At 36.8% G+C, this 126,126-nt stretch overlaps 6 protein-coding genes and 2 long non-coding RNA genes across 10 annotated transcripts; 5 read left to right on the top strand and 3 right to left on the bottom strand.

The window, feature by feature from the left end:
* Positions 1–9,718: 9,718 nt before the first annotated feature.
* LOC114360538 (O-glucosyltransferase rumi homolog) lies at positions 9,719–11,720 on the top strand. The gene is made up of 6 exons (XM_028315266.1): positions 9,719–9,962; positions 10,064–10,248; positions 10,403–10,591; positions 10,675–10,808; positions 10,913–11,060; positions 11,130–11,720. The coding sequence occupies exons 1-6, from the start codon at positions 9,851–9,853 to the stop codon at positions 11,568–11,570; spliced, it is 1,209 nt and encodes a 402-aa protein (XP_028171067.1). The 5' UTR covers positions 9,719–9,850; the 3' UTR covers positions 11,571–11,720.
* A 115-nt stretch (positions 11,721–11,835) lies between these two features.
* LOC114360542 (probable serine incorporator) lies at positions 11,836–14,568 on the bottom strand. The gene is made up of 4 exons (XM_028315269.1): positions 14,550–14,568; positions 13,531–13,771; positions 12,730–12,973; positions 11,836–12,046 (listed from the first exon to the last, which is right to left on the bottom strand). The coding sequence occupies exons 1-3, from the start codon at positions 14,566–14,568 to the stop codon at positions 12,841–12,843; spliced, it is 393 nt and encodes a 130-aa protein (XP_028171070.1). The 3' UTR covers positions 11,836–12,046; positions 12,730–12,840.
* Positions 14,569–14,794: 226 nt separating this feature from the next.
* On the top strand, positions 14,795–93,303 carry LOC114360531 (uncharacterized). Of its 2 annotated transcripts, none has more exons than XM_028315260.1 (7): positions 14,795–15,197; positions 40,592–40,776; positions 86,937–87,098; positions 88,930–89,113; positions 90,354–90,590; positions 91,537–91,674; positions 92,975–93,303. In XM_028315260.1, exons 1-7 carry the CDS (start codon positions 15,143–15,145, stop codon positions 93,211–93,213), a joined length of 1,200 nt encoding a protein of 399 aa, XP_028171061.1. In that variant the 5' UTR covers positions 14,795–15,142; the 3' UTR covers positions 93,214–93,303. The 2 variants fall into 2 exon arrangements, with proteins under 2 accessions (XP_028171061.1, XP_028171060.1); XM_028315259.1 differs by having other exon boundaries at positions 14,796–15,197; positions 91,519–91,674.
* LOC114360532 (uncharacterized) lies at positions 19,109–23,910 on the top strand. The gene is made up of 5 exons (XM_028315261.1): positions 19,109–19,226; positions 20,435–20,615; positions 21,532–21,698; positions 22,906–23,072; positions 23,563–23,910. The coding sequence occupies exons 2-5, from the start codon at positions 20,444–20,446 to the stop codon at positions 23,753–23,755; spliced, it is 699 nt and encodes a 232-aa protein (XP_028171062.1). The 5' UTR covers positions 19,109–19,226; positions 20,435–20,443; the 3' UTR covers positions 23,756–23,910.
* On the bottom strand, positions 24,440–26,342 carry LOC114360534 (uncharacterized). Its single transcript, XR_003656520.1, has 2 exons — positions 26,259–26,342; positions 24,440–25,613 (listed from the first exon to the last, which is right to left on the bottom strand). It is a non-coding gene; the product is annotated as an uncharacterized LOC114360534 (long non-coding RNA).
* Positions 93,304–96,044: 2,741 nt separating the features above from the next.
* LOC114360543 (gastrula zinc finger protein XlCGF26.1-like) lies at positions 96,045–97,713 on the bottom strand. Its single transcript, XM_028315271.1, has one exon. The coding sequence runs from the start codon at positions 97,601–97,603 to the stop codon at positions 96,062–96,064; it is 1,542 nt and encodes a 513-aa protein (XP_028171072.1). The 5' UTR covers positions 97,604–97,713; the 3' UTR covers positions 96,045–96,061.
* A 923-nt stretch (positions 97,714–98,636) lies between these two features.
* Positions 98,637–101,448, top strand: LOC114360544 (telomere zinc finger-associated protein). Of its 2 annotated transcripts, none has more exons than XM_028315273.1 (2): positions 98,637–100,263; positions 101,175–101,448. In XM_028315273.1, exons 1-2 carry the CDS (start codon positions 98,789–98,791, stop codon positions 101,203–101,205), a joined length of 1,506 nt encoding a protein of 501 aa, XP_028171074.1. In that variant the 5' UTR covers positions 98,637–98,788; the 3' UTR covers positions 101,206–101,448. The 2 variants fall into 2 exon arrangements, with proteins under 2 accessions (XP_028171074.1, XP_028171073.1); XM_028315272.1 differs by having other exon boundaries at positions 98,637–100,259; positions 101,171–101,428.
* LOC114360545 (uncharacterized) lies at positions 100,271–100,806 on the top strand. The gene is made up of 2 exons (XR_003656522.1): positions 100,271–100,473; positions 100,639–100,806. It is a non-coding gene; the product is annotated as an uncharacterized LOC114360545 (long non-coding RNA).
* Positions 101,449–126,126: the final 24,678 nt, after the last annotated feature.

The following is a 126,126-nucleotide window of genomic DNA, read 5'->3' as shown; positions in this document are numbered from 1 at the left end:
CTGTTGACATTTACATGTTTCTTTGTATTTTCACAGTAATTTCTTCCTAAAACGTTTTACCAGTATTTACACTTATTATTTAATTATACCTATGTCAAGAAATAACGATTTTACATTGAGTTTCATTGACTTTGAGCAAATTTATATTTTTTTTTTTTTTTTCTTCTTTCTGGCTCTCGCGGATTGCGTTTAGCCACGACAGGGTTCTTGATCTTGAGTTTTGCGTTTGCATATGTTTTGCGTTTGGTTTTGCGGACATTGCGTTTGGACAGGGTGGGATTAGGTTAAAAGGTAGGGAAACGAATTATTAAAAATTACGGAAGGAAGCGGAACAAAAGGATTATTTGATAGGATCATTGTTTATAGCGGATAAGCATAACAAAAGCAAGTATTTACNAAAAAACAAAATATATACAATATTTACAACTTAATATTATTATGAGTAATATATGCAGCTAGAATATTATAGATATTAACATCATTAGAATATAAGAGGCAAGTGATTGAGGTAGGGAAAGGAACATGGATGGATAAAAGTGAGCTAATAAAAGAGGAACGGTCATACAGGCAACAATTAAAAAATATGTGGTTCATATCTCCCACATCAGACCCACAGGAACACATATCACTGTCTACAACATGAATTCTGGCCAAGTGTGCTGGAGTGCACAAATGTCCAAGTCTCATTCTTGTCAAAGTAGTAGTAACTCTTTTTGGAAAATTCATTTTAGTAAACCATGGCTTAAAAGGAATAGATGGTTGAATAAGCTTATAATGCTTCCCCTTAGATTGACTAGTCACTTCCCAATTCTCCTCCCAGGCAGACCTGAGATAAGTTTTGGGAAGGGCTGCTGTTAAATCATGGCAATAATTAGTATAGGGATAAATATCTCCACATTCAATCGCTTCATTGGCTAGTTTATCGGCTTTATCGTTTCCTGTAATATTACTATGACTAGGAATCCACGCAAAATGAATTGAATAACCGTTTAAATGGCATTTATATAATAATTGTCTGCATTCCATGATAACGGGATAGCTGGTATTACTCTTAAACGGAAATTTTAATAATGCCTGCAAAGCACTTTTGGAATCGGAAAAAATAACGGTTTGGTTTAGTTTCATGAGAAGTACATACTCTAAGGATTTAAATATTCCGAAACATTCCCCTGTAAAAACAGACGACTCAGGAGGAAGTTTAACTTGTTGTAAAATTCGGTATTGTTGATGGAATACGCCAACACCAACGTGACCCGTTGGTGAGTGTTTAGATGCATCGCAGTAAAGGTGATGCCAATCATGCCAGTTTTCATCTAATATCTGTCTAAATTTGACATTAGCATTGTGGTCATCTTTGTTTAAGTCTAAATTAAGATGAACTATCGGAGTAAGAATTAGAGACTCAAAATTAACAGAAAAAAGCGGAAGGAAGCAAGATCTGTGTACTGGAGCTTGAATGGATACAAATTTGCGGTAACTTATAACTAGGCAAGATGGAGATTTGCGAGACCAATAAGGGGAAGTATCAACAAAACCAGATAATCTGTTAAGCTTACTGTATATTGGATGATTTAATTGTTGAAGGACGCGAAATAGATATTTGTCGCATAAATATTGGCGGCGCAATCTCAACGGTGGCTCAACACATTCCGCTTGAAGGGCATTGATCGGACTCGATTTCATAGCACCAGCCACAATCCGTAGTGCTTTATATTGGATTGCATCCAATTTATTTAAACCAACTAAATTACACGGTTCTAGGAAAAAACTACCATAGTCTAGTACACTTCTTAGGATTGCATTGTACAACAGTCTTAATGAGGCTGGATGGGCACCCCACCAGACTCCAGAAACGCATCTTAATATATTAAGTAACTTCTCGCATTTAGCAGCTATATTATAGCAGTGTGAAACACCAGTAAGTTTTGCATCAAGTGTTATACCCAAAAATTTTGCTTCATTTTTAACTGGGACAGCGCTGCCTTCATAATAAANCATTTAGCAACTATATTATAACAGTGTGGGACGGCAGTTAGTTTTGCGTCTAGCGTTACACCTAAAAATTTAGCGTCATTTTTAACTGGGATGTCTCTACCATCATAACGAACGGATATCGTTGGAGGCACTCTCATTCGAGTGAATAATATTACAGCGCTTTTAGGAACCGAAATACTGAGTCCATTTTCATCCAACCAGCTTTTGAGTACAAGTAAACTATTTGTCAGGGAATTAGTTAAGTTCTGAACGGAGGAACCTGAGACATACAAAAGTAGGTCATCAGCATACTGTAGTATATTGACTTGATTATTTAATGCTGAATCTAAATCATATGTATACAAGTTAAACAACAGGGGACTTAAGACGGATCCTTGTGGCAAACCTTTCCAAACAAACCTTTTGCAGAAGTGATCATCATGAAATACACTGATATACCGTTCTGAGAGGATATTAATGACAAAATTAACTAACATAGATGGAATTCTAAGACGATGAAGTTTATTAATAAGTAAATTAATTAGGACGTTGTCGTATGCAGCTTTAATATCTAAGAAGGCCGCTAAAAGCGACTCATTAGATGAGAATGCCAGACGAATGTCAGTAGTAAAAATTCCTATACTGTCCATAGTCCCTCTACCCTTTCTAAAACCATATTGATTGATACTTAACAACCCTGCGCTTTCAACATACCACTCTAAGCGGTTCTTAACAAGATGTTCAGCCAATTTAAAAATTACTAAAGAAAGTGCAATCGGTCTGTATGAATTAGCGTCAGATCTTAATTTACCAGGTTTTAAAATCGGAATTATTTCTTGCGATTTCCATGTGGCCGGGATATTACCGTTTAACATTATAGAATTTATCAGTGTTAAATAATAAGAAAGACTAAAATCACTAAGATGAGAGAAGAAGGAGTACGGAATTCCATCTTCGCCGGGGGATGAATCTTTGACATAAGACAAAATTCCTTTTAATTCGCAAAGGGTAAAAGGCTCATTTNGTGATCATCATGAAATACACTGATATACCGTTCTGAGAGGATATTAATGACAAAATTAACTAACATAGATGGAATTCTAAGACGATGAAGTTTATTAATAAGTATGTCGGCGCCGGACACAGATGCTGCAAATGATTATTGATGATTAATAGTACCAATCTTAATATTATGTTATCTGTATAAATCTGTAGAGCGGAAGGTTTGTGATTCCTAAACGTAACACCCGACTGATGCGCAGAAAAAGATAACTGTCGAAAAAGGCGGGAAACTTCGAAGTGGCAAGGCGCGCTTCCGAAAGTTTTAAATTAATATAACTAAATCTGTTAGATTATTGTTGTTAGGAAAGTTTATTAAGACGATGGGGAGGGGTAGCAAAAAAAGGAAAAAAGTGGAGGTCACCGATTTGGATCCGGGCANATTTGTCAAAGAATTAGTTATGTTCTGGACAGAGGCACCCGAGATATACAAAAGCAAGTCATCAGCATACTGTAGTATATTGACTTGATTATTGAGTGCTAAATCTAAATCATATGTGTACAAGTTGAACAACAAGGGACTTAAGACGGATCCTTGTGGCAATCCCTTCCAAACAAACCTTTTGTAGAAGCGGTCATCATGAAATACACTGATATATCGCTCTGAGAGTATATTAATAACAAAATTAACTAATATAGATGGAATTCTGAGTCGGTGAAGTTTATTAATAAGTAAATTAATTAGGACGTTGTCATATGCAGATTTGATATCTAGGAAGGCCGCTATAAGTGACTCATTAGAAGAAAATGCTAGGCGAATATCGGTAGTAAATATCCCAATACTGTCCATAGTTCCTCTACCCTTTCTAAAACCATATTGATTATTACATAATAACCCTGTGCTCTCTACAAACCATTCTAAGCGATTCTTAACAAGGTGCTCAGCCAATTTAAAAATTACTAATGAAAGCGCAATCGGTCTATATGAATTAGCGTCAGAGCTTAATTTACCAGGCTTTAAAATCGGAATTATTTCTTGTGATTTCCATGCATTTGGGACATTACCGTTAAGCATTATAGAATTTATCAATGTTAAATAATAGGAAAGACTAGAATCACTAAGGTGCGAGAAAAAGGAGTAAGGAATTCCATCCTCTCCTGGTGACGAATCTTTAACATAGGACAAAATTCCTTTTAATTCACAGAGAGTAAAGGGATCATTTAAAGATCCAGAATTACTATGGAGGGAATTGTTCATGGATGGGTTTGTAAATGCGGCACTTAATGGTACAGAAGGAGGGGCTAGTTTATCTAAAAATTGGTCTATTACAGTATCATCCATGTTATAAGGTTGAGGTTCTTTAAATATAGATCTGTATCTACGGACATTGGACCAAATTACTGATGGGGAAACATCCGGAGATATTGATGAACAGAAGGACTGCCAGCCTTCCCACTTTTTTTTCTTGAGCAATTTCCGGGTGGCACTCATTACTTCCATCAAATATTCAAAGTTCTCAACAGTAGATTCAGACCTATAGTACCTCTCTGCCTCTTTCCGATTTTTGACAGCTGTCAAACAATCTTGGTCCCACCAAGGAGGAGAAGGGATTTTATTTGAATTNGCTCATTTAAAGAATTACTTTCAAGAGAATTGTTCAAAGAGTGGTTTGTAATTGCGATACTTAACGGAGCAGAAGGAGGAGCTAATTTATCTAAAAATTGATCGATAATACAATCATCCAAGTTATAAGGCTGGGGTTCATTAAAGATAGACCTATATCTACGGATATTAGACCAAATGACTGATGGGGAAACATCAGGAGATATTGAAGAACAGAAGGACTGCCAGCCTTCCCACTTTTTTTTCTTAAGCAATTTCCGAGTGGCAGTCATTACTTCCGTCAAATAGTCAAAATTCTCAACGGTAGATTCGGCCCTGTAGCGCCTTTCTGCCTCTTTCCTATTTTTGACAGCTGTCAAACAGTCTTGGTCCCACCAGGGAGGGGAAGGGATTTTGTTTGTGTTGGGATTTTTAATAACAAACATTCTATCAGCTGTTTTAATTAACAATTGAGAAATTGCTTCCGCGCACTCTGAATGATTACTACCATTAACAGCAGGTAATGAAGGGATCTGGCGTTGAACTTCTTGTTGGAATGCATACCAATTTACATCATCTAACCTGTACTTCATACGAGGTGGGCGCCTTTCGTATGATTTACCTACTTCATTAGGAAAAGTTATAACAATGGGAAAATGATCACTTCCGTATGATGAGCTTAGCGTTGCCCAAGTTAAAGAAGAAGCTATGTCAGGTGTAGAAACTGATAGATCTGGTATACTAATACCTTCGTTAGGTGAAGTTCGTCGCGTAGGCTCACCAGTATTTAATAAACATAAATTTAAACTGTCTAATAATTCTAGCATTCTAGAACCATAAAAATTTGAATTAGAGCTGCCCCAGGATTGATGCTGGGCATTGAGATCTCCCATGATTAATGCTGGCTTTGGAATATTATCTAGTATACTTTCAACTTCGTCAAATATTGCTGATGATGGATGAGGAATATAAAGGGACACAAATGAAATATTACTTATACTAACTGCTATAATTGAGAAGTCACTATTATGCTGAGGAATGGGTATATGGGTAAAGGAAATAGATCTTTTAACAAGGATAGCTACACCACCGTAGCCATCACTTCTGTCTTCTCTTATACATGAGAAGCCAGGTATTCTAAAATGAACATGAGGTTGTAGCCATGTCTCTTGAAGAGACACAGCAAAAGGTTTAAACTTATTTATTATAAACAAAAGATCACTTTTCTTACTACTAATGCTGCGGCAGTTCCACTGCAGCACTAGAGTGCTTAAGTCCATTTTGTGAATTATTTTCCTGTGTACTATTGTTAGATATGGCAACGTTGGGCGGTAAAGACACTAAATTTGATTTAGATAGTGAAGTTATTAAAGCAATGATTAGGTCTTTAATAGGCATGTTAAAAAGAGAATCGGGTTCATTATTATTTAAGGCACATCCATTTTCAGGTTGAGGAGCATTATAGTCTTTCACTAACTCATTATGGGCTACTCGGTCATAGCCCTTTCCATGTTTAGGTGGGACTCTGGGTTTTAAGTAGACTGTTTTATTATAAGATCTGCTGCCATTATTAGGTAAGTTAGAGTTATACCCAATTGATGGGGTTGGAGGGGGAGAAGACATTAGGACGCTAGCATATGACTTACTAATGGGAGGATGTAACTTTAAGGCTTCACCATATGAGAGACAATTTTTAGCCATAGATTCCTTAATTCCCTTTTGTCTATCAAATTCTGGACATTTTTTGTCTGTAGCACAGTGAGGACCTGAGCAAAGACAGCAAACACTTTCTTCAATAGTACAACTATCTCCTGAATGTCCCTGACCACATCTAAAGCACCTGGGGGTAGATCGGCACTGGGTTTTGACATGACCGTATCTACAACAATTGAAGCATTGGATTGTTGGATATATATACAAATTCACAGGTAACGAGTTATAACATAGAAACACACGTTTTGGTAAAACCTGGCCATCAAAGGTCAGGACAACTGTCTCAGTAGGGACAAATTCAGTTTTTCCATTGCTTGTCATTTTCCTTTTAAACCGCCTGACCTTTAAAATATCACCACAACCTATGGGAGTTGATATGCTAGTTTTGACCTCATCATCAGTCCAATCAGTTGGTACTCCTCTAACCACCCCCATACGGGTCACATTAGCCGCTGGAATAAATGCTTTGTATTGATATTTTTTTAACAATGAACTTGAAACGAAACTGTTTGCATCCTCAAAATTTGAGAATGAAATTACAATGCGGTTTCTACCAATTTTTTTCAAACTGCCATTAACTATGTTTTTAAAATTGTTCTTTTTCAAGAATTGGCCAAATGAAATCGGGTGAATGTTAGATTGACGCTCATTTGATGGGTCTTGATCTTTAAGTACATGGATTATGTAAGGGGCTGCATCAGAAGCTTCGTAGCGAGATCTGCCTACAAAAGTCGGTACACGAGAATTTGGGCTTTCAGTGGAGTTCATTGCAGTAGGTTCCGACATGGGAGAGTTTGGAACTAGAAAGTTATCAGGCGGATTAATGAAAATATTGGGCTGATTACCTTCATTGTCACATAAACAACTATTAACTTCATTCGATGAATTTAGATTTGACCTATGATGTTTCCTCTTTTTGTTGCAATGTTTACAATATTTGCGGTTTATGGAACGTTTCCGAGTAGAGTTAGATTGACCAGCATCCGAACAATCAGTGTCTCTTTGAGATCCTTCAGTTTCAGAGCATTGTGAGACGGTAACAAAGTTAGATACCTGGGGGACGCCGGTCCCGCCAGGATCGTCGGACTCATCCATGCAACTTTTATAAAAGTGAAAAACTTACCAATAAACCGGAATTTTAGCACTACTTATATTAAATATATACAAATAATTAATATACACACTATTTTACAATTGATCCTATACAATACACTATTTAAATAATTAAAATATCAAAAGAGCAAAAAAAAGACGACCGAACAAACCGACGTTTCCCGCGCTTTTTTCGAATATAACGTTACAGACTGCTACAGGGAACTCATTTTTATATTGTCTTATTAATTATCTTGTCTAAAACAAGTGCCCATGAATTATGAAATAGGTGGTTTTTCATAATCACCAATTATAAAATAGGTGTTTTTTCATAATTGCTTTCAAACCGACTTTTGCGCATCCGGTGTGAACAGACATTATGCATCGCACCCACGCTTGCAAAGCAAATGGGGCTTATTTAACAAGAACATGAAATCATGCATAATGCATAAATCTGGAAACTAAAATCACTTTCACTGAAAGACTTGCATCAGTATTCAATATTATGCCGCGTTTGCAATTGGCATTTTAATTGCAGTGATAAGTTATGACGTCAAGGAATTGTTTGCTTAATTTTATCTCTTCAAAAATGCCGGTAATCTACAGTTCACAAGACAGCGCATCAAGTTAAATATTTTGGCATCTATTGTAGTTGTAACAGGAGCTATTTTGCAACAAATTTGTGCTGACTGTACGCAGTAAATAAACAAGTTCTCGAAAGATTGTATTTACGTGATACGTGTCTTGTGTTTTGTTAGATTAGATAAATTCAGCCGATTAAAATTCTGTGAATCAAGATGTTACACAATTATATTAATATCTATATTTATCACTTGTATAATATGAATTATCGAAAAATCTTGACCACCACCTATGCCACCACTGAATGAAACGATTACAATCTTTTTTAAATCATTATGTTGATTTGTGAATTGTTTTCTTTTATAGGCTTGCGTGGAGTGTATCGACAGCGGCAAAATGACCAAGGACTTGGTTATTTGCATCCATGGCTTGGCCAACACCAAGGAAGGCATGTTCTTGCACACTGAAGACTTCCTGCTAGCCATCGCCGATCAACTGGAGCGCAAACTGTCGTCGAAGTGATAGACCAATTTGTTTTAAGTAAATCAATTTATTTTGAATGTCTTCCTCATACATTCTTTCTTAATATTGCTTCTTGATTATATTACAGGAATTTAAAGTCTAAAAGAGATTCCATAAAATGAACTTAATAGTGTTAAATTTTTGGCGGTGTTGCACAAAATCTAGTTCAATAAAAGTACATGATTGTATTTTTCGTAAACAGATACCTACTTAGATAATAAGTCAGAACAGTGTTATAAGTCAGGAAAGCAATATTCTTAACTGATTTTGTGATAGCATTTTGAAAGACTGAATGATTCTGTTAATTTTGAAATATTGAGCTGGAATCAAAGTATGGCAAAAAACTTTTTATGTTAAGAAAAGTTTGTATGTGTATTCATGTACACAATGTTAGAAGTAAGAAGTGAAACTGTATCTTACTGAATAAATTTTAAAAAATCCCTATTATTAAAGATTCGAGATTTAATGTGCCTTATTATTTTTAATTGTATGTATGATTTATCTTCCGTAAATAAATTTATTTTTACATTTTCTTTTAGTTTTAATACTCAGTTGACTCTTCTTGAATTTATTTTTCCAAATTATCATAGGTACCATGCTAGCTTAGAATCTATGCACTTTTACTTTCAGTAGGTTTTGGTTGAAGTAGAATGGAATAAAATTATTATTGTTAAAGACTGGTCCGTGAGCACGTAGAAACTTCAAAGCAGAATAGTTTAAAAATGCAATAGAATTTATAAATTCGTAACAATAATAATTATGCATAAAAAATGACATTGGTGTTAGTCCAATGACCCCAAGCTACCCATCCTTATCGCTCGCACGTAATTATATTGCTGTCGCGACTGTGCGACGGGCACCCGCAGTGAGTGTGCGAGCGCGACAGCAACATAATTTAGCGCGAGCGATAAGGATGGGTAGCTTGTGGTCATTGGACAAGTTTCTACGTGCTCACGGACCAGGCTTTATGAGTAAAGTAATGAAGTTCAAGTAAGTACAGCTGATCCAAAACCATTAGAGATTGTTATAGTCATGCTCATGCATACTTAACAAAATTAGACGAGACCATTTTTTTAAATTTCAACAAAATTGCTGATTTTACCGATGTATCGATACCATATCTGTGATCGATACATTTTTCGGGGGTATTCCAGTTATTTCATAGAGTTGGTTATTAACTCTATGAGTTATTTTGACTAACAGTGAAGTGACAGTACTGACAGTTCATACAAACGTTAAAATATCGGCGTCGTAGTAAACAAAACATAACCTCAAAGTAGTTTTTGTTATTAATTAAATTATACACTAACGGAGATTTATTTAGTAAAATATAACTAATTGCATTTATGCGAATAAGCCAGAGAAATGACATGGCTATATTTAGCATTGTTATATTTTGTGACTTCGTCGAAAACTGGAGCCGAAGAAAACTTTTGTACCAAGGAAGGCGAATGTAACAAAGGGATGTACAGTAAAGGTAGGACAGTAATGGTTTTGTTATCTACAATGTTAATTCTACTATTAATTGGAATGACAGCATACTGCTGTACCACATTCAGTAAACACTTATTTTTTCAGAAATCAATGACTGGAGTACAAAAGTAAATCAACAAATTAAATCAGCCTTAGCAAAATACACCCCTTGTGAGAAGAAACATTGTTCTTGTCACAGTGCAGTTATTGAGCAAGACCTTCAGCCTTTTAGTGATGGTATCACAAAGGAACAATTTGCCATAGCTGTTGCGAAAGGCACCAAGTACCAGGTAGGATTGCAAGGAATGGTTTAATGGTTACGATGAAAAAAATGTGTCAGTATTTTTTTGATACAACTAAGTGTTAGGTTGTAAAAGAGGCATTCAATTATTCTTTTTAATCAAGTATGTAAACTTTAAGAGTGTTTTTCTAAATATATTTCAGATAATAGATGGCAAGCTGTACAGACAAAAAGACTGCCACTTCCCAGCAAGATGTGCAGGCGTCGAGCATTACTTATCAGCTTTAGCACCTAAAATGCCAAACTTGGAAATTGCTTTGAACACCAGAGATTGGCCACAGGTCAACCACTTGTGGGGACATCCGAAGGCACCAGTTTTCTCCTTCAGTAAGGTCATAATAAATATTATTGATTGTGTATGTTTTTAATGGGCAAAATAGAATCATCAAGTTGTGACCAAAAATATTTTTTACAGACAAAGGACTACTATGACATTATGTATCCCACTTGGAGTTTCTGGGAAGGTGGTCCTGCCATATCGCTATACCCAACTGGAATAGGCCGTTGGGATAAGCATAGAATCTCAATTTCTGCAACTGCAGCTAATAAGTATGGGACTTGTAGATATTTTAATTTTTATTATTTTTTTATGTGATAGGTGGCAGACAAGCACATAGTTTTCTTTATTAATTAAAATTTTCTTCTTCTTTTAGGTGGCCATGGGATTTAAAGCTAGACAAAGCTTTTTTCCGTGGTTCCAGAACCAGTGAAGAGAGAGATGCCCTTGTATTACTTTCTCGTTCGAAGCCAGAGCTTGTTGATGCTCAATATACCAAAAATCAGGCTTGGAAATCTGAAGCAGTTAGTATACCTAATTTGTTGTCGTTCTTTCATTTGGTTGATCTTTATCTGATTATATAATTTTTTCAGGATACTCTCTATGCTGAGCCAGCTTCAGAAGTGTCATTTGAAGAACATTGCAGATACAAGTACCTCTTCAATTATAGAGGAGTAGCTGCAAGTTTCCGCTTTAAACATCTGTTCTTATGTAAATCTTTAGTGTTCCATGTGGGTGAAGACTGGCTAGAATTTTTCTATCCATCCCTCAAGCCCTGGGTGCATTATGTACCTATTTCTCCAAATGCATCACAACTAGAAATAGAAAGATACATAAACTTTTTCAAAGAAAATGATTCTTTGGCTAGAGATATTGCTGAAAGAGGATTTGAACATATTTGGGAGCATTTAACTGACAAAGATGTACAATGTTACTGGAGAAAGTTACTAAAGAAATATTCTAAATTAGTGAAATATGATGTAGTCAAAGATAGTAATTTAAAAAGAATAAATGCATATCATGACGATTTATAATTAAATACAAGTAATATTTTTAAAAAGGTGTTTTACTGAACAATGAAACAACTTGTTGGGAGTAGGTAGTATATTAAATTTAATGTCTACAGTAAAGCTGATGAAATCTATTTCTACCATTTATAGTAAAACTAATGACAAGTCAAACAATTTAAAGAAATATTGATAAACAATTGTAATATTTAAGATACCCAAATGCGATAGAAATGTACACAGACTAATTATGACTAATAAAACGAAATTTGAGATCTTTGTTTCAACCACATTATATTCTTGATCCCATACATAAAATAGAATAATCCATAAAATGCACAAACAGTGCGAGGGAATAATTTTTTTTTCTCGTGTCAAATCACGCATTTTTCTTAATTTTCCATTTAATATAAAAAGAAACATTAAAAATTATGTACTTATGATTACGTAAGATGCAGCTCGAGCTAATACCTATCATAGGCAATTGATCGACGTGCCCTGCTATAGTCTTTTTCACGTAAGATGATCCGTATGACACTTCAAGGTTATCCATATTACGCATACTACATATGCAGAATAGTTTTGAAAAAATATTTGTATTTTATTAGGAATATAATAAAAAAAAAATTAACTACTTGTCTTGAAATATATAGTAAAATCTGAGTCTATTGATTATATTTAAATTAAATACGATGTAAAAATATTTTTTATTTAATGTACGCAATGTGTGAAACGGAATATATTTAGTGCTGGGGTATTTCTTGTTTAATAAAATCGATTATTTCCGCGGTTCATTAATCGATTGCAGTGAATACTTGTCTTAGTTATTAAAAACATCACAAAAATCAATTATATTTTTCGATTATTGACTTTAATAAACGCATTGAAAATAAATTAATAGTTTTTAATTTAAAGAAACAGAACCAGTACTTTTTAAGAATCGTTTTTTTGAATACGAACCATGAAATTTGAATATTATCAATAAAAAATTGTTACAATAATATTTGTAATTAAAAAAAATATTTTTTTGTTAAATAACACCTTTACAAAATATTTCTCTAAAAGTAGGTTTCACTACCTCTTCGAAAAAAATCGATAGATAAATCGCTATGCTTTAGTTATGTGACATCTCTAAATCTTTCAAACTCGAAACGTCATACGGATCATCTTAGGTGAAAAAGACTATAGTGAAGTATAAGTATGATGTACTAAGAATACTAAAATATACGTCACGGCTATCCGATTACTGATTATACTGAGTTGTTTTGTGACGTATAACTTGGGAGGAGCTAACCGCTTAGCTGAAGTCGCGGTGGGGGAAAACGGCGGGCGCCACGAGGGTCCACACGTAAAGCCCGATGCAGAGCCACGAGGAAGTTATCTTGACCCACATGGAAGCGACGTTCTCCTTGGACAGCTCTGAGCTTGGACTGTAATAAATATTTTGTATTATTTATCATACATTCTAAAGTAAAATAATATTGTTTCTGGAATAAATGGGAACAATTAAGCCGTTAGCTATGTATTTGAGTTCAGAATTCCGAAATCCGTCGGCCTATCAATGCATTCTTTTCACTGCACACCAAACAAGACATAATTATAAAAGAAATAATTATCCGAAATCACACAATTCAGGCGTCCGAATAGGCTAGCGTTCGTTAGGAAGCGATCTCTTCCAGTAAAAACAAGGAAGAGGAGAGAGAGAAGAGTTTAAAATAAAAGGAGGAGTCAGGTCAGTCACGGTAATACTATCTATAAGTCAGTGTTTGACATTGAAGTTTGATCTTGGTTGACTTCATTTACAAATTCGATTTACTCGGTTATTGTACACCTTATCTCATCTAAAACTGGTTAAAGCTCAGCTGCTTTAATTTTGACTGTGAGATACCTATATAGTTTATGTTATTTTACAACGGTTTTTGCACTGCAAATAGGAGCAGTTACGTGCAAGTTTACTAAGAACAAAATTGCAATTCATAATACTCACTTGAACCAGTTAGTCAGCGTCATCATAATATACAAGGTGGCGAGCGCGAACACGACGTGGAAGAATGTCCAGGAGTAGGCCACGCCGTCGCCCTCGTTGTCCACCACCTTGGCCTCCTCGCGGCCCGCCTCGCCGCCGTCAGCGCCCTCTATACAATCATACCCTGCTCGTGAGCATGCCACAGAGACGACTATTAGCTTTGTGGTCAAAGGACGGTACCTTGAGTGATGACTGAAAATCGCTGGTAGGGTTCAAAAGATAAGGAGACTGTAAAGTGCGGAAGGGCCTCCTTTTTAGGGTTCCGTAGCCAAAATGGCAAAAACGGAACCCTTATAGTTTCGTCATGTCCGTCTGTCCGTCTGTCCGTCTGTCCGTCTGTATAATTAAAATATCAAAAGAGCAAAAAAAAGACGACCGAACAAACCGACGTTTCCCGCGCTTTTTTCCTTGTGTTTATTTCTTTACGTGGAATCAATCAAAATGTCAAGTTGACATTACTAGTGCAGTGATTACACCGTACAACAGATACACGTACTAGGTTTATTTTCACGCGATATTTATAACTCACTCAATATAATTTTTTTGGAAAATAATCTTTTCGATTGGAAAAGACGGCATACCTACATTAGGCCGAGTCCGCACTATGGCTTAACCGCCGCGGTTTTTAACCACGTGAACCAAGTAAAACTAATGCAAGCGTCCGCACTGCGGCTTTTTCCCGCGTATGCGTTTCAGGCGGTCTCGCGGTTTGGAAAATCGTAGTGCGGACTCAGCCTTATTTATTGCTAGCTTCACAATAATGCAGCAGTGACTTCATTCGTTTTTATTTTAATAAGAAAGTCATGGGCTGGCGAGGGAACGAAGGTCGAGTAGGTGAGCACTCCACCGAACAACAAAATCAGTCCATTAATCTGGGGTCTTAGATTAAATCTAAGTCTGGGGTTTTATTAATCTAAGTCTGGGGTCACTAATTCACTATTAATGCAAACATTATTTTTGTTTGAAATGAATAAATTCACGGTCATCTTTGGCGAACATTGCAAGTTTGCAATTTCAATTAAAAAAAATATAAAAACAATCAATCCCACTTCAGTATTAAAAAATGAGATACTGTACATCATAACTGTACTGTCTGAAGTTAAAACTTTTAGCCCTCCTCTATTACAGAATTTGGAACAATAGTATCTCCAGTGATTTTTACATTCAAATCTTAATAAGTTCTCGATTCTGCTCCAAGCCGTCGGACAACCATGCTCGCTGCGTGCAACATAATTTTTGATTCGAGAGTCGCGCCAACTCGTCGACTGGTCGACTCGAGGAAACGAGTTCGCTCCACGGCGCGAAGGCGCTTGCTTGTGTGAGCCGTTTTGCGCTGAAAATGTGGTTTCATTCGACTTGACGCACCGCGAAATATTAATTCAGTGACTTGAATTTCGTTTTTGTGACTGACATCTCTATTTTGAAGGAAATTCAACAGTTTGATGAGTGTTTTGTGTACGAGAAGACTACGTGGTTAATAAATTACGGATTTTTTCGCAACCGACTGCACAATGCAAACAATTTTGAATTTTAAGTCTACATCTAGTGTGTGTAAATTAGTACTGTTAAAAAAATGTTAACAGGTTGTCTAGTGTTTTCGCTTCTAGTTTTTCACACATTCCCAACAGGTAAGTTTTGCGGGTCATTATAAATCAAGTTTACTAACGTGCTGCCAGGAATTTAACTGATTTAAGTACGAGTATTCTAATAAACTGATACTTAACCCTAAAAAGTATGGTGGTGGTCTCGTTTTGTCCGTTACTTTAAAAATATTGTCGCTGATCGAACGTTTAAAAAAAGTAAAATTATGCTTGCAAAAGTTTTTAATTTAATTTGTTCCTTGAAAAATGTGACAATCTAACCATAGAAGAAAACCTAAAGTTACCAAAACAGAAAAGTCAGCATGAAAGATTTCCACTTCTCAGAAAATAATAATCCCGAGCTGAATTACTCATTCAGCATAGCCAATACCACCTATGTCTTGTTTGGTTTCCCTACCAGACTAGTAACTTCCATCAAGAGTTCAACGACATTGAAGCTGTTAGATTTCCTTCACTACATATGTACCTACCTACTACATTGCTCCAAAGGTTCATGTAGGAATCTTATAAGGATCTGTTTAGAAGGTAAATAAGTATTATACTATTTTAATTAAAACGTCTTTGTAGTCCAAATAAAAAAGATTGAGTACCTACCTAGGTACAGTCAGCGTCAACAAATAGTGATAATAATAGACCCACCCAAGTGACCAAAACACAACCAAAAAAGACGCTGCTCTAATCCTTACAGCCCCAGGACTTCTAATAGTTCTATCAGTTCCTACTAAGCCGCTTCCAGAATCCAAAAAATCTTAAAACATGGTTTTATCATTTGGCGGTTCTGCTTCAAAAAACCTCGCGCGCTTTTTTAAAACGACGCAAACAAAATCGGTTACCGTAAATTAGTAGCTACAAAAGGCCGGTGAACGAGTTTACTTTTTGTAACATTCACGTCGACCGGTCTGCTGTGTGGGTGATCAGGAAGCGGAGCCAGGTGTCGTGACGTAAGATACAATGGCTCGTAATAAGTACCTGAACCACCTCTCTAGCTCCTGGTTAGTTCGTTTACAAAATCAAAATCAAAAATATTTATTCAGTTTATACCACAAGTGGCACTTATGAATCTAATTCAAATTAATTCAAAAATCTAATTCAAATTAAGTATGGTACCTATAATGTGTCGGATTTACAGTTTTGCCGCCCGTAGGCTAGTGTGAGGTTGGATCTTTATTTAACTTTTATCTTCTGAAATCGAGTAAGCGTCATCTGATATCTGCCGCCCCTAGGCCGCGGCCTATACGGCCTATTGACAGATCCAGGACTGCCTATGATGTCTGGTACATTATATTATGGTAATACCAGACATCATAGGGGCAGAACCGGCCAGTTGGGAATTAAATTCGAATCGATGAAAGATGCTGTAGTTACCATCGGACAAAATTGAAAATTCTACTGCCGAAGAGGCTAAGTAATAAGTCTAGTTCGCACCCTTTGGGTATGGATCCCGGAAGAAACAAAGGGCCTGTACGTAAAACAACTACTTGTTGTCAGACCACGAGAAGATGTAGCCAACAAAAATGATTGGAGAACTAATCAAAAGTTACATAAAAGTTTTTTAGTGATATCGTCGCGACATGACGTTATTTAAATGCCGAAATATGTAATAAAAATTGAAAACAGTGGATCTACCAGTAAACAACATGTTCTGACCATTGCACTCATGTTACCTACAAAGTAAGATCAAGATACATCTAATAATAACATTAATGCCCTTACAAGGAATAATGTTATTGAATTGTCGCCTCCCAGACAATGGTCATGCTGGTCGCAACGTGCGTTGGTCTACCAGTTTTTTGCTCGGACGTGGAACAAACACGCTATTATAGCGAGTGAGCAATCAATTAAGAAAAAACAGGCACTGACATTGGCAACGAGCATTCGTTGATTGAAGAGTTATCGTTAATGGACACTGGAGCCCCGTTGAGATATGCCAGATTGTTGTTGTTACATGTACCTACTTATTTACTGCAAAAACTCTTGAAGAAACTGACTGTTTGATTTAAATTAGATAGAAGAATCTTATATAGAACGACACATCAAGATTCAAGATTAAACACTGAATGCAGTCTTATAGGTGTTATTTTGGATCAAAGACTTGCTTGCATTTATTACGTGCGCGTGCGCCTCCCTCTTCCCATCATCAGCCCATGTTGTTCCTTAGAAGAGAGAACAACTTAATTGGGAAGTGTATGATTTGACCTTACAATTTTGAATCCTGAAGAGTCTGGCTGGCTTATTATGAAAATAAGACCTTGAGAAACATTTTTTGAGAATTTGCCAAAAATATTTTAAAGAAAGATTCTGAGAAGAAAATTCATGCGTGCGTGATAATAATATTGTGGTAGGTCTTGTAGACACTTAAATAGCCTCAAATCAAATTGCAGCTTACATAAAAATATCTTCCAATGACACAATTGTACGCAATACTCCACGAATTTGCAAAATAAATTCAATATTTAACAAGGTGACTTAATGGTTGACTTTTTTTCTCAGCTTCATAATAAAAACTATTCAGGGATGTCCAGAGAATTTACGAAGATATTTGCCTAATAAATTATTAGCGTGGTTTGTAATTTGTAAAGTCAGTACTGCAAGAAAGGATTTTTTCCTGGCGGCTTGGTGACTGGAATTGAACCGNTTACAAGCTTTATATTGACTTCACTTGTTAGTATGTGTGGGACAAATCTTGCAACTGAATTTAAGACCAGTTCTCCTCAACCGATTGAGCTGAAATTTGGTATACTTATGTAAGTACGATGACAATGCAATATTATGGTACCATAGAGCTGGTCTGATGATGTAGTCGGGAGGTGGCCATAGGAACTCCTAAACAAAACGGCAGAAACTCATCCAGTTTGGGTTCGTTGGATTTGTCTTTTCGAGCACTTTAGTGTTAGATAATGTCCAGGGTCCTGAGATTAAGATATAACTAAAAAGTGTAAAATAAAATTATAATAAAAATAATCTTTTTTTAAAACAAGCTTTTATTCTGAATTTCGAAAGCTTGTAGCGCAAACAGAGAAAAAGAGGAATAAATTCCATGCGCGATACAAACTTTGTAATTCAGAATAAATCTTGTTTTAAAAAAAGTTTATTTTTTTTTTATTATAATTTTATTTTTTTTTACTTCTCGCTCACGGTCCTTCGTCACGCATACAGTTTCCTCGTCTCGTTTTGCAAATAATTATTTTATAATAGTCACGTTTTTACCATAATCGAGTATAATTATAACTATGAAACCACGAAGCACACGTAAACCCCAACGTCATGGTAATAATTATTATAGTACCGTGCTAACGTTTAGACCCAAGCTATTAACTTTCATTAATAATTTTAATTTAGTACTTGACAAGGTTTTATGATTTTAAACTTTTGTTTGAACTCTTATCGTATTAACAGCGATTAGCTTTACCAGGGTTGGCACTGTGTAGTATTTTATTTATTGTTGTTTTTAATTTAATTTAAATTTCAGTGGGACATTGTTAAACTCATGATTATTATTTTGGTTCTTCCACTGTTTAGGTTGAGACTAAATTTAAACTTAGTAAGTACTTGTTTCAAAGAAATCGTTCTGTCTGTTGGTAACGTCGGAGAGAGAGGTAGACCTACTTAGTAATATCTTCTGCATATTTTGGCCCCTATAGACTTTATCATACTTACTTAAAAAATGAGACGCCATTTTGTAAAATAAACTGTCATGAATGTCACATATCCTGAGATATCCTGAGGGTCCTGATCCTATCATGACATCAAGACCCTATTTATACACCTGCTATGCCCAGTTTTTTAAATTCATCTTCAGTCAGTATTTATATTAAACAGAATTGTACAGAAAAATGTGTACGTAACCCTAACAGAAACAAAGTGAATGACTTATCAGAACTGCCAACATTGACCAACAAGGCATCGCCAGCCCTACTCAACGCTCAGTTTCTGTGAACAATTCTTTTTTTAGACATACGACATTATTAGTGTAGATGCTACGCGCTTGTGTTGACGTGTAATCTCGGACTATAATTCATAGTTTACCGATTAGCAACAATCATTAATTAATATTAGGTAAGTACAGGGGACATACAGTTTTTTTGCATAAAGTCAAGTAGGTAAAAAACGATATAATCTTTTCGTTCGTTCGAATATATAATCTTTAGCTTGATGTAATATTTCGTTCTTCGGCGGGCTCCGTTCAACTTATTATGGTACAGTCAGCGTCATATAGTTCGTGACACCCAAAATAGTCAAAAATTTCGCAACACGTCATAAGTTTGTGTTGTCAACTTATTATTATTGGCCACTTAGGGTGTAAAGTAAAGTAAAATTTATTTCTCACCAATATAACAGATAAATATGTATAAAAACAAAAATCTGGAAAAACATAAATAAGCATTTTGGTGGGTTGATACCTGAACTAGGATAGGAAGATTCTTGTGTCTCAGGTTATCAACCCTCCACCACATAGTACAACGGTCTAATAAAATATAAGGAAAAAACACAGTGTCACGTGTCACGAACTATTTGACTCTGACTGTAGCTTAATAATACTCTTATTATGGTTAGTACAGTCATTGACCGACGGTATTATGGTATGTGCCAGTGATAATTAATCATCTTGTACACATAAAAATAGAGATAAGTTATCATAGAACACGCATTATGGCATCATGCCATAAGGGCTACCTTTTCTTTTTTTATTATTTTCTATTGACGTTCATAAGTGCCACTTGTGGTCTAAACTGAATAAATATTTTTGATTTTGATTTTGCCGCAAACCGTCAAAAAAATAACAGATTCAAAATTACTCGTAGGGCTAATTTTTCAATTGCTGGTGAAATTTTAACTGAAGAATGAGTTTGGCACATTGACAGTTTCAGTATGGGAAATAAGTATGTCTAAATGTCAATTTTATTCTTCAGTCAAAAGTTAGCCGACGCGCGACGATTGAAAAATCAGCCCTTTGACGCAAAAAATATTACAGACTGTCTAAAATCAGGTGGACTTTTAATTCTTTTTTTAATTAGCACTCTATGCCTGCCCTCTTCCAACTCAGACCAGAGGTGGAATTGTGTAAAGCAATCGTAATCATTTGACAGTTCATAACCTACGATTATTCTGTCAAATGCTTTGTTTAACTTACTTTATCGTTTATGTTATATGTATGTTTATGAACTGTCAAATGATTACTATTGCTTTACACAATTCCACCTCTCCACCTCTGAAACCAATACAATTGCCATTCTATGTGCTTACCTAAATATTATTACTTCCAGGTCTAGACAATGTTGCGTTTCAAACGAGATCTGGATGCGTCGTATCCCCACGTGTGGGACCGCTGGGAAGCCGACGGGAAGACCTGGATAATCCAAGACTTACCTCCCGAGGACGATGAGACCGCGCTCCAGATGATGGTGGAACATTGGCTTCCAGATGAACCTTTGAGCTCTAGTGCTGGTATGTTACTCCTCCTATGTTCTTCTGATTAATTTCGTTGCGGGTCCAATGACAGTTTAACTTTCCCCCGGGACAAACTTGACCTTCATTGGTTGGGTTTTTGTGGCGGTCAAGCTGTAGATCCTGGCTACACAGGAGTTGCAGTGGTGGGAACGAGAGGTGGGATAGTGCTGGTATGTTAAACAAGCTCTTTAAGCATTACATTGGCTAATACCACCGTCGGACATGGTTGGTCTCGCGGTCTTGGCTAATCCTGTCGGCCCCCCATTGAGGGTCTCAAAGTGGACTCCAAACTACACTTGTGTCCTTTGATCACCCATGGATAAAAGTCCATTTTGATCACCTAGATGATCTTATCAATGGGTGATCAAAGGACACCAAAGTGTCGCCTAGTGTCCATTTTGATCACCTGGGTGGTAAAATTCATGTGACCCCATTGAGGGGAAGGCGTAGTGGGTCCCGTGGGATCTGTAATAACGCCGCAAAACTACTACACCTTTACCCTGGCAGTCAAATTGTAACCTGGATACGGGAGTTGCAGTGGTAAGAACGAGAGCTGGGATATATTAGTTCTATTATGTAAAATTGAAGATGATTCTGAGAGAACAATCAAAAGCTGCCTAAATGACTCAATGTACCTCCAAGCGCTGACAAGTCGACATGCTTTACATATTCGACATGATTACTTCACCACATCCTTTGTTTTATAAAACAGGTGTATTCAAATTCGAATCGGTTCAAAAACTAATATTCCCATGTCTTCAGGCAAAGTCAATAGCATGCCTATGTTAACTAGGCCCTAATTATTTAAGTCAACAATTATCAAGGTTGCTTTCGAAATAAGTTTGTATAGATGAATGAATGAGGATTTGCCAGCTGTTTAACTAATATTTACTAATATTCTTTTAATATCCAGGCATACTCGACGATCCGGTTAGTTTAGAATGCTTCAAACACATGTGGAGAGAGTGTTTGTCCCAGCGCATGAGTCTTGGTTGCTATACAATCGTCGAAGGCCAAAAAACTCTAGTAGGAGCAAACGTGTGCATGGTAATGCAAAAGGAAGATAATGATAATATACAGGTGAGAAAGACACTATAATCCTTTGTATTACTAGAAAATACAGGATTTAAATTATGTACTTAATTGATATATGCCGTGTGGTGACGGCAGAGTAGAATACATTTGTCACCAACCCCTACTCTTCCCGCGGGTGTCGTAAGAGGCGACTTAGGGACTACACATCAAACAGAGAACGGGTAGCAGCGCTCTCTGACAAACATCAATCTTTTAAACTGCGATCTCCAACCCGCCTGCCAAGCGTGGGGATTATGGCAAAACCCTCCACTATAGTGGAGGAGGCTCATAGTCCAGTAGTGGACTGTAAAGGGCTGTTGATGATTGATGATGATTGACTTAATTGATTAATGAATCATGCATGCAAACACATTTCATTAACGCTGAACAAACTGGTTGGGGAAATCCTAATGTTCGCATATTGTTTGTCTCTTAAATGTGCGCAATTGATTTGGTGCATGAAATTGCTAAAATCTTTTTATAGTCGTGAAAGAAAAGTGGTTCACAATGTGTTAAAGTATTTGTCGAAGAGAAATACCAAGGGTTCGGACAATATTTTCATTGAATAATGTTTCCAATAAAGGTTGTCAAATTGACTGACATGTTTATCGTATAGTACAGTCCACTATGAAATTTAGCTGTGGTTTGTTTTAACTACATATTTTAAAGTTTTTTGTCACTTTCTAAGTGTTGAATTTTATGGAATTGGGAAAGAAGTACCGAGTTTGAAGCGTTCATGAGCAGACATTGCAGTTGAATATTCAAGTTCTGAAATTGATTATTGATGAATAATAAAATAAATCCTACTAGCTCGATTGATGATCATTTAATTTATTTAAACCAATACGTTTTCTATAATAATATGTTTTCGTTAATTTATGAAAATATTAAATTAGCCCGTAATCCTGAATCCTGATACATAAAGTTAGCCTATTAATTTGACACAGGTACGACTGTACTCAGTGTTGCACTATCAAATGCAATTGTTGCTCCTCTATGCCAGGGTTTTTATGTTCCTGGTCAGGCTATAAATATCGTAAGAGACGACTAAGGGACAACTGCGAACATCGGGCCTCCCCAACCCGTCTGGCCAGTGCAGCGTTGGGAGTATAGACCAAATCCTCTATTTGTCTGATGAATTAGAAGACCATTGTCCTGCAGTGGAGACTAAACGACCTGATAATGTAATAATTTACGAATTTTTAACCCACAGTTAGAAGAAAAGAGTGCTCTGAACGTTTACGGCGTACTTTTACATTTAGAATCAATGGCTGACCAGTATGAGCACCTCGGAACGCAGAAAATACTAGATGCGTTTGGTCTGGTCGTACATAGGGACTACCGAGGTTGCCGGCTTGGAGGCAGAATTTTAGCTGCTAGGTAAGTACTTAAGTATCAGTTTTAAGGTTCACATTTCCTTGCATTGAGTACGTCAGTCATGACGTTTTTATACGCTTGATTAAGCGACAGCGCACATTGAGCGACAAAACGCGGCGACAGACGCGGCCACAAAACGCATGCGCGTGTAACGAGCGTTTTGTGGCCGCGTGTCGCCCAATGAGTGCTGTCGCTAAAAGTGCATGTCAGTCCGACCGTCAGTCCGTCTTCGCCTAAAACCTAGTCGTTAAATTCTGACAAAGCTTGTAAAATACATCATCATACTTACAAAGAGTTAAAATACCTTGTTTGATCCGAAATGGGACATATAGGGCTACCACTATCGAATTGTAAAAAAGAGACCACCAAATATTCATAGGGAATATTTGGTGGTCATTTGGTTTCGGTGGCGTATTTGAGCACCAGAAGCATACCTACATTACCTACCCGTCTTTTTATACTACTTTATACAATCGTTTCATATCTATTTCAGGGAGCCTCTAAGCAAGTCTATAGGTGTGAAAGGAACAGTATCAATGTTCACTGGGCCGGCCTCACAGAAGCTAGCAAAGAACTGTGGCTTCACAACAATCTCCAAAGCAACGTGGTCGGAACTAGCCGACGTTGGTCTTGACTTCCCGAGAGAGGACAAAGTGGTTAAATACATGATCAAGAAGTTTAAATGAAAATATTTTAGCAACCAAGTATCAAGTACGAACGAGCATTTATTCATATGAAACCACCGAAACCATATTCCCTAAGGATGGTTTTAGTGTCACGCGGACCGTCCGGTGCGGACCCGCTCCGCACAACCAATCTGTATGAACTTCTAGGGAGCGTTTTAGAGTAATGCGGTCCGGAGGAACCGCTCCGCTCCCTAGCAGTTCATACAGATCGGCTGTGCGGAGCGATCCGCACTGACAGTCCGCGTGACACTAAAACCAGCTTAATATTCCACTTATGACACTGTAAAATAAAACAATGACATTCAATTTGATATTTTTTTTGTCTTCGGCACTTTTGCGATTTTGGTTAAAGTACCTAATAATGTGCTCACAGTTTATATAGATCGTTTCATCTACGAAGACGCGTCCCACCATTCTTCCACTAATGTCTGCGTGTTATCGGTACACGCTAAATTATCCATGAGTGCACACGCACACTACAATAATGCCGCTCGGATTGGTCGGATCAAACTCCCCGCACCCCGCGCTTCCCTCGACCAAAAATTGGTGGGGCGCGTCTTCGTGGATGAAACGATCTATAGCTACCGAGGCATACTTAAATTTCTATGCCAAAGGTAATATTATAAGTCAGAAATGTAAACCATTTAAAAATAAAATATTTATTAAGTCTTGTATTTTTAACAATTAATAATATACACAATCAGTTAAACGTAGTTACAGTCAAACAACAATAGACTTTTTGCCTGTACAGTAAAGATCAGGGTTCTCTTAAAATAGGCGTTCTTATAGATCTTACTGCAAGAAAACTTAAACATTAAAAAGGGCAACAACTATATGAATTAAGCATAATCAATAAGGATATTCAGACTTCAAATATATCGTAATTTTGAATGTGTTAAAATGTACAGTCGCAAGCGCATCAACGTACCGCAAAATTGGAAACTACGTCAATTGACTTTGATATTTACGAGCAAAACATAAAGTACAAAATACTTTTGGTATAATATTTCATATTGAGGAATAGTTTTCTGTACAATAAAAAAATCTTTAAATATTTGTCCATTATTTTAAGTAAAATTATAAAATTAGACAACTGTACTTTTTCATTCAAAATAATGATATAAATTGATTGTCAAATACAGGCCCAATTAAAGTTAAAAGTACCGTACAAATTAAAATGGTCTCTTAAAAGTTCTATAATCAAAAGTGGAAACGAAACGTTTTAAACTGGATTCAAAGTAAGTGTCCTGATTATTGTCCTTATTGTCATTCGTTGAATTAAAATCTATTTTCAAGTGTGTACAAATCAATACTTCTGGCCTTAATATTTTGATTGCTTAAAGTTTTAAACTGACAGCAGAATATTCTTTCCAGTACCCAAAATAAATACCACACTAGATCGCAAATGGTCAACCAAAGTTTTGCGGTCCGCGGATTTTTATGAAGTTAATGACCGAATACCAATTCTTGTGTGTTTCATCCAACTTTTACATGTAAAGTTTTATCACTTGAACTAACCAAATAAATAAAGTGATAAACCATGAGAAAAATTTTAAAATCAACCTTATTTTTGCACGATACGGTCCATATTTTATCCGTAGTCTACATTACTGTAAAATCAAATGTTACAGAAATTGTTACCTTAAAACATCGTCACAAGTTCTACTTTGGCCTGAAGTCGGGTAAGCAGTGTTCGACGGGGTTCGGTGGGTGTTCGTCGGTGAGATACGAGCTTAGTAGTACGGGTGCACATACTGGTATCCTACGGGACACCAACCACGCGGCGTCCCGGTCTGAGAGTGGGTACCTTTTGATGTCGGCAAAGCATACGGTGATGTCTTCGTTGTTGTATGGCGGCCTGGAAAAAATAGGTTAATGAATAGTTTGCACATTGGTTAGAGGTAATTGCAACGCTTGCTGAATTTCTATGCAACAAATCACATCAAGCGATGTATTACCTCAAAAAAATTTATAGAGCACCCAAAACTCAGCGTTGTGAGCGCGCAGAAAATTGCGGAATAAAGGCGTACCAAGGAAAAAGTGTCAAAGAGCGGCGGACGGCTTTAAAATATGATTTGCTTATCTCTCAAAGGTTCAGAATGCCCTCCTGGGCCAGAATATAAACCCATGCCATCTTAGATGGTACGAAGTTTGGGAGGGCAGTTAGTCACTGAATACGTGTAGCTGAGCAACGCCACGACGCGACGCCGCGACGCCAGCATAAGCCACGGCAGCCGCCGCTCGTGCCCGAACGCCTTTGAACCTTAATTCCTGTTCACATTGCTCTCATATTACTTGTTACACTCACTCGTCTTCCGGCGTTATTCCATCTCCAGCGCTGACCAGTCTAGCCAGCAGTCTTCTCCTAACCGCTGGTACGTGTAGCAAGGCCACGACGCCCGCAAAAGGCCCCGGTAATCGTCGCTCATACCCCGAGCGCTAGTGAACCGTAACTCCTATACGATATTAAGGTACACATTGCTCTTTTATTATTAGTACTCACTCGTCTTCCGGCGCTATTCCATCCCCAGCGCTGACGAGTCTAGCCAGCAGTCTTCTCCTAGCCGCTGGTACATGTAGCTAGACCACAACGCCTGATCGCACCCGTAACGCCAGTGAACCTTAACTCATGTACGATAAGGTTCACATTGCTTGTAACGTTGCAATTTTTGCTGTTTTTTCACAAATTAATATTTCTTCTCAATATTCTGATTTTGGATACCACTAGCGACATCTATTGGCGTGATTTAGAATTAATTTGCAATAGATGGCGCTTTTTGCTCAGTCAATTCAAATATATTTTATTGAAACATTTCCTAATGTTTTTATTGTGATTATTCTATTTTTTAATAGAATATTTTCAGTGTTCAAGAGATTGTTTTCATCATGGTTTTTANCAGCAAAACTGCAACGCTACAGTACTGCCTACCTCGAAATTAGTAGTGCTAATGCTCGCCACTGTCTAAGGAGTATATTTATCAGCGCTCTACCCAGCATCTGTTTCCATGCCAAACAAACAACCACGTAAACACACAGATTAGGCAACAACGTCACAGTGAGAGTTAATTATAGTGCAAGTGACAATAATGAGATAACACCGCCTGTCCTTTGCCAAAACTTCCGAACTGCGACTGCAATGCAGGTAGAATTTTTATCAGCAATATTTGATGATATGATACAAAGAAGGGAATTCCGGAAAAATACGATGGTGCTTTCGTCAGCAAAGTTATAAATATTGTTTAACTTATTGACGTAGATGATCGTAACATAAAGAAGAGTTTTGCTGATCTAACTAAATATTACAACTTTACAGAGGTTTGTTGTTGTTGTGTGTAGATGCACCTTCAAATACGAAATTTCGATTGTTATTATAAATAGATCGTTTGAATGACTACGACTACTGATACTGAACTTCACCGTCGCTTCATTGACCGACCCTAAATATAAGCACGTGTAGACAGACAGTCTGCGCACACGCTGTTTGAAACCGATTCAACTTTCTATTGCCAACCGATATTTAGACGGCTGACGTGTTTATCGCTTACAACACCAAACATCACATAATTTAGCGTCAACACAATACGGTACTAATGTTTGTGGAACTATCATCACTATTCATACATTATTATTGTACTAAAGGAGCATAACTGTTAGTTATTGACGTAGCTTCTTGTTGTGGCTGGATTACTTGGTTTAATCAAACAAGTGATTGGTTCATCAGATCAACAGGTTTCGAAGTTCCAATATGTTTTTTAATACATCTAAATCCCAACATCTAACAACAACAAATTTTCTGGATCTTCAACTATTACCGCAACTATGTTAATCTGTTTTAATTACATATATTTCAAGATTTATATTTTTTGTTTGTGTATGAAACAGCAGCGATACATAAGACGGAAAGCAATAAATCATTTCAGCACTTATCAGTTCATTTTAACTTAACAGGTAAGTAATTAAGGATTTCAACAGACTAAGAATTAATAACGTGTCCGAAGTAATTTTTAGTAATTAAAGGGCTTGGTTTAGATTCCAGTCTTATCCAGGAGGTGTGAACGTGATTTATGGTGAACGAAATTAATGTGCTAAAATGAAAAAGGACAAATTGTTCTTATTGTTGTAATCTATACTATAACTACTTATAATAAATCTGTAGAGTGGTCAATTCTGTACATGAAATATATTTTCAAAATAACTATCAGGGGGTGATTAGTGATCGATACTGATGCCAAAAATGCAATCAGTAAAATTTTTGTCTGTCTGTCTGTCTGTATGTTCCTTATAGAAACAAAAACTACTCGACGGATTTTAACGAAACTTGGTACAATTATTCTTCATACTCCTGGGCAGGTTATAGTTTACTTAGGAATTCCCACGGAAACGGGAATTAGCGGGAAAATCCTTTTGTATGAAAAATCTAAACCGCTTAAGTTAGACGCTTGAAATTTGGCATGCAGTTACCTTAGTAAACTTAAAGCTTAGTTACAACAGGATATTGCAACATTCCCTCGGGAACGGGAGTTAGCGGAAAAAAACATTTGTATGAAAAAATCTAAACCGCGTAAGATGAAAGGGGTAAAACGGGATCGACGCGTACGAAGTCGCAGGCGGCCGCTAGTACTACAATAAAGTAGTATATTTTTTATGTATATTCTTTGGTCGGACATGATTAGTTCTCTAATTATAATTTCGACGTCGCAATTGCCTTGAACTTGCCTTTGGGAAATGTCACGCCCACATACGCAACACCCCACTGGGGACTGCCAAATACTTGCGGGTACACACACTGTCTTGGAGTTTAATAGATACGGCGCCTGTTACATTGTTTGTCCAATCAGTGACCAATGATGACTTAGATTAGATTGTGATATGGGTACTTCATTTGGTTCGATCAAATCCATTAACGTTTGGGTTTGGCGTTAGTAGATGTGGTGTTTACAAACATCACATCAACACCAGCGCTCACTATTCTGTTCTACTAATCGCAATTTGGATTTGATGGATTATCAAAAGTAAAATTTGACTTTCAGAAACTATTGTGCAGTTTCTGAAAATCCCAAATTGTACAATTCTCTCATGATCTACTGGAAATAAGACTTTAATTGTTTATTCTATAGGCTTGCTTTTTCACAAAAATAGTAGATAATTAATAGTCAAGAAATGAAGATGCATCTGTAGGTACTAGCTCAAAACTCAAGCTCGTCGACGTAAATGCATGTCACTAACGACGCCACGCTAATGTTCCAGCAATTTGTTTTGATTAGTGCCGTGTCTTTAGCTAATTATCGAGGTGACTGAGTCATGGAGGAAATAATCGCTTGCTGGAAGCCACATGAACTTCGACGAGTAATTTGTCATTCATGGTTTTTGTATTCTGGTTTTGTTAGGATTTATTTTTAGAGTTTTCCTTAGAAAATAGTAAGAAACTAAATGCTTATTTGAATTTTCCTCCGTTGTATTTGTGTGATCAGGTAGCAGTACACTGGGATCTCTACTACACTAACTTACACTACCTTGGAAATGGAGTACCACCTAGTAATGGAGACAGAATGTGAGATTTACGAAGGACTTTCATCCAAGACACGATGCTCAGCAATGAGGAATATGATTACTATTGGAAGTTATCCTTTCATTCGGACCGGTGGACATTAATTCTTAAAATTAGCTCAATTGCTTTTGAATCTTGCATCTCCCTATAGGAGATCTGCACTCGCTCCAATTTGAATCAATGCAGACGAGTGCAAATCATCTAAGATTGTTATGCCCTGTGCCTATTGTCCGGCCCCTTGTTTTCCATACAGCACTTGATGAATTGCAACTGACCTCTATTCCATTTGACCTGTTTTAACACGTCTTCGATTTCGCCTCAATTGACTCTTCAATTTGGGGTCAATTTATACAAGACAGATTTGTTGGGAGGGTTTACAATGTGGGGAGGTCAATTCGTATTGTTCGAGACGTTTCCGTTGTTTCTAGCTGGTTTATTTTGGGTTTTCAGTGGGATATCTCAGCAAAATTTCTGTACGAAACCTATAGGTAATGCGTTTTCATTATTGATTCTTCATAGTTTTCATGTTAAACTTGTTCTTCTTCTTATCGTGTCGACAACAAACCTACACACTTTCAGCCCAAAACTCCGCTTATACTTATACTTGTTTAATTTTAGTCTTATTTAAGTAAAAGGTTTTTTTAGATTTGGATATTTTATGGAAATATTCAATAGTAGATTCCATAAACACATTCAATTCAATACATCGGCTAGATACTAGCACACCTCAGCAAAAAGCTTCCTAGGTGTTACCTTCAACTGGGTATGTGGGACGCAATGTTCCCATGCGTCAGTTCTCAATGCTCGGGACAGTTAGCTGGGACTGGGACAACCGTTGGATGTTCCACTTGGCTGACGCGGATGTTGAGAACTAGGGGTTTTGGGTTACCGTGGCAGAGATTGTTCAGGGATACGCGGCTTGGGTCAACTAACATTCTTGAAGATTAGGTTTCTTATTAGATAACTTTTTTTTTTAATTACAGACCATTAATTTGTTTTGACAGCATTCGGGAAACCACTAAGGTTTGTGTTGATGCTTTTGCAGTTCTACATCGATATTCGATACTTTACAAAGAAGAACGGTCATCTGTGACCCAGGCCCGACAGAAACGAGACATACCTCAGTTTTTTTGTCATGTCTTAATTAGTTAAATCCCAACTAATATTATAAATGCGAAAGTAACTCTGTCTGTCTGTCTGTCTGTCTGTCTGTTACGCTTTCCCGCTTAAACCTCGCAACCGATTTTGATGAAATTTGGCATAGAGATAGTTTGAGTCCCGGGAAAGAACATAGGATAGTTTTTATCCCGATTTTGAAACAGGGACGCGCGCGATAAAGTTTTTCTGTGACAGACAAAATTCCACGCGGGCGAAGCCGCGGGCGGAAAGCTAGTTATATATATATATATATATATTTTTTTTATTCGAAATCTATGTAGTGTAACACCAAAATATTACCCTTTGTTTTTGTTCAGGCGTTATACAAAAACTAATTCAAAATGCCTATTTATCACCAAAATTGGCAAATGTATGTACCTAAATGTCTATTACAGCTGCTATGGAATGTATCTAGGTGACCTGGAGATACAGCCGGATTATACAGGGTGGAAACGATGTGATCTCAGCAAAACTAGTTACTGATTCTGAAAGTGCTTCACGAGCTCTTTCAAATGGTACCAATAATAGGTTACAGATTATGGAAGCATTGAATTTTTGGATTTAGTTCGACGAACGAGAAGTTCTCGTTTCCACCCTGTATAATCCGGCTGTATCTCCAGGTTACCTAGATACATTCCATAGCAGCTGTAATAGACATTTAGGTCCATACATTTACCAATTTTGGTGATAAATAGGCATTTTGAATTAGTTTTTGTATAACGCCTGAACAAAAACAAAGGGTAATATTTTGGTGTTATACATAGATTTCGAATATAAAAAATATTATATAATTTCACTAATTAAGACATGACAAAAATATTGAGGTATGTCTCGTTTCTGTCGGGTCTGGGTTTTTTTTGTATGGGGCGTGACCGTTCTTCTTTACAATTTACATACGTAATTGTATGTTCATTGGATTCTGCGGTCTGCTGACAAAAATGAACCTACCTTTCATTGATGAAACGACTCAGGCGCACGTAAATCGTAAAAAAATATTTAGCTAAATCGCCGTTGATCAGTGGTCAAAGTCGTCCGTTTGCGAAAGGTCAGGGGTTTAGTTCAACTGGTTCAACTTCAAGAGCTTCTTAGCATTTGCATGCTTTGCATTTTCTCAAGCGATTAATTAACTAATTCAGCAATAAAATAAAATAAAAGTCCCAGGAAGACCAAAATAAAACCCTCAAAATGTCATTTACTATCAAATATCATAAGTAGGATCACTACTATCAATATATATTTGCTTGTTTACCCAAGTTTATCGCATCGACTTTCACGTTATTGAAACAAACACTATATTGCACTTGTCACAGCCATAAGTTAACATTATAAATCCCATGTTTGTTAATGACGTTGTGAGGCTTTCGTAATTTGTATTACTTTATGGCTCTGGCAATGATAAAACTTATTACGTTGTTCTTCAACTGTATATTACTCGAATATTTTGAATACTCAATATGTAGTTACAGTCAGCATTAAATAATCGTGACACCCAAAGTAGCCAAAAAGTTCGCAACACGTCTTTGTACTGTCAACTTTTTGGCCTTTCTGGATGTCACAAACTTGCTGTATAAAAAAACAAGGACAATACCTATGACTAAGTTGACTTCGAAAGGACAATACTTAATTATGATACAAAAACCAAAGACGAAGATGATACTGTTGTATTTTGAGTCTTACTAAGATTTCTAGAATTAAATAAGTTTTTTATATTAATTTCATGTGTAACATGTAGGTCTGTATGACGTTGTATTTACTTTAGTGCCTGCCTATCACCTTACGCAGTGTCAATGTTATTTTTTACCGTTTCGACATTTGTAAGGCTTTTTGCTTTACAAAAAAACAACTTTGCTAGTTCTGTCCAAGAATTGGATAAATCACAAAATAGATTTAGCCTGATAGCAAATATTTTATGTCCTGTGTAATACCATCCCTTGATATTTTTTATTACACAGTGGTAAAGTAAGAGTGACTTGGGTACATGTAAAATAAAAAGCTTATTTTGTCAGAGAGTCATCCATCATCATCATCATCATCATCATCATAGGCCTCCCCCAATGTTTTCCATGTTACCCGGTTGTTACCTGCGTCCAGCGCATTCCTTTCCTGAGATTAAAACGCAAATATTTTGAGAGAATACATGTCCGAATTTGCTGATGTATTACGAAAGTTTTATCTGTATTTCTAGTTAGGCTCATTTGAGTTGCGTTTTAAACGACTAATTCTGTAGAAACGTGTCTATCCATTCAACCGTCTTCCAAACCTGCAAAATTATTCAACGGCACGTGACCAAACAAACAACTTCCCTCGGGTATAAAAGTTGTGAAGTTTTACGCAACGCTTCTTTACGTATGGAAATTATTTAAAATGTTGCAAGTTACCAAACTTAAATTAACCTAAGTAACCTAAGTGACTGCGGCAGAGAGAGGGTTATGTTTTTAGTTTTTTTTACATGCTAATTATAATGCTTTAATTTCTTGATACTTCAGTGATAAACATTAATTTGAAACAAGAAAGTCATCGGGCAGTATTCATGTGGTATAATAAATACCTAAATAATAAAATATTGACTGAAATTAACATTTATTATTGTGATCTTTCAGTCAGGAATAATAAAGATAAGGAATTATTTTATTTCTTTTTATGCATGTCAGAGAAAGATATGCGTAAAACTTAAACAAAATAAGTCAACCCTACGTGTTACTAAGTTCCTTGTCTACACTCGCTTGTCTAGATTGTTACTATGAGGATAATATTATTGTGAGAGTTTAATAATATCTTGTAATAAATCTATTTTTTATGATTCATGCATGTATTGTGTGAATTTCTTCTTTGTACAGTCAGCGTCAAATATTTCGTGACACCCAATGTGGCCAAAAAGTTGAAAACACAACCTTATTCCAATGAGGGCTATGGTTTTTATACTTTTAACAGTTGGCACCCCTGGCGATTGACAGGACCTTACTCTACAGTGGCGCCATCTTGAAGAGTGCAAATGCGATAGTCCTCCTACCACTTTAGCGCTCACCAGCCGGCGCCACTGTCTTCGCTACTAGCAAGTGACAGGACCTTACTCTACAGTGGCGCCAACTGGTGAGCGCTAAAACGATAGCCCTCATTGTAACAAAGTCGTGTTATTAACTTTTTTCCTACTTTGGGTGTCACGAACTATTTTACGCTGTCTGTCGTTACGTTGCTTAGGCTACATTAACTTTGACAAACGTCAAAAATCTGTTAAACTCCATAAAAAATACACCGGTTATCGTTATAGTTACGGTTAAAGTTAGGTGGTGCAACTCAGCCTTAGTTTTGATTCAAGAAATTGTTTCTACCGGAGTACAGTCTTGCTAACCGGCATTCTATGAAGTTATTGGATGGCTTAACTATAGTAGAATCAACTATGGTTTAACTCAAGGAAACTTATTAGTTCAGGCATTCTATGGAAGTTACAAGATAGCTGAACACAAATACTTGGGAATTGGGAATACTTGCTGAATAATATTGTTGTATGATCACATTTAAACTCAATTAACCTACTTCGAAAGCATGTCGTCAAATTATTTACTTTGCCTTCTTGGATTTTGGTCTGCTACTATGTTTTATTCAGTGGAGTGGAAGAATAACTTGCCTGTACCTATTTATTATTTTATCCCTCAATCGCCTACGATAAACATTTTTAATAATCATTATTATTTCCCATTGTAAACAATAATAATCACCCGTTTGTCTTTTGTCTTTTCACTACGTAGTTATTAATAATCATCTTAATTAAATGTCAGTACGTTGATAATATTTTAATGGGTGTGGTCTGCGGTCATGTAAATTAAGAGTATTAATGTGGACTGGTCTGGTCAGCCATTAAATTTATCTTTGTTCGTGATATTGCAGCATGTTTAAAAGTGAAAAGATAAATTACAATGACAAAGGACATTGGTATAGTTACCTTCTTTTAAGAATATTATTAGTAACTTGTTACTAATAGTCCCGTTTACCCTAAATGCTTGGGCTACGAGTGGGTTCGCCACAATAATAGTCCAGCGGCGACATGGTTCAAATCAGTGTTCCTCAGATCTCGAGTTGGGCTATTGACACCGTAGATGTTCAATAACTTTTTTTAATTTATTCTGAACATAGTACCACAATCTATTTTGTGATAGTACCATTTCTATGACTACCTACTTGTCCTTTCTGAAGTGGTGAACTTATCTGTAATCTTTCACTTAATTTTTTTTCATCATCATCATTTTCAGCCATGTACGAAGTAAAACCAAAGTAGGCACGACCTCACCCGCACAATATTTTTTTTTCTGGCACGCACGGCTTGTGCATTTGCCAATGACGAGGTGTAAAGGTTGGGAAACGGATTTTAAAGGAAAATACCCGGGAAGAGCGAAAATTTGTTACACAGTAAATTTCTATCAATTCAGGGAATTTCAGTTATTTTGACAGCTGGCAACTACCTACAAAAACATGGTAAAGCCCCGATACATGTTTTCATCTATAGGTACATATTTTTCTATGCATATTTTGGTTGTGAAGGGGGAAAATGGGTTAAGTTTTCCTGTAACGATTTTTAATTATTTAGTTATTAAAATTGGGGTAAAACTAATCTACCTATCGTGTTCTATAGGATGTTCTGCGTTAGTTGTTTTAGAACAAAGGAATAAATTATCCACTTTTTTGTTGTATGGCCTGACCTCGAGGTCATCATCTGCATCGTGCATTTGGCTATTTTCGAAGGTCGTCTGGGGCAAATTGTCAAAAATTAATGAGCCAAAGAAACACTATTCATAACGTGATATTTATTAAATACCAAACAAGTTAAGTGGATTAGTGATATTATATTATTACCTATTAGTTATTTATTCTCACAGCTTCGCACAAGTTTTTGGCTTGGCGCTTAAAACCTGTATTATGCGTATATGGTACTACTTACATGAATCTCTAACATGGATTGACCAGCGAGCATTTGGGTAGTGTCTATGCATTTTATTGCAAAATCGCACCTATTACAACGGGATAAGATACCAGTGTTAGCTCGATGTGCTGTCTTCATACTAATCTCACTCTAACATTAGTATGGTATTGTCCTCATGTTATTGATGATAGCGGAATTAGGGTTGCCAGAGGTCCGGCTTTAGCCGGACATGTTTGGCTTTTTGGGGTCTTGTCCGGCCAAATATTGTCTCGTCCGGCCTGTCCGGCTATTGTTAGGCTTTTTATGTGGCTGCTGCATATCAAGCGCATGCATCAAGATGTTGGGGTACCGATTATAATGATGATAATAGTACTCACTCGTGAGCTATGACACTAATTGCACGGCTTTTAGGGTAAAATGTCCGGCCAAATGAAGCACAGAGTCCGGCTTTTGTGTTTTTGGACCTGGCAACCCTAAGCGGAATGCAATAAATTACTATAGTACAGTCGCAGTTGAGATTCAAGTCTGCAACGAAGAATTGAAAACGGATCAATTGCTGATGCATACCTCGTAGACCTCGTAAAAGGCGTGGTTGAGTAACAAAACAATGAGTAATGTGTTGCGATTTTAGCGATAAGTTGTTTTTGTATGAAAATTAAATGAGGACAAAGACCTTAAAGGTCACTAGGAAAACTTAAAATATCCTACCTACGCAAACTTGTCGCCTTTTGTAACAACTAATGCAGTATCAAATCAAATCAAAGCGTAGGTACTTACTGCGTTATGAGACATTTCGGACACTTTAATTTGTTTTTTATGTGACAGGAGGCAAACGAGCAGACTCCATATTATGCGACTATGAATTACAATCAGGCTAATCCTGTCTTTTTCAATTATTCCAACCGAGATAAAGGTACCTAATTACCTACCTAGTCACGTCATAGTCACTATAAAATAATAGTCGCAATTATTTGTAAATAAACACGCCATCAATTAATTGTCTTGATTATCTAATAGGTTACCTTGGACATTCCAAACCCCCTATCATCCTATATTAATTCAATTACTGTGACTGATCACTATCGTTATTTACACACGTCAATGCATCAATTACCTACATCCATATTATATTCCTAAATGCGAAAGAACTAAGCCACATAAGAGAGAAAGATTAATTCTCTTGGGTCGAAAATTTCTCCTAATTCGTTCAGCGGGCTAAACAATGCCCTAGTCAAACCTCGGATAGAAACAACTTTGCTTCTGAATATAATATACTCTTTGCAAACCCTCCCCTTTACTGCTAGAAAAATTAGTCTCTATTCAAAGTTTTTGTTCGAGAACTGGCACATTTTTTTTTTCTTTTAAAGTTAATTGCTCGTCGTAGGTAGGTACGACATTAACAACAATCTTGTTGTTGTAATAAATCGAATCTGCGTTGTTTATTACCTAATCGATTCGATTATCGAGCGATGATACATCTTAATCGTTATGTGCTTTATAGAGGCCTTACGCAAGGTGGACTAAAAATAGAACTGCGCATGAGGTTCTACTATAAGTACCTCCTAAGTTATAAATGATGACAAGGAATGATCTAGAATCTAGATGATGCTTTAACCAAGACAGCTGTTTAAATAAGTATTGCAAAAATATTAAGGTACATAATAGTCGATTCAGAAGTGAACTACTAGAAATACTCGGGGGACACCCCTGTCAAAAATCCAATGTTTGATTTTAAGTAGAGTCTCAAGGTTATTTTTTATGTTGAATTTTAAATTATCATCATAATAATAGTTTGTTATTCGATGTCTGTCTATGCACGTAACATAATCAGTGTGCTTACCATGAGTTTACGTTAGGTGTGCTCGCTAGCGACTGCGTAAAAAAATGACATTACTTGTATGACATATTGTTCAGCGCCCCTAGCGGCTACTTTCAAGAAACAAAATTTTCATAGAGATTTTTGACGTACTCGCTAGCGAGCACACTTATCGTAAACTCACAGAACATAAAAGAGATAGAACATAATAATATTTAATAACAAAATAAACCAAAATACCCTGTACCAAACTAAAACGTCAACTAAATACTTTCAAAACAGGTTAAATTACGTAATTAGTGGTAATGTCTAAAGCAATTTAGATAATGTTAGTAATAATAATATTCTTTGATAATAACGGAAGACAGGAGAATCGTTTAAATCAATGACAAATTGTCAAAGACATGTAATTTTTGGGATCATTCAAACATTTGGAACAATGGACATCGTTTAAGTTTCAGGTAAAGTAGATGATAATATTGTTTTTGACGTTTTAAGTACACTCGCAAACACAAACCTAGGCCTGGTTCAGATTTTAGAAGCGTTTATTAAAGTCGAGAGTCTCGAGAGTAGCTAGTGCGTCAAAAAATCACAAGATAGAAGAAGAATTAGAGAATTTATACCTAATAAACTACAAGTAAAAAAAGGGGGACGTAATGGGATGGGAATTGGGATATGATTTTATTATCGTAAATTGTGAAATGGAAGCTCCAAACATTGGTACAGTCAACATAGATCAAAAGCATGAAACTTAGAAGCAACTAGCATCCTTGGAGGAGTTGGAGTTTAAACAAGTAAAAGATTCACAGCTCCGGTTAGACAATCTAGGATTGAAAGTCAACTGAAAATTTTTGTTGATCCACTTCTGTTTCTCACTGTACTAAGCTAGTAATATTTCAACACTTGTCGACCAGTGCAAGCAAATGATTTCAAAAACAGCTGAACATACTGACTGACATTATGTGTTTCATTCATTTAAATTCATTCAGACGCACCATTTTTGAATAGCAAACAAGATCTACCACAACAATGGAATTTTAAATTAAACAAATACTTCGCAAATATTGGAGGATAAGGTAAAAAAGTAGTATTTTAAATCAAGTCACATCGACACAGCCTTCTGCCATAAAAATAATTATTAGCGATATTAAAACCAAATATTTTAGGCGATAAGACTGGCCACGTGTATAAAAGATTAATTCTTTTTAAATGTGTATTATAATATTTTAACCTACAAATTTATTTTGTAAATAGTTTTTATCATTAGTAATTTTTAAATTTTAGTTTTTAGTCATTTTAAGTTAATGTAATATTATAAAATTTATTCTCTAATAAATAAATATTAAAACCTACAAATTAATACATACTTAAAAAGATAAGAATATAAAAGTCCGTAATCATCGATGTTCGTGGATCAATATCTTTTTTGACTCTCAAAAGGCGCAGAAAAATTAATATTCTGAGGTATATTAAAATCTATTCTTGGATGTGATTCTGATAGACGAAACGACCAAGTGTCATTGATTTTGGGTCTACAGAACCTTTTAGTTCTTAGAAATCTTGAACTGTTCCAATTTGGAGAAACTTCCCGGAAACATCTTACGTTACCTAAGGCCCTTCTTTCTGACAACGTCTTATTCCCGATATTCCCACCATTCCTGAAATATTTCGGACCTGGGAAATCTTTTACCAGTAAGTAAGGTGTCTTTAAGCCCAAAGTTTCTAGTAGTTTAAAATTTCAATACACTCGAAAGCTTGAAGGACAAGAAAAATAAGATATTTATAAATATTGATGATGTAAATTCCTCGTCGTCATTTGTCAAGTCCACTCTAAGTGTTATTTGTTAGAGTCTACTAACTTTCCATATTTGCCGATTCCGGAATCAGAATCTACGAGCGCTTATGTAATCGACCGATTTGTACTTTGTTGCTTTGTAATTCGACTCATCCATTTGAAAGTTCATTAATTTGAAGCTTAAATTGATTATTGGAAAATCAATTAAAAACAGCACATCGGACTAGAATTTGTTGGAAAATAGCATCTATTACAAGTAGGTACAAAGATGCTACAGTGTTTTATGATGCCACAGAGTTACCTTGATCTACCGTCGTCCGTACTGACGTTTGCTTTGTTTCGTGTGATTCGTCTTTCATTACGTTTCCAAGTAGCGTAAAATGCTTTAGAAGTTATTTCTTAGGTAGGTATTAATATTTTTATTTACGACAGCTGTCTATATTTATCAATGTTGCTCTCGAATTTGTTGATGATGGTCATATCTCTATAATAATTTTAACAAGTTTTTAATAGTGTGTTTATTATGTCATTAACTATCTATGTTAGGTTCCTACGGAATGCTTCACAAACAATGTGTAAATACCTAAATGCTAGCTTTAGTTTCAACGAAAACTGTTCTTGAGTATACTTTGGAGTTGAATCCATGTCAATATTTACTTTTACGTTACGTCTGCTAGTATTGTACGGTGTTTACTTACCTATGACGATATCAATTACTATGACGATCTTTAGAAGTAATTGTTTTATTTTAGTTACACTTGTTTAGCAACTCGCAATGCGGTCAACTTTGATTTTTGGGTCTACTGAAGAGGTTGCGGGTTCGATCTGTTTGTTTTCTGTGACTACGCGTATTATGTGTAACCTACAATCCGTTGTCTGGTACCGATAGTACAAGCCTTTTTTAGTTCGAGCACAAATTAGATGTGAAGTCCTCACGCTGTTTGAAATGTCTTAGGGTCGCTCTCTATCTGGGTAGGTAGATGGAGTGACGACTAGCGTAAGGTTTAAAAGTCGTTAACAGAAGCGAATGCGACCCGAATTCAGGGCAAAATGGCACATATTAATTATTGTTTGAGTCTATGCTCTACGACGTAGAGACTACGTTCACTGCTAGCTAGTGTTACGGGACTATTCCCACCTCTCGTTCCTACCACTGCAACTCCTGTGTAGCCAGGATCTACAGCTTGACCGCTAATAAAAACCCAACCAGTTAAGGTCAAGTTTGTCCCGGGGGAAGTTAACTGTCATTGGACCCGCAACAAAATTAGAAGAAGAACATAGGAAGAGTTCGTAATTTATTAAGGTTCGACTTGTCTCCATTGCAAAGCGTATGACGGGTGACAAACAAAGGTATTTCACCTGTCATCCGCTAGCTCCTGCTAGCTAGTATTAGAGTAGGCGCACACCGTTGATTTTTAGTTGGCCGATAGTTGTGCCCGATTTTAATTTGTATGAAGAATCGGCCAAATCGAATCGGCATGCCCATACTGATCAACTGCCCGACTAAACTATCGGCCGACGAAATATCAACGGTGTGCGCCTACTCTTAGGCAGTGGACTGCCATAACTTCTGGTGATGATGATCATTCGTTTCCTTGTTCCAGGGCTCTGCTCGAGCCTGCTATGCGGGCGCACCAAAGAGGTGGAGGTGGGGAGCGGGGTCGGCGCGGGCGCAGCGCTCGCGCTGGCGTTGGTCCGCCCCCCCTCTGCCGCGGGGAACACCCCCTGCCAGCTGAAGCTGACGGCGCCTGACGCTGCTGCCTTCGCTGTCAGGCTTATTGATGTTAAGGTAAGAAATTTTCATTGAATCTTACTATCTTACTAATATTATAAATGCGAAAGTTTGTATGGATGTCTAAATGTTTGTTACTCATTTAACGCAAAAACTACTGATCGGATTTTGATGAAACTTTACAGTATTATAGTTTATAATCCAGTATAACATATAGGCTGTAATTTATGATGATCTGTGACAAACTAAATTTCACGCAGGTGAAGTCGCGGACAAAAGCTAGTAATACCCATATTTCTACACCGTGCATTTCATTACGCAGTATACGCACAGTTATACTCGTATATCTACTACCTGAAGTTTGCAAAATCTTGCGTAGCGCGTTGTGGTAGCGCTCTAAGTGCTTCAGCGAGATAAGTTCATTTAAAAAAAATAAGTCTACTTGACCGGTCTAGTGTTTATGACGATCTGGTGAAGGTCGGAAGCGCCTGGATGAGGACAGCACAAAGCAAGAGGACAGAGGGCCTTGTGTGAGTTCACATTAAACGACATTAAATGTACGACGGATTGTACAGCGCCCCTAGCGGAAACGTCAAGAACTAAAATTTTCATACATTTTTTTAACGCGCTCACTAGTTGAGGACGTTTGATTTAAACTCGCACTCAGCCCACAGGTCACAGGAAAAATTACAACAATGCGACTTCTAAAACTAATGTTTGAACTTTATTTGAATGATTCAACATTGTTAGATATCATAAACTGAGGCTAGTGAAGTTATAACAATACAATAATTAGACCTGTCACATAAACCATAAAAGAAACAGCTGTAATTGTCTTTTTATAGCTAGTTATACTCATAGAACATTATGGTGGTGCTAAAGAAAGATTAAACATTAATAAAATGGAATTAGTATCATTATGTTCACACGCTTAGAAAAATTAATAAAGCACTGAAGTTTTTCTAATCACTGTAGGTACTTGTATTGTAACACAAGTGGAACAGAACCAAGTGATGTATTGATGACACAGACTGAAGCATTGGCATATTCTTCTGGAACGAATCATGTTCCAGAAGTGACACAGTTACAAAAGCCTCAATTTTGCATTTCGACAAAAGCGTAGACAATACAACCTCATCCGTTTCGAATTGATGTCTGGCTAGCTTAGACATTACTTAAACTTTATGTCCGTATTATGAAATGCCTGAATGAATGGTTAGTTGTCTTCCTCCCACACCACGGATCTAAGTAGGACAAAACCTTCTTAAAGGTCAATTTGTCAATTCAAAGAACTTCTTTAAAATGTTCAAAACAACTCTCTCTCTCTTTATTAAAATTTCTTAGAGAATAGAGTCGCTTCTCAAACTAAATCGTGGGTTCGATTCCGGCCTTAGGCAGTTCGATTTGTTTATAAAACTCTCTCTTTCTCTCTCTTTATGGGTAATTTTCGGACTCGGTTGTTGACTTTTAATCAAGTATCTTTTATCAGTGGACTCTAGGCACGTCAAGCGTAACGGTTTTACAGACATCATCTTATTTCAAGACAATACGGTTTCAAAGTCAACAGTTTATGTCTGGTGCTCTTATACATTTGTGTCTTCACAAAAACGTGTTTCATAGATTAAACTCCATTCTAAACTTCACTCATTAGTCATGTAAGACTTGCACTGTGTCAAAAGCAATTATCAGGTACCTGGTGGTACCAGTCATAGCAAATTGGGTCTCTTGGATTTATCATTTCATTTTGGCGAAAGCGGACAAGTGGCTAATGGATTTCTTCTACAGCACATCACACTATAATTATTTTTTGTTGTAAATTAGTAACTATCACAACCATATAAGTTGCCAGTTACCACAGTGTCATCATTGACAATTTCGTTTTTAGAATTTTCCGAAAAATTTGTGGTATGCAATCCGGAAAATTCTTAACAGATTCTAAATGGCCCTTTAGCAAAAATAATAGTTAATAATCTTCCTGATCAGCATTATTACTTATATCCTACCTAAGGCCCAGTTTTTTGATTCGTAGTTAAAATAACCACTTGTGGCGACGCCACTACAAACTAGTGACCAACAGATGGCGCTATCACTACTTCACTATGGCACACTCCGCCGCTTCATACAAACCTGCATCGCGGTGACGGAGTTTTAGATCCTGCCAAAGTATATATAGACAAACCAAGATGGTGTAAATTGGACCTTGGTCCCCGAGCACAACACCCGCTCGGAAGGAAGCACTAACATCTAGCTTCCTTATTGTGGACGAACTTCATATCCCACATTGGTGACCCCGACGTGATTGGAACGTGACCTTCCATCCTCACCATCTCCGCCACTCCGTCATCAGCTCCAGTCTTCAACAAGCCAGCATCCAGCCTTCAGGGACCATCGCAGATCGCAACCGACCTTCCTGGTTCCTCGGCAGCAAGCAACCGTCACTTCACTGGTCACGGGTACAGCTCTGGCCCAGCTCCACGCCCGACCATCGAAGACGCCTCCGCTCACTATCCCGACTCACCGTGGATAGAGCACCGCAACGTGCTCGTCTCGACTCACCGCAGACTTGAGCACACTGGCACTTGTAAGCTCATCACGCACAGACTGCTGAGCTCATCCTGACGTCATCCACCTCCGGTTCTTCCGGGGGGAGTGGTGTGGCGACGCCACTACAAACTAGTGACCAACAGATGGCGCTATCACTACTTCACTATGGCACACTCCGCCGCTCATACAAACCTGCATCGCGGTGACGGAGTTTTAGATCCTGCCAAAGTATATATAGACAAACCAAGATGGTGTAAATTGGACCTTGGTCCCCGAGCACAACACCCGCTCGGAAGGAAGCACTAACATCTAGCTTCCTTATTGTGGACGAACTTCATATCCCACACACTAGTTAAGTTTGACAGATGTCAAATGACAAGTGGTTAAACATCAGAAAAAAATGTTTTTCGAATAATGGTTAGCTTGACTTTTAGTAAATGTTTTAACCATTCGTTAACATTTTGTTAATAATTAACCATTAGTAGCAAAATTTTACAAATAGTTATTTTAACTATGAATAAAAAAACTGGGCCTTAATGAATTTAATTCTAATTAGATTATTCGCATGTTCGAGTTTTACAGTTACCTCTTTCACTTTCATGAAAGGTGGTGTTTTAATCAAGTGATTATAAAAACAAAACATAGGATTAATTGCTTCGTATAGTAGGCAACTAACAAGTCATAGCTAATTAGTACCTAACCTATCATATTACAGAATCATCAATTACATTTAATAAGGATTACGTTGGCAAGTTAAAATCCAAATCGTTTATAATTTTACGTCAATTTCTTTGAAAATTACTGAACTGATTTTAATTTTGTTTAACGGTTTTGTAGCATACTAGCTTTCCAACAGTGGCTTCGCTCGCGTGGACAATTTTGGTTGTTTGTTTTTTCAAATTCTTGCAAATTATCCAGACATAGCTTCCCGACCGCGTCTTTACTCGTTTACTTTACTTACAAAGTTTCCTCCTTTATTGTTTTTATCGAAATAAAACAGATACCTATTGACAATCACATTGCTGAGTTATTGTATTATTAAGACTGGTGTGTCTTCTCCATTATGAGCTAATTTTGATGACGTGTGTGCATTGAGAGAATGCTGATTTGTCTTTTGTTTCTTAACCTTACCTACGTGTTTAGGTTTAACAGTTTAACTGAACTTCTTCAGTAGAATTATAATTATCGATGATTTTTCTTATATCTGCTTTGCTAGCCTCGAAAATTTTCCACTTTTTGAGTCTAGCTAGATTGTCTAACTCCTAATATTCAGATCTAAAGATGTGGCAGTTATTACTAACTGACATAATAAAGAAGAACACACGCCTTCGTAATTTTACCAGGAATTTGAACCTGTAAAAAGGTAACGGACAATTTTGCGGTTTTCCTTAAGCACTAAATCGTGGGAAAATTCTTTAAATAAGTTACTGTTGACCTTTACTTTATCAGAGCGAAATCCTTGATGATGCTCATGAGAATGTGGATGAAATTGTTGCGCAAACTTTATTTTTGTTTTATTTAATACAGTTAATCGAAAACAGCATATCAGACTACATTTTTGATGCATAATTTAGTCCCTTTTCACAACTAGGTACATAACATGTCGCAGTGTTTAGTTTGCCATGTTGTCCGTACTATAAAGTGTAACATAGATAAAATTGACCTAATTGTTACACTTACAGTAGGTAACTAACCTTACAGAACGAAGCATTGATAAGGGTACCGTTTTCCAAAAGATAGAAACATTAACGTCTCACTTTAGAGCTGTGGAATTTTTCAACAAATTCAATTACTAGTTCACAATAACTCAACTACATAGAAAACGGTGTGCAAACATAATAATCCAATTCTAGTAATAACCGTCTGTGACGATGAAGTTCGTGACCGACCATAGAGCGAGGATAAATACGATCTTCACGATTGTTTGCGTTGCAGTTACGTGTTGCTCTAGTCGCTATTTTGTTCGCAAAATTAACTTCATGTTTCTGCTTAAGTTAACTTTTTTCCCCCGGGACAAACTTGACCTTCACTGGTTGGGTTTTATTGGCGGTCAAGCTGTAGATCCTGGCTACACAGGAGTTGCAGCGGTGGGAACGAGTGGGGGTAATAGTTATGATTTTTAATTTTTTTTTTTCTGTTTCTTTTGGGCAAACTAGCTGTACAATAGATGCATCTGCACCTTCTGCTGTGTCATTCGATAACAATAAAGGCTTTAGAATACTTGAAAATTGGTATTCAGGTAGACTGAAGTATAATTGTAATTTCATTGTAAAATCAAACATCAGGTTTTTGCGCGTCTTTTTGCGAATGCGCCATTGTCAAGGCTTTTTGTCCATGCTGTGAGATTTATATGGGCTCCAAACTGTACTCCAAATTAAGATTTACTTATTTAGAGGTTAAAGAAACTTTAGGTGATTATTAGTTACTTAAAAACACTTAAAAGACCTAAACAAACAGCTATCGCGAATGCTCACAGCTAATGTATCTGTTCTTCAAACATAAGAATTCAAAAGGATTATATCAGCACTTAATTCTCCTCAAACATCTGAACATTTGCATAATCTTGAATTGTTTGTTTATTAAAGGTCAACTTTTGTTAGCTTTCTGGTGTTAGTGTAGCTGTATCTTTTAGCCAACGATACTTTTTCATTCAATCGACGTGACTGAAGCGCGACGTTATTTCGATGTTACGTTTCCACACAAATTCAAATTCTATATTCCTAGTCATCCCACTTTGCAGATTTTACACAATTAAGATTAGTATTAAATAAAGATTTGAATCGTCAGCTTCAAGGCCGCCATTTTCAGGAAAAGTCACGTAGAGTTACGTCACGTTACACTTGCATCGGCGTTTGTCAAAGATTTTTAATTTTTATTTTCATCTAATATTGATATAACATTGACTTAGCATTGAGTAGAGTTGGTTACCTTCTACGAATCATTAAAACTTATAATTGAAAATGTATTTCATTCATTAACACCCATTAAAACTAATTGATGTTTATTTTCCTAAACATCTTTTGCATTGAGTGAGACTTGAGTCTTCTAACATAAAATGGCGTTAAGGTCATCTCCTATTCTGTACAAAATGTAAAGAAACGGAAGTAAATGCTTGTAAGAGAATCTTTCTACTAAAATTATCATTTTCGGTTAAACATGGTAGGTGCAAAGCAATCATGACCTCGAATCGAAATCGAATGTCACATTGTCTACAGCAGGGGTGGCCAACTTGATTAGACATAAGATCTACTGTTTACTAACGAAACCCTGGGTGATCTAACACTTACATACTTTAGTACACAATCATGTAGTATTTTTGGCCTTGCCACGATCGACTGGACTAATATTCGCGATCGACCTGTTGGCCACCCCTGGTCTACAGGAATCTTCTTGTCTCCAACCAGAAAACATTTTAAATCTTTTTTCGTTTTAATAATTAATCGTAAATATTTAATGTTTAACAGCACGTGTAGTGACTCACGTAGCGATTATAATTGATTTTCCTTGCAACTCTGCCCGGAACGAAAATTTCGTGTAATCTTTGCTTGAAATGTTAGTGTTACACTGCTTTGGTAAATAGTAACGTGAATCGACTGCATTTTGAGTTAAATTGTATGATTCATACGTGATATTAGGACCAGGTAAATGTTTTTCATCTTTGTTTAACTTAATTTTTGATGAACAAATAATTCTGAAACTTAAAACCAGAAAAGATAATGACATGGTGGTCACCACCACACCATACAGAGCGAGAGAAACCGACGTTAGTGAGGGCTTACCCTATTTTGGAATCCCATAAGGTTCCAAAATTCTGCAACCTATCTTGTTGAAGAATGAGGCTGGTTCTAGAAGTCTAAAAAAGGGCAGAGGGCATGCTCCAGATTCAAAGAAAACTCATGAAGAGACCCATTTTCGCGCAGATCACTTTCCATAAGGTGAGATGCAGGATCAACTTCCTTGTTATGGATTAAAAAAGAAACAATAAGATTCATACCGTATGTGAGTCACTCCAAATCCCAAGAGGTTTAATGGTTATAGCCTGACCAGGAACATAAAAACCCTCGCCATGTTGCGGAAAACTAATGGTACTAATTTCTTTTAATGGCAACAGTAACTGAAAACTTCATTGACATGTCACCTTGCATGTCAGTCTATTGCTGTCAAAGTGTAAACAAACTTTATTTTAAATGTGCGCAATTGGTTTTATGAATTAAATTGCTAAAATATTTTTATAGTCGTGAAAGAAAAGTGGTTCACAATGTGTTAAAGTATTTGTCGAAGAGAAATACTAAGGGTTCGGACAATATTTTCATTGAATAATGTTTCCGACAAAGGTTGTCAAATTGACTGACATGTTTATCGTATAGTACAGTCCACTATGAAAATTAGCTGTGGTTTGTTTCAACTACCTATTTTTAAAAAATTTGTCACTTTCTAAGTGTTGAATTTTATGGGATTGGGAAAGAAGTACCGAGTTTGAAGCGTTCATGAGCAGACATTGCAGTTGAATATTCAAGTTCTGAATTTGATTATTGATGAATAATAAAATAAATCTACTAGCTCGATTGATGGTTTCATTTAATTTATTTAAATCAGGTTACCTATAATAATATTTTTTCGTTAATTTATGAAAATATCAAATTAGCCCGTAATCCTGAATCCTGATACATAAAGTTAGCCTATTAATTTAACACAGGTACGACTGTACTCAGTGTTGCACTATCAAATGCAATTGAAGCGCCTCTATGCCAGGGTTTTTATGTTCCTGGTCAGGCTATAATAAACTTTTATCTGGGGATTATCCGATGAGCTGATAACTCGTTTGCCTTGCCTTCACCGTACTCATGCGTTTTGTTACTCTTGTTATATTTAACTGTTTTGTTTTGATCCATACGTTTAATGGGTTCAACGGCTCGAAACAGCTGTTTACCATTTCGTAATCTACGGTTACTACAATTTTATTTTCCTCATATATTTTTCCTTGCAGATTCGGATTGTAGTATTTTTCTGTTGCAATTACATTCTCATTGACAAAGGTTGTAATTTGCACTTTATATTGAGCTAGGTTCACTTTCTATGTTCTGTGGCTAGGTCCGTATATACTTAGTTAAACTTTTTTTTTTTGCAAATTAGCACAAAGAAATAACGACATAACCATCTTCTTTGTCGGTGGCCATAACAACAATGTTAACAGCATTGTTATATTTCGCAGTTGGAAGTAAGATAGCCAGTTTCTCTGTGGTTGAGGATTCTGGGTGAAGCTCGCTTCCACCTTCAGCCTGATCATCACTTTCCATCAGGTGAGATGCTGGCCAAAAGAGTCCTCGTTATGAATAAAAAAAGTTTACCTTGATGTAATGTCGTCTGTACTTAGAATTTCATACAAACCTAAAGTTCTATTTTGACATCAATAAGGTCCATGATTTCGGTTGCATCACAATCAACTTATTTAGTGCAATCATCTTCGTCTCAGAATTCCATTAGAATCGTAACAACCACTAAATTGACATCTCGAATGCTTCCTCGTTTGCTAACCAGATGTCATTAGGTCAATATTGCGTTGACTTGAAGCTCAACCAGTTCGCTACATTGATCAGGAAGCGATATGTGGGTATATGGCACAAACTAGCGTGGACAATTGTAAATTACACCATTGGATGGATGTGGTTTATGTGGGCAAATGCTTGCAACAGTTCTCACAATACTTGTAACTGTACTAGCCTCGTTTGAATACTAAAGGACAAAAACTGAAGCATCTTTTTCTAAAGATCCATAAGAAACTGTAGTAACTGTTTTGTTACTATGCAGTTTATGTTGAAAACTAAACTTGCATAATACTTTATTTGGGCTCTTAAGAACTTGAACATTATGTCATACATGTATGGGTTTATTATGTATGATAGGTAGGTACTTAAACTATGACACAACTAGTTCTACATATACATATTATGTTTGATCAAAAGGGCTAAAGACGTATAATGAGAATCTGCGCATTAGATGGAGAACACGTTAAGCCAAAGAAATACCATCCTTATCCCTTACACTTACGTTCTTCGGAAAACATGTAAATTCTTTTCATGGTTGTCTTCATGTGTAGTTCTGTGTGACTTATTTGTTCATCATCATCATCATCATAATTTCAGCTACAGGGCGTCCACTGCTGTACGTAGAGCGTAGGCCTTTCAAGATTTCTACATCGCCCGGTTGGTAGCGGCCTGCATCCAGCGCCTTCCTGCTACCTTCATAAGACCGTCGGTCTTTATTTATTTGTTCCTAATGATGCAATTCAAAGAAGTCAAATATTCGAGTTAGCTCCATCCAGTCAGATTTTCAAGAAAACGTGACTCATCATTTCATCAAAGTTTTACTTCTTGAAAATATGCATGGTGTTGTAATCACGTAATGTACAATATGCTAAATGTATGTTTGTTGTATGCACCAAGGCAAGACGTGTTATGCTGATGAGTCAGTTGGGAACTGGATTTCCTGATGAATATGAGAGAATCCGAAAAATTACTATCTTTATCAAATGTTATTTACTTATCACCGGAAGAAAGTGGCAGCTCAAGAATTTTGAAATCATTCATACATTTTGCGTTTAAAGAATTTTTTTTTCATTAAGGACAAAACACAGACAGTAGACAGACATAATGTAGAATAATCATAAGATTAGTGACCTTTATTGTCTTATTGATTTAATTTCAATGAAATAACTCAATACTTATTGTAATCCTTGTGTATTGACTTTGAGAGTTACATCTATTATTTTCCAACAACTGGATTTTAATAAATAAAAAATTATAAAGATTTAATCTTGGCCATCGTGTTTCAAGCAATTAAGTCACAATTATCTCCACGCAATGCCTGATTGAACTTACGCAGGAAAGTGGGAAAGGCCAGTTACTACTAAGCAAAATTAATCTGTCATCAAACTAAAAGGCCTCCAGATATCAGTAATAATATACTAACTTCAATATTACTGCCATTATTTCCATGTAATGCCATTCTTAATCTCCTTACTTATTCCAACCACCATACTGTGTCAGTAGTACCTAAGATAGTACTTAATGAATGACATTACTGCAACGTAATTTTCAATAACTTTAAAAAATCGAATTACTTGAGGTGGGTAATGAATTCCATTCGTTTTAGATGTAACTGTTAGGGCTCGAATGCACGGGTGACTATTGTCGACGTAACTGTTTCGTCACTCATACCAAGTCCATGGAGAGAGATGTATGGAGGTGCGCGCACGTAGCGACATGACAGTGTCAGAAACTTTTTTGTCACCTCCAGGCGAAAAAAGTCCGCCGTTAACGCCAAAAATTTTAATAACTACTTCAATGTAATGTTAACAGCTGATAGTGTCTGGTCCGCTTTATTGAAATCAAAGTGTCCAAGGTCGAAGTGTTCCTACAGACATGGCTGCCCGAAGGTTGTTGGACCCAAGGCCACTGAACTGAAGGGGTCCGTTACTGGTCGCTATTGATTTATCTGGGACTGGGACGCAGTTTGCCGATGGGATTTATTCGTATCTTCGTAAATATCTACAGGGCATGAGCCAATAGACTTCAGCAAATGAAAGCTTGGGGTACCTATCCACAATAATGAAAATGCAGCAGTATTTTTTAAAAGTCGTGAAAACGTTTGAAAGGTTTTAGAGACGATGGTTGGTACGTCAAGAAAAAGCGGCATTTAAACACTGTGGGGTCTTATTAAGTCGCACGCAATAGGTGCGATTCTACAACAAAATTTTGTATAATTTGACGTGCTGTGTCTGTAAGTTACTTCTGTAGTTCTGTAACTTCTGTACCTATTTGTTTTGACTGCACCTTTGTAACAAATTGTGTGGGATTCATCATCATCATAATTTCAGCAGCACTGCTAAACATAGGCCTCTCCCAATGACTTCTACCAACCGTGCGATGTGGATATTACCCTTCATCATTTAATTATTTATCAGCCTTGCGGTAAAAAAGAAAGGGAAAATAAACTTCAAACGTCTCAAATATTATGTGGAAGAATTCTTTACAAACTGCTTTCGTTTCGTTTTCGTCATCATGATGACGATCCTAATAGGTTTACGTTCAGCTGGTTAGGTCCTCGTGGCGCACGTGACGCGATGCACCTCAAGTGCATACTCGTGATACGATTTGTGAGTTATTAACTACCATGGTTGGTTTGAATCTGTTGATATAGCCTCTGGGGCTCTGGTTTCCATTGACTACGATTTAGGACCAGAGCATCAATTCTCTAATCCATCCATCCTGGATGGTAGTTGGTTACTCTTTCATGCTTGATTCACTGAACCGATTTAAGCCTATGTTATTCCCTGGGCCTCAAACTTGTCTCTTTACCTTTCGTCTAAATCATTTCAGTTGTTCAAGCATGAATGAGTTACATCCATCCATCTATCCTAGATCCTGGAGACATAACATAGGATAGTTTTAACCTAAGGTTTAAAGGGGGACACGTCTAGCAATAAACTGTTTCTGTGACAGCAAAATTCACGCAGCATCAGTGTGCCTACGATGAGTTTACGTTAGGTGAGCTCGCTAGCGAATACGTCAAAAAATTCTATGAAGATTTTATTTCTTGAAAGTAGCCGCTAGAGGCGCTGCACAATATGTCATACATTTAAATGTCATTTTTTTACGCAGTCGCTAGCGAGCACACCTAACGTAAACTCATGGTAGGCACACAGGAAATGATTTCATAAATGCTTATCAATTAAGCGGATGAAATCAGGCGAACACGTTGTATAATTTAGTTATAATAGTACAAAGTAAAATGCAAATCGGTAAGGTGTTTTATGACTTGTGTTTAACGCTAATTATGTGGTCAAATGGTTATATGGAAATCAACAAGACGGCTCTATGACTCAACAGGTCATCAATATTGTAAGAAGTATACAATAAAATCTTATTTATTTGCGACACTTAGCATACCATTGTCTTAACAAATTAATACTTAAAATCATCATAATAGTTTAAGAAAGGTATTTACTTGTCTTTGACGATGAATAAAATAGACTAATTACACAATCATTTTTGGTCATCCAGCTAGAGTCGAAAATAAAGAAGAGATCGTTAGTCGTGCACAGGTTTTAGTAAAGCAAACAAACGAAATAATTGAAACTTGTATATTTCCGCTTAAAATGCTTAATAAATAAAATAGCATGCCAACATACGTGTTATAACAACGTTAACGAGCACATTCAACAAACCTAGCAATTTGCCATCGCATTCGTGCGGGCGTAATCTGAAGACGCCTTGTTATCCAGTATTCAGACTCTAGGACGAGTGAAAATCAAACTCGTGTACTAATATGATTGCCATTGACAATCTGTATGCTTTCAGAAGAATATGCTATCATATTAGCACTAAGATTTTTTTTTCCTTGTTTTAGGATGTCTTTCTTTTGCGTAGGAAAAACATGAAACTGCATAGGCCAGCCGCGTTGATGGCTAATGGGTTATGTATGGCTCTTCCTGCCAGAAATTTTAGGTTGCTAGTGTTAGCTGGCTTAGCTATAATTATTTCTTCAGAGACTTGAAGGGTTTCAACAATGTCTCATATAGGTTTTGTTTTGATTCGTGTTGTGTCACATCCTGCAGTGCTTTTGTTTTATTTAAGACCTAAAAATCCAGTTGAGTAACAAAAATATAATTACCATAGTTTGTTCAGCGACTTACACTTTTCACAGTATTTATTACTTCTCAAGCTTTATTAGTATATCCAGAGGTAACCCTGATGGTCTATAATAATAATTGCGTCCATTCGCATCTGATTGGCGAGTTGATAGGGGTCAACTGACGGGACATTGCGAGGTGCCTCCATTACACGGTCACGCTTGTCCGTCCATGCGCGGACGAGAGTCCGAGACGTGATATCTGTGGGACAAGGACTCGTTGTTTACTATAAGAACGTGCATCGCTAAAACTGTAATACTGTTCGCACAAAATGCTATAAAAGTACCGTAATCTTTCAAGTAACATTATAAAAGGAAAAGAACGTCATTTTTCTGTACTAGGAATAAGGGTGGTCTGAAAATGGATCCTTGCGGAACTCCCGGTTTGTTTTTGGCGGATATAATGATGTCAAATTATTTGACCTCACATTGACTCATTCACAACTGGAACGTAAAATTTAACAAATAGTTTATTCTCTATTAAAGGCAACTTTTTACGATATTTTTGTCAATAAATAGAAATTTATTAAGCTAATCACTATTACAACACGCTTGTTATTGAATAGCGAGATCACATCGATTGACTAAGCCCAGATTTGCGTCGTATGTAACGAAACATCAGGAAAACATCTGCCCGTTTTATGGCCAATTTAACATGAGGCGAGTTTCCATGGATACAGGTGGACAACAAAGCGCTCGCCGTGTGGAACGGGCAAATTACAACTCATCTATTACAATGGTATAGAGTCCAAATTCGTTAAATGCCAAGGATTAAGTAAAGCTATAGATGCATATAAATGGGTTAGAAACATTTTCGCCAAAGGCATTTTAACCAGTATTTTGGGGTCATATAAATACCACTGATATACTATTTAAGATGATGACGAAGATAAAATTTACAGACGTGCATGATGTCACTATTATTAACATTTATTTGGGACAGAAAATACTAATATTGTAGATTGCAAAACAAGTGACCTTCCTATTAAATTCTGTGCTATTATTTAATTTTTGAGTCAGAATGTAATAGGAATTATTAAATTATTATTTTATCCACAACGAGGAAGCTCTTGGCCTGTATCTCACCTGATGGTAAGTGACGATCAGGCCGAAGGTGGAAGCGAGCTTCACCCGGAATCCTCAACCACGGAGGAACTGGCTATCTTACCTCTAACTGCCGGAACACAACAATGCTGTTAACATTGTTCAGCATTGTTGTTATGGCATTGGCGACAGACTTAGGTAAGATGGTGGTAGCTAGCCAGGCGGACTTAGAACAAGCCCTACCACCAACCAAACCGAACAGAAAAATCTGCCCCCACTGGGAATCGAACCCGGGACCTCTGCGTCTGAAGCAGGTGGTCTAACCACTAGACCACAGAGGCGGTTAAAATCCTTCGTATGATATAATTTTTCTCATAAAATCATAATAAAAATTCTTGTTGTCTCGGATTATTACATAACCTATAGATAATGCATTATTCTTAGGATTTTCCAGATACATGGTTTTATTACTTTACCTTATTTATACATGGAACTGCTTTTGCGTGCGTATCTGTCGTTAATTAATCAGTAGGTATTAAAACAGAACATAATCTAGAATTTTTCCCTCTAGATATTGATATGGTTAGACATAATAGTTCATAAAAATGTTTGTATCTGCATATAATAAGTATTACCTATAAGTTATAACATTTTACCTATAAGTTTAAGGTTAGCCCTAAGTTACTTACAAAGGTAAGCTAGTTAGTTAATTTTCTTAGTTTGCTGAACGAAAAGGAACGCACTGTTAACAAAAAGGTTAATAATACCAAACCAAATGTTTAAATGGTTTCCAAATGTTCCAATACCATTAGAACTTACCAAGTGGTCAAACCAATGTACAGTCGCGGNGAGAAACTTCTCCTGGCTAACTTTTGGAGTAGTTGTCTCATCGAATGTGAACTCCGGCGATTGGTTTTTTCTCGAACGTCGTACTCTTTCCGAAGTTTTCGTTCCAGCGAGTGTCATATCAGTCGGATAACCGTCGAATATGATTGCAACCTTTCCTTCGAAGTTATGTTGTACGTATCTGACGTTAATTATTTAATTATTCCGAAATAATTTGTGTCCAAAATTTTTGACTTTATCGATCGATATCTCGATAACGATGCATGATACGCTAAAAATGGTTCGGGCGTTATTGTAGAGCACAAAAAAAGCTACAAAAAGTGTCCTACAAAAATTTTCGAGTCTCATCGGATAGCCGAGTTATTGCCGAAAAACAAATTTTACCCCTTTTTTCAACATGGCGGCGAAAGCTCCTAGGAAAGCTTGGTCGACAATCTCAAGTTAAGCTTTTCTAGGTATCCCCTACAACATATTAAAAAATTAGAAGCGCAAATTCATTTTCTTTTTTGAATGTACGTAATGACTGGACTACAAATCATGGTGAAATTGTAAGAACGAACGGAGAAATCAGTTTAAATAAATGAGTCGTCACTTACTGTAGTGGCAAAGAAATTTTACGTCTCATTGACGACACAGAAAGTGAAACAAATAATACCGCTATAAATAAAGAAAACGTCGACGCTAAATTCGTTGTACGAATTCCCGCAACGTTGCACGCAACATTAGAGTTTACCTATAGGATTATAGGAAATCGGTTACATTGTTAACGTTCATAATCGAATAACCCCCAGGTTTCCCACTAAATAACTAAACGTTAGCTAATGTAATAGCGGACAAATCGATTTTTGCCACGCGTTTCCAGGCACCCGATTTAAATCGATTTGCCTACGTGTTAATTCCGACCGATGTGATGCTAAGCAGGTTACAGTGATTACTGATACAGCTGATGCTTAAGAGTTTCGCAATATTGAATCTCTGACTCAATTTTATGCAGGGAAAATGTCTGTGATAGGTGATGTGCCATACATAAATCTCAAATAGGATGTATAGCTTTTTTTAGTTCTTGTTTTTTCCTCTAAATCTATTAAAAGTACAACCATTTTAGACAAATCAGTTGACTTTACATGTTACATACTCAAATTAATTTATGAAGGAAGCTTTCAAATTACAATGAAGTTGTCTACAGTTTGACCTGATTATGTATCCTTGTAGTCAGGCCTGCGAAATTCTTAGAATACATTAAAGTCGTGTGATTACTGACCATGGAATCTGAATGCTAAGGGCTTACTCATATTTCTGTTGAAATAACGGTTAAATAAGTTGTCATTGTTGTTCCTTCACAACTGAGAAAGAGAAATTTTTAATCAATCAAGCTTCTGGGAGATTATGGCTTTAGCCAAATTTATAAAGGTTTTCATTGGCTAATAATGATGTTATTAACAGATTAAATTGGCAATTGCTCTAAACTTAGGGCACTAGGTAATTAAGTAACAGAATTTTCCAGACATAACTGTCTATCCAAGACTATATTACTATGGTAGTAAAATTTACGGAGTAAACAAGTTATCCGTGATTATCTTAATGGCTACCGGTAAATAAACTGTTGGTTTTTGATTAATAAATTAAGGTTTATTTGCCTTGATAGTAATATGGTCAGTCTCTAATTATAACTTCAGAACATTAAATATTTTATCGGTTTATAAATAAGTGTATTGCGCCTTCAATTGGCTTTAAGTATACCTACTCTTTCATTAATGATGCTTATGATGCTTAGATGCTTGGGAATTATTTCCTACCTGGTATGGAATATGAACACAAATAAAGCTACATTTATGAGGCAATTAAATCTCAAACAGATCTTCTAGAAGATGCATCAAAACAAAATTAGTTTCACCCCTACAAAAGCATAATAACGCAACGCACAAAAATAGCGACTCCAAATAAACGGCAGTTGGTCCGCTGCCTTTAAAAGGGTTTCAAGAAAATTCTATGTCTAAAATTGGATACGTCACAAGAATGGCGGAGGCTGCTGCGCCAACGCCGACTTGCCAGGCAGGTTTCAAGTCCAAAAATAGCCGCAAGCATAGGGTTAGCAGCTGTCAAGATTTTACCGACGCACTTCGATTTCTTTCCGTGTTATGTTCTAAGTTACAGAACTGAGGAAAATTTCATTTGATCAATAATTCTTTCTGACATTGCAAAATATGTAGAAGCTAACTTTGAAAGAAAGCAGGTCAAATATTGAAATTCACTTTTGACTATCCGTCAATATGTATTATAAAGCGTTCGTAAAGTGCTGTTTATGAAGTGTGTTGCTTTAAAACTGCCCTAAGCATTATCCCCAGTTTCTCATAGTTTTCTGACAAATCGCTGCAATTACGGTGTGCCAACCCTTCAGCCCAGCCGTCGCCGGTAACGGTGCGTACGCGCAACCACACACGTCCACATTTCTCCTTTCACTGACAACGTAATTTGTACCTTAGGGGGCAAAATTACAACGGTTTTTGCATTGTTTACGTCTTCATGGTATTTGTTCTTGAGGGCAGCGCATATAAATTATCTCTGTATATTTATGTGGTGGAGGCCTTTGATCTGTCTAGAGCAACTGGATATAACAGGATGCAAATAAATCTAACTTAAAACACAAACAATGCGAGCTAAGCTCTGCTAATATCTTATCTGAATTTATTTTCCTGTTGACTAGCTTTATATTTTGAATTTGTTATTTACTGAACTTTAGGAATTATTTTAACGTTTCATTTTCACAGTTTTTTCTTCCTCTTCACTTTCTTCGAGTATTCCTAAGACTTCATTGAAACTCTTCTGAACTGCAGCGTCTTCAGCCTATGCAATTACTAAAATTTTGTCTTCAAACGTAGCTCTAATGAAATAATCCTCGCATCCATTAAAGAAAACGAGGTTGTTTTTGGCCACATTGCGAAATTCTAAAATTATACACTAAAGGAGCACGTTGATAAGGAACGAGGACAGCCCACGGTGCGTTTGCGCAAGTCGGCGGCAATTCGCGAGCCTCGAGAATCGTCGATTGTTTCTTGCACATGTTGGAAATGATGACGTCGTAGAAGGTCTGCTTCGGAATTGACGGTGATGAAATCTTAACAGAAAATGGATTAAAATTATAGCCCATTTGGAGCAAACATCGTGAATCATGAGCTTCTTCAATGAATGTCAAATGAAGTCGCATATCCTTTTATACAGTAATCAATAATCATCATCATAATTAGTATAATAATCTCGTGGAAGGTAGTCAAGTTCATAAGTAGTAACTTTGAGTATACCTACTGTAGAATGAATGAAGATAACGCCTGGTTTGAGTTTCTGAAGACACGAGAAAGGCATGTATAAGCTTCACTTGTAGGTTTGGTCCTAAATATTTGGTTAGATTTGGTTGACCCAATCTCACCCTCGTTCCCCTTTTATTAGGACGCAATATATACGAAGGTTCTTTCAGAAAAGACGGATGAAGGCTTTGATTGATCGATATTACGCGATATTGGGCCTACCTTTTGGACTTAGTCGCCATGGCCCCGGCAAGCAATTCACATACACCCGATAATTGAAAACGAAACACTTAGAACTGCGTTGTAATTTTGTAATTTAACACCCACAAGATTACTAAATCCCTCAACTTTTGGGTTTCATCAGCCATATTTCCCACGAACTTGACTCATAATTTGAATTTTAATTACACATTTTTGTGAAATTTAAAACAAAGAACCACTGGGTTGGCAAGTTTCTTGAACCTAACTGTAGTTAGTTATTATTTGAGGAATGTGTTAAGGTTAACCGCGTTGTATGGATAATTGTACTTCTTAAGAAATTCTAGGCCATTGTCATGGTATCTGATTTCCAACATATTAAAATATTTAATTGACTTGTGCGCCAATTAAAAATTTGGGTCGATTATAAAATAAAACTGTAAAACCTATTTACACTGATCTCTGTGCTTGACTTGAAAATGTATAAAAAGTAAATAATCTCTACAAAATTGTAACTATTTCAACGCCTGTTTTTCCTTTGCCTTCAGGATCATCAAAGCAAATAATTTTCATTTTCTTTCGCTCCCAAGAACGCTTTGCTATTTACAAATGAAAATATTTAAAAAGGTTCTTACATCAAATTGCTTTTCTGCGCTTAAGAAAATTTTATAGATGTAATAGAACTCGTAGAAAATCAGATTTAAGACCTTTGAGAGAATGAAATGGAATTTTAATTTACTTAGAAGCTTAATATGGTTCTTAATCAATATAAAAATAATCTGTTAAGGAGGCAAGTAATACCTTCAAAATACATACAATGCACGTACCTACTGCGACAATGAGATTTTAACTGTCAAAATTATGCTAGAAATAAATTAGCATTTAGGACATGCCCCAGTCTGTATGTCGTACAAATATTGCATGTTTCGCAGTTCGCACACGACTTGAATCTGTGTATGAATATTGATGATGATGATGCTGTTGATTAGCATTTGTATTAGGTATCAAAGTTAATTAATTCACGCTTATCCCATAATCGGATTACCAAGATTCACGTCAATGAATTATGAAACAGAGGAATCCTTTTAACCTATCTTATGATTCTGCGCATGTACTGTCTGTATGTATATTCAAGTCAGGCCCAGTTGCCGTAGTTACATAATAATGGCCAAGTAAATTATGTCGCTTGAGAAGTTGAGACCTTCGGCGCCCGCGCACGGCGGTCAAACTAGTATAAAGTTTTAATTGTTGTCACCTTTAAAATGTTTATTCATCCAAGTTGATCTCTCTATCTGTCTAGATCCAAAGGCACAAATTTAAAACCACCCAATGTAATTGTTGTTTCTAATAAGTTCTAATAGTCCAAAAATAAACATGATTCTGTGCTTCGAATTGCACCCAAAGCTGTCGTCAGTTCGATTAAAGCTATATCAGACGCATATGGCAGATCATTAAGTCTTGACTTGAGATTTATGGCCTCAATAACAAATCTCAATACGCTGAGCTGTAATACGAGAGCTATAAAATGGGACTATGCACAATATTCAAAATTTCCTACGAACGTGGTGAGACTATGAACTCCTTTATTCACTAACTTACAAGACCCCGCATGATTTAATACAAGTCATTCGATCGTTTTCTTGCTACTACTTGTGTATATTTTATGTATAATTTATGGCATCCACTTCGAAGATTAATTGAGCGATACATTCCGTCACAATAGTTCTAAAGATCTAAACAAACAATGTCGCATCGATCCCCTCGTATATATATAATGAGGAAGCGATTACCTATTTGTTATATCACATCGATCTTGCGCGTGAGTGTAATGGATAATTAATTTTCAACGGTTATCCATGTCTCAAGTTTATGTCTGGTTAAGTTTTAGATTGTTCGAAAACAAGGTCAAATAGGATTTGAAACAACAGTGTTTGCAAATTAAACAAGGAAACATAACATGTACTTTTTTGGCATTTAGGTACATTTAGAATCAGATTGCCGTCTTTATGCTAATTCGCAAGAAAAGGAGGAAGTGTTATTAGTACCAGTCATAATTATTGTATTTTTTTCATTTAACAGCATTGTGTCGAACTTAAGGCGGATCTTCAAATCTGCGAATTCGGACATCGTTAATTGTCTTTAAACACTTTCTGGCTTATTCACAACAAAAGTACCTTGTTCACCAGTATCTAGAAGTCCACTGCTAAAGCCTGGTCCGTGAGCACGTAGAATTTTGTCCAATGACCCCAAGCTACCCATCCTTATCGCTCGCGCGTAATTATATTGCTGTCGCGACTGTGCGACGCGCGCCCGCAGTGATTGTGCGAGGCTTTAGACAGGGTTTCCTCCACAGTGTCCAGCTATGGGCCGATTGGTATCCAGCAAAGTTAGAGAATGATACTATCCACGCTGTGTCTTCAAGTTGTTGGTCACCTTTCTTCTTCTCTGTTCTACGACCAATGATATCACTGGCAGTTGAATTTGACATTTCAAAGAGTTACTCGTTCGTTGTTGACTTTTCCACGAATTTCCTCTTTTTTTTTCTTCCTTGGTGCATCGTAACTATGTGCCAGTAACTTTTTGTCCACACGCTAGATTTTCCAAATCAGCTCTAAAATTGGCTAGATTTAGTGCCAATTTTGCGTAACCATAGATAATAACCCACACCGTATTAATGCCACTGATTGTGCGGAGGCCATGCCAGTAATGGTGGTATATGACATTTATGCTCTCGCGTGTCATGATCACATTATTTTATCGGATCTGTCGGTAGCACCAATTAGGAAACAACTTCAGTTGAAGTTCGTTGTTGACTAGCTGGAAAAAAGTGTCAAAGAGTGGATCAAACTCGTTATCATTTATGAAGGGAATTAAGAGCTTCTTCTATCTGTGATTATGATAGAGGCGACATATTATGTATTATTTACACGAAAATAAAGGCGCAACCGCACGGATTTATGTACCAAGAACAAAGTTTAAAGTGGATCCGTATTATTCCGTATGTTTCTTAATTATTGGGAGTTGTTTGTGCCAGAACAATCCATATCCAACAATCCAGGCACATCGCACGGTTGGTAGCGGCCTGCATCCAGCGCCTTCCTGGCTATGCGGGGAGGCTTATGTTCAGCAGTGGACGTCCTGTGGCTGAAATGATGATGATGATGATGATGAATCCATAAGGCAGGCTTACTTAAACTAGTATTCGTATTTGTTCGTTTGTAAACCCAAAAAGTTAGCTTATTTCTAAGTTTATTGGGAGAGAGTGTCAGTGACGAGGTAATCACTCAATTTGCCACTAAAAGCTTTTTCGACTCAATCTGGAAATGCTTTTTTCGGACCTAATTGGCCTAAATTACCTAGACTACACTGTTAGTTGTATCTTTAGGGAATGTTATAGATAGTAAATGATGTAACATTTCCTTTTTTTGATATTGAACACAACTAGACCGGAATAATACAACTAAATAATGTTTATTTATTTAGCAACAGATTTTGCTTGTACTTTTAGCACCGCTCTTCTATAGTACAATTTTTTCTAGGTAGGTACTTTTGTCATGGAAAGTATTTTATGCCTTCTAAACGGGCATGTAATGACACTAATGACATTTAGCCGCCCGTATAGCAATCATGAACACGGAGATCAGCCTACTTACCATGAGTTTACGTTAGGTGAGCTCGCTAGCGAATACGTCAAAAAATTATATGAAGATTTTATTTCTTGAAAGTAGCCACTAGGGGCGCTGCACAATATGTCATACATTTAGATGTCATTTTTTTACGCAGTCGCTAGCGAGCACACCTAACGTAAACTCATGGTAGGCACACAGGTGACCGGGTAATTGGTAGTTCGACATGGCCGCCGACTAGGCTCGTATTACCAGAGTAAATACAAATGAGTAGGTCATCTTCATAGAAACGCACCGAGCGCGGTTTGTATGTGAGCGCGCCAATACGCATGCGGCGCGCACGCACACACTGAGAAAATTCGGCGCAACTCCCCGCTAATCCACGCTAAATTTTGTCAGTGTACCTATGCGTGCGCGCCGCATACGTGTTCCGTAAAAAATTTGAATTTGAATTTAAAAATATTGTACTAATTAGGATTGGATGTGCGGGCAGCGCATGACCTGTCGTTGTGGAAATCCATAGGGGAGGCTTTTGTCCAGCAGCCGACGTCTTTTGGCTAAAACGAACTTAAAAAACATAATATTATGTGAATACAATATTTGCACAAGTACCATAAACATCTAATTAATGATTATGTCATCGTCAATCAGTCCTAGACTGATTTTCCTCCGCGATTCGAAACTGCAACCCACCAACCGCACGAAGCATCTGATTCTGCACCTTTGACCATGTCATATATTCTAAGCTGTCATGGTACCATAACAACTGAAATAACAACAACCAATAAATAATTCTGAAGTGTGATATTATGAGCCTTAGTAATTTAGGTGATCAATCATTATGTTTACTCAAAGTTTCCTGAGCCACTTAGTCACTAACGGAAAACTTTGATTGCTTTCGGTTTGGCTGCCTCTAGAAACTCTCAATGAAATTATGGAATACTCATCAATTTGTTAACTCATTGAACGCTTCAGTTTCCATGACTATACAGCCGATATGCGTCATCTTCTTCAGTAGAAGGAAATCATTCTTGCAGAGCATGGACCCAGTTAATTAAGCCATTATATACTCAATATTTGGTTAGTATAAGTGCCTACGTAACTATTTTTACTTTGCTAACACTGTCTGTACTAGTGCCTAAATATGAGCAGATTGCGAATTTTCCACACCGTCGAAATTCCACTTTACATTTGAAATTATTTTGAGTCCATGTGACGACCGCATTAATTTTAACGCGGTAGCCTTAATTTTATTTGTCAAAAACAAGCATACCCCCGTTATTTACAAAACGCCGGCCCATTTCACGCTTGCATTACATAAAACAATAACTGAATACCACAAAATCGCTTGCAAAACATCGCAGGTGGGTCTTAGTGCCTTGTGATAGAGTCTCGAGTTGGTTAGCAAGTAATGGACTCGGATAAGGCACGTACCACGTAACCGTAACACCTGTTGTAACAAGCGACGTGTCTTCCTTGCTGTGTTATGAATGGATTAGGGTTACCAAGATTTGAGACAGCATCGAAATATAACTCTGAGGAGATTCTCTTGCAGTAGAGTCATCTCCAGCCTCCAGAATAGCGTCCTTATTACATTTAACAACAACAGCTCTACCTATTCTTGCAAATATCTTTATCCAAATTTAGGAAAAACTTGCAAAAAATAACAGCTTTTCGATTGAAAATCAACTTTCTAAATGAGACAATTTACATTCGACTCGCGATGATGAGTTTTCGAAATGAGTCGAATACAACAACGCCAGGAAAAGTGAACAGTCGAGAAAAAATTTAGATTTTCATTTTGAGAAAAAAATCGGGATTTATTTCCATTTCGAGATTTGCCACCAGTTCACACGATGGAACTTCTGGCCAATAACTTATTTATCAATTGGCATGCTCTTTCCTGTCGTGCGTGAGTGTCATTTACTCGTAAGTTGCGGTTATGGGCCTGATGTCACTCGCATCACGATTCCTCTCCGTGTCTGACAGTGCGGTCAGCGTAGTACACTCATGTAATGCCTTTTTTTTTTTACGGGGAAAAAATGCGTTGAATCGCATACCTACCCTGCGGGGACAGGGTAGGTTATGTGGGGCTCACCAATTCAGAAGGACGAGGCATACCCACTAAAAAGACCCCGGTGCTCCGTCACTCGCCTAAGTGGGAGGAGACTGTGGGTTTCCGGACAAAGCCTTCTCTACCACAGCCCCTCCCGGCGATTGCCCGCCTACACGGCGGGCCCTACAAGCCCCCCAGGACGGGGGGCGGCAGGAACAGCTGGAAGCACACAGCTGTTCCCGTCCGACGGTGGTGGTGACCTGTGCAATGCAGGCGGGGACGCCCCCACGCCCCCGGCCCGCTGGCCATCACCGAGGAGAGGAAACTGGAGGCGATCATATTGTCGCCTCCTCTGACCCCTCCGCCGTCGTCGCAGCGAGGGCGCGTTTGGATCATCCTCGCGCTCTCGCTCCGCGGACTCATGTAATGCCTACAGCAACTTCTAAGAAAAGCAAAGCGATTAATACAGCTGGATTACCTACCGGGCGATGTAGAAATCATTGGTCGAGGCCTATGCTCAGCGGTGGGCGTCCATTGGCTGAAATTATGATGATGATGAAAGCAATTAATGAACATTTCATCATCATTATTTCAACCACACTATGTTCAACATCAATAGTTCTTGAACATGTTTACTTCTCCTGCTGGCCTTAATAGTTCATGGTCTACGTAGTCAGGAGCTTTGGATTTTGGATCTGCTAATATTCATATATTGTAATTAGAGGTTTTATTTTTGTTTACGTCATATTCTGAAATATAATGAACATAGTTACTAGTGGCCTGTAAGATCATCAAAACAAGTGGGACCTCGACGCTTAATTTATCATTATCTATGCTTATCTCATCCATAACTGCAATAAATAAAGGAATGAATACATAAACGTGTAAATAAAGTATTCGTGACTGGATAAGGTATCTACATTTTGTTAAAAATCACATCTATTATTATAACAACCTAAGCCACTGTCTGTCTAGTTAAATTTTCCGTCGTCTACCTAACGGCCGGTTCACACATGTCTCCGTTTTACTGTTCCGTTTTATCGTGTACGTTTTTTTTTCGTCGATGTATGTATTACTGTATACAGAATACTGTGTCATGTGTGAAGTGGCTCATACAACTACATACGCCATCGACGAAAAAAAACGTACACGATAAAACGGAACAGTAAAACGGAGACATGTGTGGACCGGCCGTTACAGTCTGTACATACAAAAAAGCCATCGTCTAACTCTATAGTCTGTATAAGACAAGTAACAAAACAAACGTAAACAAATAACCGGCCAAACTCCCACGCAAACCAAAGTGGTTCATGCCAGCCGTAGGACCTCGAGAAAGTGGCGCCTGCGCCGTTTGGAGAAATCGAGCGCGAGCGATCCACATGTCACGATCTTGATGTTTGGTTAATGATACATTACTCATAAATAGTTATTCATTTGTATGACTGGGATCTGAGTGCACAACGGGTTACTGTAGACGTTAATGCTAAGATTTGCACATTTCACCTCTAACATCTCATTAAAGAGCAGAGAATTGAAATATGTATGCATGATAAAATAATCCTCTCTCCCTGATCGTAATTGTTACAGTACAAAAATAAGGCTGAGACTTATTTTAGGTTCTCTACATGGTACATGGATGTTTTAATTACTGATTGATTGTGACTAATCACAGTTCCCCGCTGAGCATGATGAACGTAAGAAAACGATGTAGTAGGTATATTGGGAACGTAAGAAAAAACCAACCCTAAGTGACCTACAATCTTTATCGGAACCTTTATGCCTGCCATCACATGGTCTCCTCCATTCAAGAATTGGTCTCTGCCCCATTAGTTCATCAAATATTCTACTATACACTTTTACATAAATTATAGTGTCTGAAGTATACGACGCTTCTTTCGTAGTTAATAATTTAGTAATTCACCTTTGGGTCCCGTTGCCGGTAACTTCCATAACCGTGGAAGTGAAAGGTCACAATCACAACATAAATCCACTAAACCTTGACCAGCAATAATCAACTACTTTTGATCTTAATCTCAGTACAATTAAGCCGAAAATGGAATAACTGTACGCCATACATCATGCGATACAATGTACGATAAGTTGAACGGTACGGTTTTGGAATAAAGGTTGGAGTAAGTAAAGCTTATGATGAATAATCATGTTCTTATAAGTAAATAGGTACATGTTTTAAAATCGTTTTTGAAAGCAAGAAACAAAATATCAAGTAGATGCAGAGACAAAAATTATCACATCACAATACTGCAGAAATTCACGTTTTTGTGACAAGTATAATATTATCATACTAGCGGCCGCCCGCGACTTCGTACGCGTGGATCCCCTTAGGGGTTGAATTTTGCAAAATCCCGTCTTAGTGAACACCTACGTTCTAAAAGGAACCCCCATGCAAATTTTGAGACTCCTAGCACGTGTAGTTTCTGATATTTCGTGATGAATGAGTAAGTCAGTCAGTTACCTTTCGCTTGTAAAAATATAGAAAATAGAGAAGAAATGCAGACAGATTTGACTAAGAACCAGTCTGACTAATTCTTTGTTCCTTGAAGGTTAAACAACCGTCTGTCACTAACCGAACCCAGAGGTGCTCGAGACATCATAATTATTGCAAAGGCCAATCCTGCGGACGACCAAACCGGTTCTGCCACTCTAGATTTGCTTAAATCGTTCCCACACGTTTTTGTTATGTACAGAATTAGCTTAACTTATTAAATAATACGTTGGAATGAACTTAAGAATAACGCCCGTATTCACAAACATCACTAAAATGTCTCACAGTGCGCGTGGAAGCACAGGGTGAAACACGAAACAATCACAGAGCTCTATTGAACGCCGTGCGTTCGATTTGCTGCTTCACTTAAGCAAGCATCGTTTGTGAATACGGGCGTAAGTTTTCCAGAATTATCGATGAGGAAAATTTTGTTATTTACGATCGTCTATAATGGGGATTTGATATACTTGTATTTACCGCGTGATTAGCACGTTCTTACTACGCAACGCAACAGTTATAAGTTCAATAACAACTCCAAATATATTTTCGAAGGCTTTAAATAAGTTATAGAAATATATTTAGACATAATATAAAGTATTACTAAGAATATTATCATCGTTCATAATCAGATTATTAAGGAAAATAAGGATATAGATCTGGCCATGCGAAATATTTTCTCAGGAATATTTTAATTTACTGCCTTTTTCAAGAATCTTATTACAATGAAGTTTCACTAGTTCCCATCGCGTGAGATGTATCTATTACTACTTTAACTATGGAATCACAAAAAACTTTAACAGTTAAACTACCTACTGAGATGCGCTTTGTTGACTAATTATCACGTAGAGCCGCCTTATTGAATAATGTTGTTATGACCTGTAGGCGACCAGCTCGATTGTCACGTACTAGCCAATATCTAGGCCCATAGTAACGTCTAGCATCATTTACGAAATAAACATAACAATAACTAAAGCTCAAAACAACCGGTATGAAGCGGAAAACCATATTTTCCAAAATTAAATATGTTGAGTAATTAAAGATGTTCGAGAAAAAATCAAACATTCTTCTAGGGTTGTACCACAACACAAGGAAAAATAAAATTGTAAACTTTTAAAATGAACTCAATACATAAATTCATTTTGGATCGCAACTCTATGGTGCAAGATGTTGAAGACACACAACATAAAAATAAAGCAAGTAAAAGTAAACACAATTCGTCATTGTAACGCTACGAAACCTCATAATTTACGACACATTAAAATTCTTCGCATAATGATGCTGACATCAAAAACAATGCTGAGACGGTAAAAAGTCGCATAAACGAATTTCACTTTCCCCACCATTGTTAGCCAAATGTCATTGTCACATTGTCATAGAAATGCTTATCAGTAGCAGCTGTGCTGTAAGTACAGGCACATAAGACTATACATTTTTGTGACAAAATAGCACCTATTGCAACGATATAAGATGCCAGTGTTTGACTTGATGTGCCGTCTGTAGTTTGGGTTTTTACTTTTCTTTTCTTGAGCAGTATTAAAACCATGAAACTGCAGCGAATGACTTTCTAAGAAGTATTTTCTGAAAATGTATTACTAGTATTGATTTCCTTATCAGCATTAAGAGTAAGAGCTAAAGAAATATTATTTTCTTTATGTTTTCAGCCAGTTATAAGCTTATTAATTTATTATTTCCAAATCTGCGGACTTGAAACAAATTAATTGTCACGTAAAAAAAGTATTCCGTAATTTTAGATTTGAGAATCGCTCCCATTCTTCCTATGAACATCGCAAAAGGCACTAAAGGACTAATATGAGACATCCCGTCTGAAAAGCGTAATCATCATCTAACTAAGTAATACATACATATAATTGACTCTGATAAATTAGAGAGTGCGTGAATCGTGATCCTGGCTGGAGACCAAATGACCATGATGATGATGATAATTAAATAAGTTGCGATAATGTAATGAGATTTTACCAGGAACACAGGTCTAGCTTTTGCAATAAAAATCAAGATTGTGAAATCGACTTACATAAACCAGCCAAACGTTCCGCTAAATGCAAATTATTGTGGCGTGATCACATTCCTCAAATCCACTCGATTATGCTATATTGTTGGTATTATCAGGAGGCTGTACTTATAAGTGATCTCCTTAACTCAAGACGGTGTCCTCAAATCGGTAGGTTAGCGTATGTTGACCGATGGTAGGCGTAGCCCCAACCAGTTCTAGTTGTTGACTCAGTACAAAAGGATCTGGTTTTGAAGCAGTTTCCTTCGGTTGGAGTTTCTAATTTGACTTTGACACGTTTTTGATTTAAATATGCCATTTAAATCCAGCATTTGTGGATTAACGTTATGGGACACGTGAATGATAATAACCTTTATTTATATTACTATAAAATATTCAGAGAACAAGTAGAACACCTGTTGATATTTTGGTCATTTAAAATTGATGGGAGTTGTTGTATCTTTTTTAGTTTGTTTTATAATAATGTGTCGTTTACCTGAAGCGATGTTATTATTGTTATTTAAGTAATTTTTGATTAAGTTACCGGGAAATGTCATTGCTATTTCAAATGTTCTTTTTCCCGGTCACCTACGGCATTGCTATTTAATTTTATTCTTGACGCCTTCTTCTGCCAATAGTAGTTCTATAAAAACTTCTATTCTATGTATGCGTAGAAGTAGTTGTATTTTTAATTGCTCATAAACTGGTTCTCCTTGCCGCTTATTTACGTGGTCTGTCTTAATAGCAATTTAAATATAACAAGATTCATTACGAACGGACTTGCATACTGTTTAGAAAAGCTTGGAATGGAAATTCAGATGTATTTTACAGTATTTATAAATGTGTTTCTCTTTCTGTTTCAGGTAATTTGACTTTCACTACATCTGGAATTGGTATGTTCTTGTTATCAGTAAGTTTTACAAGACCAAGAGTTTCTGCTCGTTATTACAGAAATTTTGATAGGCACTTCTCCCAAAAATCATAGAACGTATTCTATCTAACAAATCTGTGATCTACAGGAAAGGATTTTTTAAAGGTTTCTTGATTTAATAAGTACATGTTGGAACCTCCATTTAAACAAAAATGCATGTATTTGGGATTAATCTGTGATTCGGTATCTACAGGAAAGGTTTTTCCTCACAAGTCACAACCCCACCCACCTCATCAATTTACGAGCTACAGACATTAATATTCATTGTTGACCTGCACCAGGTAATTACTCACAGTGATAATTGTAAACCGAACGACTGTTCAGTTATGTCAGACATTCTCAAGCTGCGGTCGACGTGGGTGTGTCACCTCGTCATGGCGATTATGCGTAGATGCTACAGTCATCGGCAGAAGTAGATATGTATTTGACAGTTAGTGGATCTTATACTGAGGCCTCAGATATTGTGGTTAAATTCTGTGATACAACCTCGTCTATGTATAAGGTTTGGTGAATTGTACGTCTCATGGTGTCGTAGTTAAATCAATCATGACAATAGTCACGAAACTACTTTAAAACATTTTACTGTCCAGGACCAAAGGACACAATATTGGAACTTCCGAACTGTCTATCACATCTTTTGTATTTATTTTGTTTGTTTCACAGACAGATACTTTATCTTTGTTAACTTGTTATCATGTCAAGCAAACTGACGGCCATTCTTACTATCGTCGTTCATATTGCAATTTGTTTGTCAAAAATGACAAGTTTACAGTGGGTCTAGTCAAAATGCCATCGCAAACCAATGTGAAGTTTTCACTAATGTCAGTCGCCGCGTCACCAGTGATTCGATTCGATCGGAAAATGGCAGCCAAAATGCACATTGAACCACCAACGACGCGGCGATATAAAAGTTCATTCAAAATCGAATAAAAGTTAAAAAATGTCTATGACTTTGCGATTGTTTTTACTTTTTCTAGCTTTTTTTTTTAAATTAGTTTCTTCCTTCTTTCTGCTCTCTGTTTACGTCTATGCTTCGCTGTCAAACTAGCTGTCAAAACGACATCGCGATACGGATTTGTCAAAACAGCCTTAGGGTGGGTTGCACCATCTTAGTTTAACTTTGACAAACGTCTAAAATCTGTCAAACTCCATACAAAAAACACCGGTTAACGACATAGTTACGGTCAAAGTTAGGTGGTGCAACTCACCCTATTGGTTTTCGATATAATCGAAGCTTGGAGTGGATCAGAGAAAAGACGAGGATCAGCGACGTGGTGGAAGAGATAGAGAGCCGTAAATGGAGATGGGCAGGACACATTGCACGGATGAACCAGGATCGCTGGGCCAGAAAGACCCTGGAGTGGAGACCCCGCAACAACACCCGCGGCAGGGGAAGACCGCCTAAACGATGGACAGATGATATCCGGCAGCAGGCTGGAGTGAACTGGATGCGTGTGGCCAGGGACAGAAAACGGTGGAGGGTTGAAGAGGAGGCCTATGTTCGAAGGCGAACCCAAAGGCTGACATAGATAGATAGAGATAGATAATCGAAGCTTATCACCGGGGTTTAAGTAATCGCAATGAAAATGGCGGGTGTTGCGATTCGATTCGATTTTGATTGAGTCTTAAATGCATGTTGGCTAAGCCTTTGTATGGGAAATTTCAATCCAGTCTTTCGATTATCGATAGGTAGGGCTTTGCGATTCGATTTTTTGCCGTTTGACTAAGCCTTTTTTGTTATCGACCTCTTTTGCGATTTGTTTGTTTGTTTGCGACTGGTTTGCGATGAGTTTGCGATTTTAAAGTGCGTTTTGACTAGACCCACAGGACAGTAAAAAAACAGCGTACGGGAAAAAATCTTTTAAGATACCAACATGTTTTTTAACGAATGTTTCCTAAGCAGTTTGTTCTTTTTAGTATAAATATAAAAGTCTCCATAAATAATTTATATTTTGTTAATTTTTTTTTGAATTTTTTGTCATTGCACAAATTGCAATATGAACGACGCTATGCTTCCATCATTATTTTTCTAGCCATTTCATCACATAAGATATTTGATTGACGTCGGTAAAACCAGGCATCTGCATCCGATTAGCTCGCTAATTGCGCAGTGTAAAGACAGTCCGTTGCCTACGCTGGTTGATTACCGTGAAATTAAGACTCAGACTTTAGGAATGAAGACTAGAACCCTACAGTTTGTGCAATATTATAATGATTCTGCACCCACGTTTATCTTAAGTTATTCACCCAACTGCTTGTCTGGTCTTTGATTTGGTAATAATAACTTCTCTAGCAATAACTTTGATAGTTTTATCTTGTAAAGAAGGTTTAATGTCGTGTTCATTGCACCGGTTTTCTAGTGGAAGGATAACCCATGTCTGAATAAATAAAAATTTCCACACTTAATGCTATTCCTAATCTGGTAACGATAGGGCCATTTGTATTTACCCAGAAAAATTTGATCATTTCTCACTAAGTGCAAGAATTATTGATAAATAAATATTCTTTAACCTCAAAAAGAAATGAATGTTCACCTTTAGTGAGACCACCTTTTTCTCGCAGAATAAGAGTGGTTTTGAAGCCAAATTGTTAAGGTTAATGTACCGTCTAGTTTAAGTATCATACCTACATATTTACACCACATTTACTCGTGTGTTTTACACTATGATGCGTTGAAGTTCCGTGTGACGTCACAAAGTGCTACACATTTAAGCACGCCTTGACGTCACGGGCTTCTTCTTTTAAACTTTGGCGCGCGTGTGTCGAGTATTTTTTTAAAAGTTAACCGACGGAATAATTCAAATTCTAGCTTGAAAGCATCTGACACACTTCAAATGCTTTTACAACTCAATACTAGTTATCTACTTTTATTGGTTGCCTTGCATTTATTGATAGTACCGGTGAAACCCTTAACTGTTCTTTCGTTTGTCGGCAGTCTTAACCGGTCGGTTTTCTCTCAAGTTATAAAATAACCGGCCGTTAGCTAAAAATAGCCGGAGCTGCCTGCTTGTTGCTAAAACGACCGTAAGTTAAGTACCAGTTCTTAAGTCTCGTACACATCATTGGTTAAACGATAATTTAAACTGACGCGTGAGTTATCTCGCGGAATCGTTTTCGCTTCAAAAATTGGGTGTACGAAAAAAGTTAAACAAAACAGCTTCTCTGCTAACTTTTTTGGTTGAGTTGAGTTATAAAATATCAAAATCCAGTGTAAATTTTATAACTGATGTTAGCAGAACTTTTTTATAAGACTGGAAAAGGAAAGATTGTATAATAATGATTTGTATAAATCAGGTTTTCACGACTTTGTATACAAATGAAGACGAGTAAGTCCATCATTTCTTGTTAGCGCTAACGAGGAAAGAGAGGACAGTCACCCAAGTTAATTATAATGCCGATATAATTAATGGAAATATACTCAGCAATTTATTTTCTTATTTACTATGTAACTTCGGGGTCGTTTCCCTTCTTTGGTGTACATTGTAATTATAACACTTGGAAATAGAACAGATTAGTTTTAAGAACTTAAGGGGGCGTCCATTAATTACGTGAGTCATTTTTTGCAATTTTTCAACCCCCCCGCCCCCCTTGGTGAGATTTGGTGAGATTTTTCTAGACCCCCTCCCCCTCCCCACAATCTCACTTGAGATTTCTTAAAATACATATTTGCAATGTAAATGGGTAATATTTAAGCTTCGATTAGGATTTAATATAAAAAAAAACTGTTTCTTCTAAGTCATTTATTGTTAGACGGTTTAGAATGAAAAATTTAATAATTTATCATAAACATCTTTAATTTTTTTATTTTNTCCCCACAATCTCACTTGAGATTTCTTAAAATACATATTTGCAATGTAAATGGGTAATATTTAAGCTTCGATTAGGATTTAATATAAAAAAAAACTGTTTCTTCTAAGTCATTTATTGTTAGACGGTTTAGAATGAAAAATTTAATAATTTATCATAAACATCTTTAATTTTTTTATTTTTTTTTTAATTTAATAACCCAGTTTTCTTGCTGAAAAAAATTACGTGATGTTTGTCGAGACCCCCCCTCTCCCCTACGTGAGATTTAGTGAGATTTTTCTTGACCCCCTCACCCCCCTAAACGTCTCACGTAATTAATGGACGCCCCCTAAGATTAGAAAACAAGTTATCAAAGTTGCTTAATTACCTACTTCTTTATTGTGTTTTCTTCTTCAAACTTCTCTTAAAACTTGCCCGCTTATTTCTTTTCGTTATGTTTTTACTTCATCTGCCAAAGATTCGAAAAATTCCGATCCAAAAGAGATTTTATTTTTAATTCTTTTTTTATTCCATTAACCCTATTTTTTTAAGACGTATGTGTACTAACCTTTACACCATTTATACCTTCCTAAATGCGACAGTATTGCAGGCATGCGTATGTCCTAATCCTAAGTATAGACTAGGCTTTGCTAACGAGCGCATAGCTTTGCCTATTTGCGCGCACGCATTGGTTTCGTCAAGACTCAAGTAATCGATTAGGCAAATTAGTTCTATAATTGGATTGGAATGATCAAATCAAAGTCTGTTGACTTCAGATAAGCTTTTAATAGAAACTTATTACCATAGTCGTTATAATAATAAGTACATAATAATGTACTTTCAAGAGTGCATATTAATTTTACAAGATATTTTTGATGTATTCCAATTACTTTGGCCATTAATCGATTAAAAATCCAGTTTCCAAATCCACTCACTCAATCTCTTTTTAGGAATACGCAGTGACGACGATAAAAAAAAAATGGAAGGATATATGAGTCTTTATAGTATCCCTTCTATTACAATCTTTATTATTATCACTCTAGTTGAGTATAGTTAATGCTCGTATAAACGATAGTAGATTTTCCTTTGCTTTAGAGTACTACAGCTGCATTTATCCCTCCTTTTACAAAGTCCTTTGCGTTCTGAATGAAACCAATTATGTCAGAAAGACAATCGCGCATACATTTATCGATAACTGTATCACCTTGTGGAGCATAAAAACTGGAACGACCATAAAAGTGGAAGTTTTTCTACGGTACAGCCTTCGGTGTGTCTAGGGTTGCCAGGATTCAAATTACCTCTTTAGTCGACTGGACTCGTCTCTACACTGATAGACTTATGACCGTTTTTACCATCAATCCCTAATTTTTAAGTGACCCCTATGTAAACAAAATTCCTGTTATTTGTTACCATAGGGGTCACTTAAAATTAGGGATTGATGGTTAAAACAAGCATTAGACACTGCGGGTAGAGTTCACTTCTTCTTCTGCCTCGCCTTATCCCGTTACCTGAGTTCGGCTTTCCCAATCATGCGCCGCCATTTATTTCTATCTCGTAGAGGTCTGAGGTACGTATTGTTGTCGTGGAGTGGAGACCCAAAACTTTAATGTTCTTTTAGTTGAACATTTCACTGATTCATTATTTTTGGCTCTGGCAAAGCAGCATGGGCCACCCACACTAAACTTGGAGTCGTAAAAGGCGACTATAGGTCAAATATGCGAACTTCAGTCCTCACTCCTCCCCAATCCGTCTGGCCAGTGCAGCGAGGGGAGTGAAGCCCAAATCCTCCATTTCCCTTTGGCAAATTATACAGGGTCATTTCAATTTGCTCCTGCAATGAACAATGCTTACATTTATGACCTGACGACGATTTATTATTACCATTCAAGAATAGGTACTGGTCAAATTCTGGACTAGCTATAGGTTCTAGAATATTTTAATCCACAGCATTATGCTGATTTAGCCAGGCATTCTAAAAGCCAAATCACGTCCAACATTATCCGGACGTCTGACAACCCTAAGAGTGTCACGTGCGTATTTATGACCGACATACAAGTATTTGTTGAGTATTTTCTTAATAAGTAAATCTTGCGAAGGTTTTCAAATGTTAATCTTTGTTAGGTCACGCAATGTGTCAATGTGTGTAACAGATTAATGATTTATTGGTTGACTTGTAACCTTTTTCTTCGTGTTAGAAGTCCTTAGATTCAGGGGCGTGTGGTGCATGTTGGCAATTAATAGTGCTTACTTAGTCTTGACTAAGTTCTTTTTAGTATTCTTTTAAGTTTTAAGTCAACTCTTAAAGTAGCTCTAACTTTTTTTTATGCATAACAAGGCAGGTATTTGACCACAATGGCACCTGATGTTAAGTGGGATGCAGTCTAGGATGGTACTATCGGGGACTCGAACGCCTTGACACCTTAAGGGCCTAAATTGTTTGCACACACACGCTCGATTATGCTACGCCCCCTTCATTCATGTTTCGCGTCTAAGCAGCGTCGGCGCACCACTGTAGATGTTTACCCTTGCAAACCAAGCTCTATGTAAAGCGTTTAGGATTGAGTATTGCTTATTACCCGCATCCGTAGCGCTCGTTTGGCAACGTCGCATTTTAGTCAATTTGAAACCCAATAAAGAATCGCTACAAAATATTATAAGGGGCTTCGTGTAAAATTTGAACTAGCGATTGCCCGCTCGGGTCACAAAATTGGTATCGCACATTCCGAGGTAACTGTGCAATTTCCTGAGAAAAAAGTAGCCCTTTCTATAATTATTGTTGATATTAAGATTAAGAGTGTAAATCTCGTGATATTAGTTTAGCTAGTTAAGGCGAGAAATACAAAATCATATAGTTAGTTACTTACTTTCGAATTTTACTTATTTAATAGGTATTTAATTTATTCGGAACTTATAATTTATAAACAATATTATGTTATTGAATTAATTAGTAAAGAGTTAAGGAATATTTGTGGCTTAAAAAGAATTATTGTAAGATAACTTCATAATAACTTTCTTAAATCCTTGAATGTAAATAAAAAAACCTATAATAGGTTTCTATTTATTTTTAATACATTAGCAACTTTTGTTTTCCGTTTTAAAGAAACACTTATCTAACTACGTTATTACAATTTAATACAAATATTGCACTAGGTAGCAATGATCCAGGTAATTGGTTATCGTAAATATTATAATATTAAGTTAGTTTTATTTCAAATACATTTTTTTATTGCACATTAAGTGTCTTTACACAAGGTCTTAAATCAATAACAATTAAACTTCAAACTAAATAATACTTAAACAGTTAACAATGTTTATTGTAGACAAGTTTGTAAGTAAATATAAGAATTAAGAATTATTTTGAGAGGCATGGTTCAGTAATCGCGCGGAGTTCAATAAAAAGGCAATCAAACAGTCCAATTAATAGCACGGGTCAACACAAAACAAAATCAATCGGTTACTGATCACAAAACTTCACAAAAAAACAAAGGCGAGAATATGTCGTCAGTTCGCCAAAGAAAAAAGCAGACAGACCTCGTATAAAAACACAATATTAAAAAAATACATTATCTATTTGTTTGTAACCAAATTCTATTATTAAAATTCTAAGGCTGAGTTGCACCATCTTACTTTAACTTTGACAAACGTCAAAAATCTGTCAAACTCCATACAAAAAGCACCGGTTACCGTTATAGTTACGGTCAAAGTTAGGTGGTGCAACTCAGCCTAAAACTAAGAAAGATTGAAGAAAAAGAAACATTTCGTTTTAAACCTTAACCGTATGACAATAAAGTGCACAATGGTATTTCGTATTGCAACCTAAGCCCTGATTGTCTCTTATTGGTCGTAGTAAAAATATAGTAAAATGCGTAACCAATTAGAGACGGGGTGAGCACGTGACCAGAGCGATGCGCTTACGCTAAAATTTCTACAAAGTGGTCAGGCGGAAGAGTCCCCGATAGTACATTATTTTCCCTGCAAGTGCCTATTCACTCTCGCCTTGAAAAGGCCCGGATTATAGTCTTCGGGAAAGACAGCAGCAAGCAACAAATTCCAGTCCCTAGCCGTTCGCATTATAAAAGAGTCATCGAAACGCTTAACTGCATGCCTGTTAAATGCAGAACCTTCGAACCTTCTCCTATCCCTTTAGTAAAGGATCTGTCTTCCTCAGTGCGCGTTTTAAGGCGTCATCATCATCAGCACGAGTTCTTCTGTCGTGTAACACCTCCTAAACTGTTGCTTTCCATCTCATGTCTTTGTGTATCATTATTGATTCGTAGTTTGGAACAAACCTGCTGTCAAGCTTTATTAGTCACCATAGCTATAGGCGTCTGACATTATGAATTATCATCATCTTATTGTATCCGTTATGTTTTTTAAGATATTTTAATTATAGCTAAGTCCAAGCGAATATTAACCTTTGATAGAAATTAAAATCATTTTTACACACGCAAAGTATACCTAAAGGTTGCAGCCATGATAGTTATTACTGCTATTAAAAGCTATCGCTTAAGGATAGCCTTTGTTGATCAAACGACAATTGCTGCCTTATAATAATAGTAAAACTTGATACATTGTTCTTTATTGATGTGTGCTAACGGTCATAGTCGCTTCAATTGTATGTCCTTAGGTCATACATTAGCTTTTGTAGCTGTCTGTCAGCGCACACGCAAGGACTAACATTGATCATAATCAAGATGAAATTATGCTATTTTCTGTCATACAAGAAAGGTATTAAGGTTTGAAGTACAGTGGCAGCTTCTAAAAAGTATATTGCCGACTCTGCGGACATGTGGTTTTATTTACTAAGGTCATAATAACGTTTGCTTGAGCTCAAGAGATATTATTTATTCTATAGGACTAAAGATATCAAATATGTTTACTATCAAAACATTTGGGAAGTCCCGAAAGCCGTAAATGAATGACGTAGAAGCCACTAATTGAAATAACAAATCACAAAACAAGTTTTATACAGATAGTCCAGTCAATAAAGCATTATAGATGGAAAACTGTAGAACACAATTTCTGACTTCAGGACTTTATTTAGACTAGTTAGGAGGTGAACATAGCAAAAGTCCCCGCCCTTAGCCCTTGAGCCGGCGGGGAGAGGGGGGTTTAAAGGTGCCACTTTTCGGTTTTTCGCTTAATCCTCGGAAACTATGCGTCCTAGTGACATGACTACTTTGAACCAAAAAAAGCATATTCAATCTGCTACAGATGAGATAGACAAGTTTTTCTATAAATTGTATAGTTTTCGCGGCATCTGCTCTAGAAGGTCTGTAATATTGGAAATTTTATTTTTGTCTTACATGTTCCCATCAGGAGAAAATCGACTAAATCAACATTGAGCAATCATTCTAGACATGCGGGAGCATGTTAAGCCTAGTTCCAGCGAGGGGACTACACCGTGCGTATATTTAGACGAATCACTTTGAGCCACTTTTGACTCCTCATCACTCAAAAACTACTGTGCATTAACACTTCAAATTTGGCTCATGTGTTGAGACTTGCAAGATATACATCAGTTTCAAATTTCATAAATATGCCTCAAACGGTTCTTTAGATATTGACGTCCAAAAATCTACATGTCTGACCTATAGACCAAATTCTAACCACTTCCAGATGACCTCGAAGGTTCAAATTTGGCATCCAGAAAGGTAGTTATGTAAATACAAAGGAACAAATAAAAAACCAGTAAATTTTAACATTTCACATGTGATAGATAGATAGTAGTGCTCTAAATATCGATTTTTGAACGTCAATACCTAAATAACCGTTTGAGGTATATTTATGAAATTTGAAGCTGATGTACATCTTGCAAGTCTCAATACATGAGCCAAATTTGAAGTGTTAATGCACAGTAGTTTTTGAATGATGAGGAGTCAAAAGTGGCTCTAATTGGTTCGTCTAAATATACGCACGGTGCAGTCCCCTCCATGGAACTAGGCTTAACATGCTCCCGCATGTCTATAGTGTTTGCTCAATGTTGATTTAGTCGATTTTCTCCTGAAAGGAACATGTAAGACAACAATAAAATTTCCAATTTTACAGACTTTCTAGAGCAGATGCCGCAAAAACTATACAAGATATAGAAAAACTTGACGGTCTCACCTGTAGCAAATTGAATAAGCTTTTTTTGATTCATAGTAGTCATGTCACTAGGACGCATAGTTTCCGAGGATTAAGCAAAAAACCGAAAAGTGCTACCTTTAAACCCCCCTCTCCCCGCCGGCTCAAGGGCTATGGGCGGGGACTTTTGCTATGTTCACCACCTAACTAGGCTAAATAAAGTCCCGAGGTCAGAAATTGTGTTCCACGGATTTCTCTCTACACCGTCGTTAAGGCATTCATTGACTGGACTAAGATTGATTGCGAACTTCAATTTAAGTTCGACTATTTATAAGGCGTAGAGTAGACTGTCTGTAAAAATCTATACTTCTATATTATCTATACCTATACTAATATTATAAATGCGAAAGTAACTCTGTCTGTCTGTCTTGCTTTCACGCCTAAACCACTGACCTGAACCGATTTTGATGAAATTTAGCATAGAGATATTTTGGATCCCGGGAAAGGACATAGGATAGTTTTTATCCCGGTTTTTGAAACAGAGACGCGCGTGATAAAGTTTTTTGTGACAGACAAAATACCACGCAGGCGAAGTCGCGGGCGGAAAGCTAGTGGGTGAATAAAGGACAGTTTTAAGTAAGATAAGAGACAGTAAACTTAGCAGGGGCAGCCTTTTCTTTTCTGATCTTAGTCCGTCTAACATTTTCTAGCCTGGAATTCGTTTCAGATCCAAGAATTGAATCCATACTAGATGTATCCAACTGAATCCATACTACATATCCATACTAGATGATTGACATACGACTACATATGTCCATTGTGAGTAATAAGGTAAAAAATAAAATTCTACCTACCTGTTTGTTTGGAATCAAAATTGAGCGAATATTCGTAATCAATTCAGGGAATGCCTTTATGAAGTTAATATGTAGGTCACTGGGATAAGTTAATCAATATCGTTAATAACGGTAATGGAAGCTTTTAACGCAATTGTTCTTTTTACATGATTTTGTTAATATGGCTGTGGTTAAACCACTTTGATGCACCACTAAAAGCCACACCACGCCCTTACCCTGAGTGAGGTTCTTTTAATTTGCTCATGTAATTAAAAAGCACACTACTGGTTTCGATTATGTATTTCATGTATTTATATTTGTATTATTTTGAGAACGGAGCCAAAAATATTCTAATGTGCCCTAGAATTACCAAAAATTTACTACGAGTGCCTATCTATAATATTGTCATCATTTAATTTTTTGTATCGAAGCGGGAAGGCAGGAAGCAGGAATTTCCTAAAAAAAAACTTATTCCGTCAATTATCAAAAAATATTGGACACGTACTTACCTATATTTTTATTTGTCAACTAAACCAGTAATTACGAAGTTAGATGCGTTGAAGTTCCGAGTGACGTCACAAAGTGCTACACTTAGAAGCACGCCTTGACGTCACGGGCCTCTTCTTTAGAACTTTGGCGCGCTGTATCTCTTTTTTACCCAGGAAATATCTCATTAACAAATACTAGGAGCAAAGTAAAGTCTATGCTAGAAGGTTCTAGATCAGCGCAATGGCGCAGATGTAAAATAGGTCTATCGAACAATAGGTCCGGTGAAGGGTGAACCGCAAGGTCGGTCGGAAGACGGCCAACAATCTCACAGATAATAGTGATAGCTAATCGCACGGCCATTCATTAGGGAATGTACTGCGAACGTTTAGATACGGAAGCTTGATATAATCGTACGTTCATGACAGTTATGTATATGACTGTCATAATAATGGCTTATAGGTGGTGTAGTGACAACATGACCTTTTGACCTCTTCAGGAGTGAATTATGTACATTGTATTGACTCCAAGACTGTTCTTGGGATTCATACGGTCATACCTCCAGATATGACATTGATATTACCCCCTTTTGATTAGAAAAAGTTAGATCCTGATTGAAATTGACATTTAGTATGGAAATGTCATTGTCAACCAGTGTTCGTCCGGGGTTTAACTTTTTTACCCGACTGTGCCAGAAGGAGGGTTATTGTAATAAGGGGGGGATAGGGTCCATAGATGCAATATACAGACAGATGTCACTATGAAGTCATGGTAAGGTAAACAGTATTTCATATTGGTAGGTAAACACTAGGGTTCCTTTGTTAGGGGGTACTATTACTTATTCTGTGGTTAGGGTTACATGCTCACGCTGCCGCGCTGTCTTAGTTTATTGAAGGAGGGCTACTTAAACATTTAAGCCTAACGAATACCTAACCTTGACCACGGCTCACGTTTGCTTTGTTAAGGGTAGGAAAAACACTGTCGAATCAACTTGATAATTAACGTCAAATGTGATTGATTGGTTAGACTGGCCTCGTGTTGTTAACAAATAAATAATGTTTTGGGATAATGGTTGGTTTGTTATTTTTTAATAGGTTATAGAAAATACGAGACAGACAGTATCTCAGTTTTACAACATCATAAAATGTCCGTGAACAAGCCTTGTATAAGCCTTAGGCTTCTAAGACGTAATGATGCCGATGTCAAATTATTGTTTGTGGTTGTTACTGAATTTCAGAGCTTCCCGTAATTGGTACACAACATCTTTGTAGAGAGATTTTGTGGACCAATTACGATTGCAATTGCTATAATCAAAAGTCCCTATGTTCTTCCAAAAAACATTCCTTAAAATTAACCATCTAAGGCTGCGTGTCCACCAGAGATGTGCTTCGCCTCGGTAAATGACGCTTTATTTGGTTCTTTACAAACACATCCCTAGCTACGTATCTTCGCACATCTCTGGTGGAAACTGTGTGGAAACTCAGCCTTAGCTATTTTTTTACTGCGTTGTTGCAATCATTTTCGCTAACCATCTTAAAACCATTTTATTCGTTTTCGATCTACTCCCAGACTCCCAGAGAATATTTTAGCAAACATATTGTTCAGTTCGGTCATCAGAACTGGGGCATAAATTCTTCATTGTATACTAATTAATTCTTTGTCTCCAGTTTCGATATTAGGCAACTCACATTGTTGCATTTTTCATAACTCCATTGTTTAAAACGTTGCCAATTTTTCACCTGGGCAAATTAATTACCTTGTGTTTTGCAAGATGGTTGATATACTGACATGATACCTCTTGTGTGAGGTGAGATTGATTAGACTTTTGACATGGTCAGACTCAGAAACTATACGGGTGTTTATATCATTGGCGTCCTTTAAAAATATCTACTCCATTATACATAGTAAATTCCCCAAATATGGGGAAAATCCAATGAGTTTTTTTGTCTCTATTTTTGGATTTTGAAGCTAAAATGATGATGATGATGAGTTCTTTGTTGTATAATCCGGCTGTATCTCCAGGTCACCTAGATACATTCCATAGCAGCTGTAATAGACATTTAGGGACATACATTTACCAATTTTGGTGATAAATAGGCATTTTGTATTAGTTTTTGTATAACGCCTGAACAAAAACAAAGGGTAATATTTTGGTGTTATACATAGATTTCGAATATAAAAAATATATAATTTGACTAATTAATACATGACAAAAAAACTGAGATATGTCTCGTTTCTGTCGGGTCTGGGTTTTTTTTGTATGGGGCGTGACCTTTCTTCTTTAAAGATGTGAATAGCAAATCGATTCTGTATTTAATCGGAGGCCTTGCATGTGCAGAATACCAACTGATCGTGTGCGTTTATAAAATAATATGGTTTCCTTAATTGTTTGTCGATGCAGGTAAATGTGTTCACGCACTGCATCCTCCAAGAACTAATCCAAACGTTGATGAAAAAGAGTTATTTAAGTGCACTCCCCACACTTCAAACAAAGGAAACGGCGAAGAAGAAGGTGCGAAAGTCAATTTTTATCAATATATCTGGCTAGTAGTTTGGTATGTAGACTCACTGAGAGAGTTAAGGCGCTTAAAAAGTCTAAATTAGATAAGCTCTCACGATAATCGCAGATAATAATAATAACGATTTATTTATTTCTTAAGCCCCTATTATTTTTAGATCTTCGGTATACTTTTAATCGCATTATCATCAGCAAGCTGTGCCCACGCTTCGTAGAACGCGTGTAAAAATTAATTTTGCAGGACTCGCATGGCGACGCGATATAACCTATCTTGATCTGTAAACAAGTAAAATTTGAAATTATGATTTTATCGTAGGGATTACATTCTAGGCTCTAGCGCATTTATTAATAAACCAGCTAAGTAAAGTCACAGAAAACAATAAATTATATGTATGTTGAAGAAACATCTTTGCAAGCTTAATATTGTGATTTGAATATTTTTAAATGTTACTTCATGAATGACACACGATTTTTCATGGGACCTCAAGGTCCTTGTGAGTCTTTGTTTTCTGAATTCAAATCTAGTTTTATAAGGCTTGCCAGGAAATATATTTTGGCTCGGTTGACATTTTCGAAGTAATTTTATTCAGTTTGAATTTTAATGGCTGGTTTAGTTTTTTTTTGTGCAGGGAAGTCTATGTAAACGATTTATTATGTCTGGCGAATTTAAAGTTAAAGTTAACCTTAAAACTAACGGTTCAATTAAGCTGTTCACAGTAAATGCTAATAAAATTGAACCCTACAGGACATTTAACTGATTAAAAGACCGTTTCATCAATTGAGTGCAATACCGAAGATTAAATTGTTAACACTCGTATCAATTGTCTTTATTACCTACCCTATTGAACGACAACAGCTTTTACTTGAAGCTGTTATAGAGTCAAGAAATAAATGGTCTTAATGACTCTAAAGTATCGAAAGTCGCAAATCTGAAGATGTTTTTCATCATTAGTAAAAAGTATTAAGCCAATAGAGGAAAACTGATACTTGGAAATACGTTTGGTATGCTGGCAATTTTATTTTATCGAATTTTGTAATTAACCTTTTCACAACATCGAACTACATTTATGGATTTAACGAGATTTGGATTTGACTCATAATATGAGTCAGCTATACGTTTTGTTACAGTATTATGGCTATAAATATTAATGAATTGTTAAAAATATGCATTTATTTAATAAGATTTTCTATGGCTTAACAGATATTTCTGTATAATTTTTGGGCAGTTTCCTCTTTCAAAAACAAAAGAATAAACACCAAAAATGGCGGACTAATCTATTGTCCCATTAGTCTTCTCGCTTAAGTTTAAGCACTTCTTAGATTATAAGGAAGTTTTAGCGTGAAACGTTCGTCATTTGTCTTCATTAACATAGTTACTTCATAATTTTTGTTTGATGCAAATAAGGTCTTGAGAGCCAAAGTCATTTTTGACTTGCAATGAGGCGTAACATGAAGTTATCCTACTAATATTATAAATGCAAAAGTTTGGATGTCAGGATATCTGGATGTTTGTTACTCTTTCACGCAAAATCTACTGAACGGATATTGATGAAACTTTACAGTATTATTGTTTATAACCCAGAATAACGTATAGGCTATAATTTATGATCTGTGACAAACAAAATATCACGCGGGTGAAGCCGCGGGCAAAAGCTAGTTCTTTTTATATTGCTCCTGAATTCCTGATAGCTAGATATTGATAGATTTTGAATATGATCTTAGCTGCATTCGCCTTTGTAGGTGGTAGATTGAGGCTAGATTCAATATTTAGACCAGCTGAGATTGAGTTTCTGGAGTGAAGGCCACAAGGTGGACCGACTACCTGCTAAAGGTAGCAGGATGGCGCTGGATGCAGGCAGCTACCTACCGTGCGATGTGGAAGTCATTGGTTAAGGCCTATGTTCAGCAGTGGCTGAAATGATGATGATGATGATGAGTTTTAGGTTTGAACATTGTTTTGTAATTTGAACTCGAAGTTGCCACGTTTGCCAATACCAAGGACAGCCAAGTAGGCTTTACATCCATCAATCGTATCTGTGACGTAATTTCTCGGATATGATATCTACATATAAACATGAGTCACGTCACGCTGTGGTACAATTTGAACTAATGTGATTACTGGCCATTACACCAAGAACTGCGCCAGCGCACAAAACAAGTTTTTGTTGACGCTCTCTGACGTACGTCTGAAGGTGACGATTTTACCTTACAAATATTTATTTGTGATCTTTTTCTCTGAGCAGTCCAAGGATGCAAGGTTGAAAATAATGTTAGGATCCATTTTTGGACAATCTTCCAGTTGTTTTGTACCTTTTAGAGTCATTGTTGTCCGTTTCTGGATTATCTAAGACACTGAATTATTTGGAGATTACTTTGGAGACGAAAATTTCAAAATCTTTTATTATTTAACTTTCAGTTATTAAGATCCTCAAAGAGAATTATTAATGTTACTGGGGCAGCAATTCGATTTGCAATATCCATGGACATCAACAAAAACAATAAATATTCTCTAATTCTACGTAATAATGAGAACTGCAAATATTGTTCTAGACGTTGGCAAATATTCAGTGACGTTCAATTTGTTACAGTTAAATGCAGGCTAGGTAAAGTAGGAAAGTTCTCTTCATTGTAATAGCAAAATATTTACGTTACCTATGAGTCAAAAGCATTCGAGAAATTCGTGTATGAATTTGAATTGTTACCAAGTAACTTTTGATTTATTTAGGCACTCATTAAAATAAGGTTAACGTTCAGTTATTTGTATGATTCTATTTTGTGAAAGCCATTAATAAATGGTTTCCATCCAATCTTTATAACTGTATCGACTTCGACATCATGGCAGCTAGCCAACACTGCCAATACATTGAATTGTGGAACCATCATTGTTATTCTTTTAAGGTTTGTCAGTATGAGCAGTACCTATAGTATGCTGTTAATAGGACAAAGATCTAGAAATAGATATCCACCGTTAACAGGACCATTAAAATCTAGCTGTGCCCGCGACTTCGTTCGCGTGAAAATAGTTTGAATCATATTTCCCGTTTTTGCAACATTTTTCTTTACTGCTCTGCCCCCTATTGTATAAGTGCCCTCGAAAGGGTCTATGTACTGAATGAACTACATATTTGAATTGGCTGCAGGGTAATGTTATCTAAAGCCTAAAGAATTCGTCGATAAATGGGCTATTAATACAAATAATTTTTCAAATTGGACCAGTAAATCTTGAAATAAGCGCGTTCAAGCAAAAAGAAAAAAACAAACTTTATAATATTAGTAGATCTAGAAATAGTTGTGACTTCGTTTCTTTTGCCATTGAAATGTAAAGTCGATGACCTGAATGTTAATGTTGATGAGCCCTTTACGTCTGTCTAGGTATTTCTGACATGATAACATCCTCTCAACACTGTTTTTTTTCGCTCGTCCTTGTTGCGTTTTACTTGCATTGTGTCTGTGTTCAGATTTCACTGTTTGCTTTGACGCACACGTGTAGGTAGGTAAATGATAATGATTATGAACTATGTTTGTATTTTAAGGAAGGAAGCAAGGAAGAAGAAAATGTTACATGTTTGGTGTCTGGAGCTTATAATATTAGGCAGAGCTTTTGATTTTAAATTACCATTCAGGTTAAAGTCAATGTCTATCGGTTTCGGATGATGATTTGGTATCACCTATCCTGTTTCTTGGAGAATATGACAATAAAGTAAAATTTGATAAACTTACAAGACCCGACAAATATTTTTAAAAACCACTTACTTATCCATACAATTTATCTTATTCCAGGAGTCGTTAGCAGACTGGGAGCGCGGCTACGCATCGCTTCAAGCACCAACTCCCATAGCGGGTGCTCGCAAGTGGGGCGCACGCGCTGCGCACACGCAGGACACCGCGCCTGACAATACAGCGCCCGCCACCAACGCTACGGACGTTTGCAAACTGCTTGTGGTGAGTACTAAGACTATTGGGAGGACAGACGATCTTTTTGGAAGGAGTTTGATGCAGGTAAATCTGGAAATAATTGGGAAATGCCACGCCACGGATGCTTGTAAACTGCTTGTGGTGAGTACTAAGAGGAGGAGGAAAAGGCAGCTGCGTTTAAAAAGGTTGCAGAAAGGTGCTGGATGCAAGCCGCTTCCAAACATCCAATATGAAGTTCAATCTGGTCTCTTTCTATGGACAATGGACTATGTTCAGCGGTGGGCGTCCTATTCCTAAAATAATGATGTTGGTGATGAGTAGGTACTTGCAGAGGTAGTCAGGACCCATTGAGCGGGATTTGCTGTTGTCTCAGCTGATCCTGACAGCCCCATGTAAGGCGTGGTAGGTCCAACGTCTAAGGCGAAGGGCGCTGTCGGTATTTGTGAATACAAAACTATGCATGTATTGGGGGTAGACTTTTGGTCTCAATAAATCAGTCTTGATCTGGATCTCGTGTTTGATTGACACCTTACATAAACATGGCGCAGCCGGTAGTGAAAATCTAAAATAATTTGTCCTTTTGAGTTACGTCAAGTGTGCGTAGTTAATTTATAAAACTATTGGATTTAAAACGCATCGTACTCGTAGTAATTGTGAGCTCTAAATAAAACAAAAGAAGATGGAATCAGTGTTGCCTCCACCCCCGCCATTTGCATTTGTGNTTAAAACACAAATTAACAAAAAATAAAATATTTAATAAATTGTATTTTTATCTTACTGAATACATAATACTCAAAGCAAATATACAAAATAAAATTGCGTTAAAATAGTTCATAATGTTCAAATTTAATGATATTGTTATAATAGGTAAGCATGGAAAATTCAATTATGTATTACTTTATTTCTATGTAGTTTAAAATTATAACAATTTATGCTGGTCATAAAATATTATAACAAACTTTCCATTATATTAGAAAATGGAAATTAATTTATTGAATTATAATTCTATAACTTTTTTAATGTATAATGATGAAATTAAGTTAATATAAATAAACAACTAGATTTAAGTCAAATGTACTCTTAGGTCAAATATTAATTACCTACCTATATTATTATATCTTGCATGTATCTAGTTCAATTTGATTTTTTATTTTATTTAAAAAAGGGGGTTGTCGGTATTTGTGAATACAAAACTATGCATGTATTGGGGGTAGACTTTTGGTCTCAATAAATCAGTCTTGATCTGGATCTCGTGTTTGATTGACACCTTACATAAACAGGCGCAAGCCCCGACGGTAGCGCGATTAAGTTAGTTTTCTTATGGGAATTAAATTTAAATGTCATTGGACTCGCGATAAAATTAAACAGAAGAAAATAAGTCATAATGAAGCTACAAGACATACACGGGCTGCTCTGTAAACTGCGCAAGCATGTCTTAGGCAATTGTTGGAGATAATTGTCTAATTGTATTTGTTATCGAGTTTCCCATCATGCGGTTAATTGGGGTTAAATAGCTACTTACCTACTTTATACACGCTGACCTAATCCTTGAATCTGAGGCAGAAAAACAACTAGAGTTGTTTGGTACTGACCAGCTAGTCCTAGGCAAGTGGCATAATTGATAAAAATTGGAATGTCAAAAGGTTGCTCCGGCGTATTTTTTGTACCCATGGATTTACTTCGCTCCGCTAAGGAATTCGTTTTTGGAGCACTTGTCCAGGGGACAGTAGCGCTGTTTTCTAGCATTCCTCGTAGCTTAATCTTTGATATTAGAGATTCAAATCAATCACTAAAACTCTTCATAATATTAAACCTTCAAATGTTTCCAGTGACCTCATAAATGCTTCTTCATTCACAGTACATCGGCGACGCCAAAACTCCAATATGGCCGATGTCGCTGTGTGGCGGGAACGCTGCTGCGGTCGCCGCGAGGACCGGCACCAAGCTGCTGCCGCCCAAGATACGCGTGGTGTGGAACCCGCCCACCACGCCGTATCAGCATACTGAGAAGCTACGGCTGGTGGTCACTGCTATCAATAGTGGTAAGCATAAAATTCGCTGTGATCCTACTTATCGGGACTATTCCCACCTCTCGTTCCCACCGCTGCAACTCCTTTGTAGCCAGGATCTACAGCTTGACCGCCAATAAAAACCCAACCAGTGCAGGTCAAGTTGGTCCCGGGGGAGTTAATGTCATTGGACTCGTAACGAAATTAATCAGAAGAACATAGGAGGAGTTCGAATCAAAGTAAACGACATAGCCTGTACGATTGCCAAATTTAAGTGGTATAATAGGAAGGGCATATCTCCTAGAACTAATAGTCGTTAAGGAGTATTATTCTGTGGTTAAGGCAAGAAAAGTCCTCTAGTGGCAACCTTGGAAGACGCAGTATGTGTGGGCAGGACTCCCAAATCGCACGTTTTGGTAATTCTTGGTAGACCCTTTGTCTAGCTAGGAGTACCTATTTTACTTATTTGATAAGAATTATACTTAAGTATTATAATTATGCTTAAGTATTAGACTATGGCACTCATTATAGCGTTTTCTAAAGTAGGTATTTTGGATATCGACAAAGAAAGTGACAAGGTTTACTAATAATTTTTTGTCTAATAAAAGTATCTCCCCTTCTCCAGAAGCCGTAAAGATACGGGGGAATTTATGTTTCTCATACCTACGCAGATAATAATTAATTAGCTCTTCTACAATTAAAAATATTTATTATTTACAATTAGTTAGTTGGTATGTTAGTTAACTGTGAATTATCTTTAAGATAAAGTGTAAAAGGTAAATATCACAGATCACAGAAACTAAAGGGAGATGTGACAAGGGGGCGGGGTTGGTGTCGCAGCAATATGCCCAAAAACAGAACACATTGCTCGAGATCGTGTCAGCAATGATGATAGCAGCGACGTCATAATTTAAACAGTTTACATTGCTTGCGTAGTACTAAAGATTATTCGAACATTGATTACTGATACCGCAGTGTGTATTGAGCACATATTTTGATTACTTTGTGCGTGTGAATTTTTAAAGGCTAGCGTCCACATGTCGGTATCGTACGTATCGGACGTATCGCACGCAACGGATCGTAGTATTATTTATATGGAAACTCATATAAGTGCGTCCACCTGTCCGCATCGTACGCATCGCACATCCGATACGATGTGTTTCGTACGATGCGTCCGTTGCGTACGATACCGAAAAGTGGACGCTTAGCTTTAGTTGGTATCTCTCTATTCTATGGTAAATATTTTGCTAAGTGTAACCTTAACACTTTACAGGCTCAGTCTGCAACAACGACTCCCAATTTATATGCGGTGACACCAGCCTCTGCATATCCTCGTACCTCGTCTGCGATGGAGTGAGGCACTGTCCAGGCGGCGAGGATGAGGACGCCAGCGCCTGTTCCCATAGAAGGGACCCGCCACTCCTGGAACTGCTGAGGAGGTTCGCTGCGAGGAACCAGGAGCTGTTGGGACTGGACGAACCTGATACTATGACGAAGCCGTCGGTTATAAGTGAGTGTTTTGATTTACTAGATGAGAGAGTTTTGTGGAATGTGGTGACTGCTTCATAACCATAACACCATTTAAATGCATGTTATGTAGTGATGCAGCCTGCAGCCTTAATACCACAATCCGATCGAGTTAACTGCCAACCTGGCAGCCGTGACGTCACATCAAACGCTCTGGCACGGGTGGGGCGAACGCGGAGAGGTGTGCGCGTGAGTGTAAGGGAGAATCGCATTCCATTCGAGCGAGATGCGCAGTTAGCTTGATCGGGCTGTATGAAGTAATGTGTCTTCGCTCCAGCTTAGCTTTCGATTGTAAAACATTAGCTGCTTGTTTAAGTCGCTGCGGTCTTACCACAATCTTATTGTCAAATGAAGAGTCCCATGTTACCTGTGCCTTTATATGCTAATTTGGTTAGGTATTTTAAAGGTTTTTGAAACCAAAAAAAATATCAGTAGTTTATCAGACAGAATAAGGGATCAACCAAGCTACCAGGGACTTTGTTAGCACTACGGATGATGCAGATTAATTTAAATTCTAAACAAGATGTTCACTTGACACATTGACTCAATTGGAACCATCAACTTCACCTATACGGGACTTTATTAGCACGCATTGTGATTTATGAAGCAGATTAATTTACTATATTCCAAGCATAATGGTCACTTGGAAGATTTTCATTAATATACAGTTACAACACCACTTAAAGATCGTTTCATCCACGAAGACGCGCCCCACCAATTTTTGGTCGGGGCAACTCCTGATGCGGGGAGTTTGATCCGAGCAATCCGAGCGTCATTATTGTAGAGTGCGTGTGCACTCATGGATAACTTAGCGTGTACGGATAACACTCAAACAATGGGGAAATAATGGTGGGGCGCGTCTTCGTGGATGAAACGATCTATAGTTGCAATGCAGTATTAATTGAGAACAGGCGACTTGAAACTTTCAGTGAAGATATCGGAGGGCGAGCAGAAGTCCAACGCGTTTATGGAGTTCGCGGCTGCGCTGAAGCCGTACGGACCCTGGAGCTACCTGGTGGTCGGCATGCTGGTCTGCGCCACCATACTGATGTTCTGCCTCGCTTGGGGTGAGTGGACAGTCATTAGACTATCTATTTATTAGGGTTCCGTAGCCAAATGGCAAAAAACGGAGCCCTTAGAGCGCTTTCACTTAAGGGCTTTAGAAGCGCGACAGCAGCGCGGCAGCGGCGTTTTTATAATGTGAAGGCATGTATCCGCATTCCGCTGTCACATAGTATGAAATTTTCGGCAGCGTTTCTGTCGTGCGTTTGTCGCCCTGCTAAATCGCCTAAATGTGAAAGCGCTCTTATTATACAACTAGTTTTTGTCCGCGTGATTTTTTATCTGCCATATAAAAACTTTATCGCTTCCTTGTTTTAAAAACCGGGTAAAAACTATCCTATATTATCCCGGGAACTAAATTTCATAAAAATTATTTCAGTGGTTTAGGCTAGAAAGCGTAATATGTAGAGTTACTTTCGTTCGTTCGTTTCAGCCAAATGACGTCCAATGCTGTACAAAGGCCTTCCCCAAGGATTTTCACAATGACCGGTCCTGTATCGCCTGCAGACTTTCGTTCGCATTTATAATATTAGTAGGGATATTAGGTACGAAAAGATCGATGACGTGGATACCTATATAAAATCCGGAACGAAGTCGTTTGGCAAAAGACCAAAATAATGGTCACAACTAGTCCAAATAACTACCACAGATTAGTCTCTTCCCCGGGCTGGAAGAGTTCGTATATTACTACGAAATATCTTGCTAGGACATTCCTAGCGAAAGACCCATTCAATCTAAATTGTGCCGACCCAGAAAAGTGTTTGTAATAATTGCCAGATTTTGTGTGCTACACGAACGACAGCATAATGACATCTTATGTAGTTGTAATACGTGTTATTTTCCAACAAACATATGTAAACAGTGTTGCCAGAAGGTTACTTTTGTAACCTTTTTGGTTACTTTTGAACTTCTGTGGTTACTTTTAGGTTACACTAATGAAAAGGTTACTTTTAGGTGATTTTTCAGAAATTGTAGAATTAACTTTACAGGTTATTCAGTAAAAAATATTAATAGTGACAATTTAAAAATTATGTCATAAAGTGCATTTAAACTTGAATTTGATTTATTATGTGTTGAAAAAAATGAGTTTTAGCGAATTTTTTTCGATAATAAAACGCAAATCCATGAAACGTTTTTATACGACTGGTCACTTTTCGTATTTAGATGATCAATTGTATTCATTTTCCATCCATGAACAACCTTACACAATCATATATATCTCTGGTAATTTCTGACTAGACCCGACTGGCAACACTGTATGTAACGTAATGACTGTGCAATAAAAACTATCTTTTCCGATTCCAGAATGCTGCTGCAAACGCTCCAAGCCTTCTGACACGCCGTTGAACATCCCTCCATCGTGCATTGACCTCTCGCCAACTGTCACCGTGACAGCTGCCTCACAACAGATGTTTACTTCCTCCCTTCCCTCCACTCCCCCCGAGTACGAACCACCTCCTTCCTACTCCTCGCTGTTCCCGAGAGCCTTCAAGTCTTCCCCTACCCCGGTACCGCACTGCTCTCACCAGGAGCCCCCGGATTGAATCTAAACACAATATTAGTTAGGTAGGATATTCCAATTCATGCTGCCCGCGATATGGTCTGCTGACAGAATTGACCCCCAGTCCTTGGTGTTGCCAATGTTAAAAATATTTTTTATTATTATTAGTTATAAAAAGTACAAAAGCTGTCTTACTAACGCATATCCCAAAATAAGGCTATAACAGTTTTTCTTATTTCCATTGTTTTCAAAATTAATTTCGCCTGAATACTAGTCTCGGGTAAATAAAAGTAATGTAATTTTTATGTCAAAGAAGTTCAAAGCTGTAATTTTAAAGGACTGGGGTATTTTAGTTTCTTTATATTCAAATAAATGGGTGGTTCTGTTGTCAATGCTATGGTTGCGATTGTAAGTTTACATTACATTTAACTGTTTATATCATTATTTTAATGTGAGATTGCCATGTATGAAAGTTAATCTGAAACGTAACTGTTTGTCTGTAATATGTTAAAAAGCCATAATATCGTATTTTTCAGCCAGAGGAAAGATATTTTTAGAAAACTATATTTTATCACGGATTTAACTGCGTAAAATGACTACGATTTTAGGATTTTTAGGTGTTTGACAAAAATAATAGGTACTAATTTACTTCCAAATACTCATTCTCCCGCGGTCTCTTGTAGTATCCAGGCCCAATAATAAGGCCTTAAGTTCACCTCTTTTAAATTCTTGAGTTTTAAATAAAGATTATAACAAATAACTCTAATAAAATATTAATTTCATCGCAAATAAATTATGAAACTGTGTCATTGCTAAATTATTTAAATTGACTTTAATTTTAATTAAATGCATGGACAAAAACTTACTTCGATGATATTGACTTTTAGGACAAAAAATCGGTTGATTTTTATTTTGTATTACGACTTGAAAGGGGTTTACAGTACAGATTTGAGACTACGCAACATTGTGGCACCTTAGTAGGTACCTACCTAGTTTATAAATGCGATTTTACTACAAAATGTTTATCTACCTCTTACCTTTCTGCAGTGCTGCTGGCTTGGACGAATTAACAAGGCTGCTGGCTGCCACATTCTTGTAAAATCTTCTTTTTAAGACAACAATAATTTGTTATTTAATCAGAGTTAACAGTATAGTCAAATGGAATTTATATTCCTAACATTAATTTAATGTGGAATCAATATTGTTGTAAAGTAACTATCTAAAATGTCTGTCTAGTATGAAAAATTATACTGTTTTATAAAATGTCTACGTGTATAATAAGGTAGATCTGTACTAATCGACCATACAATGTTCATAAGTACAATAAGACGCCATAATGAAGTATGTGTATTTTAACTGAAATGTAGAAGACACAGTTGTATCAAGTATTATGAAAACATACCTTTGTAGTACCTATATCTAGTTTCATCTTACTGGTTTATAGTGAACTAAGTAGGTACAGTAGAACGCCGATTATCCGAATTAATTGGGACCGGGGTCGATTCGGATAATCGAAAATTCGGATAATCGGACATAGACTGGTAATAGAGAAAAACGAACTGTCACACATACATAGAATAAACTTTAATGAGTTTAAAAAACAGAGATATTTCTACTGAGCGTTATTGTAGAACTGCTACAATAACGCTCAGTTGAAATATATCTCAGTTCCAAAAAAACAAATCAAAAATTACTTGGTTTTATTTTTTATATTACGCTTAGGACCGATTCGGATAATTGGCAATTCGGTTAATCGGCGTTCTACTGTATTATAAAATTTTCGGAGAAATTCTTTGGTCCCTAAGTTTTGGGAAGTACCTAGACTTGACTTTGAAAAACTGTTATAAAATCGGTGTTGTTGCACATATTACTTATATGCAGGTAGCTGTGCAATTTTATTGAAAACGTGTACCTATCTTACAATCGAATGTTTTCTTTTGATTTGTTCTGTTGGATATCTATACCTATTTCTAATTCTTCTAATACCTAATTTATGCAGACAACTGACCTATTGTATTGTTTTGACAGCTATTTTTTAGTGACCTCACAGTACTACCTATGCAACCTAAAGTCAGTAGCATTTTTCACAAGAACTGTACTCCATGTTACTCTATCTATTGAATAACAAACTATCGAAGTATTTCTTTTGTGTCGTTGAACGAGATCTTGGGTATAAATGATTTGACTAGTCTTAAATAGGATCTGTTGTAGGTATTTTTTAATTTTAAGTTATTAGATAATAAATAAAACATTGTAAGTTTGTGAAATATATGAATTCCATGAAATACCTATTAACACGAACGTGATATGTATTATAGGGAATAATAATGATTACAAAAAATAAATAACTAAGTATTTATTTTAAAAAGCGTTTAATTGCAATGTAATGATAAGAAAAAAAATATTGGAGAATACTGTTTTAAACTTATTTTCCTTTGGTCAGAAATGTGTCCCAGTCCCAACGAAATGGCGTAATGAAACCCGCGCCCTCAGCCCTTCTTCCCTCTAATTAAGTTACATTAATACGCTTCATTATAATGTACAAACAAAATTAAATTAACAAACTTGAGTAAATATAAATTAGGTAAGTACAGTTTAGCGTCAAATAGTTCGTGACACCTAAAGTGAACATTATGACGTGTTGCGAACTTTTTAGTTATTTTGGGTGTCACAAACTATTTGACCCTGACTGTACATTCAAATACAAACCATTTTTAAACTTTCTTAAAACTTTATTTGCTAATCTTACATTAATTTATTTAATCAACGAATTCGAAAGAATTTACTTTAAATTAGACAAATAATAATGTGAAAATTGCTTGCTTGCATGATCAACAGAAGAAACTCTATGATTACCTTAACATTATTCTACTCTTAATGTACATTATGTACTAAGGTTGGAAATAGGGCAATATTTCCACCTCTACCACTTCATCTTTGAATTCTACAAGTCGTTTTGGGTCTTTTTTTACCACCACAACTTTCTCTGCCAAAGTATTTTTCTTATGCTTATGAGTTTCTCTTTTGTGTCGTTTCAACGACTTTTCATTACAGAATATCCTATTACACTGAAAACAAATGGACTTCTCCTTTGTATGAAGTTTTTGGTGTGATGCAAGATCATCAGAGTTATCGTAAAACCTACCGCAGATGTTACAACCATGAATAAAGGTTGCGTGTTTAACAATGTGTTTTTTTAACGTAACATTTCTAGAACACTTGTAACCACAAGTAGGACATTTAAATTCCGGTTTAATATTCCTATGAACTCTTTTAATGTGCGCATACAAAGATACCTGGGAGTAGAAACTGGCAGCACATTTTTCACATGTGAAAGGTTTTACATCGGAATGGTGTTTTAAATGTTCTATCAGAGTTCCCTTGGATTTGTACATTTTCTTACAAATATCACATTGGAGTGGACTTCGAGTGTGCATCTGTAAATGTTTTGTTACCTTGCGGCGACCAATTACTACCTCACCGCAATATTGACAAGTTATTTGTTTCTTTATAATTTTATGAATCTCTTCATTGTGACTATCGAGTGAACTGCGTTGTGAAAAGCCTTTGGAACACAGACTGCAATAGTATGGACGGGCTCCTGTGTGAATATTCAAATGGTTATCAAATTCATGAACCCTCTTAGTCTCGTAGTGGCAGAATTTACAAAAGAACACTCTAGATTTTCCTACACCTTCAATTCTGGTTTTACTAGCCAGCAGACAGTTCAATGGCCTTTTTTTCAAATGTTTGTTATATGGAATGAAAGCTTTGAATGTTCGTTTACAGAAATTACAAATCAATTTTTCTGCTAGATGCACTTTTTTCCAGTGCACACGAAGTTTACATTTGCTCTTGAATGATCCGCCACAGTCGTGGCATTCTAACTTCAGGTCTATGGCCTTGCTTTTTTTAGGTGGTGGTTCATTTGTCTCATTTGTAGTCAGATCAGCTTCTGATTTTTCAACCTTCGTCTCAGGCTTAACTTCTGGAATATCAGTGCCTTCCCTGTCTATGTCTGGTTTAGTTTCAAAGTCTTCAAATACAGCATCATCATAATACTCAACTTCCTCATACTGTACGTTGTCCGAAGACTCGTCTTCCTTTTTCACAACGTTAGCGGGATCTGGATATTCAACCACTATTGTAGAATTATCAGATTTCACTTCTTTTTTGTCTGTAGAATGAAGTATTTCGTTGGATCTCTCACATTTAAGTTTAAAACTGATTGCAGATTCAAGCTCCTTAAGACAATCTTTACATATTTTACTGGGTAATCCATCATCTTCCTTTATTTTTACATTCGCAATCAATGTTATAGCGTCTGAAATAAGTGAGTTGTTGTGGATCTCAAAAAGTGACTTACAATTTCTTCCTATTTTGCTTCCGAAACGCAAACAAATACGACATGTTGTGTATGCTTTTCTTCCCATTGCTTAGTAGTAAGACTTTTTAAATAGTAATTAATATTTTAATCATATTTTTAAAGCTAAAAACAATTCACAAAGCTTCTATGAGAACAACTTGTTCACTAAAAAACTGACGTTTGTTTGACGCACGTTTTTTGACGTTGATTAATTGATATGATTTATTTTTTCCTATAAAAAATTAGGAAAAGGCAGAGGCAATAAGCTATACAGCCATAATCCATATTTTCTGAATAAAAAATAGTACTTTTTTTCCGTTAATCGCACAGATATAATCGAGATGAATCAAAATGAAGTATAAAAATGAAATAATCCAAACATGATCCAAATGATTTCTATTAAGTTCGTCCATTGCTTTATTATTAAAACATTAATAAAAACCGGCCAAGTGCGAGTCGGGCTCGCGCACAAAGGGTTCCGTAGCAGCAAATATAATAAACTTATTATGTCAATTTAATCAACCTATCTCAAAAACTATAAGAGATACTTTGATCAAACCAAAAATCGTTGAAAGAGTTAATTAGCATGCATCACCTCTATTTTTTTTTAGAATTTTATACCCCGTAGTTATAAAAATAGAGGGGGGGGGACATACTTTTTACGACTTTGAGAGCTGATATCTCAAAAACCGTTCACTTTAAGAAAAATGTTTTTTAGAAAACTTTATATCATTTTAAAAGACCTTTCCATTGATACCCCACACGGGTATGTACATCGAAAAAAAATTTTCATCCCTCAGTTACATGTATGGGGGGCCCCACCCCCAATTCTTTTTTTTACTATTTAGTGTCATAATTTTGTAGCGGTTCATACAACACATATTCCCATCAAATTTCATCACTGTAGTACTTATAGTTTCCGAGTAAATCGGCTGTGACAGACGGACAGACGGACAGACGGACAGACGGACAGACGGACAGACGGACAGACGGACATGACGAAACTATAAGGGTTCCGTTTTTGCCATTTTGGCTACGGAACCCTAAAAACAAATAACGTCAAGTGTCACTGTCAATGTCATCAAACTGTCAAGAAAAAAAAAATCGAACTCCGCAAAGTCAACACTGGAATCGGACAACAAAATAACAACGATTAATTAATTTAAAAACACGAAAAGGAGTGCGTACTGGTAATCTATACTTACTAATAGATTAGTTAATCATTTTGAGAACATTTACGAGACGTCGAACCATGTCCAAAGGTGACAAAACAATTATCTGTCGCGTGTGTTTACGCTCCGACATCAAGATCCGCAAAAAATGTATATCGCTCTTCGAAAGACACAAGGATGCTCTCATTTGTGACAATATAAGCTCCATCGCAAATGTTGTGATAAAACAGAACGACGGTTTGCCCAGCGAGATATGCCCAGATTGCCTTTTGGAGTTGGACACAGCGGTCACTTTCAAAGCCAAATGTGAGAATTCAAATATCATTTTGCTGGGTACTCTTCCAGGAAACCAAATTACGCAGCTAACAGAATTCTCAATTGATATGAAATTGGAACAGATTAAAAAAGAGGAACCTGATGACTATGTTGATGATAAAGACTTTGAGGTTGAATATCTGGACACTGACGTTGACTTCGGTTTGGATCTTGATCAAATAGGTAAACAAGAAACTCAAGTAGAAACATTAAATGTGAAACCAAATAAAGAAACTCAATTTGAATGTCACGACTGCGGTGAATTCTTCAAAAGTAAATGTAAGTTAAAAGTTCACTGGAAACGTGTTCATCTCTTGGACAAATTAGTGTGTGAAACATGCAAGCGTGCCTTCAAGTCTACCAAAGCTTATGTAAGACATGTTAAAAGCAATAATAGATCTTGTCTTATTGCAAAAAAAGTGACGGTTGAGGGTATTGGGAAACAAAGAGTATTTCATTGTAAAGATTGTGCATACAAATCCCGTCGAATAAAAGATATCCAGACTCATTTAGTGACGCACAATGGAGATAGACCATTCCAATGTGACCTGTGCCAAAAGAGATTTACCCAACAAGGATCACTACAAAGCCATAAAGAAACTACACACAAATTATACTTAAAAGAAATCACCTGTCAGTATTGTGGAAAGTTTCTTCGTGGTCGCAATCGTATATACCTACACTTAAAAACGCACACAGATAAGCAAGTGCAGTGTGACATTTGTAAAAAGGTTCTATCCAATAAAAAGATTTTGGTCAATCACTTGCAACGTCATACTGGTGTCAAGATGTTCACATGTGAGACTTGTGCGAGTCCTTTTTATACACTATCAGATTTATGCAATCACAGACGAACGATACATCAAAAAGGGCAACATATTTATAAGTGTGAAATCTGTGGTTACACTACATACAGATCTGAGACTCTTAAAAAGCATAAAGCTCGTCATACAGCTGACAGAATACCATGTCTTGTATGTGGTATGTTTGTTGCAAACGCAGACGAATTGCTCCAGCATCAGAAGCGGCATTTATTTAAAAAATATGAATGTCCATATTGCCAGCTCAAATATGCTAGAAGGGACTCACGAAATAAGCATGTAAGAGCCAAGCATAATTTCCTATTTTCTAACATGAATAATTTTATTGTTAAGAAAGAAAAACCACCAATGAATCCATCGGATGAAAATGAAAAAGTCTTCATAGAAGTTGATGTTGCTCCCATCCTGACCACTATTAACCCTTAATTAGTCGCATGGGGTCAAAGCATTTTCGGATTCAAAAATGAAGCACTTGGCGCGGCCCGATTTCCTCCGCGCCCCCAGTAGCTTCATAAAACACGTCTTAGTTTGTATTTTGATAGCGACTAATTCACGGGAGTGGAAGGATGCGTCGCTGCGCTCTTGAGTGGTGACCCCATGCGAGTAATTACGTAACTTTTTTGGAAGAGGTAAGTTTTTTGTTTTTTGTATTTATTTTGTGTATTACGAATAATATTTGTGTTATTGTATATTCAGTGAATAAATGTTTGTTATAAATGTGTTTTTACAGCTCTAAACAATAAAAATATTGATAAATTCAGTTTTACTACTACTTTGTCGTTTTTTTTTTTCAGAGTTAGTAGAGATAGGAAAAAATAGCAAATTGTGCAATGGTTGGAAGATGTTTCTGATGAAGAAGAAGTTGGAGGGTAGAGTTCTGAGCCAGAGTTAGATGAAATAACAAAAAGTGATCATGATAGCGGTAATGAGATCGAGCAATCCTCCGCACAATCAAGAGAATCGAAAATGCAAGAAATGTACAAGATTTGTGTGCAATGATCACTCTGAAATATACTGTCAACAGTGTAACAAGAATGATTCGGAGAGTTCCTAAAAAAATACTAGTATTACCTTTGATCTCAGTATACCTAAGTACAATTTGTTAATTATTGACAATTATTTTAATTTAGCTTGTTTTTGTATAATTAGTAAGAAATTCATGTTATTACCCATAGATATTAAAGAATAAATAAAGCATTTTTATTATAATATAGTTTCATTTACTTATAAATTTCAGTATGTATTAAAAACTACTCACACAATTTGGGGTCATCTGTGACCCCATGCGAGCAGTTATGTAAGATTCTTTATGCGAGTAATTAAGGGTTAAAAGTGGGTATAAAATGACAAGTGAAAAATAAAATATGCCCATTGACCATCTACCAATGACAAGGTATATTACTGCATACTGTATTAATTTCTATTGCACACCGTTGCAGTAGCATTAAAACTGTATATTGTTGCTCAGAGTAACTGGAGTGGCTTTTCTCCATAATTCTAATTATTATACAAAGGATGGTTTTGCTTAAGCAAAACTTAGATCAGAATATAAACCCTAACCAGATTCCTGCTTGTTTTGTAACTATGCCCTTTACTAAATAGTCATTTGTATGTATGAAGAATATTTAAGTATTAATAAATACAGTATGTATTTAAAATTGTTTCTGTATTTTATTGCGGATTATACCTATCTCTTTAAATTCTTATTATTGGAAATACCTACTTGTTCTTATTAGTTCAATTAAAACAACTTAAATAGTTAATATCTAATTGGAAATAAAGCAGCAGTATTTAGTCTTTTCACAAGACCTAGCTAGGGAGTAAGTAGAAGGCATATGGGTAAGGTAAAGACCCTCATGAGCTGATAAATACTGCTGAACTCAAATTCCCTAAAGAAAAGCCTAACAAACTGAAAACTCTACTTCCAAAGTTCGAAAACGATCTGTGAAAATTAATTTTGCGTAACGTTTGCAGCGAGCGAGGCGTAATTTAATGAAATCGGGCGGTATCTACATAAAATGGATTAAACCGTCGAAGTGGGTAGTATTGTAAAGTATTTGACGTTCAGCCAAAGCGGGTCGTTTTAACGTCGGCTTTTACGTTTATGCGGGTACTAAAGTTTTGCAGCTTTATCAATTTTTACTATTATTTTTGAAACCGGTTTTCTCGCAAAGCAGCGCTACGCTGCACAGTACCACGATCATAGATTAGTTATCTAATAGATAGGCAAGGTAAAGAAAGCTTTAGGCAAAGCTTTTAATAAATCTATACTAATATTATAAAGCTGAAGAGTTTGTTTGTTTACTTGAACGCGCTAATCCCAGGAACTACCGGTCCGATTTGAAAAAAAATTTCAGTGTTAGATAGCCCATTTATTGAAGAAGGCTATAGGCTATATACCATCACGCTACGAGTAATAGGTGCAGAGCGAAAATGAAAAATGTTGAAACGGGTTTTCACGCGTACGAAGTCGCGGGCACAGCTAGTTACTACCTATATTATCATTAGCACGTAAGTCGCGTATGGATTTTATAGACCGTGTGTGACCGTTACGCAGGTTACATTTAAGAAAAATGCCTTTTCTAATAAAAAGTACGGCAAGTAATCAAGATCTGACCATTCTGAACCCCTGCTTCAACAAGTGATCCGCAGAGCGCTGATTTCGGTGGGAAAATACCTACATAGCCAGGTAGGTAGGTAGTTTACCTTACCTACTTTAGCTTACCGAGCGGCGAGCCAAGCCTAGCTTCAGGGCCGGATCTACCTATGGGCTGATTGGGCTGCAGCCCAGGGCCCCGGGGTTACAAGGGGCCCCCAGATCCCGCTAAAAAGTAGGCCATAAATAAAATAAAAAAAAAGTGTGAAGTTGGTTTACGGACGATATTTTTACGTGACAACGTCATAAGAAGTTTCAGCCCAGGGCCCCACAAATTCACGATCCGTCCCTGCCTAGCTTAGTTAGATAAGTTCATAGGATTTTAATATTATAATAAAGCCATTTCACACACACAAGTCTGCAAAACTTTAACCAGTTGAGGACATCATTTATCTAAAAAGAACGAAACTACCTACCCACAACACGAAGAATCCACATAGAAGACCCTTGAGCGTGTCTTCAACAAGTGGGTAGGTCGGTCAACAATGCAACTTATCTATTAAGTTCTTTATTAATTTCATTTCTTCTTTAAAAGCTTTAATTACCCTGTGTTACCTGTAATTTTTAACGCATGATCTTTGACCGGTCGCGGGAGGTTTGCTCGCTACGGCAAGTCGCAATGCCAGCGCGAGCTCGAACCAGCGCCATTTTTACACCAGTCCAGTTATAGGCGTCTCGCGGGCCGCACGTACCGTTGCGACCGCTGTGCCGAAACGATCGCGAACAAAAACATAAGTAACCCGTTCCTGAAGTGTGAATATCAACAAATATAAGTTTACTATAGTGTAAAAACAACAAATTACGACTTTCAGTGTGAAATTTCTCGAAGTTCCATTGTGTAAAAAAGTTGTGTTGCAATTTCTGTCGGACACCAACGAAAAGTTGGCTCGTAGATTTGCTCAGTTTTGTGTTTGGCAAATGTTGGATGGTTTATGAGTGCTCTGTTGTATTAATTTGCATCGAATCGGTTCATAATTGGACCTATTGGACTGCTGTTAATCGCTCGCGATTTGGAGGTAGTCGAGCATCAGATCAGGTTTGTTTTTTTACCTATTTTACGTTTTTCTTGTTTGCGGATCGCTGATATCATTTAACGGTAACTTCGCCATACATGTGTGTCGTATCAGGAGTAAGTAAGATAGGTATAGAATTCGTTTTATTCAATAATAAACTTTAATATTTCAATCAAGTAGGATAATCCACGAACTCTTTGAATATTAACAGACGTAGAATGTACCTATGTAGGTAGGTAACAAGTAGGTAGGTTACAAAAAAAGAATCTCTATCATAAATTGGCACTTGATTATTTTAAAGATTTTTTAGGTCTGTTTGTTCATATGAATGACCTATGCACCTGCTGCTAAATTATGCATGTAAATAAGTAGGTATTAAAGTTGAAGCATAACTAACTACCCACATTTTAACTGTTTTGAGTGTTAACTTATTTTTGCCTGATCTTACCTTACTGTAGAAAAGGATCATGTTTTGGTGGCCGTGTCGTGTGGCTTGTTCCTACTAGTTGCATAACCTGCTCCGTAGCATGGAATATTTTTGTTTTCCGACAACCAAGTTGATAAAAACCTGCAATTATTACTGCAACTTAATTTCGAATCTGGGAATTCTTCTTCTTCTTTTCGTGTCGACAACAAACCTACACAGTGTCAGCCCAAAACTCCGCCACAAGAGTGGCGTTGTCAGTAGCACTCATCAAATCCTCCTGAGTGCAGTTGCTTGGGCACTCAGGGCATGACATCAGGTGCCTCATCGACTGGGGAACAAAACCGCACCTGCACTCCATGCTCAAGCCATCCAAGAATCCCCACCTGGCCAGATTGTCCTTACTACGGCCAACCTGCGTCCGAAGTCTATTTAAAGACTGGAATCTGGGAATTTAAATAAAAAAAATTAACGTTTAATCTGGTCCGTTTTTTAGTAATTTCATTTTAATCGTGTTATGTTCGCTAAGTAGGATCCTAATCTATGTTCTGGTCTGGTCTAGTTTCTAGTGGGCTACCTAGATAGAAAATATTTAAAGGGATCTGTCGATCCGGAGGTCCTAGGTTTGGTTCCTAGGCGGGCCACTTATGTAATTGAAGGATTACTCGGTTTGAAGGTTAATAAATTATTATTTTGTAATTGTTGACGTTTAGATTGAGTTGAGACATACAACTTTTAATCTGCCTCATATCCCATGGAAGATGATTCCGTATTTTAGGCGACACTTTATGCACTATGTCTATGTATGAAAAGCAAATAAGTCTGACAGAAGGCTTTAAATCACACAAACAGATAACAATATCGCTAACTTGAAAGCCCAGCAGAGGAATAGAAAAACCCTTTTAGTCCTTCTGTTATCAAACCAGATAGGCTACTAGTCAGTCCATCTTACGGCATGATGAACAGAAAAAATGTCCATTTTAGCGTTATTCAACGTACCTACCTACCTAGCCTAGTGTAACCTTATAGGGAGCTGCAGTTGCATAACAGACCTAGGTAATAAAGATTATAATGTGAACTAGCTTTGCACACTTCGTTTTTCAGTATTCAATAAAATATTTATTCCTACTTTCTAGCTAACTAAAGCTTGTAAAAACTAATAAGACTAAAACGAGAACTTGTATTATGATTATGAAATGACAGTCAAGTAGGTACGAATCTACTTGATTATATTCTCCTCGTAGTACCTATATTATCAGCTGAAGGTTTGTTTGTTTTACACGCTAATCTTAGGTGTCCGACTTGAAAAAATATTATTTTTGTGTTGGATGGATAGGTACCTACTTGGAATTGGATTGGAAGGCTAATACCATCACGCTACAACGGGATTTTTTTTGGAATTAGGCAACTGATCCTAATTTATCTAACTAATATTTTTTTTACAAGTCTTCATGGTTTAAAAAAACAATGTAAGTAGGTTACATGACATTATGTAGTATCACACTGCGTCCTTTGTGTGTAAACTGCTTATGTATGGGCGATACGTACTCGGTAATCCAATAAAGACTAAAGTGTAGTCCGTAGCTAATTATTACACAGAAGAGACAGAAATGCTAGCGTCTTTACATACAAGAGCCTTGAGCTTTCTTTGTTGTAATTTGCTAGCATATTCTATTATCTTCTCAGCTGATTAGGATTTTTTGAAGCAATGCGGATCGTGTGTGAAATAACTTTGTGCGACTGTAGTTTTATTTTGATCGTAAGAATATTATCTACCTAAATTTAGTCTGCAATAAAAAGAACTTGATAGTATTACCAAATTAACAGAATATTAAAATGAGTATTATGAGGTAGGTTAGGTAGATATTATGGTTTCCTCATACTTTCAGGAGATCCTGGAATATTTTAAATTTTTTCTGTCTCTAATCAGTTACTTCAGCGGTTTAGACGTGAAAACGCAAGACACTTTCGCATTTAAGATGTAAGAATGAACTGTGACACACAGCAACTTTCGTACTAACATTATTATGTAGGTATTAGTACAGTAGGTAGGCCTACCTATTATTATTATGTGGATTTATAGCTGGTTTCGAATACTTTTAAGATTAGCATACTTTTTGTAGTACGATAAAACGCCTGCCCGATCTGATAACATTTGCCAAAAGCCTATGTCTTAAATAACTTTGATTGAATTCCACCAAGTTAGATTATTTATTTAGAACATATTTTTGCGCCAACATCAGTGACCAAAGTTGCGGAACTCAATTTGTTTACTGCTAGAACTTAAGATCACAGGGCTGTCAAACAGAAGAGAAATGCTACACTTAGGTATACTGGTTCTCGTTAAAGTGATATCGTCATAGTAGGTCTTACAGAACCGATGAAATTACCTACAATTTATAGCTCAAAACGCGATTCAAATTCAAGCTGCGATTGGTTGAATTTCAATCTCCATCATCAAGTTATTTAGTCCAGGGGTGGCCAAATTTTTGACCTAACTTATGCTCGAAAATATGGCCCTACTGCAAAAGGGCGACCCTCTCTAAACTAGCAGCGGCAAAAGGGAGAATTTGGCCTACACTCCCCACTCTGACTATTACGAGTTGAGGAGGTTCAATTTTAATATTTGAGCTAATCACAGGCTTCATTTTAATATTTGAGCTAATTAAAGACTTGAGTTGAGTTCTACTCTTGAGTGTGGATTTTATACTTGAGTATCGTAAATTAATGTCGTTTCATGATAATGGCCCTTAAACATTTTAAAAGGCTTAATCCATTTTAAGACTTTTTAGTACGTTGCTCGAATAAGTAGTTGTCACTTAGATTTATTAACCCTTAAGTAACATCGTGGGGTAATTTTCTACCCCAGGCGCATAAAAATTGACATATCTTTTTTTCTAGCATAGCTAGTGCAATGTCGTTTTGTGTATTCTCAATACAAAGTGTGCGCTTTAAGCTCGTAGATGCGGGATGTGAAAAAAATCATCCGTTTGGCTTGTACAGGTAGGTGGGGCAGAAATTTACCCCAGGGTGTTAGTTACGCATACTTTAATTTATCATCACCTAACATGTTATTAATAGGTTTTTACAACATTGAAACAAAATGAGTAAATATTTATATGACGATTAAGTAGCACATTGTCTCTAGAATGCAGAGAGATAATTAGAGCTTGATTTACATGATACTTTTCGAACTTTGAAGACATCCCCTCAGAACAGAGCGTTCATAAATTCGACACAGAAATAGGGCTCAAAAGTGATTCAGGGTGTCTGATGTGTTTTGAAAAAAATAATTAGGAATAAAATATAAAAAATATTTTTAAATATTTTTTTCATAATTTTATAAAAAAATAAGTTTTTTTATTTTGCTTTATTATAAAGCCAGACATTTTCGTTTTATTTCATTTTGTGTTTAAAATATGCATAAAACATCTATTTAATGTCCGATTAGTGTAAGTTTTTGGTTCCCACAATAACTTTCCAAGATTTTTCTAGAAGACCATTGTGGAGACTATTGGTTGCCAATTGTTGTATATCGGAATGAAACTCAGGTTAACTCAATGGCGTATATTTGGTGACTGGCTTCTACTTACAAATACAGGCTTGTCAAAAGCATTTAGGCATACCCTCGTATCGCAATATTATCCCAACTAATATTATAAATGCGAAAGTAACTCTGTCTGTCTGTCTGTCTGTCTGTCTGTCTGTTACGCTTTCCCGCTTAAACCTCGCAACCGATTTTGATGAAATTTGGCATAGAGATAGTTTGAGTCCCGGGAAAGAACATAGGATAGTTTTTATCCCGGTTTTTGAAACAGGGACGCGCGCGATAAAGTTTTTCTGTGACAGACAAAATTCCACGCGGGCGAAGCCGCGGGCGGAAAGCTAGTTAATTATAAAGTACCTACATAACACCAATGACAAATTATTTGTTTTTTGTTATGATTGATTTTAGGTGTTTCTTTACGCTAGATAGACGTTCTTTTAAAGCAATCGTATAATTCAGTGAGTCCATTAATACATTGTAAATCACAAAATTAAATTGATTTTAAATATTTACTTAAAATTTTTCAATTTCCGTTTGGGGTAATTTTTTGCCCCAGGGTGTTCAAAGTGTAACCAAAAATAAGGATGTTACTTAAGGGTTAAGTAACTTTTTTAACAAAAGAGCGCCTGTTGTTGAACTGATGAGTAGATCTTTTCCCTCCTAAGTGAGCTCCATCAGCCAACCCTAACCATCTAGGGAAAGTTACTCAAGTGTGTACTTCCTAATTAAAACCTCGTAACGTAGGTACTAGATACTAAGCTATATTGTGTATTAAGAAATACTAAGCTGCTCGCGTATATCTAGTGGTTCCCAAAGTTGTCTGGGTTACGACTCATCTAATACAAGTTCCCAAACTCGGGACCCACCTATAGGAAATTTCGCCCGCTGCCCAGCGGTTGGATCGGTAGCGTGGTGTGTCGTTCTACAGGCAGGGCCCACTCAATGTTCGCTCGCGACCCACCACTGGGTCGCGACCCATAGTTTGGGAAGCCCTGGGCTAGATAATGTTTATGTTGCCGTTTTGTAATGGAAGCGCTGAGCTTGAGATAGCTTGTGGAATTATGCAAAGTCCAACTAAGAAACTGCTGTTTCACATTTGATAAGCGCAGCGTATAATCTGGTACCTACTTACAGTGGAAGATGTATGTTTCCTGCAAGGTCGGAGGCATTTCCAAAGCCAAAAGTCAATTAGTCAAATGACTGATCTATTAGCACAGCGCACACCACTAGATTGCTCTAAAAAGGGTTTTTCAAAATTCATCCTCTAACTGGGGTTCGGGGTTTAAGGCAAGCGAAGCCGCGGGTATAAGCTAGTTTACCTATAAAATAAAGAGCTGATGATTTTTGATAGTACACAAAAATATGCTAACTATCACAAGTGCGTTTAAAAGGTGAATCTTCGTAAGCCCGTACAATTTTGCAGGTGAAATCGACTTTCACACAATGGCCAAATTCGCAATAGTGCACCAAATGATTATCACGTGCGACGGTGACATGCAGGCTCCATGAACTGGTTTGATTCGATTAATTCGGCGCAAGCGCAGCGGGCGACCACAGTACAATACAAAGATCAGTATACATTCAGTACCTGCATTCATATAAAACAATGCACTGTAGTTTGTAACAGATTTACGTGACGTACCTACTACAACCAGTACTCAAAAAAAAAAGAATAACCAAATTGAGAACCTCCTCATTTTGTTAAAGTCGATTAAAAATTTACCACCACGCATGAATTTTATTTTATTAACCGCACCGCAACCGTTTACTTGTTTTATGTTATGATACTATATTTTACACAGATTTGTGGCTTAGGGAACATTAATTAAATGTAGGAAAACATAAATGAATGTTGACCCCGGGAGACCTAAAAGCGATCAAGGCTTATGATGTGCGCATAATAATTTTATTTAATCAATCTTATATGTAACAATTACCTAAATCACTTAACTCTAAACTGCTTGATATCAATGTTAGTAAGCTTTGCTTTTTAGAAAAATCCTTGCATTTTGACTGTGACACGCGACACGCGCGCGCGCATTTCACCGTTATGCGTACGGGCGTTATAAGTTATAACTAGCGATACAGCGCGATAGTAACACCGCACTGTGAACTGATATGGTATGGACATGAGCATGTCGAAGAGAGTTGTAAAAACTTTACTTGGTCGTCTCTAAAGATTTTTCTTGACAATAGCAATGCCGCAAAAGATTTTGTCGCGCCGTCGCTGCGCATCGTATGCTTTGGCTTTGAGTCTGACTGATACCAAACATTACAAGAGAATTCAAGAGATTGAATTAAAACTGGGCAAGCGACACGGTCATAAGGTAGGTAACAGATGACCTTATAAAGGTTGCAAAAAGCCGCTGGCTGACTGAGAGAACAACGTCTTGCTTGTCCGAAATATCATATGGTAATGACGATGATGAGACACGGCAGCATGTCAAGCCAAGTCTGAGCCAAGAAAAAGGAATAGGCGACACGCTAGTATTTCTTAGCTATTGTAAACGATATTTAATTACTCTTCTAAAAACTTGATTTGCTTGTAACAACTGGCTAAGTCAAATCTTCAAAAATTGGCATCAAATCTTAATTTGTCAGCAAAGTCTAAAACTACGCATTTTTTAAAATACATATTTAACTTGGCTAACGGTATTGGGTATAATATTAAAAATGCGGATACATTATAAAAACCATTTCCGATATTAAATCGCATGTTTAGTTAATGCCGATTTATTATCATAATGCATTAATAACTAGTCCTTTTATGTAGCATAGCTAAACTTAATGTTTGGGATTCTAAATTGCATCTCACAAGCATTTGGTGAGATTGCGGTCAAATACTTGCCTTGCTCTGCTTTAAAAAGAAATAAGCAGGTTTTTCCGTGTCATCTGCGAGAATAAAAGACACATTTTTTTATTGATTGTCAATATTGTGCGATTACACGTAGGCCGTCACATTTTGTTCACATTATGACTCTGTTACATAAACTTTTTGTAGCCATTCTCCTCAGCCATTCTCAAGCAGTAAATAGTTGACGAAGTTCCTTAGATTTATAAAACAAGCTTTTGTAGGAGACATTATATTTTTACGAGTATAATCCCGCCTCTGCAGTGCGGTGGTCGGTCCAAGTGTTAGTTAAATTATTAATGAGCCTGGTCGTTGAGATGACAGCGCGAAAATCGTCGGCATCCACTAATTATGACCCTTATGTACCACTATATTGACAAAGTTCTCCGTCTTCGTACGCGATATTGGAAATTTGGCATCTACCATCGGCTGATCTGACATTAGGCGTAGTCTGGCTTTGATATTCAATTTTCAACTGTATTACCTTGACAATCAGTTCAAAATTGATTACTAGAAAATTATTTGACAGACGATTTCTACTCTCGACAAATGCATTTGAATTAGCCCACTGGCTGGTTTTGTGGGAAAAAGGTCTCATTAGTGCTTTCATACTAATTAATCACGTACCAGCTAAAACGGTGTATAAAAATTTAATACATAATCTCCTTTTCTTTTCGTTTGGATTAAGGGATTGTAAGAACCGATGTCATCTAATGTCAAATTTATTGCGATTATATACCCAAAAATACCCTGGATGCTGGCAGCGCAGTCTAACCACTAAACCACGGATTTAAAATTTGCAACATTGCAGAATATTCACAATTTTTAATAAGGTAATGGAAGTTATAGGATGAGGAATGCGGTGAAAGATACCGCACAGAAAAGTTATAGCTCGTATTTTTAATTAAACTAGTTTAACAAAAGAAAATTAAGTTATTTGATTTTCGAACTGTCACTTTCCACGGTTCTTACTGGCCAGAATGTAATTTCGACGCTTCCTATTGGCCGTTAAATGTCTGGTTTGAATTGAAATGTCAAAATCGAATTTAAAATTCTTTAAAACATTACTTTTAAGGCGTGTAACTTCATCATGCTTGTTGCCAAGTGATTTTATACTTAGGTATTAAATGTCAAGTACCTACCATGTAACTGTATCTTTGACATTTTGGTTGAGCGCATCGACCCACTTACGTTCGATGTTTTTGAAGATAAATCAATCCGTGTTAATTAATAACGAGGGAAGGCCTGTTATTTTAAAATTGCCCACGCATTCGGCACTCGATGATTTGTGTCGATTTTTAAACATAAAAAAAAATATGTTGCATTAAGGTACTCGTACGTACTACCTTCACTTAAGTTAGTAATTATAACCAAAAAACAAACGCTCTTTAAAAATATAAATGTTTTTTTACCTATTATTGTAACGAATTTAGAGGCTCTTGGTCTCTCACCTGACGGTAAGTAATGATCACGCCGAAGGTGGAAGCGAGCTTCACCTGGAATCCTCAACCACAGAGGAACTGGTTATAACCTCTAGTTGCCGAAACACAACAAAGCTGTTAACATTGTTGTTAGTGTTGCACAATTGCACATCACATCCTTTTAAATAAACAGAGACAAACCCTATTTTTTTTAGCCACAATTGTGTTAATCACTTTTTTCCATTCAAACATTTTTTTCGTTTAGTTTGTACTCGACAATTTATCACGCCTGACTTGGGCAAGGCCTCGGGCAGTCGCTAGCCAAGTAGGCTTATTGACTACGAGGAACAATTAATTCAAGTAGGAGTAGGCTGTAGTATTATTGACTACGAAGAACAATTTAATTCATCATTGCCGAGTAGTTCCATTGAAAATGACTGAGGGCCATTAAGTTGACAGATCGATAACTTGATGGCCAATGACCGAATGTCCGAGTTATGGCGTATTAATTCAAATCGATATCAAAACGATTTATTGTCAGTGCCTTTAGAAGGCAGTATGTAGATCTATCTAGTACCGTGTGCTTTAATTGAAAATCAATGATCATTTATATTTTTGTGCTAGTTATTTTTATCTAAGCCGCAAGTCATTAACTTGGAACGATTTTTTTACTTAGGTTAGTTTTCTTTTAAGAATTTTAAAATTTTAATTAATATACATAATTGTTTAAAAAAAAAATAGGACACGAGTAAATAAAAATATTTAGGTATTTATGATAATAAACCAAAAATTGCTAAACTCGTGGTAGTCGGCGAAGAGCATAAACTGGTAGAACTGTACCTCTAGTACGAAAAACTTTCGAGTTCGTTTCGTTGCGTATTCAAAGTGTCATCGAAAAATTTTGTATGAAAAATTAAACAGCGCCCCCTAGGGCGGCTCTAATATAGGGGGCGCTGTTTAATTTTTCATACAAAATTTTTCGATGACACTTTGAATACGCAACGAAACGAACTCGAAAGTTTTTCCTACTAGAGGTACTGATGTAATGAGGCTACAGATACCTAATAGTGGGTAATGCACCCTATAACATAGGTCTTTATTGAACAACCATAATAAGCCCTCTAAACAAAAACATAATATATTTTTTCATAGGTTTGTTTGTATGTAATCAACATCATATTAATTATAAACTCATCATTGAGCATTCTGTAGTTCCAGTCCATTATTATATCGTCGCATTTTGTTGAATATTTCACTTCTATCGATTGCCCTTGTATAATGTTGACATACTAATGTTAACATTTGATAATGCAGTGTTTGCATGTTCCAACTAACGTGGAGAAGTATAGTATGATATGTCACGGTTAGAATGATAAGGCATGATTTTACTGATTACACAAACAGTAAGTCTTGTAGTGTCGATATTTTTATGTGGGACACTAATAAAAGTAAGAAAATTTTATGTTAAACTACTAGTTCTCTTTCAGAACTTTTCTATCACCAGGGCTAAAAGTAATGAAAAAGAATAAAACTTTGTATAGTTGTTGTTTTCTTGTTTCAGTTTGGTTATTCATAATGTAATATTACACTCGGGCTGGCTAGCCAGTTCCTTTGCTTAAACTTGGCTTGACACGCTGCCGCGTGTCTAGATAAATACACTTGCGGTAGGAGTTCCAGCAGAGTAGAATACCTCTCCCACTCTTCCCGTGGATGTCTTAAGAGGCGACTAAGGGAGAAATATTATGTGAACATCAGCCCTCGTCGAACTGTTTGGTCAGCCACCGCGGGGAAGTTCAAATTCAAATATTTTATTCAGTACATAGGCCCTTTCTAGGGCACTTATACACGTCCCAAATATAGCTTGCCCTACCACCACTTCGGGACAACATATGGGCTGGTGCTGAGAAGAAGTGGCGGAAGAAACACACGCCCGTATTCACAAACGATACTTGCTTAAGTGAAGCAGCAAATCGAACGCACAGCGATGAATAGAGCTCTTTGATTGGTTCGTGTGTCACCCTGTGCGTCCACGCGCACTATGAGACCTCATAGTAATGTTTGTGAATACGGGCGTTAGTCACCATTGTCAAGTTTGAAGGAGTTCAAATCCTCAATTTTTCCCTGGTAAATTAAAGAGGGTCAAAATCCTACAGTAGAGAGAGACTAATGTGCTGGTGATGATGATAATGACACAAGTACACAACGAAATTTTTACACTTTATTTGTTACACAGTCCTTTTACGTTCCTTACTAAAATTCATACTTAAATTAAAATCTCAGCATTCCAGTTTGAATAAAAAAAGTTTAAGCTTCTCATAACTAAAATCTCAAGAAAAACGTTTTTATTTCTCTCTTAGCAATGAAAAGAGCAATCCTCTACAAAGGTCATTGACGTGCAATTACAACCAGTATCCACCTGTAAGGCCTCGGCTACACTGTATCACTTAATCACTTAGCTGGGCTTAGTTAGCTCATCTCAGTGAGTTCACTTACCCCTTAATAATAAAAAGTCATTTAAATGGTAAAGGTTGAAAAACAACGCAGACCGGGACTTGCTCTCGAGGCAGCTTGAGCTGAACTAGTTTTAATTTTAATTGTAACTTAAATTTTGGTTGTGGGAAACAATAAATTATTTGTATTTATTTATTTAAATGTCATTTTCAACAGTCTTCAACTATGGTGAAACTTTTTATTAATAAGGGGGTTACAATAATACGAGTAACAATAATTTGGTAGGTAATCAAAATCTTCGAAAATAATGTTGTTGAGAAAAAAGTTTGGATGGAAGAGAAAATACTTATTATATTCAGACATAATTATTAGCTAGCAAAGTAGTTTGACAGCTTGTAACTAAGTCGGTAAAAACTAAAAGTGGAATCAAATCAGTAGGTAGGTACGTTAATTTATTGTTAATTTAAAATCAATAATGTTCACTGTTAGAAATTGAACAAACAGTTATTTGCCATTTACTAATGTTATAATTTACTAAAAATATTAAATTATCTGCTAAGTTTGTATTGATAGCAGTGAGTGCTTTACCACAGAATACATAATAGTAGCAACAGAAATTGCACTCCTTTGTGTAGGATCAGATGCCGACATTTTAACGGTAATAATAATAATGCAAAATATCCAACGCACATGGTGCATTCGAAATCGCTTCTTACCACTACGCTCACAAGAGCGCAAATTTTTTGTGTTCAGAATTGATCTACCTCGCAGCTCAAGCGTCAGGGTTGTATAAGCAAAGTAAAATAAATAATAACTTAATTTTAAGAAGCATTTATTGTATTTACGATTGGTAATCTTTAATCTAGTGGTGTTTGTATAATCGTACCATCTCTAAAGTACCTATTAATAAACTTCAGTGTTGCAATAATTCGAAATTGGACAAATAGTTTTAAAAGGTGTAGTGTCGGAAAATAGACACGGTGAAGTAAGTTAATGTTTATATTAGCTAAAATAATTTTTTTGCTACAGTTTTTTGTCATAAGTATTTCAAAATTATTTAAAAAGTGTAGTTTTTTTTATTTAAATTAGTACAGTTAATTATTATTCCTAAATACTACGATTTTACATTAAAGAAGGATAACAGTGCTGTTGGAACAATAAACCTTGATTGTGACGATGATCGACCGAGCGTGTATAGAAATACGCGTGTGCTCACAGGCGCGTGGCGGTCCTGACTGATTTGCAACTTGAAGTTGTCGCGCGCTGTAGGTAATTATCTCGGCCGGTATAGGCGAGTGACGGAGGCCTGCTACGAGTAACTAGTTTTTAATGCAGATCAAGACAGGTATTTGACCGCAATTACACTTAATGTTAAGTGATGTGAGAGAAGAGATGCGGGAAGTTTCTGTGGACTGAGTGTGAGTTTACATCAAACGCGCTCACTGTATGAAAATTTTAGTTTTTGAAGGTTTCCCGCTAGGGGCGCTGTACAACCCGTCGCACATTAAGGCGGGTTTTAGAATCGCGCTGACCGCTCGCTGATCGTCGGCGCTGACAGATCAATATGTATGTAATTGAAGGGAACGTTCCTGAGTGACGCTGATCGTTCGGCGCCGACGCTTCATAGACTTCATAGTCACGTAAGTAACGCAGTCAGCCGTTTGGTGTAGTGGTTCGAAATGGACTACTATTCCGGAGGTTGCGGGTTCGATTCCCGCACGTACAAACATTTGTGTGCATAAACATATTTGTTTGTATTGGACTGGGTGTTTTATGTATAATATGTATGTATTTACAAAAAAAAAGTATTTAAGTATGTTTATATCCGTTGTCTAGTACCCATAGTACAAGCTTTGCTTAGTTTGGGACTAGAAGCGCAGTGTAAAATGTCCAAGGATATTTATTTATTATTATTATTATTTATACATTTCAGCTGTCAGCGCTGACGGTCAGCGTGCGTCAGCGTGACTCTAAAACCAGCCTTAATGTCATTTTGGAGGCGCTCACTAGTGAGCGCGTTTGATGAAAACTCACACTCGGCACTCTGGAATGAGTAGGTCAATGTAGCCCAAGCCTTAGAGTATCAAGCTTATGATTTGTACCGTACAAGAAATTATTCTCCATAATTTAATAACATTACGTTTGACAATAGCGATTTGCATATTTATTAGCGTTTAGATATTCATTGAGGTGGTCGCACCGTTCAAGTGAAATTACATAATTTTGTAAGTATTTTGAAATAGAAAAGGGAAAATGCAGTATGTACGTATAATATGGCGATGCATTTCCGAGTTTTTTGCGCTTTAACGTGTAATTGTAGGTGACGATGACTTTTTTAAATCCTGTGATTTTTTTTTGCTCAGTCTGATCTCTATGATTTATTTTATACTATTTCAGTACTGAATGCTGATACATCTATGATTAGGTTATGGTTGTAATGTAGAAATAGCTATGTTTCTGGTTTTGACGTAATACCAGACTTTACTTATCCTACTAATATTATAAAATGCGAAAGTTTGGATGTCTGGATGTTTGTTACTCTTTCACGCATAAATTACTGAACGGATTTTGTTGAAACTTTACAGTGCTATTGTTTGTAACCCAGATTAACATATAGGCTATAATTTATGCCGATCTGTGACACTAAATTTCACGCGGGTGAAGCCGCGGGCAAAAGCTAGTATTCAATATTGTAAAACAAATGTCACGAGCAAACTTTTACAATATTGGTCTTTTCAAATATCATTTTCATCAGCATGAAAGGGTTTTGCGACGTTGGTGAAAAGTGATATAAAAGTTTTTTGACAACTGTGTGGGTGGCTGTTAGATAATATTAATAATAGTAGGTACTTTCTAAAAACCTCTACAGTTTTATTACGGGGATTAATGTGATATTTGGCGTTGTACATAAAATTATGTTTTGTGCCGATATCTATCCTGAAAAATATTAAAGGATTTACATATTTCATTTACTTTCAAAGCAATTAAAATGCAATTTGTCCTAAGTTAGTTTTCGAAAAACCCTTTAATTAACTTTTTTATTACAGTTTATTATGTGGTTTTAAAGGTATTATGATTTTAAAAGCGTGGTTGCTAAGTTTTGAAGGCCAGCAGTTGGACAAGTAAGAGTCACTGACCAAAATTAGACAGCTTTCAGTTGTTTATTCTTATTTTTTAACTTATTATTACGAGTAATCTGTGCTTATAGGGAAATATCTTACACGATTGAGTAAACCGAATGAATCATAGTTTACTCAAGTAATCGAAGTAAACCAAACAAATCGGTAATGTAACAAACAAGTTTCGCAATTTCACTGTTACGTGGGCTGCGTTGGCGCATTGGCTGCGCTCGCGTATACGTCGCGTTACGCGTGTGTCACACGATCGGTTCCGGGCACGTTATGCCGATGGCTGAGGAAGAAATACACAGAGACAATGCTGTGGCGTAATGTGAATTAAATTACTTAAATAACTAATTTTGAACAAGATTTGGTAATTATGAAAGTCAAATAGAATTGCCATTTGCAAAAATAAAGAAAAAGAACGTCAAATAATAAGTTAAAAACATAAAATGGGATCTGAAGTTAAATCTACCACGCTTTGAGAAAATACATGGCAAGTGTTTTGAGAAGACGCCTATAAGTTGTGGAACATGTGAAAACAGAAAACTCTTGAAAAATCAGAAATGCAAAATGTGAAGGTACTCGATAAATAAGTAACTTCGAAGTCTTACGTTCTTCTGATCAACATCGTCGCAGGTCCAATGATTTAACTTTCCCTTGGGACAAACTTGACCTTCACTGGTTGGGGGTTTTTATTGGCGGATCCTGGCTACACAGGAGTTGCAGCGTCCCGTTCGTCGATAAGTATAAAATATCCCAGATACAGGATTATCTTGTAATATTTAAAGGATAAAGCAAGCTGAAGCGCTTTAAGTAGCCCAGAAGACTACCTTTGTAACGTAATGCTCATTTGCCTTGCCAGAGCGCGTTAAAAACTAAAAGAACAATCGTTTAACATTAGACTAACAATTTGAAAAAACTCTCTACAGATTCCGATCTCAACACAAGTGGTGTGATTAATGGAAACAATTGAAGAAAGAAAGAAAGTGTTTACGTGAGCCAACCGGACTTATTGTCTTACAAAACAGCTACTTTCCTCTCAGTTTGGTCAGCCAACAGATGTATTTGGAGTGCTTATCCGCACTTAGGGGCACAGTGTAGAGAGGGGCAGATGGTCGACTTAATTCCAGCCATGCGTAAAAAATAAAGAATGACTACACTTCGTGAATTTCAGTATAAGAATGTAACCTAACTAATCTTAGCTTGATATTCTGATAGCTAAGTAAGCGTAACATAGTAATTTTAGAGTGAGGGATTTTCACGCCCGTATTCGGTGAAGCTGCAAATCGAACGCACAGTGTTGAAAAAACTTCTGTGATTGGTTCGTGTGCGTCCATGCGCACTGTGAGACCTCATTATAATGTTTGTGAATACGGGCGTAAGTCAGTAACATAACATTAAAATAAATTAAGTGAAACTCAAATCTGGAAGAATTTGATGAGGGATTTTTTTGCTGACAAACCCGTATTATTTTGAAGATAAGTTTAAGTGATTATTTATACCTTCCACCTTCGGCCTGATCGTCACTTACTATCAGGTGAGATACAGGCCAAGGGCTACCTACCTCATTGTGGATAAAAAAAACTCCCTATATCTCACTGATGAGATCTACATATAGGGAGTTTAGGTATAATGGTTAAGATTTTAAGACGCGGTTATTCTGTTAGTTTCTACACTGTGGCGCTCGTAAGAGCCATGTCTACGGGATTAAAGCCAATTTGCAACCGTAATGGAGCAGTTAATAAATCAGCGGGTTGGCCGGCGCACACACCGACTTTTTAGGGTCCCGTACGTTTATTGAAAAACATAGTTTATCCAGACAAAGCCAAGTTTGATGTACGAGGACGCCAGAAATGGACAAACTTTGAACTACATAATGGATAGTTTTTAATTTTGATATAGCGTTGTAGGTTGTGTGATGAAAATTCTAATAACAATAAATTTGCAAATGTATTAAATTATATTTTTTTTATACTTATATGCCATTTAGAGAAAAAAATCTGGTGGACTGATTTACAGAATAAGTAAACATCATTTTGTTAGAAAACCATTTTATTTGTATATTTTAGAAAATAGTTATATGTAGATGAAATGTTAAAGCAGATCTAATATTATGTTTTGTGGTGTATGAATAAAACCGTCGATATTTATAACACCTATTTAAGATTAATTCTGGACTGGACCGGTATAGCACTGCCGGTGGGCATTATTAAATGGAAGAGAAAAGGCTTTTTCTGATATAATTTTCGATTATCGAATATTATATCAGAAAAATTTCGAATTATCGATACTGTTAGTTATTCAGGATATCGATAGCACCTTTTCTTCTGCGATTATCAAATGAGTTAATTGGCCACCATCAATTTATGTCCTTTTGACATTTCTATTTGGTGCTTTGATAAGTTGTTAAGAGCAAAAGGAACCTACTTTGAAAAGCTCTTCTGCTCAATAAGGGCATTTGTATTTGCGCCCACTAGCCCTCCTGTCGTTTAACACTTGCCAGTTGGCATCACTGTCAAAGCTAGTGAAGAGAGTTTTTTTTAAATCAACAACTTGAAAAAGTCGAACTGCCTATAAAGCTTTTTAAGCTGTTTATTTAAAATTTAGTTTCAGAAGCGGCTCTAGCGCTAAGATATTTTAATTAGTGAAGAGAGATTCAAGAAGACCTGCCTCAGCGGTGGGTGGCGCTTACTAGTGATCCCTAAATACAATAAGCCTTATTGACTTCAAAGCAAGCAGTCCTTTTTATCAGTCACTAGAAGATGCTCATGGAACTCCCTCGATACCACCGAGAAAAGTTTAAACGTGATACTATCGATAGATCGTAACTGGTATTTGTTTTACCCTAACTATCGATAGTTTATAGTAGACTAATCGATATAGGTACAACACTAAAATCAGACTGGTTATAAAACTAGTGAGAGAGGGAAAGTAATGGATAAGGAAAAATAGATAGACCCCTTAGGGCAATGATTTTATCTTTCAACTGATTTAGCTATGTAAATTGTTTAAGTCACAACGTGTTAAACAGTAATATTTTATTATCTATTTGAATTAAATAAAAAATACTGTCATAAGTGCCACCAGTGGTCTAAATTGAAAAAAAAATTCTCTACTTATAATCCAAAAAGACCAAAAAAGCGGTACCTACTTTTTAAAAGGGCACTTTTTTTTTCAATATTTTTCACGCTAAGGCTACCGAATGGAATTCCTGTTAACAGTTGCTTTTATAAGCACCAAGGCTGTATAAATGTCACATTCGAGGTTTTAGAACGGAGCTTTAGCGCTTAAAGTCACATGCTACGGATTAAAGGCAATTTGTGAGCGGAGTTCACTATACAATGTATGGTCGTAAGTCAGGAACAGTTGATAGATTTGTTGTTCAATTAAATGTATTTTTATGTACCTATGCGCAATTAAAATGGTATTATAGTACGAGTTAACAGAATTTTGTAAATCAATAATGCTGACTTTTGACACATTTTTCTATGGCTATAATAATTCGAGTAAACCTATCCTGCAGAGTATTTTAAGATTATTGACTGACACAGATAAGTTTCTATTTTAGTCAAGTAAATTAAATTTTGTAAAACAAAGGATTTAAAGATTATTGAGACAAGTCCAGTCTTTGCTTATGTCTATTTACATATCTAAAAAGATAAATAAACAAAATTTTCCAAGAATATTGGTACTGTTGTGACATATTCATTAGATTTACGTGCTTAATTCGTTATTAATGAATATCACACTTTAAAACTTAAAGACTAAAGTACATTCTTGTAGGTACAGGTGCAACAAAGTAACAGAGCAATTACCCAATGTGTAGCCTAACGTTGCACAATAAAACGAAAGTTGAAATTGGACTTAAGAAACGATCTGTACACAAGTTTATTTATGGCGTACTAATTGAATCCGACGGCAAAACTGATATCTATATTAATATTATAAAGCTGAATAGTTTGTTTATTTGCTTGAACGCGCTAATCATAAAATCAATAAACATCTTTTTGTGTTGGATAGTCCATTTATCGAGGAAGACTTTATATATATACTAGCTTTCCGCCCGCGGCTTCGCCCGCGTGGAATTTTGTCTGTCACAGAAAAACTTTATCGCGCGCGTCCCTGTTTCAAAAACCGGGATAAAAACTATCCTATGTTCTTTCTCGGGACTCAAACTATCTCTATGCCAAATTTCATCAAAATCGGTTGCGAGGTTTAAGCGGGAAAGCGTAACAGACAGACAGACAGACAGACAGACAGACAGAGTTACTTTCGCATTTATAATATTAGTTGGGATATATATATATGGCTATACTCGTATAACATCACCCTACCTACAGCCAATAGGGGCGGAGCAGTAAAGAAAAATGTTACATCATCATCATCATCATCATTTCAGCCATAGGACGTGCACTGCTGAACATAGGCCTCCCCAATGCTTTCGATGTTGATCGATTGGTAGCGGCCTGCGTCCAGCGTTTCCTTGCTACCAAAACAAAATGTTACAAAAGCGGGAAATATTTTAAAAATTCAAACTATTTTCACGCGTAAGAAGTCGCGGGCACAGCTAGTGTTACATACGTATAATGAGGTTTATGAAATGCTACTCGTGTTTGTTGAGCTATTAAGAGTACCTATGTATAATGTAAATACGCCAGAATAATTTAGATTTAAATGGCTGTTATGAACTTTGTTGCCGCAATGCGTACAGTGGAAAAGTTGTGGAAAAATATTGTTTTCACAATAATAATATCATGAAATATTGAAAGACTCATAATCCGGGCCTCAAACTTTCTGTCTTGAACTAGCAAAGAAAATAGACAAAGAAAACCTATTTTATAGCAATGACTTGGTTTGAGAACTGTCATCATCATCAACATTTCAGACAGAGGTCGTCCAGAGCATAGGTCTCTCCCAAACTTGAGAACTGTGATTGATTTAAATTGCCAATATCAAGTCTTGAATCTGTACTTAAGTTACATGTTGAATGTTACTTATGAGCGTCGTTTTAGAATACGAGCCAGAAATAATACATGTCGATTTTACTGATCATCAGAATTTGAATTTGCATTATCATCGTCATCATCATTTCAGCCACAGGACGTCCACTGCTCAACATAGGCCTCCTCCAATGATTTCCACATCGCCCGGTTGGTAGCGGCCTGCACCCAGCGTATTCCTGCTTCCTCCATGTAGGTCGTCGGTCCTTCTTGTGGATGTTTGTATTTTGCTGATATTTGTGATCAACTTGGTGAAAGAATCTTTAATGTAGGCTTTGTATGGATTAATGAGTCACCAACAGTAATTAGTCGCTTTAATTTCTCAAGACAAGTTCTATTAACCGTGAAGTAATTGGCCCGAGCTTTCCTAATAAACTTGAAAGCGTAATTAACAAGGACCTTAATGAAATAACAAAGCATCGATTAAAAGTTAACTAACAGGTGTTTTAAGAAAAACATCGTAAGAAAACTTTCTCGGTCTTTATAAATAAAAGGGAAAAAGCTAGAAAATAGGCCAGGCTTACACGCTTTTGTTGACTTTCTACTGTTTCAGTACTGTTAATGAAGTCATACAAGACTAGCTTTTGCCGATGGCTTTGCCTGCGTGGATTAGCGCTATTAATATTTGTAGTTTCATCAAAATCTGTCCAATAGTATTGCCTCTAGGAAAGCATTCATCCATTTTCAACTTATCGTGACTGTTGAGTTACGGATCCGTGAACAAAGCATTACTTTAAAGACAAATGAATTTAATTTTACATGCAAACTACCAGGCTGGCACTAATTAAAGTTGACAGCCGGTGTCCACATTAAAACTGTATTTGGATTGGCACAACCTAACATAGAACAGCCAACCGGTTCATCCAGCGATTTGCAAAAAGACTCGTGTTATTTAGGTTTTTTCTTAGAACAATAACATTTTACTGGCTTGATTTTGAACTAAAAAACCCTTTGTAACTGTAAGGTTGTTAAAAATAGGTGCGGTGATTCGGGGTTCTATCGTGCATTCAGGCTAGAGTAATTCTGGATTCCGTGAATTTCCGTGCATTCGGGCGAAAGATATTCGAACTCCTCCTATGTTCTTCTGATTAATTTCGATGCGGGTTCAATGGCGGGGCACTTTTATTGGCTGTCAAGCTGTAGATCCGGGCTACACAGGAGTTGCAGCGGTGGGAACGAGAGGTGGGAATAGTGCCGTAGCTAAAGATATCGGAATAGCGTTCTTTCGGGGTAGAGTGATTTAGTTTAGTATTGTTAATTACAATCGGAAAATGCTGGCTGTTTTATCTGGGCTGTGAACTAGTTGCTAAAGTCACAGACCTCATCCAACAATGCGACATCAGTTCGTTCGTTCCCCTGATATTATGATTTTGATTAAACTTCGTAACGCCGAGATGGCACTTCTAATATTTAATTAACTCTGTGACAAGACGACAGCACGTCAAGGTAAACACTGAAGGATCTTATTTACAACTAAATAGGGGTTATTTTGCAACTAAATTGTGTAGTTTGATGTGCTGTCGACGACTCTACAACGCAACTGGCTAAGTAAGTTTTATAATTATGAAGCTTTTATAGGACTCTAATGCATGTAAATACGGTTTCGTTTACACCAGGTGTTAACCCGAATCCAATGGATTCACGTTTACGTGCTTATCTACCTGAAGAAGGGCTCAACAGTTAGCACTATTGGCAAATAAGGTTCTGTCACTCGATATTTATTGTAACTTGTGCTAACATCTGTGCCCTATCCATCTAGAGGGGTAACGACAACATTACTATGAGGTCTCACAGTGCGCGTGGGTGCACAGGGTCACACACGAACCAATTACAGACAGAGCTCTATTCAACGCTGTGCGTTCGATTTGCTGCTTCACTTATGCAAGCATCTTTTGTGAATACAGGCGATGAGTTATTTGGACTGACAAGTAAATAAGTAGAAAAAGCTTTCTCGAAGGTCCTACTTTATTTACTAAATCTACTAATCTAATCTAAATGTAATAAAAAATATTTTTATATTTTTTATTACATTTTAGCAAAGATTCATCAAAGCAAAATAAAAATAAAGAAATAACAGGTACGTCAGTAGGTTCTAAAATAACCCAATAAATGAAAACAGATCGGCTGCTTTCCGCCTCTTGGGTATACAAAAGTTAGAGTTTAATCTAAGATAGAATTTACCGACAAAAATAACATTTCTTCATCATAACACCAATCCAATAAACTAATCTATCTTTTTGATCGTGTTGAACCTAGAAAGCCTATAATAGATCTTAGAAACGTGATCCATCTCTGTAATCCCTTATCGCGTAGGTGTCCCAGAACTAGGCAGACTGAAACTAAGCTACTCGTAGATGTTAGGGCCCTCGCCCACGGCGACTTTTTGTAGTGATGCTGTCGCGCGTTTCGTAAACAAGCGACAGCGCGTTATTCGCATTTGAAACGCACTACAGAAGCGATGCCAACGCGCTACTACCGCGCTACAGCAGCACGACTGTATCGATGCAAACGCGCAACCGTGTCGGACGACATCGGGGAGGGTTACTGAATCGCGTTTGCATCGCGACAGTATTGCGTTGGCATCGCGACAGTATTGCGTTGCATCGCGACAGAAGCGCGTTTATGTGGGCGACGGCACACAGCTATCTTATCTTATTATTATCTTATCTTATTTAGGGCCGCGCATGGGCGCAGTGCACGTCGACCCATTGGGATCTTTTGTGCTTCCCTATACCTTTATCCCTCCTCATCCGCAAAGATCCTATCCATATAGTGGATCAAGTGCTTGGGTGAGAAGGACCTATGACTTATATTCTTCTGGTGTCGGATAAGCCGACCCCAGGAGACCCATTCTAGTTCTAGCTAGCGCGTCACATTCGCACAGTAGGTGTTTCATGGACTCCGCATGTTCTCCACATTCGACAGCTGTCATCCGTAGTTAGGCCCATTTTGTGGAGCATGTGTGGCACACAGCTAGCGAGCGCATTGCGACTGTATCGATGCAAACGCGCGACAGAAACGCTACTGCATCGCTACAAAGTCGCTGTGGGCGAGGGGCCTTAGAATAATCTGGTTACTGTCAGTTTTTCAATCCATGTGAATGCTAATCCTAGAGCATTCTCACGCTGTGGGTTGTCTATGTCTATGCCATGGCTTTTTGCTTGGAGATATTGTGAAGTTTCACCAGCTGTTGGTAATTAGTTCAGTTTGTAATATTGGGTTTAAGTAGCTACAAGACACATCCGATTTGATATCGAATAGTGTTCGATATCGAAAAGCGATCGTGGTATCGAATTATCGATTGCATTCGAGCACCACGTGCTCGTTCAAGGTTTTTTAAGTTGAAGTTTCCAACCTAGCCCAACTTTGTTCCGATAAAATTAGTGTTAAGTTCATACGCGAACTTGTATGCACCTACAAAACTTGATGAACTTATAATATTAATAACATGCTCATATAAAGTCAGGGCAAGTTTACAGTTAGGTATCAACCATAATGTTAATATTCCTCCGGAATAGAGCAATAACCATGAGCTGTCAAACGAAACCAATTTCAGATGACACTTGTGTGTCAGTGTCAGGCTTATTTTATTGTTTTGTACATTAATTCTATCAGTGAACCAGTCACTTTTCTCATAAACATCGAAGATTTCACCAGTCACTAAGTTTCTGAAGCACTTTTCTCATAAACATCCACGATTTCACTCACGTAAAATCTAAAAATATAGCAGTTCAAATTTTCAGCGTGCCACTAAGTGCCTCTGAACCTGTCAAATAGTTGAAAAAAAAACCGGTTCT

The sequence above is a fragment of the Ostrinia furnacalis genome, unplaced genomic scaffold, assembly GCF_004193835.3.
Source record: "Ostrinia furnacalis isolate ACB-3 unplaced genomic scaffold, ASM419383v2 OfSCF5080, whole genome shotgun sequence".
Lineage (NCBI taxonomy): Eukaryota > Metazoa > Arthropoda > Insecta > Lepidoptera > Crambidae > Ostrinia > Ostrinia furnacalis.
This window is presented reverse-complemented; position numbering and strand designations above follow the sequence as displayed.

Bases quoted from the DNA above. Each gene is read 5' to 3' on its own strand.
- LOC114360538 (XM_028315266.1), top strand. From the start codon at position 9,851: ATGACATGGCTATATTTAGCATTGTTATATTTTGTGACTTCGTCGAAA. The intron at 9,963-10,063 runs GTAGGACAGTAA...TTATTTTTTCAG, and splicing joins CAAAGGGATGTACAGTAAAG to AAATCAATGACTGGAGTACA. The intron at 11,061-11,129 runs GTTAGTATACCT...TAATTTTTTCAG, and splicing joins AGGCTTGGAAATCTGAAGCA to GATACTCTCTATGCTGAGCC.
- LOC114360542 (XM_028315269.1), bottom strand. The intron at 12,974-13,530 runs GTGAGTATTATG...TATTTATTACAG, and splicing joins ACGCTGACTAACTGGTTCAA to TCCAAGCTCAGAGCTGTCCA.
- LOC114360531 (XM_028315259.1), top strand. From the start codon at position 15,143: ATGTTAACAGGTTGTCTAGTGTTTTCGCTTCTAGTTTTTCACACATTC. The intron at 40,777-86,936 runs GTAAGAAATTTT...ATCTTATTCCAG, and splicing joins TCAGGCTTATTGATGTTAAG to GAGTCGTTAGCAGACTGGGA. The intron at 89,114-90,353 runs GTAAGCATAAAA...AACACTTTACAG, and splicing joins GGTCACTGCTATCAATAGTG to GCTCAGTCTGCAACAACGAC.
- LOC114360532 (XM_028315261.1), top strand. From the start codon at position 20,444: ATGTTGCGTTTCAAACGAGATCTGGATGCGTCGTATCCCCACGTGTGG. The intron at 20,616-21,531 runs GTATGTTACTCC...TTTAATATCCAG, and splicing joins ACCTTTGAGCTCTAGTGCTG to GCATACTCGACGATCCGGTT. The intron at 21,699-22,905 runs GTGAGAAAGACA...TTTAACCCACAG, and splicing joins AAGATAATGATAATATACAG to TTAGAAGAAAAGAGTGCTCT.
- LOC114360543 (XM_028315271.1), bottom strand. From the start codon at position 97,603: ATGGGAAGAAAAGCATACACAACATGTCGTATTTGTTTGCGTTTCGGA.
- LOC114360544 (XM_028315273.1), top strand. From the start codon at position 98,789: ATGTCCAAAGGTGACAAAACAATTATCTGTCGCGTGTGTTTACGCTCC. The intron at 100,264-101,174 runs CCCTTAATTAGT...ATTAAGGGTTAA, and splicing joins CCCATCCTGACCACTATTAA to AAGTGGGTATAAAATGACAA.